The sequence below is a fragment of the Oncorhynchus tshawytscha genome, linkage group LG22 (assembly GCF_018296145.1).
Source record: "Oncorhynchus tshawytscha isolate Ot180627B linkage group LG22, Otsh_v2.0, whole genome shotgun sequence".
In the NCBI taxonomy this organism is placed as follows: Eukaryota; Metazoa; Chordata; class Actinopteri; order Salmoniformes; family Salmonidae; genus Oncorhynchus; species Oncorhynchus tshawytscha.
This window is the reverse complement of record NC_056450.1, coordinates 2,839,804-2,972,507: the sequence shown is the minus strand read 5'-3', so window position 1 is coordinate 2,972,507 and position 132,704 is coordinate 2,839,804. Positions and strand designations below refer to the sequence as shown.

At 42.0% G+C, this 132,704-nt stretch overlaps 3 protein-coding genes across 7 annotated transcripts; all 3 read left to right on the top strand.

The window, feature by feature from the left end:
* Nucleotides 1–24,363: 24,363 nt before the first annotated feature.
* LOC112221576 (serine--tRNA ligase, cytoplasmic) lies at nt 24,364–40,979 on the top strand. The gene is made up of 11 exons (XM_024383713.2): nt 24,364–24,554; nt 31,904–31,974; nt 32,157–32,237; nt 32,358–32,516; nt 32,696–32,839; nt 32,961–33,116; nt 35,430–35,651; nt 35,889–36,018; nt 39,507–39,664; nt 39,800–39,929; nt 40,116–40,979. Exons 1-11 carry the CDS (start codon nt 24,419–24,421, stop codon nt 40,268–40,270), a joined length of 1,542 nt encoding a protein of 513 aa, XP_024239481.1. The 5' UTR covers nt 24,364–24,418; the 3' UTR covers nt 40,271–40,979.
* Nucleotides 40,980–41,096: 117 nt separating this feature from the next.
* Nucleotides 41,097–49,786, top strand: LOC112221577 (PTB domain-containing engulfment adapter protein 1). 2 transcript variants are annotated; one of them, XM_024383714.2, is made up of 9 exons: nt 41,097–41,188; nt 41,325–41,416; nt 41,573–41,644; nt 43,519–43,617; nt 43,835–43,972; nt 44,086–44,193; nt 44,761–44,820; nt 49,404–49,518; nt 49,619–49,786. In XM_024383714.2, the coding sequence occupies exons 2-9, from the start codon at nt 41,369–41,371 to the stop codon at nt 49,687–49,689; spliced, it is 711 nt and encodes a 236-aa protein (XP_024239482.1). In that variant the 5' UTR covers nt 41,097–41,188; nt 41,325–41,368; the 3' UTR covers nt 49,690–49,786. The 2 variants fall into 2 exon arrangements, with proteins under 2 accessions (XP_024239482.1, XP_024239483.1); XM_024383715.2 differs by lacking the exon at nt 49,404–49,518 and having other exon boundaries at nt 41,104–41,188.
* Nucleotides 49,787–72,811: 23,025 nt separating this feature from the next.
* LOC112221578 (DENN domain-containing protein 2D) lies at nt 72,812–130,714 on the top strand. Of its 4 annotated transcripts, none has more exons than XM_024383717.2 (15): nt 99,628–100,087; nt 112,414–112,473; nt 113,126–113,224; nt 117,076–117,245; nt 118,937–119,049; nt 119,153–119,222; nt 119,331–119,408; nt 119,905–120,045; nt 122,974–123,122; nt 123,257–123,428; nt 123,978–124,028; nt 127,812–127,893; nt 128,787–129,032; nt 129,226–129,296; nt 130,302–130,714. In XM_024383717.2, exons 1-14 carry the CDS (start codon nt 99,940–99,942, stop codon nt 129,294–129,296), a joined length of 1,650 nt encoding a protein of 549 aa, XP_024239485.1. In that variant the 5' UTR covers nt 99,628–99,939; the 3' UTR covers nt 130,302–130,714. The 4 variants fall into 4 exon arrangements, with proteins under 4 accessions (XP_024239487.1, XP_024239488.1, XP_024239485.1 ...); XM_024383716.2 differs by having other exon boundaries at nt 99,629–100,087; nt 130,225–130,714; XM_024383719.2 differs by lacking the exon at nt 99,628–100,087 and adding an exon at nt 72,812–73,464 and having other exon boundaries at nt 129,226–130,714.
* Nucleotides 130,715–132,704: the final 1,990 nt, after the last annotated feature.

Genomic DNA, 132,704 nt, shown 5'->3' with positions numbered 1-132,704 from the left:
CTCTCCAGAGGGTAGTGAGGTCTGCACAACGCATCACCGGGGGGCAATCTCAAGGCCTTCAGACTGTTAAACAGCCACCACTAACATTGAGTGGCTGCTGCCAACACACTGACACTGACTCAACTCCAGCCACTTTAATAATGGGAATTGATGGGAAATGATGTAAATATATCACTAGCCACTTTAAACAATGCTACCTAAAATAATGTTACTTACCCTACATTATTCATCTCATATGCATACGTATATACTGTACTCTATATCATCAACTGCATCCTTATGTAATACATGTATCACTAGCCACTTTAACTATGCCACTTTGTTTACATACTCATCTCATATGTATATACTGTACTCAATACCATCTACTGTATCTTGCCTATGCTGGTCTGTACCATCACTCATTCATATATCCTTATGTACATATTCTTTATCCCCTTACACTGTGTATAAGACAGTAGTTTTGGAATTGTTAGTTAGATTACTTGTTGGTTATTACTGCATTGTCGGAACTAGAAGCACAAGCATTTCGCTACACTCGCATTAACATCTGCTAACCATGTGTATGTGACAAATACAATTTGATTTGATTTGATTTGAAAGAGTCTGGGTGGGCATTTACCGCGGTGGGCCCCACTCCACCATAGTCTTGGCCCACTTATGTGGCACCTTAGGAGTGGCAACCCTCGCCACCAACCCCGGATTGGGGACCCTAGCAATGGGTCCCGAATGGATGGGAGATCCGGCAGCACTGGACAGGCGGGAGACTCCGGCAGCTCCGGAGTGAAAGGCAATTCCGGCAGCGCCGGAGTGACGGGAGATTCCGGCAGCTCCGGAGTAACGGGCAACTCCGGCAGCTCAGGACAGACGGGCGACTCCTGCAGGTCAGGACAGACGGGCGACTCTGGCAGAATCGGACCGACGGGAGACTCCGGCAGCTCAGGACAGACGGGAGACTCCGGCAGCTCAGGACAGACGGGAGACTCCGGCAGCTCAGGACAGACGGGAGACTCCGGCAGCTCAGGACAGATGGGAGACTCCAGCAGCGCTGGACAGGAGGGAGACTCCGGCAGCGCTGGACAGGAGGGAGACTCCAGCAGCACTGGACAGGAGGGAGACTCCGGCAGCGCTGGACAGGAGGGAGACTCTGGCAGCGCTGGACAGGCGGGAGCACCTGTAGGGAGGAGTGTGAGAGACAGCCTGGTGCGGGGGGCTGCCACCGGAGGGCTGGTGCGTGGAGGAGGCACCAGATCGACCGGACCGTGGAGGCGCACTGGAGGTCTCGAGCACCGAGCCTGCACAACCCTACCTGGTTGAATGCTCCCCGTAGCCAGGCCAGTGCAGCGGGGTGGAATAGACAGCACTGGGCTGTGCTGGCGAACCGGAGACACCATGCGTAGGGCTCGTGCCATGTACCCCGGCCCGAGGAGACGCACTGGAGACCAGATGCGCTGAGCCGGCTTCATGGCACCTGGCTCGATGCCCACTCTAGCCTGGCCGATACGAGGCGCTGCGCTGTAAGGCACCGGGCTATTACTGCTCACTGGGGAAACCTTGTGCCTCAAGGCATAACACGGTGCCTGCCCGGCTAAGTCTCCTACCTGACTTAGCCACACTACCCGTGTGTCCCCCTTTCCCAAGATTTTTTTGGGGCTGCCTCTCATCCCAGCCTCGCTGCCGTGCAGCCTCGTCATACCACCGCAGCTTTAGCTGCCTCCAGCTCTGCCCAGGGGCGGCGATATTCCCCAGCCTGTGCCCAGGGTCCCTTGCCTTCCAAAATCTCCTCCCATGTCCATGAGTCTTGAGATTTCTGCTGCCCGTTGCCACGCTGCTTGGTCCTTTTTTGGTGGGTGGTTCTGTAACAGATTTCCTCTTCTTCAGAGGAGGAGTAGCAAAGATCAGACCAATGTGCAGCGTGGTAAGTGTCCATAATGATATATTTAATAAATCAACAGAACACTGACATCTAACATCTACATAGTAATAACATTGGAACTTTCCATCCTTTCCATGGTGCACTGCTGTGTCTGCAGATCTCTTGAGGGCCCCTCCAACACCATTTGGTGCCCCTTGTCGTGGCTGGCCTCAAAGAAATTCCAGTTGACCTCTTGAAAGCCTTGTTTGTGTGGTTCTGTGGGAAGTAGGTAGAAGTTCCCTTTTTGCTTGTATTGTGTAGCCGTCAGTAAAGAAATTAAGCTGACTTCAGGGTACTTCTGCTTCAACATAGCAAGAACCGGATCAAGGTGTTCCCAAATGGCAGGTGGATCATGTCTCTGTGATGGTGAAATGGAGCAAAAAGTAATTGGTGGTTAGTCTGCAGCAGTGTAGAGCACTCCCGTGTGTAGAGTGGCTTGCTGGTGAGATCCCCCAAAGTGCACGGACTGGATCTCTTGACTGTATTTGCATGAATAGTTTTTGCTGAAGTCAATGTGCAGCAAGCACTCATTGGTCTTCAGACTCTCCCTAAGCTCCCTATAGGCCCTGTATTGCCACTGGATATTAAAGATGTTGCCTAAACTTAGCGAGCCTATCTTGAAACTGACAGTTCAGTTTCTGTTATAGTGACCTCTCTCTTCACGGTTATCATGGAGCACTTCTCTACATCTTTTTGGATCTTCTTCAAGGTCCATTGTGTCAGAAGAATTTCTACATTCCCAGGAGGTTTCAGAGTTGGATGACTGGTGAGGAAGCAATCCTTACATTCACCATAAGCACATAGCTTCGATTTCGGGTCACACATACTTGATTTGACCATGTCCTCAAGGTTTTCAGTGGACAAAAGCCCAAGGCTGTGAAGAGAATTTACCATGAACTGTAAATTCTCATGGGTTTTGCACTGACAAGTTTCACTATCAGTGTTATTGGGCGTAACAACCCGAAATGGCCTGAGGTGGCAGAAGGAGGTATAGGACAACTGACCTAGTTCCTCAGACAGGAATTTCCTGTGCATATTTTTCATTGTGTCAGTAAGAAGCCTCTTCTGCATTTTGTTCTTTAGTCGTGGGATGGTTTGTTTGCGGCTGGTCGTTATATGACTTACATCATCACGGAGAAAGAAATCCTTCACTTTCCTTTTGATTTCTGTTTCTGTTCTGCTTCCCTTCCTCGTCAAAAAAGAGCAAAGATCCCCTTCAAACTCTCTTCTTTGAAAAGCCCAACACTGTATGAGCATACTTCTGAAGTTTATTCTTCTACAGTATTTTCACAGAGGTCACTTTCGCAATGATTAGCTTGATCTTCTGCTTCCTTGCATTTCTGTATTTTGTTTTGATATCTTTAATGAGAGATGTGTGAAAGAGAAGAGCCCTGTTAATAGGTGATGTCACATTCTGACGTCTCTGCAATGCTTTGACTGTTGAACGAGGCGATACAGATGCCTGTTCTCTACTAATCCTTGCATACCTCTTCCTGTGTTTTTTAGTTTTTTTCCCTCTCCTTTGCCACTTCTGATTTGAAATGCTCTCTCTCTTTTTGGAGTCTTCTATTTGTTGTTTCTTCGAAAGTGTTCCCCTTGCTGGCGTTGCCTAAAACACAAATGCATGGTTAGGATTCTCAGGGTAGAGTCAGAGATAAAGTTAAGGATAAGGGTTAGTAGATAGGGCATAGGGTTATGAGTTATGGTTAGGGAGGGGGGGGACACTAGCCTTGGCCCTGGCTCTGAGTATCCCTTTGTAGTCTCTCCATTTCTTCCTTTCTGCACACTGCACTGTCACTGAATTCAGCTATTGCCTTCTTCCATGTCTCTTAATCTTTCCTCCACTCTTTCTGTAGATACTCTCTCCTTTCTGGGTCAGCATTACTTCGATCTCTGTATTGCCGCTGTTTTTCAGCTTGACTAAGAGGAGGTGCCATTCCTTCAGAAAGACCAGATTCAATTGATATTGAATCAATTGAAGCTTTTCCTTCCAGTTCTCTGCTGCCAATGACTGGAACGAATGACAAAAATGTCTGAAACTGGAAACCCATCTCCCCCACTAGCTTTAAGCACCAGCTGCCAGAGCAGCTCACAGATTACTGCACCTGTACATAGCCCATCTATAATTTAGCCCAAACAACTACCGTTTCCCCTACTGTATTTATTTATTTTGCTCCTTTGCACCCCATTATTTTTATTTCTACTTTGCACATTGTTCCACTGCAAATCTACCATTCCAGTGTTTTACTTACTATATTGTATTTACTTCACCACCATGGCCTTTTTTTTTGCCTTTACCTCCCACACTACCCATGTGTCCCCCCCCTCCCAATAATTTTTTGGGGCTGTCTCTCATCCCAGCCTCGCTGCCGTGCAGCCTCGTCATACCACCGCAGCTTTAGCTGCCTCCAGCTCTGCCCAGGGGCGGCGATATTCCCCAGTCTGTGCCCAGGGTCCCTTGCCTTCCAAAATCTCCTCCCATGTCCATGAGTCTTGAGATTTCTGCTGCCCGTTGCCACGCTGCTTGGTCCTTTTTGGTGGGTGGTTCTGTAACGGATTTCCTCTTCTTCAGAGGAGGAGTAGCAAAGATCAGACCAATGTGCAGCGTGGTAAGTGTCCATAATGATATATTTAATAAATCAACAGAACACTGACCAAAATAACAAAAGTACAAACAAACAACCGAAACAGTCCCGTATGGTGAAAACACTAACACAGGATACAACCACCCACAAAACACAATAGAAAACAGGCTACCTAAATATGGCTCCCCAATCAGAGACAGTGACTGACACCTGCCTCTGATTGAGAACCATACTAGGCCAAACACATAGAAATATAACAACAGAACAAAACATAGAAAAACAACATAGAATGCCCACCCCAACTCACGCCCTGACCAACTAAAATAAAGACATAAAAAAAGGAACTAAGGTCAGAACGTGACAAGGTAATTATAAACACATCTTCTGTGAATCAGCCATATGATATGTCCACCCTGTTACGGACGTGCACTTAACTGTCTTTAATTACTTTCATTGGACTATTTTAGTAACATTCACATTTTCATAAAGCTATTGTGTCCCCTTGTCAACCCTGTCCACTTGGTCTGGTCAAATTATAAAGAAATAACAGATGTTGTATACAATGTGTGGTTTGATACAGAACTTAATCTAATTTGCCAATTATCTTTCTAAATTGAGACAGGTATTAATGATATTTTATCCAGGTTTATAATTGTGTGGTGTTGGCCATGTCTTACTCTTTAAAATACATGACACAAATTCTTGATATTTGACAATGTAACTGAATTCATTTGAAAAGATGCCAAGATAACAGGGTGGACCAATGTATAACGGGACAGAACATAAATTAAACCCTGAACCCTGAACCCTGAATAGACATCTACATAGTAATAACATTGGAACTGCTATTTAGTTACATATACATTGTGGAAAAACAACAACACAAAATACATTGCCGGTACAAAATCATTGGAATTAGCATTAAAACACATTCCTGTCCCTCTCTTCCTCTCCCCTATCTCGCTCCCCCTCTTTCCATCTCTCCCCCCTTTCACCCCAAATGCTCTTCCACATACTTCCAGGTGGATTTTTTTGTTGATTTGTTGATGCCATTCCAGTGCATGCACTTCACCTTAATGTGATGTTCCTCTACATCCATGATGATGCCAGGGTATCCTTCATGGTCATAATTGACAACACACCACTCCCCTACGTGATTAAGTTCAATGGTGCCAGGTCGCCATGTGGTGTCAGCCTTGTTATGAGATGCAGGGAGCTGGTTAGATAATGCAGGGTCACCCAGAGTTGCCTCTTTGAGCTGAAAACAAGGACAGTCCAACATGCCACTATCCTTCTTGCAAAGATAAGTAATGTCCCTGTATTTTTTCTGGCCTGGTGAGACACTGATAACCTGATGAATCTTCATTGTTCCTTTAATGGCATCTAAGGCAGGCATCTGAGGTGAGAAGAGATAGCATATGATAAGATATAAAGAGTAACAAACACATTATACATTTCAATACTCAACCAACTACTGTACAAGAGAAATGTATGTACTGTATGTGTGTATGGGGAGGAAGGAGGGTTGCCTCTGCTCTTGCCTCAACATCACTCTCAGTAACGAAGAACATCTCCACAGAGGAGTTAAGACCATTTAGGACATTTTACAGGGCCTGTGTGTCTGGGATATCCTTTCCATGGTGCACTGCTGTGTCTGCAGATCTCTTGAGGGCCCCTCCAACACCATTTGGTGCCCCTTGATCTTCTTCAAGGTCCATTGTGTCAGAGGAATTTCTACATTCCCAGGAGGTTTCAGAGTTGGATGACTGGTGAGGAAGCAATCCTTACATTCACCATAAGCACATAGCTTCGATTTCGGGTCACACATACTTGATTTGACCATGTCCTCAAGGTTTTCAGTGGACAAAGCCCAAGGCTGTGAAGAGAATTTACCATGAACTGTAAATTCTCATGGGTTTTGCACTGACAAGTTTCACTATCAGTGTTATTGGGCGTAACAACCCGAAATGGCCTGAGGTGGCAGAAGGAGGTATAGGACAACTGACCTAGTTCCTCAGACAGGAATTTCCTGTGCATATTTTTCATTGTGTCAGTAAGAAGCCTCTTCTGCATTTTGTTCTTTAGTCGTGGGATGGTTTGTTTGCGGCTGGTCGTTATATGACTTACATCATCACGGAGAAAGAAATCCTTCACTTTCCTTTTGATTTCTGTTTCTGTTCTGCTTCCCTTCCTCGTCAAAAAGAGCAAAGATCCCCTTCAAACTCTCTTCTTTGAAAAGACCAACACTGTATGAGCATACTTCTGAAGTTTATTCTTCTACAGTATTTTCACAGAGGTCACTTTCGCAATGATTAGCTTGATCTTCTGCTTCCTTGCATTTCTGTATTTTGTTTTGATATCTTTAATGAGAGATGTGTGAAAGAGAAGAGCCCTGTTAATAGGTGATGTCACATTCTGACGTCTCTGCAATGCTTTGACTGTTGAACGAGGCGATACAGATGCCTGTTCTCTACTAATCCTTGCATACCTCTTCCTGTGTTTTTTAGTTTTTTTCCCTCTCCTTTGCCACTTCTGATTTGAAATGCTCTCTCTCTTTTTGGAGTCTTCTATTTGTTGTTTCTTCGAAAGTGTTCCCCTTGCTGGCGTTGCCTAAAACACAAATGCATGGTTAGGATTCTCAGGGTAGAGTCAGAGATAAAGTTAAGGATAAGGGTTAGTAGATAGGGCATAGGGTTATGAGTTATGGTTGGGGAGGACACTAGCCTTGGCCCTGGCTCTGAGTATCCCTTTGTAGTCTCTCCATTTCTTCCTTTCTGCACACTGCACTGTCACTGAATTCAGCTATTGCCTTCTTCCATGTCTCTTAATCTTTCCTCCACTCTTTCTGTAGATACTCTCTCCTTTCTGGGTCAGCATTACTTCGATCTCTGTATTGCCGCTGTTTTTCAGCTTGACTAAGAGGAGTGCCATTCCTTCAGAAAGACCAGATTCAATTGATATTGAATCAATTGAAGCTTTTCCTTCCAGTTCTCTGCTGCCAATGACTGGAACGAATGACAAAAATGTCTGAAACTGGAAACCCATCTCCCCCACTAGCTTTAAGCACCAGCTGCCAGAGCAGCTCACAGATTACTGCACCTGTACATAGCCCATCTATAATTTAGCCCAAACAGCTACCGTTTCCCCTACTGTATTTATTTAGCTCCTTTGCACCCCATTATATTTATATCTACTTTGCACATTGTTCCACTGCAAATCTACCATTCCAGTGTTTCACTTACTATATTGTATTTACTTCACCACCATGGCCTTTTTTTGCCTTTACCTCCCCTAATCTCACCTCATTTGCTCACATTGTATATAGACTTATTTTCTACTGTATTATTGACTGTATGTTTGTTTTACTCCATGTGTGGGTGTGTCGAACTGCTTTGCTTTATCTTGGCCAGTTGTAAGTGAGAACTTGTTCTCAACTTGCCTACCTTGTAAATAAAGGTGAAATAAAATAAAAAAATGTATTTATTCTTAAAATACTATACATGCTATATACACTAATTATGTAATACAATTTATGAACAAGCACATTTTGCAACACATTACTGCAAGATATCCATTCGTCCATTCGGTGGAAAATAACAGGGTGGACATTGAGCCAAAATTAGCAACTATGCTCCAAGTGATTGTGATGAAGGTAGGACAACGGCTGCAAAAAAAAAAAAGAAGGAATTTGCATTGTTTGACAAATATATTATGAAATTTGATTTAAGTCTTCTGTATTTTTCCTAAACAGGGTGGACATGTTATGCTTTCCCACATCACCAACATGTAATGATGAAAATGTAATAGTATGAAATCTAGATACTCACCAGGTTCACCACAGTTGTTTACCTGCCAAGAAAGTGACAATTTCCTGTTTGTGATGTCATTGTATAATATATATATATATATATATATACACATTATTTTATTTAATTAAAGTGCCAGTAACCACAATGTAATAGGGTGGACATGTAATGGTTCTCCTCGTCATCGCAGGAAGAGTAGTCAAGATCGGACCAAAATGCAGCGTCGTATATGTCCATGTTAATATTTAATAAATCAACTGAACACTGAATAACAAAACAACAAAGAGAGTGAACGAAACAGTCATGTAAGGTGCAACAACACAAAACAGAAAACTACCCACAAATCAAGTGGGAAAAACAGGCTACCTAAGTATGATTCTCAATCAGAGACAACGATTGACAGCTGATTGAGAACCATACTAGGCCAAACACATAGAAAACCAAAACTAGAACAACACAGAATGCTCACCCCAACTCACGCCCTGACCAAACTAAACAAGAAACATAACAGACGAACTAAGGTCAGGATGTGACAGTATCCCCCCCAAAGGTGCGGACTCCGGCCGCAAAATCTAAACCCATAGGGGAGGGTCTGGGTGGGCATCTGTCCGCGGTGGCGGCTCTGGCGCGGGACGTGGACTCCACTCAGCCATAGTCTTGGCCCCATTACGTGACGCCTTAGGAGTGGCGACCCTCGCCGCCGACCTCGGACTGGAGACCCTTGCAGCGCCAGACAGGTGGGAGGCTCTGGCAGCGCCGGACAGGCGGGAGGCTCTGGCAGCGCCGGACAGGCGGGAGGCTCTGGCAGCGCCGGACAGGCGGGAGGAGACGGAGGGAGGAGACGGAGAGACAGCCTGGTGCGTGGGGCTGCCACAGGAGGCCTGGTGCATGGAGGAGGCACAGGATACACAAGGCCGTGGAGGCGCATTGGAGGTCTCGAACTAATGGCCTGCACAACCCGTCCTGGCTGGATGGTGACTCTAGCCCGGCACGTGCGGGCGCAGGCACAGGACGCACTGGGCTGTGCAGACACACGGGAGACACAGTGCGCAGTGCCGATGCAGGATATCCTGGCCTGAGGAGATCCACTGGCTATCTGGAGAGCAGGGCTGGCACCATCCGCCCTGGCTGGATCCTCACCCTAGCCCGGCAGATGCGGGGAGCTGGGATGTAGCGCACCGGGCTAAGCACGCGTACTGGGAACACCGTGCGCTCCACCGCATAACACGGTGCCGGACCAGTACGACGCCCGCCACGGTAAGCACAGGGGAGTTGGCGCAGGTCTCCTACCTGACTTCGCCACACTCGCCGTGTGCGCCCCCAATACATTTTGGGGCTGCCTCTCGGGCTTCCAGCCGCTCTGCCGTGCTGCCTCCTCATACCACCGCCTCTCAGCTTTTGCTGCCTCCAGCTCTGCCTTGGGGCGGCGATACTCTCCAGCCTGTGCCCAGGGTCCTTTGCCGTCCAGGATCTCCTCCCATGTCCAGGAGTCCTGAGATCGCTGCTGCTGCTGCCCGTTACCACGCTGCTTGGTCCTTTGGTGGTGGGTAGTTCTGTAACGGTTCTCCTCGTCATCGGAGGAAGAGTAGTCAAGATCGGACCAAAATGCAGAGTGGTATGTGTCCATGTTAATATTTAATAAATCAACTGAACACTGAATAACAAAGAGCGTGAACGAGACAGTCCTGTAAGGTGCAACAACACAAAACAGAAAACAACTACCCACAAATCAAGTGGGAAAAACAGGCTACCTAAGTATGATTCTCAATCAGAGACAACGATTGACAGCTGCCTCTTATTGAGAACCATACCAGGCCAAACACATACTAAACCAAAACTAGAACAACACATAGAATGCCCACCCCAACTCACGCCCTGACCAACCTAAACAAGAAACGTAACAAAGGAACTAAGGTCAGGACATGACAGGACAACGACTTTGAGGACATTCAAAAAATGGTCAATATTCTTATAAGAAGTGCAGCATTTAACATAAAAAAGACTATTCATAAGATAACATTTAATGAAGAAAATTTGAACATTTGGAAATATTTTTTTAAATGTATAATTATATTCCTAGTTATTCTCGTTGAAGTTGATTGAGCAGCACTTGGGACATTGAGAAATTGCCTCCTTCCAAGGATTCACATTGAAAATCAGCACCTGCTGAAACTGAACAGCAAGTTCAGAGAGAAATTCAAGCCTTAGAACAGAACACCTTTGTTTTTGCTCATGGAACACTACATAACCTAATGTGCTCTGTACATGTAGCCTATGAAGACTGTGTACAAAACATTAGGAACACCTGCTCTTTCCATGACATAGACTAAGCAGGTGAATGCAGGTGAAAGATATGATCACTTATTGATGGTAAATACACTTCAATCGGTGTAGATGAAGGGGAGGTAAAGAAATTATTGTTAAGCCTTGAGACAATTGAGACATGGATTATGTACGTGTGCCATTCAGAGGATGAATGGGCAAAATATAGTACCGTCAAAAGTTTGGATACACCTACTCATTCCAGGGTTTTCTTTATTTTTACTGTTTTCTACATTGTAGAATAATAGTAAAGACATGTAAGGGCAATTTCTGTTAAACCTTAATGATACTTGTATACTCATATTTTTTCTTAAACTTAGTTGCTTAGGCATTAAGGTTGAGATTGTTTAAGAAACTAGATCATATAAGATATGTGTGTGTGTGCAGTTCTAACTTGTTTTGTGTGTGTGCAGTATAGGAACCTAAGTAGGAACCTAAGTAGGCCCACATTGTTCGTTCTGGCACACAGCCAAGAGCTGACCGGTGCAACCTATGGTTTCCTGTTAGTCAGAAGAGAAAGAACTGTTTCCTCTTAATCTACTGAAATCAGAGAAATGTGTTATATCTCGTGTACCATCGATAAAGCTGTTGTCCTGGAATTAGCCTGTTGCTGGGAGAAATATTCATACTTGTGTATGTGTAGGTGGGTGTGAAACCTATGCTTGCATAAGACTGACTATATAAGGTTCCTGCGTGTCATGTGTCATTTGAGCTCTCACCTTCCACCTCAGAGTGTAGGGTCGACCAGCTCCATTATTGCAATTCTTATTAATTAAGATGGCTTGTTTGAAGAAATAACAAAGTCTCTCCTGATTGGTTAGAATTTCCAAAACAGACATCAAAACTATGAAATAACACATATGGAATCATGCGGTAACCAAAAAAGTGTGAAACAAATCAATCTATTTTATATTTGAGATTCTTCAAAGTAGCCACCCTTTTTGAACAGGACAATGACCCAAAACGAACCTCCAGGCTGTGTGATGGAGTGCTGCATTAGATGACCTGGCCTCCATAATCACCCGACATCAACCCAATTGAGATGGTTTGGGATGAGTTGGTTTGGGATGGTTTGGGAAGGAAAAGCAGCCAACAAGTGCTCAGCATATGTGGGAACTCCTTCAAGACTGTTGGAAAAGCATTTCTCATGAATCTGGTTGAGACAATGCCAAGAGGGTTCAAAGCTGTCATCAAGGCAAAGGCTGGCTACTTTGAAGAATCTAATATACTAAATATATTTTGATTTAACACATTTTTGGTTACTACATGATTCCATATGTGTTATTTCATAGTTTTAATGTCTTCACTATTATTCTACAATGTAGAAAATAGTAAAAAATAAAGAAAAACCCTGAATTGAGTATGTGTTTCCAAACTTTTGACTGGAACTCTAAGTGCCTTTGAACGGGGCATGGTAGTAGGTGCCAGGCACATCGGTTTGAATTTGTCAAGAACTGCAACACTGCTGGGTTTTTCACGCTCAAGTGTTCCTAATGTTTTGTACACTCAGTGTATAGTTAATCAATCTAATGCAACATCTACAGCCCCTTTTCTATTTCATTGGGGTTTGCTCATCAATTTTGTATTTCCATGATGTTCTGTTACCTCTAGAGCTAATTTGACATCAAATTCTTTAGGGAAATGATTTTGTGAGTGATAGAAAGAGGGAGTGAGTGAATGAGTGAGGAAAAGTGTGAATGCGTGATTTTTTTGTATGCACTTTTTGTGTTGTATTTTGTATTGCTTATAATTCATCAATACATTTTACTTGCTTTGAATGTTTAATTTATTTTCAAAAAGTAATAGTATATGTTTTACAAATCCTTTACGTATTGTTTGTATGGAAAAGATCATGTGTGACACTGTTCAGGTAACCGTAGCGAAATTAGCTACAAGGTCAATGTTTTTATTTAAAAACGGAGTACTTTAAAATAAGCTACTACTTACTTTAGCTTGTAGTTTTTTACACCAGTAATTTTACTTCTACTTGAATTTCATTAAAGCTCACTAAGTCCCAAATAAAATATCACATTTTCTTTTATTGTTTAATATATCTTGAAATGGATAAAGGAAAGCTTAATTTGCCATTTGTGTCCATTCAAAGTGATAAAAATACATGTTATAAATACAGCAGCTTTGTTTACAAATTTGCAGGTCAGATTTCTCCAGGTAATTATGATGCATAGGCCAATTGATCATTTTTATTACGAATGTTGTATCTGTTGCGCTGATGCATCCATGACTGCAGCAACACCAACAATACAAATAGGCCTATCTATATCCCTATCGTCATAAACACGACTCATTATAAATGAGAGTTGAGTGATACAGAGTAAAAGTGTAATTTAGCTGACAAATGGGTGTGGTAACAGTTCAAATTGGCTCCTAGATGTCAGTTCGTATGTCTACACTTTTTGGGGATGTAGTCCACTATAAATCCAACAGAAGAATGATAATAATGAAAGCCTGTGCTAGCTGTCTTCTGGTAAGTGAAACCCAGTGTAAACTGTAGGGAGGAGCTATAGGAGGATGGGCTCAATGTAATGGCTGGAACGGAGTCAAACGTGGTTTCCATATGTTTGATGTGTTTGATACTGTTCCATTTATTCCATCCAGCCAATACAATGAGCCCTTCCTCATATAGCTCCTCCCACCAACTAGTTAGTTAGCTAGCTAATTTCGCTGGCTATCAAACAGCTGTCAACAGATTATCACATGCAAAATGTATCAGACTGTAACGAGTGCTTTAATAAATAAACGCAACATAATACAAAATAAGAAACACGAACAATGCACAGACATGACACAGAAACAGAAACAATAACGCCTGGGGAAGGAACCAAAGGGAGTGACATATATAGGGAAGGTAATCAGGGAAGTGATGGAGTCCAGGTGAGTCTGATGACACGCAGCTGCACATAACGATGGTGACAGGTGTGCGCCATAACGAGCAGCCTGGTGACCTAGAGGCCGGAGAGGGAGCACAGGTGACACAGACCCAGATGCAGACAGTTCGAATCACGGATGTTTATTACAAAATGGAGCTGGCAAATGACAGGTCAACGGCAGGCAAAGGTCAGTAATCCAGGGCAGTGTCAGTAAAAGTACAGAATGGCAGACAGGCTCAGGGTCAGGGCAGGCAGAATGGTCAGAAATCCAGAAAACAGGAGACAAAGGGCTGTGAGACAGGTTTAATTCTAGATACATGGAAAGTGGGATATATACGGAGAGTGCGGGCAACAGAAGGTGTACAGCAGAGGAGCTAAGGACCTTAGAGATGGGGAAAGGGCTGATAAAACAGGGTGGAGAGTTTGCAGGACTTCCCCCGGAGGAGATCCCGAGTGGACAGCCATACCCTCTGCCCGAGACGATAGAGGCGAGCAGGGGTCCGGTGGCAGTCCCCCTGTCGCCGATACCTGGAGGTGTTCTTGAGGGTGGACCGGGCTCTCTTCCAGGTACGGCGACAGTGACAGACGAACATCTGGGTAGAGGCTATGCGGACCTCTTGCTCAGGGAAGGGCGGAGGCTGATAACCCATGGAACACTCGAACAGTGAGAGACCAGTGGCCGAGCAGGGAAGGGTGTTGTGCGTGTATTCCACCCACAGAAGTTGCTGGCTCCAGATGGTGGGCTTGGCGAGGATGAGGCAACAAAAACTCGTCTCCAGGTCCTGATTGGCTCGCTCTGACTGGCCGTTAGATTGGGGGTGAAAACCGGAGGACAGGCTGGCCGATGCCCCAATGAGAGTGCAAAACGCCTCCCAGAACCAGGATGAGAACTGAGGACCGCGGTTGGAGACCATGTCGACCGGAAGTCCATGGATCCGGAAGACTTGCTGCGCCATGAGCTGGGATGTCTCCTTGGCTGAGGGTAACTTGGGAAGGGGAATGAAATGGGCGGCTTTGGAAAACCTATCCACCACTGTAAGGAGAGTGATATTGCCATCTGATGGAGGGAGACCAGTGATGAAGTCCAGGGATATATGGGACCAGGGGCGGTGAGGAAGGAGGCTGAAGGAGGCCAGCTTGAGCTTGCCGCAGAGTATTTTTCTGGGAACACAGTGCAGGCAATGACAAATCCAGAGACGTTGGGAACCAAGGTGGGCCAGCAAAAACGTTGTAGAACAAGGCCCAGGATCCGGCGGGATCCAGGATGGCAGGCCAGTCGGGAGGAATGAGCCCATTCCAGCACTGGGGAATGGGCTGAGTCCAGGAAAAACATCCGGTTAGCCCCCCCAATCGAGTGAATAGCAAGGCCCATCGAGCTTGCCTAGAGTTGAGGCGCTTGGCGGTGCAGAGATATTCCAGGTTTGTGTGATCTGTCCATACTATGAATGGGTGTTCTGCCCCCTCTAATCAGTGCCTCCACTCCTCCAAATCTTCACCATGAGTAGTTCTCGGTTACCCGCGTCGTAATTCCTTTCCATGATGTTGCGAGAGGACGGCGCAGGGATGCAGCTTTTGGGCAATTGGAGGTGTCCAGACTTGTGACAGCGAGGCAGTCTTGTGTGCCTCTTGCATATGCAATGTCCACAGGAAATGTAACATTGCCCATGCAATGCAAGTATGGGAGGTATGAATACCATGGACTACATCACCTATTAGCTCACCAGACAACAACCTCTGTCATACAACCTCTGATTATTGTTCAGCCATATGGTCAAGTGCTACAAAGGAAGTTAAGCTGCAGCTGGCCCAGAACAGAGCTACACTTCATTGTAATCAGAGGGCTAATATTAATACTATGCATGCGTGTCTCTCTTGGCTAAGAGTTGAGGAATGACTTGACTGCTCACTTCTTGTTTTTATAAGAAACAATGTATTGGAAATTCCAAATAGTTTGCATAGTCATCTTACACACAGCACTGACACACACACCTACTCCACCAGACATGCCACAAGGGGTATTTTCACAGTCCCTGGTCCAGAACAAATTCAAGGAAACATGCAGTATCCATCTCATATTGCTCAAATGAACAGCAAACATGTTTTTAAAAAACAAATAAAGCAACACCTCCTGACACAACGCCTCTCCCCCATGTGACCTACTTGTTGTGTGTATGTACTGACATGTGACCTACTTGTTGTGTGTATGTACTGACATGTGACCTACTTGTTGTGTGTATGTACTGACATGTGACCTACTGGTTGTGTGTATGTACTGACATGTGACCTACTTGTTGTGTGTATGTACTGACATGTGACCTACTGGTTGTGTGTATGTACTGACATGTGACCTACTGGTTGTGTGTATGTACTGACATGTGACCTACTTGTTGTGTGTATGTACTGACATGTGACCTACTGGTTGTGTGTATGTACTGACATGAGACCTACTTGTTGTGTGTATGTACTGACATGTGACCTACTTGTTGTGTGTATGTACTGACATGTGACCTACTTGTTGTGTGTATGTACTGACATGTGACCTACTGGTTGTGTGTATGTACTGACATGTGACCTACTTGTTGTGTGTATGTACTGACATGTGACCTACTTGTTGTGTGTATGTACTGACATGTGACCTACTTGTTGTGTGTATGTACTGACATGTGACCTACTTGTTGTGTGTATGTACTGACATGTGACCTACTTGTTGTGTGTATGTACTGACATGTGACCTACTTGTTGTGTGTATGTACTGACATGTGACCTACTTGTTGTGTGTATGTACTGACATGTGACCTGTTGTGTGTATGTACTGACATGTGACCTACTTGTTGTGTGTCTGTACTGACATGTGACCTACTTGTTGTGTGTATGTACTGACATGTGACCTACTTGTTGTGTGTATGTACTGACATGTGACCTACTTGTTGTGTGTATGTACTGACATGTGACCTACTTGTTGTGTGTATGTACTGACATGTGACCTACTTGTTGTGTGTATGTACTGACATGTGACCTACTTGTTGTGTGTATGTACTGACATGTGACCTACTTGTTGTGTGTATGTACTGACATGTGACCTACTTGTTGTGTGTATGTACTGACATGTGACCTACTTGTTGTGTGTATGTACTGACATGTGACCTACTTGTTGTGTGTATGTTGACATGTGACCTACTTGTTGTGTGTATGTACTGACATGTGACCTACTTGTTGTGTGTATGTACTGACATGTGACCTACTTGTTGTGTGTATGTACTGACATGTGACCTACTTGTTGTGTGTATGTGACATGTGACCTACTTGTTGTGTGTATGTACTGACATGTGACCTACTTGTTGTGTGTATGTACTGACATGTGACCTACTTGTTGTGTGTATGTACTGACATGTGACCTACTTGTTGTGTGTATGTACTGACATGTGACCTACTTGTTGTGTGTATGTACTGACATGTGACCTACTTGTTGTGTGTATGTACTGACATGTGACCTACTTGTTGTGTGTATGTACTGACATGTGACCTACTGTGTGTATGTACTGACATGTGACCTACTTGTTGTGTGTATGTACTGACATGTGACCTACTTGTTGTGTGTATGTACTGACATGTGACCTACTTGTTGTGTGTATGTACTGACATGTGACCTACTTGTTGTGTGTATGTACTGACATGTGACCTACTTGTTGTGTGTATGTACTGACATGTGACCTACTTGTTGTGTGTATGTACTGACATGTGACCTACTTGTTGTGTGTATGTACTGACATGTGACCTACTTGTTGTGTGTATGTACTGACATGTGACCTACTTGTTGTGTGTATGTACTGACATGTGACCTACTTGTTGTGTGTATGTACTGACATGTGACCTACTTGTTGTGTGTATGTACTGACATGTGACCTACTTGTTGTGTGTATGTACTGACATGTGACCTACTTGTTGTGTGTATGTACTGACATGTGACCTACTTGTTGTGTGTATGTACTGACATGTGACCTACTTGTTGTGTGTATGTACTGACATGTGACCTACTTGTTGTGTGTATGTACTGACATGTGACCTACTTGTTGTGTGTATGTACTGACATGTGACCTACTTGTTGTGTGTATGTACTGACATGTGACCTACTTGTTGTGTGTATGTACTGACATGTGACCTACTTGTTGTGTGTATGTACTGACATGTGACCTGACTGACATGTGACCTACTTGTTGTGTGTATGTACTGACATGTGACCTACTTGTTGTGTGTATGTACTGACATGTGACCTACTTGTTGTGTGTATGTACTGACATGTGACCTACTTGTTGTGTGTATGTACTGACATGTGACCTACTTGTTGTGTGTATGTACTGACATGTGACCTACTTGTTGTGTGTATGTACTGACATGTGACCTACTTGTTGTGTGTATGTACTGACATGTGACCTACTTGTTGTGTGTATGTACTGACATGTGACCTACTTGTTGTGTGTATGTACTGACATGTGACCTACTTGTTGTGTGTATGTACTGACATGTGACCTACTTGTTGTGTGTATGTACTGACATGTGACCTACTTGTTGTGTGTATGTACTGACATGTGACCTACTTGTTGTGTGTATGTACTGACATGTGACCTACTTGTTGTGTGTATGTACTGACATGTGACCTACTTGTTGTGTGTATGTACTGACATGTGACCTACTTGTTGTGTGTATGTACTGACATGTGACCTACTTTGTGTGTATGTACTGACATGTGACCTACTTGTTGTGTGTATGTACTGACATGTGACCTACTTGTTGTGTGTATGTACTGACATGTGACCTACTTGTTGTGTGTATGTACTGACATGTGACCTACTGTTGTGTGTATGTACTGACATGTGACCTACTTGTTGTGTGTATGTACTGACATGTGACCTACTTGTTGTGTGTATGTACTGACATGTGACCTACTTGTTGTGTGTATGTACTGACATGTGACCTACTTGTTGTGTGTATGTACTGACATGTGACCTACTTGTTGTGTGTATGTACTGACATGTGACCTACTTGTTGTGTGTATGTACTGACATGTGACCTACTTGTTGTGTGTATGTACTGACATGTGACCTACTTGTTGTGTGTATGTACTGACATGTGACCTGTTGTGTGTATGTACTGACATGTGACCTACTTGTTGTGTGTATGTACTGTACATGACATGTGACCTACTTGTTGTGTGTATGTACTGACATGTGACCTACTTGTTGTGTGTATGTACTGACATGTGACCTACTTGTTGTGTGTATGTACTGACATGTGACCTACTTGTTGTGTGTATGTACTGACATGTGACCTACTTGTTGTGTGTATGTACTGACATGTGACCTACTTGTTGTGTGTATGTACTGACATGTGACCTACTTGTTGTGTGTATGTACTGACATGTGACCTACTTGTTGTGTGTATGTACTGACATGTGACCTACTTGTTGTGTGTATGTACTGACATGTGACCTACTTGTTGTGTGTACTGTGTGACCTGATGTACATGTGACCTACTTGTTGTGTGTATGTACTGACATGACACTGTACTTGTTGTGTGTATGTACTGACATGTGACCTACTTGTTGTGTGTATGTACTGACATGTGACCTACTTGTTGTGTGTATGTACTGACATGTGACCTACTTGTTGTGTGTATGTACTGACATGTGACCTACTTGTTGTGTGTATGTACTGACATGTGACCTACTTGTTGTGTGTATGTACTGACATGTGACCTACTTGTTGTGTGTATGTACTGACATGTGACCTACTTGTTGTGTGTATGTACTGACATGTGACCTACTTGTTGTGTGTATGTACTGACATGTGACCTACTTGTTGTGTGTATGTACTGACATGTGACCTACTTGTTGTGTGTGTATGTACTGACATGTGACCTACTTGTTGTGTGTATGTACTGACATGTGACCTACTTGTTGTGTGTATGTACTGACATGTGACCTACTTGTTGTGTGTATGTACTGACATGTGACCTACTTGTTGTGTGTATGTACTGACATGTGACCTACTTGTTGTGTGTATGTACTGACATGTGACCTACTTGTTGTGTGTATGTACTGACATGTGACCTACTTGTTGTGTGTATGTACTGACATGTGACCTACTTGTTGTGTGTATGTACTGACATGTGACCTACTTGTTGTGTGTATGTACTGACATGTGACCTACTTGTTGTGTGTATGTACTGACATGTGACCTACTTGTTGTGTGTATGTACTGACATGTGACCTACTTGTTGTGTGTATGTACTGACATGTGACCTACTTGTTGTGTGTATGTACTGACATGTGACCTACTTGTTGTGTGTATGTACTGACATGTGACCTACTTGTTGTGTGTATGTACTGACATGTGACCTACTTGTTGTGTGTATGTACTGACATGTGACCTACTTGTTGTGTGTATGTACTGACATGTGACCTACTGGTTGTGTGTATGTACTGACATGTGACCTACTTGTTGTGTGTATGTACTGACATGTGACCTACTTGTTGTGTGTATGTACTGACATGTGACCTACTTGTTGTGTGTATGTACTGACATGTGACCTACTTGTTGTGTGTATGTACTGACATGTGACCTACTTGTTGTGTGTATGTACTGACATGTGACCTACTTGTTGTGTGTATGTACTGACATGTGACCTACTTGTTGTGTGTATGTACTGACATGTGACCTACTTGTTGTGTGTATGTACTGACATGTGACCTACTTGTTGTGTGTATGTACTGACATGTGTTGTGTGTATGTACTGACATGTGACCTACTTGTTGTGTGTATGTACTGACATGTGACCTACTTGTTGTGTGTATGTACTGACATGTGACCTACTGTTGTGTGTATGTACTGACATGTGACCTACTGGTTGTGTGTATGTACTGACATGTGACCTACTTGTTGTGTGTATGTACTGACATGTGACCTACTTGTTGTGTGTATGTACTGACATGTGACCTACTTGTTGTGTGTATGTACTGACATGTGACCTACTTGTTGTGTGTATGTACTGACATGTGACCTACTTGTTGTGTGTATGTACTGACATGTGACCTACTTGTTGTGTGTATGTACTGACATGTGACCTACTGGTTGTGTATATGTACTGACATGTGACCTACTTGTTGTGTGTATGTACTGACATGTGACCTACTGGTTGTGTGTATGTACTGACATGTGACCTTCGTGTTGTGTGTATGTACTGACATGTGACCTACGTGTTGTGTGTATGTACTGACATGTGACCTACGTGTTGTGTGTATGTACTGACATGTGACCTACTGGTTGTGTGTATGTACTGACATGTGACCTTCGTGTTGTGTGTATGTACTGACATGTGACCTACTTGTTGTGTGTATGTACTGACATGTGACCTACTTGTTGTGTATGTACTGACATGTGACCTACTGTACTGACATGTGACCTACTTGTTGTGTGTATGTACTGACATGTGACCTACTGGTTGTGTGTATGTACTGACATGTGACCTACTTGTTGTGTGTATGTACTGACATGTGACCTACTTGTTGTGTGTATGTACTGACATGTGACCTACTTGTTGTGTGTATGTACTGACATGTGACCTACTTGTTGTGTGTATGTACTGACATGTGACCTACTTGTTGTGTGTATGTACTGACATGTGACCTACTTGTTGTGTGTATGTACTGACATGTGACCTACTTGTTGTGTGTATGTACTGACATGTGACCTACTGGTTGTGTGTATGTACTGACATGTGACCTACTTGTTGTGTGTATGTACTGACATGTGACCTACTTGTTGTGTGTATGTACTGACATGTGACCTACTGGTTGTGTGTATGTACTGACATGTGACCTACTTGTTGTGTGTATGTACTGACATGTGACCTACTTGTTGTGTGTATGTACTGACATGTGACCTACTGGTTGTGTGTATGTACTGACATGTATGTGTAACTGATAGATGCACACACACACTACATGTTCATGTTTAAAAAGTATTTTTTTGGTCTGTAATGTATTTTTTGTTTTCTGTCAGATCCAATAAGACTAATAAGACAATAAGACTATTGCCATTGGCAAATGGGGATCATAATAAATTAAATACAGTTGTTCTTAACATGTTATTTATTTTTTCCCCATCTAGGCTGATGGATTTATGCAGAAACTGCCGAATGGGTTCAGGTGGGTGTTGACAGTTATCCTGACCTTGCCTTTCTGCCAAATAAACCTGTCTGTTCCCCCAGCCTCCTCTACCATAGCAAAGAGAAGACAACATGTTAAGCTTGAATTAATTAGGATGTCACAATGTGAAAGGTCATATACTTGACCAGAAAAAAAGTTGGGAGTTTCATCTCCCAGTTGAATGTGGGTCTTTCCACAGTACTTACCATTAGTAAAAATTTTAAAAATCTCCCCATCACAACAAACAGATATCATGGTACATATCATGGTACATTTTATAGATGTGTTTCATTTTCTCTAAAGGTGCATGAACAGATTATACAAAACACACATTTGTACTTTTCACAATTTTTTTCTTCTGGCAATGTAATGTAATATAATTTTGACATTGACTATGTCAAACTATGATGGTTTGTCATGGTCATAAATATATATAAAATTATATTTAATTATTGTTGTTCAAATAAACACTACATCAGGGCCTCCTGATTTAAGCATACTGTATTTCTTGTTGAAGAGGTCCTGGAACAGCTTTATCGGGTATTTTATATCCTGGTGGAGCTTTTCTTTGTCTTGAGCTGATAAACCACAATCTGTTTTAAACAACAACGTTAATTCAGGTAAATAATAAATGAAATGATAATAAAATGTAATAAAATGTTCATTACCATTGAAACTTTCAACAAATTCTCTCATTAAATCTTCATGTCCCCTCTATGTAATTATTGCCTTCTGTAATGAACACTGCAATACGTCTGTCATTTGTGTTATGGACTATAATAATGACCTCCACTCCCACCTTTTCCAGCTTGCGCTCCTAGATTAATTACAGAACACTATTGTGTTGTATGAATCTAAGATGCTAAAATCCCTGCTAAAATGCCTATAAGAACAAGATAAATGTAAGTGTGTATTCCCTGACTATTCACTTTCATAATGCTTACTTCCATGGTTGGTGATTGAATACATGTATTATTATGTCCATGGCTGGATTCCCAATATAATAAGATATAATTAATCCAAATGAAACATGAAACGCACCCAATTTAAGGCCAGCATCCCGGAGTCACCTCTTTACAGTAGTCGTTGAGACTGTTTTTTTGCGGGTACTATTAAATGAAGCTGCCAGTTGAGGACTTGTAAGGCGTCTGTTTCTCAAACTAGACACTCTAATGTACTTGTCCTGTTGCTCAGTTGTGCACCAGGGCCTCCCACTCCTCTTTCTATTCTGGTTAGGGCCTGTTTGCACTATTCTATTCTGGTCAGAGCCAGTTTGCTCTATTCTGGTTAGAGCCAGATTGAGTAGTACACAGTGTTATACGAGATCTTCAGTTTCTTGGCAATAGCCTTCCTTTCTCGGAACATGAATAGACTGACGAGTTTCAGAAGAAAGTTCTTTGTTTCTGGCCATTTTGAGCCTGTAATCAAACCCACAAATGCTGATGCTCCAGATACTCAACTAGTCTAAAGAAGGCCAGTTGTATTGCTTCTTTAATCAGAACAACAGTTTTCAGCTGTGCAAACATAATTGCAAAAATGGTTTTCTAATGATCAGTTAGCCTTTTAAAATTATAAACTTGGATTAGCTAACACAATGTGCCATTGGAACACAGGAGTGATGGTTGCTGATAATGGGCCTCTGTACGACTATGTAGATATTCCATTTTTAAAAATCTGCCGTTTCCAGCTACAGTAGTCATTTACAACATTAACAATGTCTACACTGTATTTCTGATCAATTTTATGTTATTTTAATGGACAAAGAAAATTGCTTTTCTTTCAAACACACTGACATTTCTAAGTGACCCCAAACTTTTAAATGGTAGTGTATATACACACAATACTTCATAATGAAAAGCAAAACAGGTTTTTAGAAATGTTTGCAAATGTATTAAAATTAACAGGACAATAACCCTAAGGAGACAGCCAAGACAACGCAAGAGTGGCATTGGGACAAGTCTCTGAATGCCCTTGAGTGGCCCAACCAGAGCCCGGTCTAAACTTATCACAAACATCTCTGGAAAGACCTGAAAATAGGCTGTAATCACTGCCAAAGGTGCTTCAACAAAGTACTGAGTTAAAGGGTCTAAATTCTTAAGTAAATGTGATATTTCATTTTTGTTATTTTTTATAAATTAGCAAAACATTCAAAAATACAGTTTTTGCTTTGTCATTATGGGGTATTGTGTGTAATTGATGAGGGAACATTTTAGAATGAGGCTATAACTTAACAACATGTCAAAAAAGTCAAGGGTTCTGAATACCTTCCGAATGCACTGGATATTATTCAGCTTGTACAATCTGTGTGTCTCTTCATTGGCCTGGGCTAATCTTTATTTGAATTCAAGACCAGACTGATCTCAATTTGTCAGTGTCAGAGAAGCCACTCATTTTGGTAATTTGTGTCATATTAAAAAAGATTCAGCTAATGTCTTCTCTCGTGTAATAGTATTTTTTCATTATTTTTTATTTGTTTTCATCAATAATTTATTGCCTTTTCTTGTTGGTACAATACAATTGCCCATTGATAAAAATTCTGTAGCTTTTGAATGAGTTATCCACATTGCAATGTTTCGTACTGCAGGCTTTTATTTTGAAGGTTTTGTCATTAACATATGATGTGACGTCATCATTCGGGCTTCTTGCAGAATACAACTAGTCCGGTTAAATCATTGCAGTTGAGGAAGCTTAGTGTCAGCATGGTGCTCGATTTGGACCAATTTAGAGCCGATAAAGGCGGTGATCCTGAAGTAATCAGAGAGACGCAAAGGAAAAGGTTTAAAGACGTGTCACTTGTGGATAAACTGGTACACGCAGACACAGAATGGAGAAAATGTAAGTTCCGCCTTTTAGCTAGCTATGTGCATTCATTTAATGGGATGCCTGTTGGTGTCCAAATTGCTTGCTAGCATCGTGCATTAATAAACTGTACTCAAAAGTCGTCCTTGTAGTCACCCAAACAGAAATGGACAAATTCAAGCATGATACGCCAGTTCACGTTTTTAGATCTAGCTAGTTCACTATTAAATTCTCATCTAAAGCCTAACTAGTTGGTAACCTGCGCTACCTAGGTAGATAACTAGTTAGCCACCGGGAGTTAGTAAATGGCTACGTAGCTAGCCAGTTTAGGTAGCTGTGCTAGCCACCTGGGATACAACCAACAATCTCCTGTCCCATGGCTTTAACTAGACATATCTGACATGTAGTTGATTCGTGTTTATAGCTAACTAACAATGTATGGTTTAGTAGTTGAACTAGCGAGAAACTCAATCGATACATCCTCCTATTCACACTGACCGTACAATCTGACGCAATCCCCACCCAGTATGTGTAAAACCGATAGGCATCTAAATCTCCCACAGATGTTATTGGGACGAGATGTAAAATTACGTTGATGCAGATTTGACTGAGTTTTAATGGTATGGTGGTCGCTTTAAGGCCAGGCACCACAGGCTAATAGGGATCTGTTTTTCTTTACTCTCATCAGACTCTAACTTTACCAATTGAAAGTATACAATAATATCTTGTATTTATGTATTACAAGTTATAGTTTAAAATTAAAATATGCAAATGAGGCAACCCCCTCCTTCAAATATGCGCTCATTTGCATATTACGAGAGTTTGTTTTAACACATTGCTAAGGCAGAATGTTTTTGTTTGTGATAAAACACTCAGTTGTCAGACTTTTACAGATCAGTTTATAAAAATATTGTAATTTTATGGAATGATTTTTTTTTAAACTGACGGATGCATATTTTGCAAATATTTACACAAAATTACACTTAAAATCAAAACGACAAGGTGTGTGTATTAGAGGTCGACCGATTATGATTTTAACGCCGATACCGATTATTGGAGGACCAAAAAAGCCCCTACCGATTTAATCGGACGATTTTTAAAAAATATATTTTTTGTATTATTATTATTATTTTTTGTGATAATAACAATTACAACAATACTGAATTAACTTATTTTAACTTAATATAATACATCAATAAAATCAATTTAGCCTCAAATAATGAATTCAATGTTCAATTTGTTCAATTTGATTTAAATATTGCACTTTTACTTCTCCAACACTTTGTTTTTGCACTATGTGCCATGTAAAAAAGCTAACGTTTGAGTTCCTTGCTCAGAACATGAGAACATATGAAAGTTGGTGGTTCCTTTTAACATGAAACTTCTATATTCCAAGGTAAGAGGTTTCAGGTTGTAGTTAATATAGTATTTATAGGACTATTTCTCTCTATACCATTTGTATTTCATATACCTTTGACTATCAGATGTTGTTATAGGCACTATAATATTGCCAGTGTAACAGTATAGCTTCCGCCCCTCTCCTCGCCCCTACCTGGGCTCGAACCAGGAACACATCGACAACAGCCACACTTGAAGCAGCGTTACCCATCGCTCCACAAATGCCGCGGCCCTTGCAGAGCAAGGGGAATAACTACTAAGTCACAGAGCGAGTGACGTTTGAAACGCTATTAGAGCACACCCAGCTAACTAGCTAGCCATTTCACATCGGTTACACCAGCCATTAGGCTGATAGGCTTGAAGTCATAAACGGCGCTGTGCTTGCGAAGAGCTGCTGGCAAAACACACAAAAGTGCTGTTTGAATGAATGCTTACGAGCCTGCTGCTGCCTACCATCGTTCAGTGAGAATGCTCTATCAAATCAGACTTAATTATAACACACAGAAATACGAGCCTTTGGTCATTAATATGGTCGAATCCGGAAACTATCATTTTGAAAACAAAACGTTTATTATTTTAGTGAAATACGTAACCGTTCGGTATTTTATCTAACAGGTGGCATCCCTAAGTCTAAATATTCTTGTTACATTGCACAACCTTCAATGTTATGTCATAATTATGTAAAATTCTGGCAAATTAGTTCGCAATGAGCCAGTCGGCCCAAACTGTTGCATATACCCCGACTCTGCGTGCAATGAACGCAAGAGAAATGACAATTTCACCTGGTAAATATTGCCTGCTAACCTGGATTTCTTTTAGCTAAATATGCAGGTTTAAAAATATATACTTCTGTGTTTATGGTTAGGTACAGTCGTCCAACGATTGTGCTTTTTTCGCAAATGTGCTGTTGTTAAATCATCCCCCAGCGTTGCATCGATTATATGCAACGCAGGACACGCTAGATAAACTAGTAATATCATCAACCATGTGTAGTTATAACTAGTGATTATGATTGATTGATTGTTTTTTATGAGATAAGTCTAATGGTAGCTAGTAACTTACCTTTGCTTCTACTGCATTTGCGTAACAGGCAGGCTCCTCGTGGAGTGCAATGAGAGGCAGGTGGTTAGAGCATTGGACTAGTTAACTGTAAGGTTGCAAGATTGGATCCCCCGAGCTGACAAGGTGAAAATCTGTCGTTCTGCCCCCGAACAAGGCAGTTAACCCACCGTTCCTAGGCCGTCATTGAAAATAGAAATGTGTTCTTAACTGACTTGCCTAGTTAAATATAAAGGTATATAAAAAAAATCGGAGCCCAAAAAACTCTGATTGTTATGAAAACTTGAAATAGGCCCAAATGAATCGGCCATTCCATTAATCGGTCGACCTCTAGTCATAACAGCAGGACTAAATATCAACATGTTAGCCTATGTAAATATTAGCATATATTTACTTTATGTAAAGCTAATTTCTCACTAATCACATTAGTCTACAGACCTATGACACTGTAGGCCTATGTGACAGTCTCGTTGTATATTTATGGTTTCCTGTCACTCAGTTTTATACACTTTGAATACATTTTGCTGGAGCAAGGAAATGCATATTATTTATAGGGTAGCCTAGTGGTTAGAACGTTGGACTAGTAACCGGAAGGTTGCAAGTTCAAACCCCCGAGCTGACACGGTACAAATCTGCCGTTCTGCCCCTGAACAGGCAGTTAACCCACTGTTCCTAAGCCGTCATTGAAAATAAGAATTTGTTCTTAACTGACATATCTAGTTAAATAAAGGTAAAATAAAAACAAATATTAAAAAATACACAGCAAGTCACCTGACAATGGCTACTCTGCCTTTTTATTTACCTGTCATTCTCCTGTCATGTCTCTGATATGAGCTGAGACGCAAGGAAGGAATCCCTAGGACTTTGCTTATTTTCTAAAGAGCGGCATGTCCAAGTTCGTGGGCTAGATGAACCATCCTCGCATATTTATCAAATGCCACGTCTCCCCTGGAGCACTCTTGCAGCCTGGACAGAATTACAGAATCCCTGGTTGGTGGGGTCTATGGTGATTTCCAGTCCAGTATTTAGACACTTAGGGCAGATCAAATCATGTACAAATTGGTTTGTTTGTGACGTGGAATAAAAGCCACTGTTGGCTGGCTGCTGTCTGGTTGTCATCTTCATCTCAACTAATTTGCGCCTGGACGTGCTGTTGGACGTGCTGTTGGACGCGCTGTTGCCGGTTACCTCCTTTTCCTCTACATGTATTACCACTGCCTCTATGAGGCACATATATATTTTTTAATTCACAGCTTTTCTCGCATTGGCTAACGGATCGCCTATTTTTATTCGCATACTGTAGGTATATTCTTCAAGATTGTATCTTTTTTTCTCTCTTTACGTGGATTCTTCGGGAGATATTTTCAAACAAGGAAGTGCTGCGCGGCACGTGGCATTTTAACCAATCAGGTTGTCGTAAAGGGCCTTAACGCCAGTCACTGATCGGATGTCAGGATATTACTCCTCTTTCAGTACAAAGCACTGCGACTACAAAGGATATTGCCATGTATGGACTAGCTAACGATATGTCCCGGAAAACAAGCGTTTAAATGATATACACTGCTCAAAAAAATAAAGGGAACACTAAAATAACACATCCTAGATCTGAATGAATGAAATATTCTTATGAAATAGTTTTTTCTTTACATAGTTGAATGTGCTGACAACAAAATCACACAAATTATCAATGGAAATCAAATTTATCAACCCATGGAGGTCTGGATTTGGAGTCACACTCAAAATTAAAGTGGAAAACCACACTACAGGCTGATCCAACTTTGATGTAATGTCCTTAATACAAGTCAAAATGAGGCTCAGTAGTGTGTGTGGCCTCCACGTGCCTGTATGACCTCCCTACAACGCCTGGGCATGCTCCTGATGAGGTGGCGGATGGTCTCCTGAGGGATCTCCTCCCAGACCTGGACTAAAGCATCCGTCAACTCCTGGACAGTCTGTGGTGCACGTGGCGTTGGGGGATGGAGCGAGACATGATGTCCCAGATGTGATCAATTGGATTCAGGTCTGGGGAACGGGCGGGCCAGTCCATAGCATCAATGCCTTCCTCTTGCAGGAACTGCTGACACACTCCAGCCACATGAGGTCTAGCATTGTCTTGCATTAGGAGGAACCCAGGGCCAACCGCACCAGCATATGGTCTCACAAAGGGTCTGAGGATCTCATCTCGGTACCTAATGGCAGTCAGGCTACCTCTGGCGAGCACATGGAGGTGTGCGGCCCCCCAAAGAAATGCCACCCCACACCATGACTGACCCACCGCCAAACCGGTCCTGCTGGAGGATGTTGCAGGCAGCAGAAAGGTCCCGTCGGCGTCTCCAGACTCTCACGTCTGCCACATGTGCTCAGTGTGAACCTGCTTTCATCTGTGAAGAGCACAGGGTGCCAGTGGCGAATTTGCCAATCTTGGTGTTCTGGCAAATGCCAAACGTCCTGCACGGTGTTGGGCTGTAAGCACAACCCCCACCTGTGGACGTCTGGCCCTGATACCACTCCTCCTTGCACAAAGGCGGAGGTAGCGGTCCTGCTGCTGGGTTGTTGCCCTCCTACGGCCTCCTCCACGTCTCCTGATGTACTGGCCTGTCTCCTTGTAGCGTCTCCATGCTCTGGACACTACGCTGACAGACACAGCAAACCTTCTTGCCACAGCTCGCATTGATGTGCCATCCTGGATGAGCTGCACTACCTGAGCCACTTGTGTGGGTTGTAGACTCCGTCTCATGCTACCGCTAGAGTGAAAGCACCGCCAGCATTCAAAAGTGACCAAAACATCAGCCAGGAAGAATAGGAACTGAGAAGTGGTCTGTGGTCATCACCTGCAGAACCACTCTTTTATTGGGGGTGTCTTGCTAATTGCCTATAATTTCCACCTGTTGTCTATTCCATTTGCACAACAGCATGTGAAATTTATTGTCAATCAGTGTTGCTTCCTAAGTGGCAGTTTGATTTCACAGAAGTGTGATTGACTTGGAGTTACATTGTTGTTTAAGTGTTCCCTTTATTTTTTTGAGCAGTGTATATACAGTGGGACAAAAAAGTATTTAGTCAGCCACCAATTGTGGAAGTTCTCCCACTTAAAAATATGAGAGGCCTGTCATTTTCATCATAGGTACACTTCAACTATGACAGACAAAATGAGGGGGAAAAATCCAGAAAATCACATTGTAGGATTTTTTAATGATTTATTTGCAAATTATGGTGGAAAATAAGTATTTGGTCACCTACAAACAAGCAAGATTTCTGTCTCTCACAGACCTGTAACTTATTCTTTAAGAGGCTCCTCTGTCCTCCACTCATTACCTGTATTAATGGCACCCGTTTGAACTTGTTATCAGTATAAAAGACACCTGTCCACAACCTCAAACAATCACACTCCAAACTTCACTATGGCCAAGACCAAGGAGCTGTCAAAGGACACCAGAAACAAAATTGTAGACCTGCACCAGGCTGGGAAGACTGAATCTGCAATAGGTAAGCAGCTTGGTTTGAAGAAATCAACTGTGGGCGCAATTATTAGGAAATGGAAGACATACAAGACCACTGATAATCTCCCTCGATCTGGGGCTCCACGCAAGATCTCACCCCGTGGGGTCAAAATGATCATAACCACATGGGGGGACCTAGTGAATGACCTGCAGAGAGCTGGGACCAAAGTAGCAAAGCCTACCATCAGTAACACACTACGCCACCAGGGACTCAAATCCTGCAGTGCCAGACGTGTCCCCCTGCTTAAGCCAGTACATGTCCAGGCCCGTCTGAAGTTTGCTAGAGAGCATTTGGATGATCCAGAAGAAGATTGGGAGAATGTCATATGGTCAGATGAAACCAAAATATAACTTTTTGGTAAACTCAACTCGTCGTGTTTGGAGGTCAAAGGATGCTGAGTTGCATCCAACGAACACCATACCTACTGTGAAGCATGGGGGTGGAAACATCATGCTTTGGGGCTGTTTTTCTGCAAAGGGACCAGGACGACTGATCCGTGTAAAGGAAAGAATGAATGGGGCCATGTATCTAGAGATTTTGAGTGAAAACCACCTTCCATCAGCAAGGGCATTGAAGATGAAACGTGGCTGGGTCTTTCAGCATGACAATGATCCCAAACACACCGTCCGGGCAACGAAGGAGTGGCTTCGTAAGAAGCATTTCAAGGTCCTGGAGTGGCCTAGCCAGTCTCCAGATCTCAGCCCCATTAGAAAATCTTTGGAGGGAGTTGAAAGTCCGTGTTGCCCAGCAGCAGCCCCAAAACATCACTGCTCTAGAGGAGATCAGCATGGAGGAATGGGCCAAAATACCAGCAACAGTGTGTGAAAACCTTGTGAAGACTTACAGAAAACGTCTGACCTCTGTCATTGGCAACAAAGGGTATATAACAAAGTATTGAAACTTTTATTGACCAAATATTTACTAAATACTTATTTTCCACCATAATTTGCAAATAAATTCATTAAATCTTTTTTTTTTTTAATAGTTTGTCTGTCATAGTTGAAGTGTACCTATGATAAAAAGATGAGAGGCTTGTAATTTTCAAGTGGGAGAACTTGCACAATTGGTGGCTGACTAAATACTTTTTTGCCCCACTGTATGTATATAATTCAACATGGAGAGTTTTAAAAATAGCGTTTGAAGTTCTACTTCGTGTTGTTGACGAAGTTGGGATAAAATGATACAAATAAAGTGTTTATATACATTATTGATGATTTTATTTGTACATTTTATTACAGTATGGTAGTTAGTTACAAAATATCCCAAAATGTTCAAATGGAAGCAAAATCCCTTTTTTTTTTGCCTGTAGTGTCTGGCCTTAATGTCTCCTGTCAGTGTCACTAACATCATAATGTTAGCTACCTGCCATGACACACACCATTATTGATGCATGTAATGTTGACCCTTGTCTTTTCCATGCTCACCAGGTCGTTTTACTGCCGACAACCTCAACAAGGCGAAGAATTTATGCAGCAGAACCGTTGGCGAGAAAATGAAGGTATAGGGGACATCTTGTGATGCTGGTGAACAATCCAGCCACCCCTCAGTCTTTACATAACCTAATGTTACATGGCTACCTGTTTCCCCCCTTCATTCTGACAGCATGTCATGTTCTATTCTATGTGCAGATAGAAAGAAACACTAACTGTTCACCCTGTTCTGGGGCTTTTCTGTTTACAGAAGAAAGAGCCAATTGGGGAGGATGATTCTCTCCCAGACGACACCCAGAACTTGGAGGCCCTAACAGCAGACACACTAGCGGTAGGTCAACTCGCTAGCTAGCACTTCATCTATATGCTGATTGACGTCTTTATGGAAGATTCTATTGGACTTGTGGGTCCCATACCATGAGTATTTTTCATTTCTCTTTCCTCCCTCTAGCCCCTCACGGTCACCCAGATCAAGAAGGTCCGTCTGCTTGTGGATGAGGCAGTGCAGAAATCTGACAGTGAGAGGGTAAAGCTGGAGGAGGAGCGCTTTCAATACCTGAGAGAGATCGGAAACCTCTTGCATCCATCTGTGCCCATAAGTAATGATGAGGTGGGTGTCAAGGAATTGTAATTCCCATCACCAGCAATAAGGAGGTGGATGGAAGTAAACATTGCTTCTGGAAGAAAACACAAAATCCGGTGTCTTGTCTCTGTCTCATGCATTTTGTTTTGCCTCTTTTTTTGTTTACTTTTCTACTCTCTAATTTCCCTCCGCTATCTCCCTGGCAGGATGCTGATAACAAAGTGGAGCGCACTTGGGGAGACTGTACTGTGCAGAAGAAGTATTCCCACGTGGACCTGGTAGTCATGATCGATGGCTACGACGGAGAGAAAGGAGCTATAGTGGCAGGGAGCCGTGGCTACTTCCTCAAGGCAAGTTCTTAGTCACACACTGTCACATGTAGCCAATACTCACAGGCCGATTCAAACCAGGTGTAATTCCATTCAACTATGATCGTTATCCTTACTGACTCTTCCCCTTTTCTGTTTTTAGGGGCCACTAGTTTTCCTAGAGCAGGCATTGATCAACTATGCTCTGCGGATGCTCCACAGCAAGAACTACCAAATGCTGTACACCCCCTTCTTCATGAGGAAAGAGGTCATGCAGGAGGTGGCCCAGCTCAGCCAGTTTGATGATGAACTTTACAAGGTGTGATGGATTTCAAATGAACCTTCCATTTCTATTGCAGGACAGGGCTGATGTACAACTCTTTCATGGCACTTAGCTTTAATGTTTACACAAAGATGTAGATTTGATGTTCATTTTGTCAGAGAGCTTCTAGTCATCGCAGCAGTGGGTGGCGCTTTTCTCTCTCACCTCATCTCCTCATTTGAGTTCCATACTTGTCCACTCAAGCTTAACATTGTTGCCGTTTATTGCCCACCAGGTGCCCTTGGGGAGTTCCTCAATGGGCTACTTTCCTGACGATGGCTCACCACTTGTCGTACTTGGCAACTTCAACCTCCCGAAGTCTGCCTTAGATTCACTTCTTTCCAACTGTATTTCCCCTCTGCCTCTTTTGACCTCACCCTTTCCCAAAAAGGAGGAATATTGAACTTCCCGGAGGACCGATCATCCTTCCATTCTCTACCTTCTCCTGTATGTGCTGCTAAAGCCACTTTCTATCACTCTAAATTTCAAGCATCTGCCTCTAACCCTAAAACTCTTTTCCACTTTCTCCTCCCTCCATAATCCTTCACCCCCTCCCTCTCTGCGGACGACTTTGTCAACCACTTTGAAAAGAAGGTTGGTGACATCAGCTCCTCATTCACTCAGCCTATTAAGTCCATTAGTCCCACAGAATTACGCTATGCCTTGACTTCTTTCTTCCCTCTCTCTCCATATGAAACCCTGCGACTTGAGGTCTGGTCGCGTGACCCCATCCCCTCCTCCCTTCGCCAGACGGTCTCTTGAGACCTTCTCACTTCACTCATCAACTCATCTTTGACCACTGACTGTGTCCCCTCTGACTTCAAAATGGTCCGAGTTGCTCCCCTCCTCAAGAAACCAACACTCAACTCTTCTGACGTCAACTATAGAACTTTTTTATTTTCTTTCCAAAACACTTGAGCGTGCGGCCTCTGACCAGCTCTGTCGCTGTCTTTCTCAGAATGATCTTCTTGACCCTAACCAGTCAGGCTTAAAGACGGGTCCCTCAAGCAAGACTGCTCTTCTTTGTGTCACGGAGGCTCTCCACACTGCCAAAGCTGACTCTTTCCTCTGTTCTCATCTCCTAGATCTATACACTGCCTTCGATGCCGTGAACCATCAGATCCTCCTCTCCACCCTCTCAGGGCTGAGCGTCTCAGGCTCTGCACACTCTTGGATTGCATTCTACCTGACAGCCCGCTCTTACCAGGTGACGTGGAGAAGATTCGTATCTACACCACACTCTCACGACGGGTGTCTCCCTGGGCTCCGTTCTAGGCCCTCTATACACCAAGTCAGTCACTCGGCTCAATCATATCATCACATGGTCTCCTATCATTACTATGTGGATGACACTCGGCTACTTTTCTCCTTCTGTCCTCCTGACACCCAGCTGGCAACATGCATCTCTGTGTGCCTGGCAGATATCTCAGCTTGAATGTCGGCGCAAAACCTCAAGCTCAACATCGAGAAGATGGCACTGCTCATCTTCTCGGAAGGCCTGCCCGCTCAAAGACCTTTCCATCACGGTTGACAACTCCACACCCCCCCTCCCAGAATGCAAAGAACCTTGACGTGACCCTGGACGACACCCTGTCATTCTCTGCAAACGTCAAATGTGACTCGCTCCTGCAGATTCATGCTCTGAAACATCCGAGGAGTACGACCCTACCTAGCATCTGGACTACTACAACTCACTGTTGGCTGGGCGCCCTGCTTGTACCATGAAACCCTTGCAAATCCAGAACGCTGCAGCCCACCTGGTTCAACCCTTCCAAGTTTTCCCATGTTACCCCACTCCTCCACTGGCTTCCAGTCGAAGCTCTCATCCACTACAAGACCATGGTACTTGCCTACAGAGCTGCAAGAGGAACTGCCCCTCCTTACCTTCAGGCTATGCTCAAACCCTACACTCCAACCCGAGGACTCCAGCTCTCACCCCTACAGGAGGGCAGTACCAGCTCAGCCCAGTCAAAGCTTTTCTCTGTCCTGGCATTTTAATGGTGGAACCAGATTCCCCTCGAAGCTAAGAAAGTCTCTGACCATCTTCTGAAAACATCTGGAACCCTACCTCTTCAAAGAGTATCTTAAATATACTTAAATCCCACAGCCTCATCCCCACCCCCTTTTATTTAGGATGATTTTATTTACTGTGATATGTGGTTGGCCCACTTAGCGCAGTAATCTTAAGATGGCTAACTGTAAGTCGCTCTGAATAAGTCTGTTAAATGACAAAAATGTAAAATTTGCTGATGTGGGTTTTTTCCCCCTGAAATTATTCACTCTGTGCCCTCCCTGCTTGTTGTCTCTCAGGTGATTGGGAAGAGCAGTGAGAAGTCTGAGGACACGGCCATTGATGAGAAGTATCTGATTGCTACCTCGGAGCAGCCTATTGCAGCCTTCCTGAGAGACGAGTGGCTGAAGCCAGAGGAGCTGCCCATTCGCTACGCCGGCCTCTCCACCTGCTTCAGACAGGAAGTGGGCTCCCACGGCCGTGACACCCGAGGCATCTTCAGGGTGCACCAGTTTGAGAAGGTCAGTGGACATATTCTCGAAGTAGATATGGGTGAGTCATGGTCAATGTAGAAAAGGCCACAGCTTTGTTGGAATACATTGTATTTTATAGGCCTAATTGAAGAAGGATGAAGTCCTGTTATTGATCATTTACAGATCATGTCAAGCGATGCACATTTTTCAGAGGAGAACATTGTTTTTTTTAATAGGGCCTCAGCTGATGATTGCCAAATACTAATCAACACTCTCTCCATTCAGATTGAGCAGTTTGTATTTGCTTCTCCTCATGACAACAAGTCCTGGGAGATGATGGATGAGATGATTGGAACTGCTGAGGAGTTCTACCAGACACTAGGGATCCCCTACCGCATCGTCAACATAGTCTCAGGTAGGTGCTGCAGATAGTTCTACTCAACACACCTGTTCCTCTCTGGGACGGAGACGTAATGATCACTGGCCAATTCCATACGAGATTGGCCAAAAGATATGTTTTAAATCATTCTGAGATTACATCCATAGATGTCCTTTGGGGGAAGGATGCCTAGCAGATCTTTTGAAAGTCTGTATCCAAAATGATTATTGAGAAATCATTTATTAAAGTTTGGAAATGTGACGTTTTGACCATTCCCAGGGCTTCTGTGAGACACTACAACAATGCTTCAAATGACTGGCTTTGTATCCTTACCGTCTCCACTGAAATATACAATGAGTCTGTAGATGCTACAAAGCCAGTCATTTGAAACCTTAGCGTCTCCACTGAAATATACAATGAGTCTGTAGATGCTACAAAGCCAGTCATTTGAAACCTTAGCGTCTCCACTGAAATATACAGTGCCTTTTGGAAAGAATTCAGACCCCTTAACTTTTTCCACACGGTCATAAAATTGATTCAATATTTTTTCCCCCTCATCAATCTACACACAATACCCCATAATGACAAAGTGAAGACAGGTTTTTAGAAAATGTATTTTTTTAAACATACCTTATTCAGAGCGTTTTGACCCTTTGGTCTTCATCAGGCATCCATATCCCAGATGGGGGTGTGGAAGGTCCTATACAGTGCCTTACAAAAGTATTCATCCCCCTTGGCGTTTTTCCTATTTTGTTTCATTACAACCTGTAATTTCAATAGATTTTTATTTGGATTTCATGTGATGGACATACACAAAATAGTCCAAATTAGTGAAGTGAAATGAAAGAGAAAATAAATTTGTTTTAAAAAATGTAACTGAAAAATGGTGTTATACATATATATATCACCCTCTTTGCTATGAATCCCCTAAATAAGATCTGGTGCAACCAATTACCTTCAGAAGTCACATAATTAGTTAAATAGTCCACCTGTGTGCAATCTAAGTGTCACACTCTCGTTGTCTCTGTGTTCTGAAAAGCCTCCGAGTCTGCACCACCACCAAGCAAGTGGCACCATGAAGACCAAGTAGCTCTCCAAACAGGTCAGGGACAAAGTTGTGGAGAAGTACAGATCATCAGGGTTAGGTTATAAAAAAATATCAGAAACTTTGAACATCCCACGGAGCACCATTTAAATCCATTATTAAAAATGGAAAGAATATCGCACCACAACAAACCTGCCAAGAGACAGCTGCCCACCAAAACTCACGGACCAGGCAAGGAGGGCATTAATCAGAGAGGCAACAAAGAGACCGAAGATAACCCTGAAGGGGCTGCATAGCTCCACAGCGGAGATTGGAGTATCTGTCCAAAGGACCACTTTAAGCCGTACACTCCAGAGCTGGGCTTTACGGAAGAGTGGCCAGGAAAAAGCCATTGCTTAAATAAAAAAATAAGCAAACACGTTTGGCGTTTGCCAAAAGGCATGTGGGGAACTCCCCAAACATATGGAAGGTATTCTGGTCAGATGAGACAAACATTGAGCTTTTTGGCCATCAAGGAAAATGCTACGTCTGGCGCAAACCCAACACCTCCTCACCCTGAGAATACCTTCCCCACAGTGAAGCATCGTGGTGGCAGCATCCTGCTGTGGGGATGTTTTTCATCGGCAGGGACTGGAAAACTAGTCAGAATTGAAGGAATGATGGATGGCGCTAAATACAGGGAAATTCTTGAGGGAAACCTGTTTCATACTTCCAGAGATTTGAGACTGGGACAGAGGTTCACCTTCCAGCTGGACAATGACCCTAAGCATACTGCTAAAGCAACAATCGAGTGGTTTAAGGGGAAACATTTAAATGTCTTGGAATGGCCTAGTCAAAGCCCAGACGTCAATCCAATTGAGAATCTGCGGTATGACTTAAAGATTTCTGTACACCAGCGGAACCCATCGAACTTGTAGGCGCTGGAGCAGTTTTGCCTTGAACAATGGGCAAAAATCCCAGTGCCTAGATTTATCAAGTTCATAGAAACACACCCCAATTGACTTACATCTGTTATTGCTGCAAAAGGTTGCTCTACAAAGTATTGCCTTTGGGGTGGTGAAGTTATACACGCTCAAGTTTTTTGTCTTATTTCCTGTTTCACAATAAATGTTGTGCATCTTCAAAGTGTGTAAATGTTGTGTAAATCATATGATATAACCCCCCCCAAAAAAAAAAAAAACTATTTTAATTCCAGGTTGTAAGGCAACAAAATAGGAAAAATGCCAAGGGGGGTGAATACTTTCGCAAGCCACTGTATATGGGGGCAGTACTCAGTGACATCACCTTCCTGAAACAGGAGGTAAAAAAATGTAGAACATAGTTTCTTGGTCAGGGAGGTGACCAAGAACCCAATGGTCACTCTGACAGATCTCCAGAGTTCCTCTGTGGAGATGGTTGTCCTTCTTGAAGGTTATCCCATCTCTGCAGCATTCCACCAATCAGGCCTTTATGGTAGAGGGGTCAGATGGATGCCACTCCTCAGTGAAAGGCACATGGCGGCCCGCTTGAATTTTGCCAAAAGGCACCTAAAGGACTATCAGACAATGAGAAACAAGTTTTTCTGGTTTGATGAAACCAAGATTGAACTCTTTGGCCTGAATGCCAAGTGTCACGTCTGGAGGAAACCTGGCACCATCCCTACGGTGAAGCATGGTGGTGGCAGCTTCATGCTGTGGGGATGTTTTTCAGCGGCAGGGATTCTAGTCAGGATTGAGGGAAAGATTAACTGCACAAAGTATACAGATCCTTCATATAAAACCTGCTCAGGACCTTGGACTGGGGCAAAGGTTCACCTTCCAACAGGACAACTCGAAGCACACAGCCAAGACAACGCAGGAGTAGCTTCGGGGGAAGTCTCTGAATGTCCTTGAGTGGCCCAGCCAGAGCCCGGTTTTAACCTGATCGAACATCTCTGGAGAGACCTGAAAATATCTGTGCAGTGTCGCTCCCCATCCAGCCTGACAGAGCTTGAGAGGATCTGCAGATAAGAATGGGAGAAACTCCTGAAAATACAGGTGTGCCAAGCCTGTAGCTTCATATCCAAGAAGACTCAGGGCTGTAATCAATGCCAAAGGTATTTCAACTAAGTAAAGGGTCTGAATAGTTATGTATATTTGATATTTAAGTTTTTTTGCTTTGTCATTATGGGGTATTTGTGTGTAGACTAGGGGGGGAGGACTGTTTAATCCATTTTAGATAAGGCTAAACTAACAGAGTGGAAAAGGTCAAGGGGTCTGAATTATTTCCGAACGCGCTGTAAGTAATGTTTGATCAATTTTACAATTTCTTTACACACTCAGGACAAGAACCATAACTTGTATGAGTTAACTTGATGTTTAATAACAACCTTCACATTTATCCTGCGTGATTTACATTTGACACAACAGACATTTCCCATGGGAGCAGTTTTGGAGTGTCTTACTAGCCACGTTTTCTAGCTGGTCTGTCTGAGCCTCAGTGTATGTCTGCTCCCACCCAGGTGCTCTGAACCATGCAGCCAGTAAGAAGCTGGACTTGGAGGCCTGGTTCCCAGGGTCCGCAGCCTTCAGAGAGCTTGTCTCCTGCTCCAACTGTTTAGACTACCAGGCTCGTCGGCTGCGTATCCGCTACGGACAGACCAAAAAGATGATGGACAAGGTGAGAGTACCCAGTCTTTCCATAGAAAACCCTCCCATTATAAAATTGATAGTTCTGGATTTGCTTCCATAATCAAAAAGTTAAATTGAGTGGAATATTTGAACCAGTTCACATGACTCTTCCTGTGTTCTTTAGGCCGACTATGTGCATATGCTCAACGCGACCATGTGTGCCACCACACGTGTAATGTGTGCTATCCTGGAGACGTACCAGACAGAAGAAGGTATCATTATTCCAGAGGTACTCCGGAACTTCATGCCTCCAGGTGAGCCACAGTGTTTGTTTGTTTACAGGTTTTGTGAAGGTTCGTGCAACCTTTCATGATCGCAGAGTACTTAAAAATATATAGATTTGCTTCAATGCGTATTTTAATGACTACTATTGCCATGAAAGCAGTTTGTGTTTGTACTGAATGTGTACACTTTCATTCCTATTCTATACATTTTCTTAGGTATGACAGAGATGCTGAAGTTTGTAAAGCCTGCCCCTATTGATGTGGAGATGTCCAAGAAGCAGAAGAAACAGCAGGATGGAGGGAAGAAGAAGCAGGGAAGTGGAGACCAGCTCCAGAACCAAGTGGAGAACATGTCTGTCCACGATTCCTAGACTCCATCATCATCCCCATTCTTACACTCCTTTCACTCTCACCACATCTGAAAATGGACTGCTCCATCCTATCACCAATGCATCTCATTGTGCTCTGGGTCTAGTGACCAGTCTGTCGCTCTCCTCTCCCAGAGATCAGGTTCAACCCCTTTTCTACTGTATGAACAGAATACATACTGAAAGGTTAATTATGAAAGGGAAAAGCCGAAGGTGTTGCTAGTTAGTGGGAAAGGGGCTGTTAACAGCTTTGGGGCAATAGTAATGTTAGGTCTGCTGCATGCCATTATCTTAACTGTAACATCCAAACAATATCAAGTCTGAACTCTGGAATTCTGTGAAATTTCGTTTGACGCTTATTATTGCAAAATGTTTTCAAAGGTGACGTGAACATTCAATCAACACAGCCGTGTGTGTGGGTTGCTTTTAGTAATACAGTTGCTTTGAAGTTCTTAACTACATTTTAATTGTCTGAATGAATATCACCATAAATCACACAACTATCCTGTGTAAATTCAGAAGGGCTGGGGTCATGAGACATCTGGACTGTCTTGTTTGGGCTTTTTGTGACACACAGCTCTCTCCAAACTCAGGAGTTTTCCTACATTGTTGCTTGAGGTCATTTGCTTCTAGTGCTTGTCAGGATAATACGATGTCTGTATGTACTTGCGTAAAGAGGCACCACTGTAACAATAAATAATATGAAAAGTGACTTTCCTTGTGTATTTTTCCCAATGATATGAGATTGATACAGCTAGCATCTATCTGATAGCAATGACTGAACTGAAGGATATCAGCTGAAGAGCAATAAGGAAGAATTTAATTTCGGTTAGTCATTAACCCCACTAGACTTTACACCCAAAGCAAGCTCACCACCTGAAGTCCTATAACTACAATCGTGTGGATTGTTACTGAAAGAAGGTAAGACCACAAATTTACCACAGTTTTTAAATTAAGGGGCCTTACATGGGTACTTTACACCCAGGCATCATGAGAACCAGTTGATTTAGTGGTGTAATATCCTGAAATGCTATACTTGAATCATTTGTTTTTCCAGGAGCACATCCCTGTCGTAGCCGGATTCATTTTTTGAGTGTAAAGATGAGTGATATCTCTGACGATGATAATGAGATCTGTTTCGCAGTTAAAGTAAGTGGAGACATCAAGACGGCATGAATAGTGTCATGTTAATCAATATATTTCCTAATATAATACATTAGGGACCATATTGTTATGGCTTGGGGTGACAATTTGATTTTGTGAATGTTATTGCCCTCTGTGACGGTCTCTCTTGGTCTTCATAAGTTTCTGGGGCGTGTTGAGGTGGTCCGTTCTGAGGGCATGCAGGTCCTGAATGAGGCCATTCAGAGCCTGAAGGTAAATATCCATAACAGCTCTGTCCCAACCATTTCCCTGCCGAATATTAGACGGTTGACAAGGGGTGTGTTCAGCAGGACTCAATGTTTTGGCATGTTCAGATAGAAATATGCTACGTAGAACAATCATGCCTTTCTGACATGTAGAATAAGGAATCACTTTGGCTCTATTTGTAGCATTTCTATATAAACTCAACAAAAAAATAAACATCCCTTTTTCAGGAACCTGTCAGATAATTTGTAAAAATCCAAATAACTCATAGCTCTTCATTGTAAAGGTTTTAAACACTGTTTCCCATTCTTGTTCAATGAACCATGAACAAATAATTAACATGCCCCTGTGGAATGGTCGTTAAGATAATTGCCTACCGTCTGTAAACTAAGGTCACAATTATGAAAACTTAGGACACTAAAGAGGCCTTTCTACTGACTAAAAAAACACCAAACGAAAGATGCCCAGGGTCCCTGCTCATCTGTGTGAACATGCCTTAGGCATGCTGCAAGGAGGCATTAGGACTGTAGATGTGGCCAGTGCAATAAAATTGCAATGTCCATACTGTGAGACGCCTAAGACAGCGCAACAGGGAGACAGGACGGACAGTTGATCGTCCTCGCAGTGGCAGACCACATGTAACAACACCTGCACAGGATCGGTACATCCGAACATCACACCTGCGGGGCAGGTACAGTATGGCAACAACAACTGCCCGAGTTACACCAGGAATGCACAATCCCTCCATCAGTGCTCAGATTGTCCGCAATAGGCTGAGAGAGGCTGGACTGAGGGCTTGTAGGCCTGTTGTAAGGCAGGTCCTCACCAGACATCACCGGCAACAACGTCACCTATGGGCACAAACCCACTGTCGCTGGAGCAGACAGGACTGGCAAAAAGTGCTCTTCATTGACGAGTCGCGGTTTTGTCTCACCAAGGGTGATGGTCGGAGTCACGTTTATTGTCGAAGGAATGAGCGTGACATCGAGGCCTGTACTCTGGAGCGGGATCGATTTGGAGGTGGAGGGTCCGTCATGGTCTGGGGCGGTGTGTCACAGCATCATCGGACTGAGCTGGTTGTCATGGCAAACTCAACGCTGTGCGTTATAGGGAAGACGGGCTCATCCTGACATGACCCTCCACAGCATGACAATGCCACCAGTCATACTACTCGTTCTGTGGTGTGATTTCCTGCAAGACAGGAAAGTAAGTGTTCTGCCATGGCCAGTGAAGAGCCCGGATCTCAACCCCATTGAGCACGTCTGGGATCTGTTGGATCGGAGGGTGAGGGCTAGGGCCATTCCCCCCCAGAAATGTCTTGCAGGTGCCTTGGTGGAAGAGTGGGGTAGCATCTCACAGCAAGAACTGGCAAATCTGGTGCAGTCCATGAGGAGGAGATGCACTGCAGTACTTAATGCAGCTGGTGGCCATACCAGATACTGACTGTTACTTTTGATTTTGACCACCTCTTTGTTCAGGGACACATTATTCCATTTCTGTTAGTCACATGTCTGTGGAACTTGTTCAGTTTATGTCTCAGTTGTTGAATCTTATGTTCATACAAATATTTACACATGTTACGTTTGCTGAAAATAAATGCAGTTGACAGTGAGAGGACGTTTCTTTTTTTGCTGAGTTTACAAGTTTCAACAATGTTTGACTACTGAACGTAGACGAGGTGTGCCCTTGAAGTATGACTACAAAGTGTGATTGATTGGTTTTGTAGGTAGATGCAACATTTTCAAGGCACATAACACATTTCAATCATATCAGCATTTGTAACCAACATGGGTTCAATGAACAGTTTTTGTTTTAAAGATCATATTGATTGAAATATTCAAAATCAATGGTTGCTCACGTCCCTGTCCTTTGCCCTCCATTAGATGCCTGACAAAGAGTCATCAGCAAAGGTGCAGAAGAAGAACAAGGTGTCTTTGTTTTTGTCCATGAGCGGGATTGACATTTTGGAGCACAAAACCAAGGTGAGAGCCTAAGGTCCAACTCCAACGGAAGATGTGGGAGGGAACTGCTTCAGTATGACAAAGTCTAAAAAGGTTAACAGAAATAAATGGGCCCCTTACATGTTTATGGGTTTCTATACTGTTGTGTAATGCACCTGCACACTCCTCTCCTTCCTCGTCCAATAATCGTTCTTTCTCTTATTATCATGTATTCTCACTTCCCTCTTGTCTTTTCCAGTTCATGCTGTACACATGCCCCCTCTCCTCCGTGTCCTTCTGTGCAGTCATCCCGAGCACACCCAAAGTCTTTGGCTTTGTGGCCAAACACCCAGCTGCAGACATGTACCACTGTTATCTCTTCCAGAGCAAGAAATTTGTGAGTACAGTGCAATCATACAATCTTGATTTTAGGGTACATCACTAAAAACACATCTCAGGGTTTTAAGTTGCCAATCTCTACCTTCTCTATTTTCTTGCTCCTCTCCTCAGTCTCATCTGCTGGTGTCCATTATCGGAGATGCATTTCGGGCCACAAAGAGAGAGGAAAGCCTCAGAGGAGGCGGACGGGATCTGATTGTGGAGGCACTGAGGCACAAGGTTGGATTAAAGGGATTTACAGTGTGTTTGGAAAGTATTCAGACCCCTTCACTTTTTGCTTGGTTTTTGCTCTGACATGCACTGTCAACTGTGGGACCTTATCGACAGGTGTGTGTCTTTCCAAATCATGTCCAATCAATTGAATTTACTACAGGTGGACTTCAGTAATGTTGTAGAAACATCTCAAGGATGATCAATGGAAACAGGATGCATCTGAGCTCAATTTCTAGTCTCATAGCAGAGGGTCTGAATACTTATGTAAATAAGGTATTTTTATTTTTTAGACATTTGCAAAATTTCTAAAATCCTGTTTTGGCTTTGTCATTCTGGGGTATTGTGTGTACATTGATGAGTCACAAAAAAAAGTGAAAATCTATTTTAGAATAAGGCTGTAACTTAACGAAATGTGGAAAAAGTCAAGGGGTCTGAATACTTTCCAAATGCACTGTAGTTGGTTAAAAACTTTTTGTGGTTGTGTCGACTGTTTATGGGTTCTTGTGTTTTGCATTGTACGGTGTAATTCACAATTGAATATTTCTAACTAACTTTCTGCCCTTTTTCTTTTAGAATAAAGTCCTGCAGAGGGAGAATGCCGAGCTGAGGATGAGACTTAGTGCATCAGGAGATGTGAGTGAGGAAGCAGTAGCCCCCATACACACACACCTTCCATTGTTTATTGTAAATGAGGTCTGTGTAACCAGAGTTCGCTAGGTTCCAAATGTAATCCTTTACTAGTTACCTGACCAAAATTGTAATCAATAACGTCATTTATGGATTACCCAAACTCAGTAAAGTAATCTGATTACTTTCCCCTTAAGAGGCAATATAAGAACACAACAATTATGTTGCATTTTACTTTATAGGTTATGTAGGCTTCTAGCCCATAGATTTCAATTTCAATACAAATAATAATACGATTAGTTTATATATTTGCATGAGAAACCAACGTCTGTCAGATTTCCACTCATTTCAATTAATTAAATACCCCCTGATCTTCAAGAATAGGACTTTGAAATATCGATGAATCAAATTGTTTTACCTGAGCATAACCCAAAAACGAAGGACTTCTTAGCCTACTCTATTGTTTATGTATGTTTTTGTCATGGAGGACTGATTGGGCTCATTGTTTTGATTTGAAAAATAAATGCTGCTCTCATTGAATGGTATGCTTAGAGCACTATCGAAAGTGCTATTTGCGTGTGAAAAAAATGAATGCCATATGTCACATTTGCTAAAGGCCTATTGTTTACATTTTTGTTGGTGACACTGATATCTTGAAAATTTGCAGCTGTTTACATGGCCACAGGAAGATGTTTTGGGTTGGGTTTTTCTCTGCTTTCTCCCAAAAAATAAATATATAATATACAGTGCATTTGGAAAGTATTCAGACCACTTGACATTTCCATATTTTGTTACGTTACAGCCTTATTCTAAAATGTATGAAAATATTTTTTTACTCATCAATATACACATTATGTCATTATGACAAAGCAAAAACAGGTTTTTAAATAGTTTCGCCAAAAAAAAAGAAATACCTTATGTACATAAGTATTCAGACCCTTTGCTATGAGACTTGAAATTGAGCTCAGGTGCATCCTGTTTCCATTGATCACCCTTGAGATGTTTCTACAACTTGATTGGAGTCCACCTGTGGTAAATTCAATTGATTGGACAGGATTTGGAAAGACACACACCTGTCTAAGGCACTCAGAGCACTCAGGACCAAGAAGGTTCACCATCCAGCAGGACAATGACCATAAGCACAAAGCCAAGAAAATGCAGGAGTTGCTTCGGGACAAGTCTCTGAATGTCCTTGAGTGGCCCAGCCAGAGCCCTGACTTGAACTTGATCGAACATCTCTGGAGAGACCTGAAAATAGCTGTGCAGCGACACTCCCCATCCAACCTGACAGAGCATGAGAGGATCTGCAGAGAAGAATGGGACAAACTCCCCAAACACATGCCAAGCTTGTAGTGTAATACCCAAGAAGACTCAAGTCTGTAATCACTGCCAAAGGTACTTCAACAAAGTACTGAGTAAAGGGTCTGAATAATTATGTAAATGGGATATTTCAGTTTTTAATTCTTAAGTTGTTTTTTTATACTTTTCAAAATGTTCTAAACTGTTTTTACTTTGTCATTATGGGGTATTGTGTGTAGATTGATGAGGGGGGAAACTATTTCATCAATTTTCGAATAAGGCTATAACGTAATTGATTTATCAGGAGATGCTACAGCACCCTCAGCATCCCTACTTTCACAGCAATAGCTGTTTAGCTCTATCAAAAATGCCAGAGTTTGAGCATATGTCTAATCATACAGTTGAAGTCGTAAGTTTACATACACCTTAGCCAAATACATTTAAACTCAATTTTTCACAATTCCTGACATTTAATCCTAGTAAAAATTCCCTGTTGTATGTCAGTTAGGATCCCCACTTTATTTTAAGAATGTGTAATGTCAGAATAATAATAGAGAGGATTTATTTAAGCTTTTATTCCTTTCATCACATTCCAGTGGGTCAGAAGTTTGCATTCAGTCAATTAGTATTTGGTAGCATTGCCTTTGTTTAACTTGGGTCAAATGTTTCAGGTAGCCTTCCACAAGCTTCCCACAATAAGTTGGGTGAATTTTGGCCCATTCCTCCTGACAGAGCAGGTGTAACTGAGTCGGGTTTGTAGGCCTCCTTGCTCGCACACGCTTTTTCAGTTCTGCCCACAAATTCTCTATGGGATTGAGGTCAGGTCTTTGTGATGGCCACTCCAATACCTTGACTTTGTTGTCCTTAAACCATTTTGCCACAACTTTGGAAGTATGCTTGGGGTCATTGTCCATTTGGAAGATCCATTTGATACCAAGCTTTTTGAGACCAAGCTTTAACTTCCTGACTGATGTCTTGAGATGTTGCTTCAATATATCCACATAATTTTTCTACCTCTTGAAGCCATCTATTTTGTCAAGTGCACCAGTCCTCCTGCACCAAAGCATCCCCACAACAAGATGCTGCCACCTCCATGCTTCACGGTTGGGATGGTGGTATTCCGCTTGCAAGCTCCCCCTTTTTTCTCCAAACATAACGATGGTCATTATGGCCAAACAGTTCTATTTCTGTTTCATCACACCAGGGGACATTTCTCCAAAAAGTACGATCTTTGTCCCCATGTGCAGTTGCAAACCGTAGTCTGGCTTTTTTATGGCGGTTTTGGAGCGGAGGCTTCTTCCTTCCTGAGCGGCCTTTCAGGTTATGTCGATGGAGGACTCGTTTTACTGTGGATATAGATACTTTTGGTTCTGTTTCTTCCAGCATCTTCACAAAAGGTCCTTTGCTGTTGTTCTGGGATTGATTTGCACTTTTCGCACCACAGTACGTTCATCTCTAGGAGACAGAACGCGTCTCCTTCCTTAGCGGTATGGCGACTGCATGGCCCCATGGTGTTTATACTTGTGTACTATTGTTTGTACAGATGAACGTGGTACCTTCAGGCATTTGGAAATTGCTCTCAAGGATGACCAGACTTGTGTAGGTCTACAATTGTTTTTCTGAGGTCTTGGCTGATTTTATTTTGATTTTCCCATGATGTCAAGCAAAGAGGCTCTAAGTTTGAAGGTAGGCCTTGAAATACATCCACAGGTACATCTCCAATTGACTCAAATGATGTCAATTAGCCTATCAGAAGCTTCTAAAGCCATGACATCATTTTCTGAAATTTTCCAAGTTGTTTAAAGGCACAGTCAACTTAGTGTATGTAAACTTCTGACCCACTGGAATTGTGATACAGTGAAATAATGTCTGTAAACAATTGTTGGAAAAGGGACTTGTGTCATGCACAAAGTAGATGTCCTAACAGACTTGCCAAAACTGTAGTTTGTTAACAAGACATTTTTGGAGTGGTTGAAAAACGAGTTTTAATGACTCCAACCTACGTGTATGTAAACTTCTGACTTCAACTGTATGTCCTTTAGGCCTATGGACTTTTTTGTGAATCAGCACAAATTAGATTGAGCAATAAAATCCCCACTCGTGATCTTCTTAATTTAAACTAGTTTTTGACATGTTTAGAGGGGAGGAACTCCCTCAAACATTTATTCCAAAGGCTGGGTTCCGCACTATGCAGCTGTTGCAAAGAGCATGATTTTCACTGGCTATCCACTGGTTGCAAAAACAATGATTGATCGGCAGCTTAAACCATTATTTGGTTCAAATACACCTGGACATTTGTGAACAGCCATCTACAATAACCACATCCATTAGGCGCAAATAAATGAGAGAGCAGCACGATTCACATTCCGCTATATGAGTATACCAAATATTAGGAACACCTTTGTAATTTTGAGTTGCCCTAGCCTCAGTTCGTCAGGACATGGACTCTACAAGGTGTTGAAAGCATTCCACAGGGATGCTGGCCCCATGTTGACTCCAATGCTTCCCACAGTTGTGTCAAGTTGGCTGGATGTCCTTTGGGTTCTGGACCATTCTTGATACACAGGAAACTGTTCAGTGTGAAAAACCCAGCAGTGTTGCAGTTGTTGACACAAACCGGTGCACCTGACACCTACCACACCCCATTCAAAGGCACTTAAATATTTTGTCTTGCCCATTCATCCTCTGAATGGTACACATACACAAAAACTGTTTCCTCCCCTTCATCTACACTGATTGAAGTGGATTTAACAAGTGACATCAATAAGGGATCATAGCTTTCACCTGAATTCACCTGGTCAGTCTGTCATGGAAAGAGCAGGTGTTATTGTTTTGTACACTTGTGTGTAAATATCAAGTGATATCCTTGTCGCCTGCAGAGTACACCACTGCTGTCATCCTTACTTCCAAGCAGTTTTTCAGGTTGGATGTATAGGCTAATCTTTGGATGCCAACAGCATTCGCACCACATTGGAGTAGCTTGAACTGTAGCCTACAAAAGCCTATTCCTGCTCTTTTCCCGTGATCCATCAAACGCTCACTCAGGCGGAACAAACTTAAACTTGTTTATTTTTTTATGCTGATTTCAATGTCATAAAGATTTTTTTCACAAACATCCCTTCTGAATTTAAAAGTAATCGGATTACAAGATTTTTGCTGGTAATGTATTAGTTATTATTTTTGTAATCAGTTACATGTAACTAACTCCCCAACCCTTTGTGTAACATGGCATGATGGAGAAGAAGTCTCCTATGCCATGCCAACTCTGCTCTCTGTGCTTTTTATCACAGGGGACAGACAGGGCTGCTAGAACCACAAACAGACATCAAATTGACCTCAGAAGGTCCCAAAAAAAGCAAACAGAAGCACAGAAACTCTCACACTTAGACATGTATCCTCACAAAAGTGAGTACTTTTACTTATAACAGCAATGCTGTCATCACACCCAAACTGAATTCTGTTTCAAATCTAATAATAACAATGATGTATTTTTCATCATTTCCAGTAACGTTTCACTGCAGTGATGATACAGCGCCTCTACTGAGAACACAAGAACTGAACATGACAGATGTTTGAAGAGGAGTGGCCATGTCAAATATACTGTAATGCATGTTGATGATACATGACTCTAACTTAACTATAATGTCTGAATAAAACAATGAATGAACAACTAGATATGTTTGAGTCTTTCTTTAGTATACTTTTATATTCCAAGGATCATGTAGTTTCTCTGTACATTTAGTCAATGGGTATATATTACATTATTTTTGTTATGCAGGCATGTGCAAAACTGAAACGTCTCAAACTTCTAACAATATAAAGAAAAAATACTTGCAAGCTGGCACATTTTCCTCAGGAAATGTACCTTTAAGAACTGTTTCAAGCGCCCATTGGAATGAATCCAGAGCGCAACACAATTGTTTGTGGTAAGGTGAAAGCAACCGACTATAGACAAAAGTCAAGGAGTGAAGTTGGGGAGGTGCATCTGCGACAAGCGAAAGTCGTACACTAATGTGTTTTCAACAGCAAGACTCAGTGCAACATTGCAGTGTTGTCATTGTTTATTAAATGTTCTTTATAAATGTCGAAATGAACGTCTCAAACCCCCCACATCACACATTCACAAACTGAAAATATATGTGTGTACACTGTACAATCAATCGGTGAGAGAGCGCCTCACATCACGTGATTTTGAACATATCCACCTTATACATGTATTGTGCAAAGTTGATTCCTCTTTCAGTCACGTCTTTGGTCACGTTCGGGTAGGTAAAAAAAAACACCCTAATGATTGTGTGACAATAGAGCCACCCACAATGCAGGATGAAGTTGCTGAAGAGAGACTGCAGAAACTTGCAGTTGACTGCAGTGAAAACTCCATGATCTTTGAGCAGTTGATTTTTGTCAAATTCATGTAGGCACAAGTCAGACAATGTTTTTACCCATAATCAGAGTTTTGTTCTGTGGGTGTCACTAGTCTGATACCACATTGCATAGCTCAAAATCCATAGGTTATGCTGTACAGTTCAAATAAGTATGCCTCCCAATGCAATTCTGAAGTCTGAACAGTGCGGTTTCAACTGAGTTTCACTTATTTTTAAAAATCAAATTAACTGATGTCTTTTGTTGAATTTACATAACATTCCAAAGTTGTTTAGTATGATCTAACCCAATTATAAAATTATAACACTATTTGTATCCGTTTTGGGTCAGTTTCACAGTTTCAATGTGGTACTTTTATTTTGAAGGCGAACCGATTCAGCTATTGTTGAATACTCTGTTAACTACACACTGGTTAGAGAACGGCAACGTGTTAATGTCACAAACTTCAACACTATCAATAACTTGATAATCTGGCTTTAATGTTCTCAGAAATATCGTCAACCAAATAACTTGTTAACTCACTTTTGAGAAAATGGCCTTTGAATATTTTGGTACCTACTGGAGAGCTCTCCTTTGTCAACACCCATTCAGCATTGTTCACCCTCTTAAGCCAGCCCCACCAATCTCTTTAAGGATTCACATGTGAGTTCATGTGCTAAACAGTGAGTAGTGTAGTAAAGATGAAGACTAAAAGTGGTAAAAGAAGTAGCCTACAATAAGGAAAAATTCAGGGTAAACAAAGTGTCCAGACTTACGCTTACCCAGACACACTTGTCTAAATTGATGGGTCATGTGAAAGAAATTCTATAACCAATCCCCAGCCACATCTTGCGAAGTGGATGGGTCTCTACAGAAGGTGTAAATGGTACAGCCAAATGGTTACTTGCATAGTAGCAATATCAGAAATAGATAGTGTCAATATAAATAAAATAATATACAGTAAGTACAAGAACAATATCGATATCAGTGATAGATGAGGTAGTCTTATATGCATACAGTCAGGGGTTAAGTGGCTGAGCAGCAGGATAAAAAAAAGAAATAGTAGCAGCAACGTATTAGGAGAGAGTTATTTGAATAGGAGAGAGTTATTTGAATAGAGGCACTGCAGATAGTGCTGATGACTGGTCCATCCGAACAACGCATGAACAAGGGAATCTATATTTGGAAATACTGTTTCTGTCCTGCCTTTGACTTTGGGGCAGGTCATGTGACATCCATAGCCTCTTCATTGCAAAACTCCCTGATCTTCTCAAAAACATAAGTTTGTCTAGCTGTTTCCAGTCCAGGTGGTGCTTGTACAGGCAGACCATCTATGGAGGAAGGATGTCATCATTGGGCAGCATCTGAAACCTAGTCCCGACTGAGTATGAACACTTCTTGGTGACAACAACACCAGGCTCCAAAGCACCGAAGCTGTAAAACAGGAAATAATAAAAGAATATAGAAGACATTACAACCTTGCACAACATCAATTCACCTCCCAAGTTTAGATAAGAATAATAACCTCATACAATGCAATGAAAATTATATTCACCTGAAGTGCTGGTACTGCTTGAACTGTGTCAGCGGCCTGAAGTACGGAGTCAGGTGTTGTTGCCAGCCATAGCTTTCCACCAGCACCGTACCATCCTCCAGTCCAACCAGCTGTGGGATGTTGACCCCTGTCACAGTGCTGTCCTTCACAACACCAGCAATCTCAGACAAAGTGTTCACTCTGGTATTTCTGAAGCTCTGCTTGATGAGACTGAAGCACCAGTCAGGGGCAAACTTGGTGTGGCCTGTGATCAGGAAGTGATGGTCCAGACTGTGGTGGAGCTTGTGCATGGTCTGCACATGCTTGTTGTTGTTTTGACCTCTGCAGTTGCGAGGAGTTCAAAAGTAGATGGGACCTGGCTGCATAGGGTCAGAAGGATAGTGCACCTACAAACAACAAAATACCATTAAGATAAGTTAATGAAAAGAAAATGTAATGTAAAACACTTTTTTTATGCATCATTGTCAGGTAAGTTTCACTTACCTACAAATGTCCAGAACAGCAGCATTTTTAAGATAAAAAAAATAAAAAAATCTCCATAATTTAGGGTGGAAATGTATGAGTGGGATATACAGACCAAAAACACGAAGAAAGATTTTTTAAATTGTATTATTTTGTGGCTTATAGTTCTTGTGGAAGTAGATAAATAACACCTGCGGGCAAAAACTTCTACATCCACTGACAAAACTGCCACCGCATTGTACGACTGACCCAGCTACCACCATAGCAGAGAGAACATTTGCTAAGTATGTCTTTGATGCCGGTGTCGATACTGATAGGATCGAAAGAAAAGCAACACTTGTTCTCGGATCATGACTTCTCCATTCAAATCTTACTTTAACATTATTATTAAAGTAACGACAGATCAGCCAATGGCTGCAAATATTGAGGCGGCTTATTCTGATACTTGCCCTATAATATATATATTTCACCACGGTTTAGATGGTACAATGATTCTCTACACTATACTTGCTTCTTTTGTCACATAAACTGAAATTAGGCAAACTGTTAGAATTTTAGCAACCAGGAAATGGTGGAGCGATTTCTGCATAGTGCATCTAATGGAGTCTTCTCGGTTTTCATTTAAAGCATCTTTCTATCCTTTGATTGTTTCCAACAATTGCAAAGACATTGTAGTATTTGTAGTCAACTTCGTGGTGAAGTTATCAGCGGTCACAGAGAGACAGATAAACATATTGATTCTACAGTTGCAGTCGGAAGTTTAAATACAATTAGGTTTGAGTCATTAAAACTTATTTTTCAACCACTCCACAAATTTCATGGTAACAAACTTTAGTTTTGGCAAGTCGGTTAGGACATCTACTTTTGCATGTCAAGTCATTTTTTCAACAATTTTTTACAGACAGATTATTTCACTTATAATTCACTGTATCACAATTCCAGTGGGTCAGAAGTTTACATACACTAAGTTGACTGTGCCTTTAAACAGCTTGGAAAATTCCAGAAAATTATGTAATGTCTTTAGAAGCTAGGCTAATTGACATAATTTGAGTCAATTGGGGTGCACCTGTGGATGTATTTCAAGGCCTACCTTCAAACTCAGTGCCTCTTTGCTTGATATCATGTGAAAATCAAAAGAAATCAGCCAAGACCTCAGAAAAGAATTGTAGACCTCCACAAGTCTGGTTCATCCTTGGGAGCAATTTCCAAATGCCTGAAGGTACCACATCTGTACAGACAATAGTAAGCAAGAATAAAGACCATGGGACCACGCAGCCATTATACCGCTCAGGAAGGAGACACGTTCTGTCTCCTAGAGATGAATGTACTTTGGTGCGAAAAGTGCAAATCAATCCCAGAACAACAGCAAAGGACCCTGTGAAGATGCTGGAAGAAACAGGTACAAAGGTATCTATATCCACAGTAAAACGAGTCCTATATTGACATAACCTGAAAGGCCGCTCAGCAAGGAGAAGCCACTGCTCCAAAACCGCCAAAAAATATACAGACTATGGTTTGCAACTGCACATGGGGACAAAGATCGTACTTTTTGGAGAAATGTCCTCTGGTCTGATGAAACAAAAATAGAACTGTTTGGCCATAATTAACATTGTTATGTTTGGAGGAAAAAGGGGGAGGCTTGCAAGCCGAAGAACACCATCCCAACCGTGAAGCATGGGGGTGGCAGCATCATGTGGGGGTGCTTTGCTGCAAGAGGGACTGGTGCACTTCAAAAAATAGATGGCATCATGAGCTAGGAAAATTATGTGGATATATTGAAGCAACATCTCAAGACATCAGTCAGGAAGTTAAAGCTTGGTCACAAATGGGTCTTCCAAATAGACAATGACCACAAGCATACTTCCAAAGTTGTGGCAAAATGGCTTAAGGACAACAAAGTCAAGGTATTGGATTGGCCATCACAAAGCCCTGACCTCAATCCCATAGAAAATTTGTGGGCAGAACTGAAAAAGCGTGTGCGAGCAAGGAGGCCTACAAATCTGACTCAGTTACACCAGCTCTGTCAGGAGGAATGGGCCAAAATTCACCCAAATTATTGTGGGAAGCTTGTGGAAGGCTAATTGAGTATATGTAAACTTCTGACCCACTGGGAATGTGATGAAGGAAATAAAAGCTGAAATATATCATTCTCTCTGCTATTATTCTGACAATTCACATTCTTAAAATAAAGTGGTGATCTTAACTGACCTAAAACAGGGAATTTTTACTTGGATTAAATGTCAGGAATTGGGAAAAACTGAGTTTAAATGTATTTGGCTAAGGTGTATTTAAACTTCCAACATCAACTGTACTTGTTGCAGTGTATACAAGAACCGGAGCACATGACTTGACAAGTCGTTTACCGTTTTTGACAAATCACATTACATACAAGCCTACTGCCTAGCCTAACCGTAGCGCTAAGCTAAACATGGATGAAACCATTTTAGGGGGGGTTGGTGGGGGGATCATTTCATTTGTTGGGATGTGGTGGAAATTAGAAGGTTATGTCATAAGGCTGTTTTAAGCAACAGAATACAGGGTTGTTAGAATACTAATCTGTGTGTGTTCTACTGAAGATGGGCCTCTAGAAGATGTACGATGTATTTGGGAATACCACATTCCAGAGCATGAGTTAATGTTTCTGTTCTATACGGTACCAGGGAGACATGGCTCCAGTTAGGAGTTGGGGGGCCTGACACTGGTCATTACACAATGAGTTCTCATGTTTTTACAGCAGATACTTATAATTCACAGCAGACAGTATCTTTCATACAAATCTTAACATTGTGACCCATTCCATACATATGTTGTGTGTCATGTGGACTGAAGGAGGATGGAATTTGCTATAAAATGCTGTGGCTCAAATCAGCTGGTTGAGTTATCAGTGATCACCTCCACGGGTGATTACCAACCAGCTCGATTACTGCACTAATTAAATAATAAAGTTTGATGGTTTTGGAGAAATCTAAATGTCTCTCCTTTTGATTACAATAATTCCCCCACAGGGGGTTTTCAAGTCCGTGGGGGTAGAAATGGGGGAAGGTATTGTGGGGGACATGATGCGGGAATTACTACTATGATGGGGGATTTATCAATAAATGGGGGGCAAACACAATAGAAGATTATATGCTAAATAAAAATAAACCTCCTGGAAAGGGTGGTATAAGCTGGCTACCCTAAGGTACAAAAGTTACAATCTGATGCTACATTGAAAGTCAATATCAAGACAAGCGGGAAAATACTCGGAAAAATTCTTTACATCTGAAAAACATTACTTTAAAATTGATATTGCGCTTTTGGGCAGTAGTGTTGCGGTCATCCAGTCATTTACAAGAGAAAACAAAGTTCCAACTCGGGAACTCGGGCCTCATTCTAGAGCTCTGACTTTGAAGATAATTGACGTCATGATTTTACCTTGTATTTTTCCAAGTTCACAGTTGTCTTGAATGCACCATAAGTCAGTCGAATGAACTATCCCTTGTTATAACATCTTTGGTCTGACAGACGCTAACGTGACAAACAGAATGCATTGTATGATGTCACCAAACATGGTGCCACACATAGCCAGCGAATAGCCTAGCATTCCTGCATCAGAAAACGTTTGACCTCTGTCATTGCCAACAAAGGGTATATAACAAAGTATTGAGATAAACTTTTGTTATTGACCAAATACTTATTTTCCACCATAATTTGCAAATAAATTCATTAAAAATTCTACAATGTGATTTTCTGGATTTTTTTCTTCTAGTTTTGTCTGTCATAGTTGAAGTGTACCTATGATGAAAATTACAGGCCTCTCTCATCTTTTTAAGTGGGAGAACTTGCACAATTGGTGGCTGACTAAATACTTTTTTGCCCCACTGTATATATAACTGTAACCTGCTGCAGCTGACTATCAGGTAGTGAGCAGGTTGTGAGTGAGTGAGTGAGTGAGTGAGTGAGTGAGTGAGTGAGTGAGTGAGTGAGTGAGTGGGTGGGTGGGTGGGTGGGTGGGTGGGTGGAAGTTATGGAACTCCCTCGAGTGCTTTTGGTTATGGGAAAAAGTCCACAATGAAAATTACATTAAATGTGGAGAATTATACATTTGCATCTGTTGGCCATCAAGTGGGCTATTCATTTCTATGCCATTGTAGGCTACTGTAGCCTACCATTTGATACAGTACAATAAATATGTTAAAATGAGATATCACTGGATATCATTGCAAATACATTTGTGCCACTTGTGTAGTCTACCTGAAGCTGGCAAACAGATTAAATAAATAGCCTATAACTCAGTTTGTTGTTCTAGCCTTGTGTTATTATGAAATTGTTAATGGCCATGTGTAATTAATTCAATTGGAAGTTATCAATTGTGATCATGGTCACAGCTTTATCGCGAATGTATCATTCTCCACATTTAATGTCAGTTTCATTTTGGACTTTTCCCTGAAATGAGATGTTGGTCTTTCAGGGGCTATAGGTATTGTGCATGTTGCAGTACATAAATGGCAATTATTTATTTCAGGAGCCAGCAAAACTAGTGCACTCTGTATGTGCTCTGGGTCATTAGACACCATTAGACATGCACCTGTCTGGGAGGTGAACACGACTGGTTATTCCTGTAATTGTGTTATGGCCAACTATATACTGTTGCTATGGTTACATCTCTTGGATCTTTTCCAGAGCACGGGTGTCCCTTTCAGAGGAGTTAGCAGGATGACATGTATGGTTATTTCCATTGAGAACCAAGGTCTGTTACTATGGTCCTACATGCATGAACCATTTATGTGGCTCTAAGGGTTCCATGCCCTAATATGAAACCAAACTAAACTTAATGCAGGGCAATAAGATAACGGTGGCTAAATGCCAGAGGGATATGAGCCATTAAGAGGAGTTACTGTGAGTATGACGTTAATAGGACAAATGTATAAGAAGTCTGTGCCAAGATTAGAAAGGGGAGTTGCTCCATGAATCAGCTCAGCTTTTGTTATTGTAATAAAAGTCTTTTTGAACGCACAAGCTCTGGTATTTGAGAATTATTATTGACTGAATAATTCCACGACATAGGCTACCTGCATCTAGCTCAGCAAACCATGGAAAAGTTGAATTGCAAATGTAAACCCAAATTTTAGTCAGTAGCCTATTGAAATAACATGTACATTTCGCAAATAGGCTATTTGTAACGGTTTTTAGTCTTAACATCTGGTACATTAGGAAGGCACAATTACCAGAAAATAGCATAACATTTGTTTTTTGAAGATTGTCCAAGTGTTTCTTGCACAGAGATTGAGATCCTCTCTCGAACTTTCAAAACTCTTCTGTTGGATTTATCTACAGTTATGCACAGGATGTATTTACAATTATAAACTGAGTTGTTTGAGCCCTGAATGCTGATTGGTTGAAAGCCATGGTATACCATAGGAATACCATAGGAATGACAAAAAAAGTTAACTTTTTACTATTCTAATTACATTGTTAACCAGTTTATAATAGCAATAAGGCTCCTCGGGGCTTTATGGTATATGGCCAATATACCACGGTTAAGGGCTATGTCCAAAGAACAGCCCTTAGCAGTAGTATATTGGCCATATACCACACATCCTAGGGCCTTATTGCTTGATAGCAGTCAAAACAAGGTAAATCGACATCCATTGATGGAAAATGATCTGGAGAGTTTAATAAGGGTGATTTATCTATTCTCTTGGACATATTCTTAAACTTGCAAGAATTATTATTTTGATGGAAAATCGAATTTTGTGGCAACTCCTTAAATGTGGCAACTCCTCTCTTTCTGCAAAACCTTTAAAAAAAAATAGTTTTTAGGCCTTGTGGGTGGGTTTTCAGAGGTCATTGGGCTAGAAATGTTAGCTGGATCTGGCAACACTGGTGGGCAGTGTTGTCACTTGGGCCCTTGATCTGATCTATAGGCTATATAGGCCAATCATCAAAGTAGCCTATTTTGCATTGATAACCAAATATAATCTCAGCGACTGTTCAAACAGCAAACCAAACAACCAGAATCCACCCAAAAAGCTATTTTGTTTAGAAGTAATAACTAATGATTACAGGCTGTTGTGAAATGGATTAACCTGCTATAGACAACTAGCTAGCCAAGTGCTTTTTTACTCTGTTACCAAAACATGATGACGTTTGTTAAGGGTTGCGTCAATCGAATCTGGTATCAGGATACATATGACAATGAGTCACCGATTGTATACTATGTACTTTTTATTAGCTAAGCAATAAGTGGTAAATGCAATTTTCGTATATACGGGTTCGCTGTAACACCACGCAGGGTAGAACAGAGAACTCACTTGTTCCTGACAAAATTATTATAATATAGTTCCTGCTTCCGAGCCGGCCTGTCAGAGTAGAGACTGGGCGTGGTTTAAACTCACCCAGCCTATCGTTGAATGTTGGCGCACAGGCTGGTCCCAGCTCCCTAGGCGCTTCAGCGGTCAGTCGTTGTAGTTGTGTAGAATATCTATGCGCCCATGCTCGATACAGATATCACACACCTGGCTCCTGTTATCTAACAAAAGACTGTTTGTTCTCGCAACACTACGTTCTGAATGTGCCCCCACAACTCATTGCACAGTTCTTGTCTTCATGTTATTCTGTATTTTTCCATCATGAGAAAGGCCCATGGCCCTGAAACTGTTAACAATGTCTCAAGTCAGCTATGTTGCATGACACATATACCCACACAAGCCAAAAGCAAATTATATTCCATCACATATGATATGGTAACGGGCTAGTGTATAACACAGAACCTCACACGTTCGATTTTTTGCTGATATGGGAACGAATACACAAGCAGCATATCAAACTGGGATGATGTTTATGTTACATGTAAGTATAAGAATATTTGACAGGGCATTTCTTGTATTAAATCTGATTATTTCACATGGAGATGTGGGAAGCTAAAACGGCTAGCTAGTTGTTTTTATCCATGCTTAAGCCAGCTAGCCAGGCTGCCAGCTAGCTACTACCAGAGATAGAACAATGAGCCAGATGTTTCACAAGATGTATAAATCTGTAGCATCCGGTTGGGATTTCCACTCACCACCACTTCATGCTAGAACGAGCCAAAAAGACCTCGATTGCTCGTGCTTGGCTCTGCCAACCTCCTTGCCTGTTCTGCCCACCACGATGCATTTGCTCCCATTGGAAAGGACAGGCTGTAGACTATCTTGGGTTAGCTATAAAAATCTTTGCTACTACTAGCAGGTTTCTCTTCCTTGTTTTCACAAAATGAGAAGTAAAAAAAACATTGCTATCTCCCCCTTGTGAATGGGACCGGCGAAGATATCATGTTACCAAAAGTTGTGCGCTACTCCAAAAATCCCCCTCCACCCACGTGCACGCATGCACGTAGATCAACGGACCGGAATGAAGCTTGTAGTAGCCTTTAGCTGTTTTATGAGTGGTCTGAGGCAGTAGGTAAATAACAAGTGTTTTGAAATGCAACTTTAGTAACAATGGTTTTGGGAAACAGTTTGGAGATTTAACAATGCTCCTATGAAGTTCTAACCATGAACTTAGCTTTAGGATGCTTTTAGGAATTAATAATAATATATGAAATATAGCAGACACTATATGGGAACTGAAAAAACTAAGGTCGAATCATGATGTCAGTTATCTTCAGGTCAGAGCTCTAGAAAGAGGCCAGAGTTGGAATTTCGAGTTGGATGATTGTGCGCTCATTTTTTCCCAGAGTTCTCAGTTGTCTTGAACACACTGAAGTCTGAGAATACCCAGTTCCGAGTTTCCAGTTGTTTTGAACGTGGCATAAATCATGCTGGATTGACAGAATGGCCAATGTATTCAACCTTTTCTGGCCCATGGTGTTGAATGTTTATCATTTTAAGCTTGGAAAAGACACCCTTAAACCCAGACTTGGACCACAAACCCTCTCCACATAATAGCAGGCTAGTGATTGCTTTGCAACACTTGCAGTTAGCCACTGATTCCTTCCAAACCACTCATTGTTGAATTTGTGATTTCCATTACTTGTGTAATGTTTATGTCCAGTGGCCAATGAGCACTGATACGTTTTATCTGTAATTTGCCTTCATATGACACGACTAGAAAAGGATTTGCCAGTAGATTGTTGATGTGATTCATGATGATGACTTTTTGTCTAGCTTGATAGCTAAGATTTTGAAAGTATTATCAGTCCAATCAAAGATACGGTAGATATAACGTGATTTGACATAATTTAATCTGTGGCCAATGACCTGAGACTCAATGTGTTGGAGGAAACACCATCAACTGACGACCAAAGTCAGCTTGCAGGCGCGCGGCCCACCAAAAGGAGTCGCTAGAGCATGATGGGACAAGGAAATCCCTGCCGGCCAAACCCTCCCCTAACCCGGACGATGCAGGGCCAATTGTGCGCCGCTCCATGGGTCTCCCGGTCACGGCCGGCTGTAACACAGCCTGGGATCGAACGCGTGGCTGGAGTGGCACCTCAGCACTGCAGACAATATTTTTTATTACATTTTATTTTTTACTTTGTTTGTAAACTGATATGACAAGTATTAATACCAAAATAACATGCAAAACAGGCAGCAAAAGGTTTTGGGGTTGTACTCATCCTTCTTCCTCCTCCAAACACGGCGAGTGGAGTTTAGACCAAAAAGCTCTATTTTTGTCTCATCAGACCACATGACCTTCTTCCATTCCTCCTCTGGATCATCCAGATGGTCATTGGCTAACATTAGACGGGCCTGGACATGCGCTGGCTTGAGCAGGGGGAGCTTGTATGCGCTGCAGGATTTTAATCCATGACGGCGTAGTGTGTTACTAATGGTTTTCTTTGAGACTGTGGTCCCAGCTCTCTTCAGGTCATTGACCAGGTCCTGCCGTGTAGTTCTGGGCTGATCCCTCACCTTCCTCATGATCATTGATGCCCCACGAGGTGAGATCTTGCATGGAGCCCCAGACCGAGGGTGATTGACCGTCATCTTGAACTTCTTCCATTTTCTAATAATTGCGCCAACAGTTGTTGCCTTCTAACCAAGCTGCTTGCCTATTGTCCTGTAGCCCATCCCAACCTTGTGCAGGTCTACAATTGTATCCCTGATGTCCTTACACAGCTCTCTGGTCTTGGCCATTGTGGAGAGGTTGGAGTCTGTTTGATTGAGTGTGTAGACAGGTGTCTTTTATACGGGCAACGAGTTCAAACAGGTGCAGTTAATACAGGTAATGAGTGGAGAACAGGAGGACTTCTTAAAGAAAAACGAACAGGTTTGTGAGAGCCAGAATTCTTACTGGTTGGTAGGTGATCAAATACTTATGTCATGCAATAAAATGCAAATTAATTACTTACAAATCATACAATGTGATTTACTGGATTTTTGTTTTAGATTCCGTCTCTCACAGTTGAAGTGTACCTGTGATAAAAAAAAATACAGACCTCTACATGCTTTGTAAGTAGGAAAACCTGCAAAATCGGCAGTGTATCAAATACTTGTTCTCCCCACTGTACGTACATACATATCCCAACCAGAAGCCATGGATTACATGCAGCATCCGCACGAGCTAAAGGCTAGGCTACCGCTTTCAAGGAGAGCGACACTAATCCAGCCGCTTATAAGATATCCAGCTATGCCCTCAGACGAACCATCAAACAGGCAAAGCGTCAATACAGGACTAAGATTGAATCCTACTACACCGGCTCTGATGTTCATCGGGTGTGGCAGGGCTTGAAAACTATTATGGACTACAAAGGGAAACCCAGCAGCGAGCTGCTCAGTGACGCAAGCCTACCAGACAAGGTAAAAGCCTTCTATGTTCGCTTCGAGGTAAGCAGCATTGAAGCAAGCATGAGAGCACCAGCTGTTCCGGACGACTGTGTGATCATGCTCTCTGTAGCCGATGTGAGCAAGATCTTTAAGGAGAAGTCTATATTTAATTCTGTGAATAACACTTGTATCTTTTATCAATGTTTATTATGATTATTTTGGTAAATTGATGTGGCTCTCTGCAAAACATATGTATTGTGTAACATGATGTCCTATGAGTGTCATCTGATGAAGATCATCAAAGGTTAGTGATGAATTTGATCAATATTTCTGCTTTTTGTGACTCCTCTCTTTGGCTGGAAAAATGGCTGTGTGTGTTTTTGTGTCTTGGCTCTGACCTAACATAACCATAGTTTGTGCTTTCGCTGTACAGCCTTTTTGAAATCAGACACAATGGGTAGATTAACAAGAAGTTTCTTTCATTTGGTGTATTGCACTTGTTAATGTGTGAAAGTTACATGTTTCGGAAAAATATTTTTGAATTTCGCGCACTGCCTTTTCAGCGGAATGTTGTCGAGGGGTGCCGCTAGCGGAACCCCTAGCCATAATTATAACACAAAGAAAATATGGCTGCTTTGGTGTTAACTCTACTTGCAATATTATCTCAGCTCCTGAGTAATGCAGGTTACTGGTAATCTGACTGTCGATTTAGGTTTGCAAGCATATCTAAACAAACCTGACACATTTTGGTCTTCCGTATGCTGCAGCTCGTTTTTGTGTAATGTTACGAAACAAACAGTAAGAAAACAGTAACATCAGAATAACTCACATTTAACACCAGGTTAAGTCATATTTCTTAATTTTATATATCTGTATTCTTTAATTATTTATTTTTAGTAGTTAATTACAGACATTTATTTTCTACAAATGTGCGGCAAGCCAACTCAGTTGAACTAACAATTCACCTTTGGAAGGCATTGAAACACTAGCACTGCCTTGTCTCAGAACCACCTGAAGCACAAATGCTATTGTCTGTTTGAATAAAACCTAGTGATAATGTACTATTGTAATGCCAAAATGTACTCAAATAAGATGAGTAAATTGGATGTTTTCATATTTTTATAATAAGAGGAAGTCTCCAAGTGCTGTTACCACTAGCCACAGGAAGGAAAAGTGAAATTGTGTTAGTTTGATAGCACCTGCACCGTGTCAAGTAGATCAAACATTTCCCCTCCCTTCCTGTCATATGATGTTTATTAACAGGAAATTGTGAGATGCAAAAGTATTTGAAATACGCCTCTTACACAAATTGAGATGATGCTGAAGAAATCTGCTATTGCAAAAATTATCCAAGGGCTGCATAAAAAACCTGAATACACAATTGACTCGCTCTAATCCTCCAGACTGTGCAATACACATGTAGTGATTTGTCAGTTTTTTTGTTCTCTCTCTATTCTCGTTTTTACACCTATCCGGTATATACCTTACACTTTAAATGTATGAAACCAATATCCATTTTTCTGTGCTTTGCATAGTGAATAAAGATATCTCCAAACATAGGCCTAAGCTAAGTACCACAGGTAATGCTGCGTAGTGCAAAATTGAACTCGACACTGTCATGTCGTTGGCCTGGGGGGTAGGTTTATGACAGTCATAAATACCTCTTCCCCCCTTTTTCCTCTCTCTACCCTACTGAGGTTACATTTGCAAAACCCTTGGTTAACATAGAGATTCGGGGAACATCAGAAGGTGGGGGGAAATTAACTATAGTCTGGTAAATCCGAACAATTGAACATATGCGGTGGTACTTAATGAATATGTCAGTTCGGTTGTCATCTGAGACATTCTCATCAATGATAAGATGCCAAACTCTACAGTGGAAAGTCTACACATCAGAGTTATCGGATTCACATGGAATTGTTGTTCAATTTAAATGTTTGAATATTGAATTATTCGTTATGGGATGAAATGTGATTTTAGCCTCTAAAATGTGAGATTTGGATCTTCATAAAATATGGTTCTGCTCAATCATTGGCCCTCCCCTGTGAAGGGACATGGGCTACAAAACTTTTCAAACACGCCCTCCTCTCCCTTCCTATATAAGCCCTTGACGACAATATAACTTCCTGTTCCGAAGATGTGAGGACGACGGTCCTATGTCAGAATGGTTCAGATAATAACTACAGAACGAAGCCAACATCAGCGTGAGCTTTGGTTGCAAATGGTATGAGCTTTGAACTCTTTTCACTACAGAAGTGATACCTCCTAGCCGTTGAGTTAGCAACAGCAGATGCAAACGAGGGTTAGGAAGGAACAGAAGGAGTATCCCGTCTATCACACAACGACGTACTACAACGCATCTGTCAAGTAGAGTAGGCCAGAAGGCTATACTGGAAACCTAACCTCTATCAAAATAAAAAGATGGTGGAGCCGCAAATGTTCTTCTGTGGAAGGGTGTTTATTTACAAAGTGATTCCGGAATAAAAACAACAGTACTGCCATCAAACATATACCTTAAGGGACAGCTAAAAACAATGCTGCCCCATTCACAGCAAAATGACCTCTCTATGAACTGAAAGAGAGGCTCCTTTTGTAGGGCTAGCCCATCCCCTCAGAACAATTAACCCTAATTAATTAAGCAATTACCTCGTCAAACCTACATTTTCCATTAACTAAACATACTAAAGGATATACATTGCAACACGTTTTTCAACAATATCACCACATAACATTTACAACATTACATCACTACTGACAGTGTCTTTCAATATCCCATTTACATGAACGAACCATTCGGGACAGGCACTACAAAGTCATCCCATTCCCTTAGCTCGGGTCCTTATCCAGCATACCCGGAAGCTACAGAGAGAGAGAGAGGAACAGAACAAACAAACAAACAATGTGCTCATCCACAACATAGATAAGTATAATACATATTACTTATATTAAATATGAACATTGACATAAGTGTGCAATGTATGTACTAAGACAGAGAAGTTAACTTCTGTGTCGACCCACATTGTTACCTTATCTGATAATGGAGCAGGGAGGAGTGATGAATGTATGCGTGCGTTAAAGTACCAAATGCTGCCCGCGGCCAGTGACGGACTTCTACGTTACAGTATCCAATTGACCACCAGAGACATTCTTCAAAGGACTCGGTTGGGCAACACGGCCTTCCATCTATCACCAACCTACCGCAGCTCAGAGTAAATATTTATTGCATTTTCCTTTTCCAAATGGGCGGTAATTTAGAATGCATAAGATACTGTATTTACGATAGCACAGCTTCGGCCTTTGTTCCTCAGTCTTCCCGCTCCTTCACTCAAACCCAGACCCTTTTCTTTTGTGTAACAAGCTATCATATTTGTTTCGCCGGCTAGGGCCGTTTTCCTTTATGATGTCATTTGTAATCAAGTTATGATTAAATTATGTGTATGTGTAATTCTGTGTGATTAGTTAGGTATTTAGTAAATAAATAATTAAACCCAATTTTGTATTGCTGATTCAAATTGTTAGCTGGAAGGGGTGTGTCACCTGAGTGGGTTGATTCACTGATGTGGTCATCCTGTCTGGGTTGCCCCTCCCCTCCCCCCTCCCCTCCCCCCTCCCCTCCCCCCCTTGGGTTGTGCCATGGCGGAGATCTTTGTGGGCTATACTCAGCCTTGTCTCAGGATGGTAAGTTGGTGGTTGAAGATATCCCTCTAGTGGTGTGGGGGCTGTGCTTTGGCAAAGTGGGTGGGGTTATATCCTTCCTGTTTGGCCCTGTCCGGGGTGTCCTCGGACGGGGCCACAGTGTCTCCTGACCCCCCCTGTCTCAGCCTCCAGTATTTATGCTGCAGTAGTTTGTGTCGGGGGGCTAGGGTCAGTTTGTTATATCTGGAGTACTTCTCCTGTCCTATTCGGTGTCCTGTGTGAATTTAAGTGTGCTTTCTCTAATTCTCTCTTTCTTTCTCTCTCTCGGAGGACCTGAGCCCTAGGACCATGCCCCAGAACTACCTGACATGATGACTCCTTGCTATCCCCAGTCCACCTGGCCGTGCTGCTGCTCCAGTTTCAATTGTTCAGCCTTATTATTATTCGACCATGCTGGTCATTAATGAACATTTGAACATCTTGGCCATGTTCTGTTATAATCTCCACCCGGCACAGCCAGAAGAGGACTGGCCACCCCACATAGCCTGGTTCCTCTCTAGGTTTCTTCCTAGGTTTTGGCCTTTCTAGGGAGTTTTTCCTAGCCACCGTGCTTCTCCACCTGCATTGCTTGCTGTTTGGGGTTTTAGGCTGGGTTTCTGTACAGCACTTTGAGATATCAGCTGATGTACGGAGGCCAAAATAAATTTGATTTGATAACCAAGAATGTACAACTTTCAGATGAGACTGAATTAAATGACGATTGATATTGACTGCTATTGATGTAAAATATTACTAGGTCTGTAAGAGTTTATTCGGAAGATAACAGCTCTATAAATATTATTTTTTGGTGCCTGACTCTCTAGTTAATTACATTTACATGATTAGCTCATTCAGGTGATATTAATCAATTATTTTATAGAATAGCATGTCATATCACTTAATCCGTCATAGCCAAAGACACGACATAATTGGAGCCCCCTGATAGGAATCTAAAATAGAATGACACTTTCATTTGGATTCAGCCTGTATAAAGTCGAAAAGCAGATTACATAAATTTATTACACATTTTTGGAGTAGTAGACAAGCATTATTGGGTGTGTGTGTGCTGAAGATTCCCCCGCCTCCGTGTTCTCTGACGTAGTCAGTGGGTAACGTAAGCGAACACATTTCTGTGTGAGGGTTCAGAAAGCTAATTATAGAAATCTGAGAAATAGAGCGTTTGGCCAAACGCAGGGCTATTTCTGCCTGGCGCGTTTCAGACGGGGGTAGGCTCGGTCATTATTAATTTCTCGAGCGAGGACAAAGAGCCAGCCGATTGAAATTCAGGAGATATAAGCTTGACCAGCGATGTATATCTCTGTCTCTCTCGTGAGTAGACCAAGGCGCATTTCGTTGTTGCCGCGTGTTCCGGTTAAAACATTGTCAAAAAACGCTGAAAGGGGTTTGAACATAATACGTTATAAGTAAAACCTTTTCCTTGCCAAGGGAATCCTATGTGCTGCATTTTCAGACACAAAGGAGGGTTTAGCTTGCATGCTAAAGCTAACAAGGGAAAATAGGCCATTTGTTTTCTTGTGCTCCGTTGAAACTCCTCTGCCTTGCAGAACGAAAGTTCCGCCCCGGGTAGTTCCGTTTGATTTCAGCGTGTGAAATCATTGACCGCTGACGTGTGCCCTAATATATTCGTTCATGAAGAATTATTCAGGTCACACTCAAGTCATTACTTATGATATCCAGACGGATATCAACGTCTTATCCAATTGAACTAATAAGTGTAAATCTGGCAATTTACATTCTGAAATAGATATTTTAAATAATATCCAAATTGATGAGTTTTCTAAATAAGACATTATAAACTTTTAACAAACTGACCTAGATGAAGCAACTTCTCAGGTTAATTAGTGTAATTCCCAAATAGCCTATATAGGTCTGATTTATCATTAAATTGATAAATCAGTCAAATTAGTTTTTTGCAAAACCATTCAGTAATCCAGTACTGACAGAAGCCCCGCCCCAGCGGGAATCCCATGTGGTTTCGGTCTTCAGGGAGAAGTGCACCACAGTGTTGAATGTTCCCAACATTAGATCTACTGTTTATACTTATGATATCCAATCAATGGAGATTGCATGGATTATCGTCTCATTCAATTTAATAAGTTACATTGTTGAACTTAACTTAATTGTTCTTCCAATCAAATGAGAAACTTTTAAACTTCTCATATTAACCTAGATGAAGAAACTTCTCAGGTTAATGAAAGTTTATTACCCAGATAGCCTACCCAGGTAGGATTAATCATTGGCATTGTTTAATTCATTCAATTTTGCAAATTCATTCACGTCCAACTTCCACATTACTGGTACAGTACTGATAGTTTGTCAACATCTATAAATAGATTAAACTTGTCTTTGCAGCTTCCAATGAATTCCAAACCCAAACTTAAAAAAAAAAAATAGGAACATTTTTCCTCTAAATCTTTCTAATATGCAAGCTATCAAAGGTGGTCACCACTCCTCCGCTAATTAGTGAACCTCCGCCCATAAAAGGATTGATCTCTGATCTCAGCAGCGATACCAACCCTAATTATGCCATTAGCAAAGAAACTGCCGAAATTGCGAACGCTCTCAAATCAACCATCAGACACAGGCTTTGTGACGGTTCTCCCCACTTTTGCACTGATGTATCACCATAGAAATGTGGCATCGGTCCAATACCACAGTGCACAGCTGAAGCACATGCCAGACATGGCTAACATGAGGGGACAGGTGGAGAGAACTGAGCAATTATTTACAAAAGCAGGAAATGAAAACATTCTGTTAGTCGAGGAACTGCGTTTGCAATCTGAACAATTAAAAGTAATTGCAAATACTTATGACGATGAACGAGCACAAACTCTTCAACAAAATCGTTGTCTCCAGGAACAACTCGATTTAGCCAAAACTAAATACGTTGTAGTCCACTCCAAACTAGATAAATCTGTTGTTATCTACAAACAGGACCGCGCAATTTGATAACATGCAGGCAGTTTAGTTGAACGTTACTCAGAGTAACATGGTTCTACTCTAAATTCTGCAGTACAAAGACAATCAATTGATGAACACAATGACCAAGTTGGCTGACAAATCAGCAGAACTCATTGAAGTCACTGACCAAATGAATCATGAGAGAACTCGGGTGATGAAGATGGAAATCCTGATTTCTAAGCAAGCGGAAGAAATCTCATCACTGAATCTCTCGCTCCGTACTCAAGACCTCGATCTGCAAACAATGACAGATAAGTTTGAGACCGAAAGGAGCAAGTGCGACACTCACGTGTCCAAAATCAGTACTCTAAGTGTTCAAGTGGACTCTGCAATGAAGCAGAATACCACCCTTAGGTACCATCTGGAGGAAGTACAGAAGGGTCATGCTCTACAGAGTGACTATCCATCCAAGCAACCGGAGCCCGGTACTCAAAGGAGTGAAGACGATAGGTTTCAGACATTGCCTCCATTTAGTGTCCCTTTGTCTTCTCCTCTTGGCCATTCGGCACTGAGTAATATGGTGAGTCTTGGCCAACAAAGCCAAAGCTGGGCTTCTCCTCTAGGCCTTTCGGCCCCACTTTCCCCACAGGATGAAGCCGACCCTCTCCGCCCGCTTGACGCAGAATACCTTGACAAACTTGTCAAGAATTTCCCCACCTTTGACCCCGTTCCAGGTCAGCCAAACGATACTGAAACGTTATTAGCTGACATAGAGGACACGTTGGATGGCTACCCGAACGCTACGGGTTCTGACAGGGTTTACCTGTTGAAGCGAACATCGAATAGACACGTGACCAGGTTCATTCGCCTACAACAGCAACACGTGCTAAATGACTACGCTAAACTTGCAACAGCTTTGAAATTAGTAGTCAGCGGTTCTGCGACTCACAAACACAATAGCTCACTGGCTTACACGGTCAAACAAGCTCGGAATGAACACCCACAAGCTTACTATCATAGGCTTCGTTCAGCTTACTTTGGCCTACTCACTGAAACAGGCATGGAAGACCTGTTACCATTTAAACAAATGTTCCTGTTGAACATGTATCCTATCTTCATTACCTACTTGGGCCCTGCAGCCCACATCGGCTTGCCTATCTAAAACTCAGAGAGCTTGCAAGCACAGCTTTTGAGGCATCAAAAGTTCGCAACGCTAAGAGCCCTGACCACTCGGTTTTGAAGTTTGACCAGGGGCACTCACTCCAGTTAGAGGGTGCATTATCAGGTATTGGAGTGTTAAGAGATGACGCACAACAACAGTTTCTACCACGAAACCATGATTCCAATAACCTCCGCGGTCTAAATAACTGTAAAGTACGTTGCCATCAAAACGACTACAGCTACAATCGACCTGTTCACTACGTCCCTGCACCCAATCCACACAGTGTCAGAGCACAAGGGTAACAAAGGGTTGAAGGGAGATCAAAACGTAAACCAATGTTCTCCAGAATATCCACTACTTGAAGAACTAAAGCGAGAAACATTTGAGAAAAGAGTAAAAGATAAGTCACAAGGACTAGACGGGGAATTACCGGACACCTGGTCCGCAGGAATTAACACCCATAGCAAGGACGTTAAAATTCGAATCTCTCCGGCTCTCTCTCTCTCTCTCTCGAGACCCTATCCAGGGCCAGCTTGATCAAGAAACAAGCCCACGGGCTTTGTCTATAGACTCTGATACAAAAGTTGTGAAGAAAAAGGTCAAACGCTTCGTTAAAGCCAAGCCCACTCAAAATCTGAAAAGTCGATCTGCTTCCACCTTGAACAGAATTGACACATCACGTCGTTGCGAACGACCACTCCACTTTGTGGTGAATATGTCCACTAAACACGAATCGAAACGCCCATACCTGGAAACAGTCCTGGAGGACTGCTTAACTTGTCATGCGCTAATTGATTCGGGTGCGACAATATCACTCATCTCTCAAACATTGTTTGATGATCTAAAAAGGGCTTTGAAGCCAACTAAACGTTGGTTAAAAATGGACCGATGCCACACTACACTTCGAGGGGTCACTCAGACTACCTCGCCTCTCACATTAAGAGTCATGCTGAAACTATACTTCCAGGACGTATCGCTCGTTCACCCTGTGTATGTTACCAGCCTCAACTGTACCCCTGCTACTTGAGGCAGACTTGATGGATTGGAAAACCAACCAGGTATGGTCACAGGCTACAGTGCCTTCTCCACCGACCACACTGTCTTCTTCTTACGCTAGCTGCAAACGCAGTCATTCACGAGGGGTATCTGTCAAATGCACCCCTTGGGAAAAAGACGTTTAGAAACCTCTTGTTGCAGAATCCGATCCAAGGAGATATTACGATATCTCGACACATTCGATCAGCCAATCTGATTGACAATTCTTGTCATGATTTCGAGCCAGCTGTCTCTGTGAAAGAGCAACTTCCCTCCTTGCAGTCGTGCAATACGGTAGTTGAGATGAACTTCTCTTGCCCTTCAGACACTTCCACAAGCACTGCGGCTGTCTCAGCAAGAAACATCGATGCGCAGAGTATACTCTGCTTCCGATGATACACCTTCTGCTTTGTGGGGGACTGTCAACCCTTACAATGACACTGCTGGCGTCAGTCCAGCAACTGACCCGATGACTCCCACTGGTGAAACACTTTGCGATATCACAGACCGATATCCTCGTCTCAGTTTGCAGGTACTGAAGAGGGTGCCACACGCGGACGTGGTGCTGACTGACAGACCTCGACAGCCACTGAGGGTGTTGAAGCACAAACACCAGGAGATTTGGTTGAAAGGTTACAGCCACTCTCATAATAACGCGGCCACTGACAACTCGTACATAGGGTCCAAACTTTTTGTTTGCTTCTCGGATACCAACACCACCCGCTGGTGGGGGGGTCCCGAGACACAAAGGGGGGGAATAGTAGCCCAGACCCATGATCGAGGCCGGTGGGGGGTCGATACTAAGGACAACACCGTACGAGGCCGCCAGAGCATAAATCAAATCTAGTTGTAAACTCCCCTTTGAGAACAGTGAGGAGCAGACAGGCCCCTAGACAGGGATTATCTTAGAACACATCTAATATAGTACTGAGGTGTACCACACTGGTCGTAAAGGAAGTCCAGTGGACTTGTCCACCTCCAAAACAAATGGCAACAATAATCATTCCTTGCCATGTGTAGTAGTCACTACAAGACAACTAGTAAAATGCTCTAATCATGTATTACTGTAGGATAACATTTCAGAATAAATCGGTAGGACAACTGGACCCCTTGAGTACCAGTAGTAATACCACAGTCAGTCCAGCAACACTCGGTAAGAGGATTAGTAACCTCACAAGTTAAATTGCTATTGATAATATCAACATAGGAGTCACTCAGAGTGCAGCACGGGGAAGGGAATCTCCATTGCATTCTTCCAATGGTTAACACACATGCCACTAATAAATAGAACCCTCCATTCAGGAGAAAAGTTATTAGAAGTCATGAACCACGATCACACCACGTACGACATCTCTAATACTTAGAGTACTTCCGACATGAAGTTAGCTCCTCCGTGGATAACATAGCTATGAATTCTACTTCTTCATACCAACCTCCACTACAATAGCGGAAGACAGAGACTGGTAGTAAAACTACTATAGACTCCCTCGACACCAATTCTGACTGACCTCCAGGCAACGACTTGAAAATGACCTGACTACGTCAGACTCATTCTGAACAAGTTGTAATCTGCCAGGATACTTGGTTTCCTTCCCTTGACATGTGCGCTTGCGTAAGCATAAACGCACCTGCACAACGGAACATCCAATTAGGATTTATGCTAGGATCACTTAAGGGTCCGAGCAAAATACCAGCCTTAGTAAAGTTGAACATTTATTTTGAGGCCTTTGACTCTACAGCTACAGTACTCACCAGTTTTCTTCCCAGAAGTCCATAGGTCATCCCTGTAGACTGCCCACAACTAGTGCCTTACAGCTGTAGACTTATCTTGTAGTTATCAACTTAGGATAGTACCCTAAGCAACACCCCGCAAATTAGGAAAGCCCTAGATATGACATTAGGCAATGCCAGGATCGGGTCATTTTGCCAAGACCATGGACGTAGATAGAATACAGTCCAATTAGATGATTAAGGGGGCATAACTATAGTTAGTTTTGTTTATGCTTTCATTCATTTTGTTTCATTTTCTTTGGCACATAGAAAGTGATAGAGCCATAAACAACTTCCACATACAACCATCAGTTAGTGCCACAACGCCGCTCATTTGGGAGGAAATGTAATGATATATTTCATGAGTGTATGTGCGTTGTTAACATCTGCCTAAGTTACTGCCCAGATCTTCCAGTCTGGACGACCAGACGACGGGTCCGGAACGGCGATCCCAATCCAGACATTCGCTGCCCAGCCTTGGAGTGGACTTCTTCATTTGCAGACACCCTACCCGGGTCGACCACCAGAGGGGGGACTGCAACGGCGATCCCAATCTGGACATCCGCTGCCGAGCCATGGAGCGGACTTCATTCGCAGAAACCCTACCCGGGTCGACCACCAGATGGGGACCACAACCAGGGCAACCCACGGTCATTTTTATGTTGGTTTGCAACATGCAGGTTGGCCTGACAGTCATAAATACCTCTTCCCCCCCTTTACTAATAAACTAAACTAAGCATGAATCTGCAACGGACAGGTGTGTATAATGTATGACCAATCTCCTGATTTCACCACGTGTGTGTGTGTCCTCCCTTCAAACACAGGTTATTATCCACAGCAAAGTAATACTTCTGAAACATGTTATCCCTTTCTCTAATGGAATCATTTCTGACATATTATTTGAAACACGGCACTCTACTTTATGGGAAGTTATGTCAGCTAAATCAGATAGGGTTACTTTATTTTTGTGAAATGGGAGAGCGGTAAATAAGACTACATTTGTCAGGTGAAAACACATCAGACAATCAACCAAATTTGTCCGAATCAGTTAAGGTTGTTTGTGTATTGATGTCCAACCAATACTTCCTATAGTATGTTCCTATATAGGACATTCAGTGGTTTTGCCCTGTCACACATTACAAATATTATGTTGTGGTTACTCATACCTAGTGACTAAAGCCCCATTCCCATTGGCACTTTGAATTAGGGCCAAATTTGAGCTGGGTCGAGGGAAACTGGGGCCAATGCAGACTAATCCTAGACGTGTATAATAACACTCACAGCTTTCAAAGAAAACAAAGATCTAGGCGATGGATCTTACTTGTTACATGACTTTCATTTTTCATTTATTATCTCGTATGTCAAAGAGGTGGGGGAGTGTGACATTTTGTAAACAATCCCCTTTTGCTGTACTGTAAGTGCCGCCATATTTTTTTCTTACACAACCCATACAGATGGTTGTTTGGACATAGGAATTGAAACAACAGGATAGGCCGCCCTGCAAATTAGTGACATCTGCTGGTCAACAATAAATAGCAGGGTGTCATTTTCAGATCCATTTTTTCCTATTCAATAAAGGCCTACAGAAAGCTGCCAGTGGGGCTTTCCCATGGTACCGTTACTTGCCCCCACTCTAGTCTTCTCTATAAGACTAGCTCTAGCCTTCTTCTTAAGACTAGTGGTACCGTTTTATGTTTAGTTTTACAGATTCATTTATATTGACTTACTGAAATTCAGTAAAACCGAAACCACCTGGATTCGGTCTTATGTAGCAACATTGGAATTTCTGTTTTTTACTTTGGATAAAAGTAGAGACTCAGAGCTACAACATGGTATATCATACACTGCATTTGAGGAACAATGGGAAAGTGATTCTGCTTTGAAAGTTGATCCACTTGTAAACTCACTTTTGAGAACTGTCTTTCAATGTTTTGGTACTAGTATCGGAGAGCCCTTTGTCTACACCCATCAGCATTGTTCACACCCTTTTAAGCCTTAGCCCCACCCATCTCTTTAAGGGTTGATCCGAGCGTTCTGTACTAAATTGCCAGCTACTTCCAGACATCCAAGAGAGAACAGCTCACTGAACATTACTCCCCCTAGCAGAGCTGGTTACGCTGTTATGTTATCCAGAGCGTTGGTGACTGCAACTGTGGTGTCAGATGGTCCATTCGTGCACACACTGGACGTTCTGACCGATAAGTAGGGTTGTTCTGAAAGCTCTGACCTCACAACTACAGTCAAGCACCCAAGCTAACTGGCTAACATTGGCTAGCTACTTCCAGACACATAATGAGAGAACACCCCACTCTGACCATTTTACTCCCCCTAGCAGAGCTGGTTAGGCAGTTTTCATGTTATCTAGAGCGTTGGTGACTGTAACTGTGCTGCTGGCAACAACTGAATTACGCTTTGTTGCTGACGTTTACTGACACCGGACATATTCAACAGGTGTTGAGCATTCAAAAATGTATCAGTTATTCTGCACTCTGGTACACGAAGGCAAGAGTCTTTTGTTAAGACTTCTTATGGCTGGGGGGCAGTGTTGAGTAGCTTGGATGAATACGGTGCCCAGAGTAAACTTCCTGCTACTCAGGCCCAGAGGCTAAGATATGCATATTATTAGTATATATGGATAGAAAACACTCTGAAGTTTCTAAAACTGTTTGAATAATGTCTGTGAGTTTAACAGAACTCATATGGCAGGAAAAAAACAGAGAAGAAAATCCTGAGGTTTGTAGTTTTTCAACTCTTTGCCTATCCAAGATAGTGTAAATTTGGTCTGATTGCACTTCCCAAGGCTTCCACTAGATGCCAACAGTCTTTAGAACCTTGTTTGAGGCTTCTACTGTGAAGGAGGAGAGAACCAGAGGTCTGACTGAAGGCCATGAGCTGATCACCCGTGAGAGGTAGCTGCGTTCCATTGCATTTCTAAAGACAAAGGAATTCTCCGGTTGGAACATTATTGAAGATTTATGTTAAAAACATTCTAAAGATTGATTCTATACATCGTTTGACATATTTCTACAAACTGTAATGGAACTTTTTGTCTGGACCTAGTGCTCGCTCCTCATGAATTTGGATTTGTAAACTAAACGCACAAACTAAAAAGAGGTTTTTGGACATAAATTATGGACTTTATCGAACAAAACAAACATTTATTGTGGAACTGTGATTCCTGGGAGTGCATTCTGACGAAGATCATCAAAGGTAAGTGAATATGTATAATGCTCTTTCTGACTTCTGTTGACTCCACAATATGGCGGGTATCTGTATGGCTTGTTTTTATGTCTGAGCGCTGTACTCAGATTATTGCATGGTGTGCTTATTCCAAAAGATTTTTTGAAATCTGACACAGCGGTTGCATTAAGGAGAAGTATATCTATATTTCCATGCATAACACTTGTATCTTTTATCAATGTTTTATTATGAGTATTTCTGTAAATTGATGTGGCAATGCAAAACTACTGAACATAACGTGCCAATGTAAACAGATTTTTTTATATAAATATGAACTTTATCGAACAAAACATACATGTATTGTGTAACATGAAGTCCTATGAGTGTCATCTGATGAAGGTTAGTGATACATTTGATCTCTTTCTGCTTTTTGTGACTCCTCTCTTTGACTGGAAAAATAGCTGTTTTTCTGTGACTAGGCGATGACCTAACATAATCGTTTGGTGTGCTTTCACTGTAAAGCCTTTTTGAAATCGGACACTGTGGTGGGATTAACAACAAGTTTATCTTTAAAATGGTGTAAAATCCTTGTATGTTTGAGGAATTTTAATTATGAGATTTCTGTTTGAATTTGGCGCCCTGCATCGAGCACTTTCACTGGCTGTTGTCATATTGGTCCGGTTAGTGGGATTTCAGCTGTAAGAAGTTTTAAGACATAGCTAGCTAAACAATGGACTATAGCTAGCTAAACAATGGACCATAGTCACAACTCATGACGTTACCAGCCTGCATGAATCTGCAGGTAGCTAACCAACTAGCTTCTATGGCTATAACTAGTCAAGCAAATGTGTGAGATACGAAGAATAAGATCATACACAACGTTAGCTAGCCACCCAGCCAGCTAACATTAGCTAGCTAACAGTACACTTGAAATGAAACCACTTTCAGTCAAAATTAGAAATGTGTAATATCTGAAAATGTAGCTAGCTAGACTATCTTACCAGTATACATCATGGCTGGATGCGTCTCCTGTCTGATGCCATGCAGGGTTGCCCTTAGTTTGACGATGTAACCCAGAATGGTGTTTTCTCCATCTCCTTAGCTATCATACTTGAATTCCACTGATTTCAAAACTCGGTCCTCCAGAAAGTGGAGAGCATAAGCATAACGTTAGCTAGTGAGCCAGCCAGCTAACTTTAGCTAGCTAACACTACACTTTAACTTGACATTAGGTTTATGCAGTTTTACTACGTGATATATATATATATATATATATATATATATATATTTTTTTTTTAAACAGTGTTTGACATGATTACCTAGACATACTAACCAGATGCGTGCTATATGGCAGACCAATCCAAACTCATCTCTCCGCATGTCCAGCCCACTCATTATCTCAGCCAATAATGGGTAGCGGGAAGGTTGCTGACTTGTGGCTAAACCAACTAGGCTCATAATTTAACCATTTTATTCATATGTACAGATGGCATTCAAGTTTGATATTAAGGCACATGAAAGTTCACAAGTTCGAGAAGGCATTTCTGCCAAAAAACACATTTTGATAAATAAATAATTTTTACGTTCAAACAGCTCTCCTGTGAAGTCTTGACTTGCGACATACGCCTAGTGTCCTGAATCGGGTCACAAATATACTGTATTTCAAAAGTGTCATTACAGTCAAAAGACCTGTAGACTGTTGAATGCCATTTTCCCCTCTTCAGTAATTTTTGCATTTGGATAGAGTTAGCCTTTTCTCCCCCCTCCTTGTCCTCCGACTTGATGAATGATGTCCCTGCCTTGTCCATCTGTGTTGTCTCCAGCTGCGTTGTCTCCCTCTAAGCACTACAGATAGCCAGAACAGAAGGAGGATTATAGATAGCCGTAATGTTAACATAAAGCTGAATATTGAAACAGGAGAAGACCGCCAAACAAAAACTCTTGTTGGCTTGCACCTCAGTCATCAACCTGTACTCTGGTATAGTTCCCACATATTGAGCCTACCCTGTAGTCTTGTGGTAAGAGTTTCTGTTTTGAAGACACAAGGTTGGGTGTTCCATGATGGCTGAGCCATACCAAGTTTTTAGAAAATGTGACCGTTTGAGTCTGTGTGGTACTCAGCATTAAATATATTGCACAGTGATATTTTAAACACCATCCCCAGAAATCTGGCCTGTGTAGGATCTTCTAGGATGGCGTAGTGATCATTGCAGTTACCTTTTGCCACAAAGGTTGAGAGTTCAAGTCCCATCTGTGACCAATTCCCTACTGTTTAATGGTGTCAGTATACCTTCTAAATTCATGCAATTTCAATTGTCATGTTGTTTTACCTGAATGGACGGATGCTGGCGGTCTTGGGTACCGCAGTGATCACCCTGGGAAGAGTTGTCCTCTGGGGAAGAGCCATGCATGTCAAGTGACTGTTGCAACTGTCAGTAACGTTTAAGAAAGGAGTGAGTGTGTTGCTCTGCTATGTTTTACCTGAGTGGAATACTTACGTGTAGCCATGGCTTATAAACCATTTTCTACATCCAATCTAAGGAGGGTAGATGTTAATTGGATTATTAAATATATAGTACAGACAAAATACAACCAACCGTCATTATCAGTACATAGTTCTGGTACGAAAATCATGCAGTAGCTACCTTTGTTGTTGATCCCTGGCCATGTCCTTTTTGTTCATTTTGGGACTGGCGCAGGTTCTTGGAGGTAGGCCTTCAATTCCATGACTAGACCTATAGGCTAGATTAAATGAATGGGACAGAATGGGTATGAAAAGGAGATGAAAATAGCTAACCAAGATACCCAGAACAGTGGTTCCCCTAGGATGGTAGTATGGGTGACAAATGGCATGGTTTTAGAGGCCCTCTTGGCCACAGACAATATTTAGCTGTGTTAAAGCAAATTTCCTGCAATTCTACACACTTTGCCATGCAGTGGAGAGTACGTTTTACAGTTTTAAAGCTAATTTCATTCAATTCTAACACATTTTCCCATGGCTTATGTCGTGTTCTTATGTAATTTACATTTTTTTGGTCATTTTTCAGACACTTATACAGAGCGACTTATACAGTGCGCACATCTGACTGACTCAAACATTATAACAAAATCAATGGGCGCCCCATGCCATTTTTTTACATTTTTGATTCCCCCTTATTGTCTAGTTTTTATTTTGGGTATTGTTAGTTCTCAAATATGTTATTTAAAAATATATTGCTCTATTTCCAAGACATTGTGTATCTGTATTTAGTTGTTTAGGTTTATACTGAAAACCTTTTACATCCCTTTTTTTTTAAATCAATAAATATACACTACCATTTAAAGGTTTGGGTCACTTAGAAATGTCCTTGTTTTTGAAAGTAAAGCGCAAAATGTTGATCCATTAAAATAACATAAAATTGATCAGAAATACAGTGTAGACATTGTTAATGTTGTTAAGGGGTTAGGGTTTCCTTCTGGACAGGCCCTAATAAGCACATGCCCCAAGGCAGAGGTGTCAAACATATGGCAGGGGGAAATTTTTTGTTAGATCATTTAGGGGTGTTGTAACTGTTGCCAAATAGTTATATTAACATATATTGCTAAGAATGTGAGTAGTGTGACTCCCCTAGCAGGTCTCAAACCCAGGCCACCAGCACCAATGACAAATGTCCTGAACACTGTCCTAATAAGGGATATCCCTAGGGCATGTGCTTATTGGGCCAGTATAGTTAGGCCCTGTCCAGATATAAATCCTAACGCCTTTTCCCTAGGCCCTTGTGTAGATCTGAAACAACTGGATAGATGTAAATAATAGGGTGAATGCACTTTGAAGTAAATCTTAGCTCTGTTAAAAGTACACTCAAGAAAATAGTGATTCAGGAGTAACATTAAAACAGGGCGGTATGCCCCACCAACATTAGACAACTATACAAAAAATTGCTGAAATAAATAAAATCAATGATGAGAAAAATAGTCTGATTCTCTCATCATTGGTGGTGTAGCGGGACGATCGGAATGAGGTTGTGAGTTCAAATCCCTGCGGAGCACATGTTGAATAATAATTACTGTACAAATGAACATGCACAATTTAATAATGTACTACATGTAAGTTGAAAACACTATGTTAAAAGCATTGTTTGTGTGAGTGTACCTAACCTTGCCAACAGAGAGCTGTTAATGGATTAGTGGTTCATCAATCAGATCCTTGATGGGCTGGGCCACAGTAAACAGGGTTGGTGAAACAATATTATTTTTGGAGGGGCCATCAGGCAACGTCCTGATGACTTATACACAGGAATGTTCCCATGAAACTTGTCTAGAACATGAATATCTTATATTCTGAGAACATGGCAACCATGTGCTGTGTATGTTTGGTGGGACGTAGATGGAATATTCTCCTAACCCACAGAAAACTGGGCAACGTTCCCACGAAACATGTCTAGAACATTATCTTATATTATGGAAAAACCAAAAACCAGTAGACACTTGGCCCTCTATGAAATGAGTTTGACACCCCTGGCCTAGTGTCTGCTAGTTTTTGTTTTTTCCTTTCATTAAGACCTAGACAGCCAGGTGAGGGGAGTTCCTTACTAATCAGTGACCTTAATTCATCAGTCAAGGAGAAGGGAGGAGCGAAAACATGCAGACAGCATTCAAGGCACTACATCTTATTTTACTCTTTGACCAGAGCCTACACATCTGGGTCGTGTCCAGTGGGAGAAAACACTTTGAAACAAGGAGGTTCTACCTGAACGTTTCCATTGAGAAACACTCATTCTCATTTTCCATTGCCAAACAGAACATTTTGCCATAGTGTGTCTCTCTGAACATGACTCTGGTATTCCAGGTCTTGCTGATATAAAGCCCAATAGAAGCGGCTGGCCTTAAGGGCCACATTTGGGGTTACAAGAGAAATGCATGGACTTACAAGTTCCATTACATTGTAATTTCATACATGTTCACCATGGCTATCATTGGGTGTGTGCCAGGTCATCTTTTTAGCTGTCACACTGTGCATCTCAGAGGATTGTTCCACATCAATGTGGTTACTGAGAAGTTTAACACTTCTCCAGGCAGCTTCCCAAAAATAAATGATAACCTGGGACATCACCATTGACTGCTGTCACAGACGTATTAGACTTTCGACCCCATGGCCCTTATGGGCAACCGACCAAATAAGAAACTGACAACACTTTAGTGTACCTTCATCATTACAGTACACTGTCTGCGAGGAAGAGTGAGCAGATAGCCAGCGTCGTTTGAGAGATATGTCACTGGTGAGGAAATGCACATAACAAAAACAAAACGATGCCTTCATACAAACATTGGTTGCTTTATTGCACAAGGTCGATGGTTCTGAGAATACACAAAACAAAGTGATTTGACAGCATTCAACCTTCCCATTGACTAGTAACAGACTGACATTGACACCTGTGTGTTGTGCCTCCTGATGGATTCCTCACTTATAAATAATATAACTTAAGAGGAACTCATTTTCAGTACCTAGAAATAACTTGTGCAGAATCATGCAACAAACATCTTTGTTGAAAATAAATCATCTTCAACCCTTCAAAATAAATTAAAAAACTCAAAATAATTGAACTACTTTGTTTCTCCAAAATAATTACTTCAACTCTAATTTACAAACAATATCTTAAAATTCAATAGTGAGGCAAGTTTGATCAAACAAACACTGCTTTGGCATCAGTTATAATCACATGAAAAGTCCTTCTGGACGTTCTAATAAAATAATCACAATCTATAAGTTATTTCTAACATATATGAAATATTTTCACCAATCACAAGATCATGCATCACAGGTCTTTGGAGATAAAGTGCGGACAGGTGTATGGGGTTTCTACCTTTAAAATAGACCTTTACCAGTTACAGTATGGATGTTCTAGCAGCGCTTAGGAATGAAAGCGTGTGGAGTAATCGTCCATGACATTCAACACATCTGTGAGGGCCCTTAGAAATAATTTTACCCCACTTTGGAGACGTTTAGCTTGGGGAGTGCAGGTTGTTGAGGGCAGCCTCCTTCTCTCTGTTGTGCTCTGAAATGGTTGATCCTCTCCTCGCCGACTGCTCAAAGTCAAAGTCTTTGATATAGATTATTGGGTCTCGTCAGTCAAAGGCTTATCTACCTCTTGGGCCAGCAACTCATTATCATCAGCATACATTCATCTCCACCTAGCCTTTATTTACATCACACAATGAAAAAATAGGTTGTCTATTTAAAATATAATTTCTTTGCCAAGTTTATATGATAATGTATTTTCTGATCAATTAACAATGCAGTGCCAAGGAGATTCATAGCAAACTCATACAAATCTGTTATTGGCATGTTATGGCACAGCTGAGATGATAGTACCCACCTGTTCTGTGTTATGAGCTTCTTCCACTGAGTGACCCTGTTCGTCAGCTCAAGGTCCCCCGAGGAGGTCAGGCTTAACTTCCGCAGCAATTCCCCCTCTCCAGCAATGTTGGAGGCTCATTGGAAGAAGGCTTGGGAGATGCAGGGAAGGACTGAGGAGGTCAGGAACAAGGGGGTGAGGAAGAAGTCAAAAGACAGAAATTCAACTTATATAGAACCAGGTGTACAGAAAATATTCTCTACACCTGGTTCTCACACAGATTGGTCTTTGAATGATGCTTCAGACTAGTTTCAAGCAACTTGATCATGTTGCTATCACAAACGGTTTCAAGTCTCATATTTATAAACAGGCACTTCTTAACCAAGGGTTTTGCAAATGTAACCTCAGTAGGGTAGAGAGAGGAAAAAGGGAGGAAGAGGTATTTATGACTGTCATAAACCTACCCCCCAGGCCAACGTCATGACAGTGTCGAGTTCAATTTTGCACTACGCAGCATTACCTGTGGTACTTAGCTTAGGCCTATGTTTGGAGATATCTTTATTCACTATGCAAAGCACAGAAAAATGGATATTGGTTTCATACATTTAAAGTGTAAGGTATATACCGGATAGGTGTAAAAACGAGAATAGAGAGAGAACAAAAAAACGGACAAATCACTACATGTGTATTGCACAGTCTGGAGGATTAGAGCGAGTCAATTGTGTATTCAGGTTTTTTATGCAGCCCTTGGATCATTTTTGCAATAGCAGATTTCTTCAGCATCATCTCAATTTGTGTAAGAGGTGTATTTCAAATACTTTTGCATCTCACAATTTCCTGTTAATAAACATCATATGACAGGAAGGGAGGGGAAATGTTTGATCTACTTGACACGGTGCAGGTGCTATCAAACTAACACAATTTCACTTTCACTTCCTGTGGCTAGTGGTAACAGCACAACCACTGCATTTGGAGACTTCCTCTTATTATAAAGATATGAAAACATCCAACTTACTCATCTTATTTGAGTACATTTTGGCATTACAATAGTATATTATCACTAGGTTTTATTCAAGCAGATAATAGCATTTGTGCTTCAGGTGGTTCTGAGAGGCAGTGCTAGTGTTTCAGTGCACTCCACAGGTAAATTGTTAGTTCAACTGAGTAGGCTTGCCGCACATTTGTAGAAAATAAATGTCTAATTAACTACTAAAAATAAATAATTAAAGAATACAGATATATAAAATTAAGAAACATGATTTAACCTGGTGTTAAATGTGAGTTATTCTGATGTTTCTTCTTTCTTAGTGTTTTTCGTAACATTACACAAAAACGAGCTGCAGCATACGGGAAGACCAAAATGTGTCAGGTTTGTTTAGATATGCTTGCAAACCTAAATCGACAGTCAGATTACCAGTAACCTGCATTACTCAGGAGCTTCCGCTAGCGGCACCCCTCGACAACATTCCTCTGAAAATGCAGTGCGCGAAATTCAAAAATATTTTTCCGAAATATGTAACTTTCACACATTAACAAGTGCAATACACCAAATGAAAGAAACTTCTTGTTAATCTACCCATCGTGTCTGATTTCAAAATGGCTTTACAGCGAAAGCACAACCTATGGTTATGTTAGGTCAGAGCCAAGTCACAAAAACACACACAGCCATTTTTCCAGCCAAAGAGAGGAGTCACAAAAAGCAGAAATATAGATCAAATTCATCACTAACCTTTGATGATCTTCATCAGATGACACTCATAGGCCATCATGTTACACAATACATATGTTTTGCAGAGAGCCACATCAATTTACCGAAATACTCATAATAAGCATTGATAAAAGATACTAGTGTTATTCACAGAATTAAAGATAGACTTCTCCTTAATGCAACCGCTTTGTGAGATTTCAAAAAAGCTTTACAGAAAAAGCATACCATGCAATAATCTGAGTATGGCGCTCAGAGACCAAACCAGCCAAAGAAATATCCGCCAAGTAGTGGAGTCAACATTAGTTAGAAATAGCATTATATATATTCACTTACCTTTGATGATCTTCATCTTGATCTTCAATGCTCTCCCAGGAATCCCAGTTCCACAATAAATGTTTGATTTGTTCGATAAAGTTCATCATTTATGTTGAAATTCCTCCTTGTTGTTAGCGCGTTCAGCCCAGTGATCCATCTTCATGAGGCGTGAGCATTAGGTCCAGACAAAAAGTCCAAAAGTTCCGTTACAGTCTGTAGAAACGTGTCAAACGATGTTTAGAATCAATCTTTAGGATGTTTTTAACATAAATCTTCAATAATGTTCCAACCGGAGAATTCCTTTGTCTTTAGAAAAGCAATGGAACGCGAGCTACCTCTCACGTGAACGAGCGTCACGAGTTTGTGGCTCTCTGCCAGGCCACTGACTCAAAGAGCCCTTATGAGCCCCCCCTTTACAGTAGAAGCCTCAAACAAGTTTCTAAAGACTGTTGACATCTAGTGGAAGCTTTAGGAAGTGCAATTTGACCCCATAGACACTTCGATAGGACAAGCTTTGAAAAACTACAAAACTCAGATTTCCCACTTCCTGTTTGGATTTCTCTCAGGTTTTCGCCTGCCATATGAGTTGTTATATTCACAGACATAATTCAAACAGTTTTAGAAACTTCAGTGTTTTCTATCCAAATCTACTAATAATATGCATATATTAGTAACTGGGACTGAGTAGCAGGCAGTTTACTCTGGGCACGCTTTTCATCCAAACGTGACAATGCTGCCCCCTATCCTAAACAGGTTAAAACTTTTTAGGGCTAGGCGTCCCTCTAGCGGGACAACTTCTGGTGAAACTGGAGGGAACGCAATTCGAATAAATAATCATAAAAATTATAGATATTAAACATTTATAGGTACATGGCAAGTGTCTTATATCGGTTGAAAGCTTAAATTCTTGTTAATCTAACTGTCCGATTTACAGTAGGTATTACAGCAAAAACATGCCATGCGATTGTTTGAGGATGACGCCCCACAACAAAATATTTTTCCACCGGCACAGGTTTCATAAATTCTCAAATAGCGATTAATTTTCACCTACTTTTTGAAAATCTTCCTCTGATTTGTCATCCAAAGGGTACCAGCTATAACATGTAGTGTCGTTTTGTTAGATAAAATCCTTCTTTATATCCCAAAAAGTCAGTTTAGTTGATGTCATCGATTTGACTGTTATTTATTAGTTTTTGAAGTTAGAAGCCTGAAACCTTGAGCATAGACTGCTGACACCCTGTGGAAGCCATAGGAATTGCATTCAGGGAGCTAATTTTCAGTATGACCTTATACCTGCCATTGTAAGAGGATTGTCTCTCTTGTTTTTCATTGGATTTTCTCCTACCATATTTATTGTGTTATATTATCCTACATTATTTTAACATTGCTACAAACTGCAACGTGTTTTTTTTCCAATGGTACCAATTATATGCATATCCTGGCTTCTGGGCCTGAGCAACAGGCAGTTTACTTTGGGCACGTCATTCAGGCGGCAATTGAGAAAAAAGGAGCCTAGCCAAAAAGGACCGGATCCTTTTTTCAATTTCCGCCTGAAATGACATACCCAAAACGAACTGCCTGTAGCTCAAGACCAGAAGCAAGGATATGCATATTTTTGATACTATTTGAAAGGAAACACTTTGAAGTTTGTGGAAATGTTATATTAATGTTGGAGAATAAAACACATTCGATCTGGTGAAAGATAAAACAAACATGCGTTTAAAAAAAAATGTTGCATCGTCTTTGAAGAGAAAGGACAGACAGTGATGTAGGATTCTAGATGTCATTTAGATGTTGTCCACAAGACAGCAGTGTGTATACGCAAAGTTTCAGAATTACATCACTGCATAATATTTTGTATCAAGTCTGTCAGGTCTAGACCCAAGCCACCCCCTGTACCCGGACTTTGAACTAATCCCCTCTGAGTGCAGGTATAGGGCACCCCTCAGCAGGAAAAACAGAACTAGACAATAATTTGTGCCAGGTGTGTTATCCCTCCTAAATAGCTTGGGCTAATGTTCCTATCGATTCAGTAAGGCCAGCCTTTAAAAAAAAATGTATTGGCTTGTAACTGTAATGAAAAGTTGTGTTGTCAATTTTGTTTTGTATTTAAACACCACTTTAAATGTGTACATGACACCGCAACAAAATTTCCCCATGGGGACAATAAAGTCAGTAAGTAAGTTGTCCTTCACGAGTTTGCCCAAATGTGCCGAATTGGTCAATTGATACATTTTCAAGTACATAACTATAAAGATACAAAAATGCTATGGTAATAAAAAATGTAAGTTTCCACACTCCCAGGAATGTCATACATAATGGATCATTAGCTTCCCTACAGAAAATACACTAACCTTCACACATCTAGATGGCCGGGCGGGGTGGGTGTGGACCAGAGACAGCAGTGGGGTCAAACTGTAGAACCCAGTTCCTACATTTGAATATAAAAATGTATTTTATCAAACAAAACTATGCTACATTTTTATCTCTGGTACCCTCAGGATGATTGCATGTAAGGACATTATTCACCTTCAGAGGTGAATCTATCAAACCAGTTACCGTGATAGTGCACAACAGAACACATGGAATTTTTCCGCTGTAATAGCTACTGTAAATTGGACACTGCAGTTAGATTAACAATCATTTAAGCTTTCTGCCCATATAAGACATGTCTATGTCCCGGGAAGTTGGCTGTTGTTAACAATGTCATTCTAGTCACATTATTGCATATTGAGCAATAACTAACCCGATTTCGGGACACCAATCCAGTAGAAGTTAACACCAACATTGGGAGTTATTTTACACCACTGAGTGTTCATTTCACTCTGACTCCTGAAATCAATCAACACTGGTCAATTTGCTGTGTACAAGCTTAATGTTGATTGGTTTGACTGAGGTACATTCCTTTGAATTGTTCAGTAGAAAATGGTATTACAACTGGAAAAACCCTCATTAACTTAATATGTTTCAATTCGAATACTGAAATCCATTCCAAAAACAAATTGCATTGGAATTGACCTAATCTCCCGTGGACAGATTCTCATGGACAGGTGAAACGAGAATCTGTCAAGACTCACATAAAATGATGTGATTATGAGCAGCAGTAGTTCCTGGTTTGGGGTTTGTCGTTGATTATTTGGACAAATCAGGATTTGGTGAGGTGATTTTCAAGCCTGTGTGAGGATGATAAACGGTTTCCACTAGATTCCACAGCCACAATGTAAAATTGATATCAAATAGTAGTGACACAGGGAGGGCCTTCACAAGACTGAATTTGGTGCTTGAGGTCGAAAGGTGAAGCTGTTAGGACATTTAGGGCCGATTTCCGGGACTAAGATTAAGTTTAGTCCTGGCACTTTCAAGTTAACTTTAAAACTCTGCTTGGTATCATATCCTGTAAACAACACAGATGTCTGCTTTGGATTTCTGTTTCTTATGACGCTTGACTCCAAGCACATCATATTGTTAGGCAAACCAAAAGGGTGTGCCCACAGTTTAAATATAGAGTTTCAAAGTCTACATTAGAGCAAACAATAACTGATAGCTTGAAGGAGAGACAATACATTGTGAGGGAGTCTGAAATATGAGCCTCACTACTGGGTTATGAGATTCAAACCACACTACTGAACAAGATGGACACTACGCTCACAGGTAATGAAAATATCTTAACAGAAGTGATCACTGTAAATAATCTTCAAAAGTAGTTGAAGGTCAGATGTTGACATGTCACTGCTTCCAATTAATTGTATTTCTTTAAAAAAATAAATTCTCAACTACTTATCCACATCTCTTCCAGACAAATAGAGCTAGGATGGCGGGAGAAGCAGAGAAACTGGAGCTTTTCCTCTTGTCGATCCCAGTGTGAGCATTCCCGTCATCCCTTATTATTTGGGATTAACAAATGAATGAGGTCATTTATTTGGAATTGACTCAGAAGAAATACATCGGTCTTGACCTAGTGCCATAGACACCAAAATTGTTATTCTCCTAGCCAAATTGATACATATCGTCATTATTGCTGCCCATTTTTCTAAAATGTTGATTAAACCTTCCTTCAGTTCACATACAGAAGTAAGGTGTAATCTTGATGCTTAATCTCAAGCGAAGGTAAACAGATGGCGAAGGAGGCTGGATTTAGGTTTGGGGGGGGGTGCAGTCCTACTCGTCGGTGCGTGAGGCCTCAAGCGTGAGTGGCTCTCATCTAAACATCTACAATCTCCCTCTCCCCTTCTGTCTGAACCTGAATAGTTGTATACCGACCATGCAAGTAAAGCATGAATTGAAAAAATCTTCAAAGCATTCCAGAGGAGAGGGAGGAGGTTGATGCTCTTGTGACAGGCGCCTCAGGAGGACCCACCGCTCTGGTCCAGCTGAGGCTGGTGGCAGACTGGTTAAAGGGTAAACAAACCAAACTATTCATCGCTCAACCTCATGAATGCCACGATGCATCACTTTACAGTGCAGTCAGAAAGTATTCAGAACCCTTGACTTTCCACATTGTTACAGCCTTATTCTAAAATTGATAAAATATTTGTTTTGTTTCTCATCTACACACACACACACACACAATACCCCATAATGACAAAGAGAAAAACGGTTTATAAAATGTGCAAAAAAAAAATGGGGTACGACAGTAGTCAATAGTATTCAGACCCTTTGCTTTGAGACTCGAAATTGAGCTCAGGTGTGTCCTGTTTCCATTTATCATCCTTGAGATGTTCCTATTACTTGATTGGAGTCCACCTGTGGTAAATTCAATTGATTGAACATTATTTGGAAAGGCACACACCTGTCTATATAAGGTCCCATAGTTGACAGTGCATGTCAGAGCAAAAACCAAGCCATTAGGTCTAAAGAATTTTCCATAAAGCTCCAAGACATGATTGTGTCGAAGCACAAATCTGGGGAAGGGTACCAAAAAAATGTCTGCAGCATTGAAGGTCCCCAAGAACACAGTTGCCTCTAGTGAATCAACAATGACATTTTTTGGCCGATACCTTATATTTTCCATGCCAAATAAAACGATCCCGATACCCGGTATTTAAAATTTTGGCGGACTTAAGCATTTTAGTACAGTTAAATAGTTAACACACACACACACAGCAGATTAAGGCACTGCATCTCAGTGCAAGAAGCGTCACTACAGTCCCTGGTTCGAATCCATGCTGCCATGCATGCATCCATGCACATCCGGCCATAAACGGGAGTCCATAGGGCGGCACACAATTGGCCCTGAGTCGTCCGAATTTTTGACAGGGAAGGCCGTCATTGTAAATAAGAATTTGTTCTTAATCTGACTTGCCTGGTTAAATAAAGTTCACACCAACCAAAATTATATTTGTTGGCATTTACGCATGTCCCCATTACCAGCAAAACATAATCAAAACCTATTTCTTTCACTTACTTTGTGCTGTTTTGTTGTTCAGTCGTTTTATTCTCAACCAGGATTTCTATGGAACGCGGTTTGGGTCTTTTCGTGTCAAAAAATACACACGTGTATTTTTTGACACGCAAAGACCCAAATAAGCTTGACCAATCAGGACCTAAATATGACTGCACAATAATTTAACGAATTCAAACATCTTTTACATAGTTCTTACACATTGATTACACTATCACTCATATGTCACAATGATTCATCGATACGTCTGCTATGATGCTGGTAAAGTTGTCTCGCGCACCTACAGTGCTGGTTATCTCATGGATGTAAACAGTGTTCTTCCCCAAAAACATAGCAAAATGACAATCTGTTTCAGTAGCTATAGTTAGCTAGCTATATAACTAGGTATCATAAAATAACCCTAATTTATAAGACATTTCTTATTTGATTAATGGTGGTCGGACCCATCTATGTTTTAGCTAGCCACAATAGTGAATAGTATGTAATTGACAGTGATGCAAATAGTAAACTTGTCATCATTTAATAGATCATGCTAAACGAGTTTGGAATGTTGTGACATAAAATTAACAAAAGACAATGATTTGTTAATTTGACAAAAATCTGTTGAAATCACACTGGATGTATTCGACTTTAGAATTGCATTGGGGACATCCTTATTTCACTGCACAGCCTTACCTATGGATTGTGGATCAATGACATGGGGTATCAGTCTACTCAGTGACACCTAGAGAACATTAGCATCGTAGCTCTTAATGAGGGACTCTGAAACTGAATTGAACACTATTCCTGAGGAAAAACAATACTGCGTGGACGTTTGAGGCTGATAACGTTGGGAAAATTGTTTTCAGGCTGGTTGTATTGGTGCTTTAGCTGAGTACCTAGCTAGCTAGCTTGCTACCCCAGAAGTTGCAGTCAAACAAATAATGCTTTATTACCAACACAGTATTGTAAACACATTGTTCGTGGCCAGTGTTTGCAGACTTTTTTTGTACAGCTTTGACAGTGCTACTGATAGTAGTGGTGGCGCTTGGCTTACACATGCATATTCAGAACACATATTCTGTAATAGAACTGTTATTTGACGTGTCAAATAGTGTTATTGTCATTTGATGGTTCTTTTTAGACACGCAAAGACCGAAACGGCATTCCAAAGTATGTTGTGAAACTAATAGCAGTGACGCTATTACTGTGTAACTCCGGTAGGGCAACATCAGAAAAATAGCGCACTTGGTAGTGTGTACCAGTGCACGACCAGTCGCGAAAGCCGACATCACCCACGACAGAGAACGGTTGATTGTCAAGGGCAATGAATTCCATTATCTTGGTGTTAATGGATTTTGCCTTGGAGCTGTCTCGCTGAAATTCTTACTTTCAAATGACTGCTCGACTTGTTGACTGCTCGATCCACACAGCAGACATTGTGGGCTAGGTTAGGAATGCTGTGTTGCACGTGTAGAGCAACATTACGTCATGTACGTCAGCTTTGACATCGGTGATAAACTAGACATCGGGCCAATACCGATGTTGGCATTTTTAGCTAATATCGGCCGATTACGATATGTTCACCGACATATCAGGCATCCCTAGTTGCCGCAATCATTCTTAAATGGAAGAAGTTTGGAACCACCACCACTCTTCATAGAGCTATCAGCCCGGTCAAATTTAGCAAACGAGGGAGAAGGGCCTTGGTCAGGAAGGTAACCAAGAACCCGATGGTCACTCTGACAGAGCTCATCTGTGGAGATGGGAGAACCTTCCAGAAGGACAACTATCTCTGCAGCACTCAACCAATCAGCCCCTTATGGTAGAATGGCCAGACAGAAGCCACTCCTCAGTAAAAGGAACATGACAGCCCACTTGGACTTTGCCAAAAGGCACCTAAAGGACTCTCAGACCATGAGAAACAAGATCTTCTGGTCTGATGAAACTTTGATTGAACTCTTTGGCCTGAATGCCAATCGTCATGTCTGGAGGAAACCTGGAACCATCCCTACGGTGAAGCATGGCGGTGGCAGCATCATCCTGTGGGGATCTTTTTCAGCGGCAGGGACTGGGAGACTAGCCAGGATCGAGGAAAAGATGAACAGAGCAAAGTACAGAAAGATCTTGATGAAAACCAGCTCCAGAGTGCTCAGGACCTCATACTGGGATGAAGGTTCATCTTCCAACAGGACAACGACCCTAAGCACACAGCCAAGAAAAGGCAGGAGTGGCTTCCGGACTAGTCTCTGAATGTCCTTGAGTGGTCCAGCCAGAACCGACTTGAACCCGAACTAACATCTCTGGAGAGACCTGAAAAACGCTCCCCATCCAACCTAACAGAATTTCTGGGGATCTGCAGTGAAGAATGGGAGAAACTCCCCAAATACAGGTGTACCAAGCTTGTAGCATCATATCCAAGAAGACTCGATGCTGTAATCGCTGCCAAAGGTGCTTCAAAGTACTGAGTAAAAGGGTCTGAATACCTTTGTAAACGCAATATTTAAAGAAAATATTTGATATTTGCAACAACAATTTTTTTTAAATCCATCTTAGAATAAGGCTGTAATGTAACAAGCTGTGGAAAAGGTCAAGGGGTCTGAACTTTACGAATGCACTGTATGATGATTAATGTCAAATCACTGATCTGTGCCAAATGTGTGTATAGAATAAGTCTATAGGACATAAGCATATAGGATAGCATTTAATGGTGAAAACAATCATTATGGAACTGTTAGTGGCAATTGATAATGCTAGTTGGTAACATGAGCTTAGTGAACTCGTACATTTACTGAACAAAAACAACTCAACAATTTCAAAGATTATATGAACTGTAACGCAGCACAAAGAAATCTGTCAATTGAAATTAATTCATTAGGCCCTAATCTATGGATTTCAAATGACCGGAAATACAGATATGCATCTGTTGGTCACAGATACCTTAAAAATAGGGGCGTAGATTAGAAAACAAGTCAGTATGTGGTGTGACCACTATTTGCCTCATGCAGTGCGAGATTTCCTTTGCATAGAGTTGGATTTTGATTGTTATTGTAAGGGGTGCGTAACTGGTGGCAGGGAAGTCAGACGCAGGAGAGCAGAACTAGGTAATAGCCGGAGCAGTTTAATTGCAAAACCAACAGCATAAAGAATATACCAGCATGGGTACAAAACCCGATGAGCACCAGTAAACATGTGCACAAGCACTTAAAACAAACAGTACCACACAAAGACTTGGGGGGAACAGAGGGTTAAATACACAACACGTAATGAGGGAATGAAAACCAGGTGTGTAGGAAAACAAGACAAAACAAATGGAAAATGAAGTGGATCGACGATGGCTAGAAGACCGGTGACGCCGACCGCCGAACGCCGCCCAAACAAGGAGAGGAACCGACTTCAGTGGAATGGTGAAATGGTGGCCCACCCCTCTCCAATGGCTGTGCAAAGTTGTTGGATATTGCTGGGAACTGGAACACGCTGTCGTACCCCTCAATCTAGACCATCCCAAACATGCTCAATGGGTGACATGTCAGTATGCAGGCCATGGAACAACTGGGACATTGTCAGCTTCCAGGAATTGTGTACAGGTCCTTGCAACATGGGACAGTGCATCATCTTGCTAAAACATGAGGCAATGGCGGGGGATGAATGGCAGAGCAATGGGCCTCAAGATCTCGTCACATAATCTGTGAATTCAAAATTGCCATTGATAGAATGTAATTGTGTTCATTGTCCGTGGTTTATGGCTGCCCATACTAAACTCAGCAAAAAAAGAAACATCCTCACTGTCAACTGCGTTAATTTTCAGCAAACTTAACATGTGTAAATATATGTATGAACATAAAAAGATTAAACTAAAACAAACTCAACAAGTTCCACAGACATGTGACTAACAAAAATTGAATAATGTGTCCCTGAACAAAGGGGGGTCAAAATCAAAAGTAAGTTGAGATCCGGGCTCTTCACTGGCCATGGCAGAACACTGACAATCCTGTTTGCAGGAAATCACGCCACAGATCAGTATCAGTAAGCAGTATGGCTGGTGGTATTGTCATGCTAAAGTCATGTCAGGATGAGACTGCAGGATGGGTATTACATGAGGGAGAAGGATGTCTTCCCTGTAAAGCACAGCGTTAAAATTGCCTGCAATGGCAACAAGCTCAGTCGGATGATGCTGTGACACACCGCCCCAGACCATGACGGACCCTCCACCTCCAAGTTGATCCCGCTCCAGAGTACAGGCCTCGGTGTAACGCTCAGTCCTTCGACTATAAACACGATTCCGACCATCACCACTGGTGATACGAAACCGTGACTCGTCAGTGAAGAGCACTTTTTTACCAATCCTGTCTGGTCCAGCGACGGTGGATTTGTGCCCATAGGCGACGTTGTTGCCGGTGATGTCTGGTGAGGACCTGCCTTACAACAGGCCTACAAGCCCTCAGTCCAGCCTCTCTCAGCCTATTGCGGACAGTCTGAGCACTGATGGAGGGATTGTGCATTCCTGGTGTAACTCGAGCAGTTGTTGCCATCCTGTACATGTCCCGCAGGTGTGATGTTTGTTTGTACAGATTCTGTGCAGGTGTTACACGTGGTCTTCCATTGCGAGGACGGTCAGCTGTCTGTCCTGTCTCCCTGAAGCGCTGTCTTAAGCGTCTCACAGTACGGACATTGCAATTTATTGCCCTGGTCACATCTGCAGTCCTAATGCCTCCTTGCAGCATGCCTAAGGCACGTTCCCGCAGATGAGCAGGGATCCTGGGCAACTTTCTTTTTGTGTTTTTTAGAGTCAGTAGAAAGGCCTCTTTAGTGTCCTAAGTTTTAATAACTGTGACCTTAATTTCCTACTGTCTGTAAGCAGTTAGTCTTTTAAAATATATATATATTTTAAATGTCACCTTTATTTAACCAGGCCAGTTGAGAACAAGTTCTCATTTACAACTGCGAGCTGGCCAAGATAAAGGAAAGCAGTGCGACAAAAACAGTTACACATGGGATAAACAAACACAGTCAATAACACAATAGAAAAATGTATACACAGTGTGCAAATGTAGAAGAGTAGGGAGGAAAGGCAATAAATAGGCCATAGTGGCAAAATAATTACAATTTAGCATTTACACTGGAGTGATAGATGTGCAGATGAGGATGTGCAAGTAGATACTGGGGTGCAGAAGAGCAAAAATAAATAATTGGTGGAATGAGGAAGTTGAGTGGGCTATTTACAGATGGGCTGTGTACAGGTGCAGTGATCAGTAAGCTGCTCTGACAGCTGATGCTTAAAGTTAGTGAGGGAGATATGGGTCTCCAGCTTCAGTGATTTTTGTAATTCGTTCCAGTCATTGGCAGCAGAGAACTGGAAGGAAAGGCGGCCAAATGAGATGTTGGCTTTGGGGATTACCAGTGAAATATACCTGCTGGAGTGCGTGCTACGGGTGGGTGTTGCTATGGTGACCAGTGAGCTGAGATAAGGCGGGGCTTTACCTAGCAAAGACTTATAGATGACCTGGAGCCAGTGAGTTTGGCGACAAATGTGAAGCGAGGGTCAGCCAATGAGAGCCCACAAGTCACAGTGGTGGGTAGTATATGGGGCTTTGGTGACAAAACGGATGGCACTGTGAGACTACATCCAATTTGCTGAGTAAGGTGTTGGAGGATATTTTGTAAATGACATCGCCAAAGTCAAAGATCGGTAGGATAGTCAGTTTTACGAGGCTTTGTTGTGAAATAAGAAGCCGATTCTAGATGTAATTTTGGATTGGAGATGCTTAATGTGACTCTGGAAGGAGAGTTTACAGTCTAACCAGACACCTAGGTATTTATAGTTGTCCACATATTCTAAGTCAGAACCATCCAGAGTGGTGATGCTAGTCCGGCGGGTGCGGGCAGCGATCGGTTGAAAAGCATGCATTTAGATTTACTAGCATTTAAGAGCAGTTGGAGGACACCAGAGTGTTGTATGGCATTGAAGCTCATCCGGAGGTTTGTTAACACAGTGTCCAAAGAAGGGTCAGAAGTATACAGAATGGTGTCGTCTGCGTAGAGGGGGATCAGAGAATCACCAGCAGCAAGAGCGACATCAATGATATATACAGAGAAAAGAGTCAGCCTGAGAATTGAACCCTGTGGCACCCCAGAGGTCCGGACGCCCCAGAGGTCCAGACAACAGGCCCTCTGAGTTGACACACTGAACTCTGAGAAGTAGTTGGTGAACCAGGCGAGGCAGCCATTTGAGAAACCAAGACTGGCTGTTGAGTCTGCCGATAAGAATGTGGTGATTGACAGAGTCAAAAGCCTTGGCCAGGTCAATGAGTACGGCTGCACAGTACTGTCTTTTATCGATGACGGTTATGAAACCGTTTAGTACCTTGAGCGTGGCTGAGGTCCATCCATGACCAGCTCTGAAACCAGATTGTATAGCGGAAAAGGTACGATGGGATTCCAAATGGTCAGTGATCTGTTTATTAACTTGGCTTTCAAAGACTTTAGAAAGGCAGGGCAGGATGGATATAGGTCTGTAACAGTTTGGGTATAGAGTGTCTCCCCCTTTGAAGAGGGGGATGACCACGGCAGCTTTCCAATCTTCGGGGATCTCAGACGATACGAAAGAGGTTGCACAGGCTAGTAATAGGGGTTGCAACAATTGGAGGATAATTTTAGAAAGAGAAGGTCCAGATTGTCTAGACCAGCTGATTTGTAGGGGTCCAGATTTTGCAGCTCTTTTCAGAACATCAGCTATCTGGATTTGGGTGAATGAGAAGCTGTGGGGCTTGGGAAAGTTGCTGCGGGTGGTGCAGAGCTGTTGGCCGGGGTAGGGGTAGCTAGGTGGAAAGCAAGTTCAGCCGTAGAAAAATGCTTATTGAAATTCTCGACTATCATGGATTTATCAGTGGTGACAGTGTTTCCTAGCTTCAGTGCAGTGGGCAGCTGGGAGGAGGTGCTCTTACTCTCCATGGACTTTAGTGTCCCAGAACTTTTGGGAGTTAGTGCTACAGGATGCAAATTTCTGTTTGAAGAAGCTAGCCTTTGCTTTTCTAACTGCCTGTGTATATTGGTTCCTAACCTCCCTGAAAAGTTGCATATTGTGGGGGCTATTCGATGCTAATGCAAAACACCACAGGATGTTTTGTGCTGATCAAGGGCAGTCAAGTCTGGAGTGAAGCAAGGGCTATATCTGTTCTTAGTTCTACATTTTTTGAATGGGGCATGCTTATTTAAGAGGTTGAGGAAAACACTTTTAAAGAATAACCAGGCAATCCTCTACTGACAAGATGAGGTCAATATCCTTCCAGGATACCCGGGCCTGGTCGATTAGAAAGGCCTGCTTGCTGAAGTGTTTTACAGAGCGTTTGACAGTGATGAGGGGTGGTTGTTTCACAGTGGACCTATTACGGACGCAGGCAATGAGGCAGTGATCACTGAGATCCTGGTTGAAGACAGCAAAGGTGTATTTAGAGGGCAGGTTGGTCAGGATAAAATCTATGAGGGTGCCCGTGTTTATGGATTTGGGGTTGTACCTGGCAGGTTCCTTGATAATTTGTGTGAGATTGAGGGCATCTAGCTTAGATTGTAGGACAGCTGGGGTGTTAAGCACATCCCAGTTTAGGTCACCTAACAATACGAACTCTGAAGATAATGGGGGGCATCAATTTGCATATGGAGTCCAGGGCACAACTGGGGGCTGAGGGGGGTCTATAGCAAGCGGTAACACTGAGACTTATTTCCGGAAAGGTGGATTTTTAGAAGTAGAAGCTCGAACTGTTTGGGCACAGACCTTGATACAGAACTCTGCAGGCTCTCTCTACAGTAGATATAACTGCCAAAGAGGGCGGGGTTGTCATCTTGGCGGAAAATATTTAGTTGGGGATGGAAATTTCAGAATTTTGTGGCCTTCCTAAGCCAAGATTCAGACACGGCTAGGACATCAGGGTTGGTGGAGTGAGCTAAAGCAGTGAATAAAACATTCTTAGGGAGGAGGATTCTGATGTTAACATGCATGAAACCAATGCTTTTACGGTTACAGAAGTCAACAAATGATAGCGCCTGGGAAATAGGTGTGGCACTGGGGTCTACAGGACCTGGATTAACCTCTACATCACCAGAGGAACAGAGGAGTAGGATAAGGGTATGGCTAAAGGCTATAAGAACTGGTCGTCTAGTGCGTTGGGAACAGAATAAAAGGAACAGATTTCTGGGCGTGGTAGAACAGAGTCAGGGTATAATGTACAGACAAGGGTATGGTGGGTTGTGAGTACAGTGGAGGTAAACCTAGGCATTGAGTGACAATGTTTTGTCTCTGGTGGGACCAGTTAAGCAAGGTGAGGTCTCTGCATGTGTGGGAGGTGGGACAAAAGAGCTAAGGCAAGGTGGGCAAGGTGGGTGGGACTGAGGGTTCTACAGTGAAATAAAACAATATGGACTAGCTGAAATAGCAGTAGACACAGCGTATTAACATTAGAGTGAGGCATAAAGCAGTCACAGGTGTTGATCAGGAGAGCTAAGACAACGGGTAAATGGCGATGAAGGGGCAGAGCGGGTCAGTTAGGTACATAGAGGACCTGAGTTCGAGGCTGGGGCTGACAGATAAACAAAATGAGGTACCGTGTTATTGAAACAGTCCAGGGGCCATCAGCTGTGTAGCCCGGTGATCATAGGGTCCAAAGAACAGCAATAGGTGAGTCAGGGAGCCGTTCAGTAGTCAGTACTACGCTAGGTGAGTGGGAGACACAGCACTTAGAAAGCTAGCAGGCCAGGGCAAGAAGATGGGTCTTCAGCGGCATCGCAACAGAAAAGCCCGCTGTGACCACATTGGGCGACCACGTCGGCAGACCAGTCGTGATGGATCGGCGGGGCTCCGTATGGACAATAAAGAGTCCAGGCCAATTGGCAAAAGAGGTATTGTAGCCCTAGAATTAGCTGGAATATGGGCCTAGCTCATGGCTAGCTCAAGGTGGTCTTAACGACCATTCCACCGGTGCATGTTCATTCATTTTTTATGTTTCATTGAACAAGCATGGGAAACAGTGTTTAAACCCTTTACAATTAAGATCTGTGAAGTTATTTGGATTTTTACAAATTCTCTTTTTAAAGACAGGGTCCTGAAAAAGGGGCGTTTCTTATTTTGCTGAGTTTATAACCCCACTGTTACCATGGGCCACTCTGTTCACAACATTGACATCAGCAAACCGCTCTCCCATACAACACTTACACATGGTCTGAGGTTGTGAGGCTGGTTGGATGTACTGCCAAATCCTCTAAAACGACATTGGTCTCCAAGGGCATAGAAAGGAACAAATTCTCTGCCAACAGCTCTGGTGGACATTCCTACATTCCTGCCAATTGCATGCTCATCAACTTGAAACATGGCATTGTATTGTGTGACAAAACTGCACATTTTTGAGTGGCCTTGTGTTATGCTCACGCTGTTTAAATCAGCTTCTTGACATGCCACATCTGTCAGGTGGATGGATAATCTTGGCAAAGTGGAAATGCTCACCAACATGGATGTAAGCACATTTGTGCACGAAATCTGAAAGAAATATGCTTTTTGTGCATGTGGAACATTCTTTCAGACTTTTCTTAGATATCCTTTTTTGTTTTCAGTGCAGTTATGTAGGACAGCTCATAACTATTAATTAGCCTTTACAATACTGACCAAATAAACGCAACATGTAAAGTGACAGCTCCCAGAAATGTTCCATATGCACAAAAAGCATATTTCTTTCAGATTTCGTCCACAAATGTGCTTACATCCATGTTGGTGAAAGAAATATGCTTTTTGTGCATATGGAACATTTCTGGGATCTGTCACTTTACATGTTGCGTTTATTTGGTCAGTAGTGTAAAGGCTAATTAATAGTTATGAGCTGTCCTACATAACTGCACTGAAAACAAAAAAGGATATCTAAGAAAAGTTTTAAACGATTTATTAGGGATGAAATATGTTTGTCTGATATGTTTGTCGCCTATCCTATGGCAATTTTATTTGATTGTCATCTTAACTCACCAGATGAAATTAGCTGTAATTCTAGTTATCAAAGGAATAGTTATGCATTGGTAGCGTAATTGTATCGGATGAAGCACATCCACGTAAGAAACTGACAATTGATCGAACCATAGGCTCCGCGCACTGTACAGTTTGGTGCGTTCATCTCTCCAATTCCCAGAGAAGCCTACCCGTGAACATTGAGCAACAGCATGCGTTACTTGTGCGACTATTCTCCTTGTGCTGCCATGATGAATGTGGTTGATACATATTAATTTGAGAAACGACAAGCAGTCCAGGGAGATAAGACGCTCAACGCTGATACCTGTGAGAGCTATGAGTGGAGAGGTAACGAGAAGGATTCAAAAAAGACATGGATTAAAAAACTTCAAGCAGAGATGGAGTGAGTAGATGACATGAATTTATAGGCTAAGAAGTTTTAAACATGTTCGCATTGAGAATGAATGAATGACTGATTGTATGACAAGGTTTGTAAAAATGTAAGTGTACATTTACTGAAAAAGTGGCTTCAATCAAGTCACTACTCGCGTTCCGGCGGTGCCAACAGCAGGCAGGTTTCCATTGACCAGTTTATTCGACAAAAGCAACGTCGCAACAAACAAATATTTGCGCCGTGTGTAATGGAAACCGCAGATGAGACATTTTCTTAAGATCGACAACAATTCTATATCCGTTAGACGGGTCGATTTATCTTGTTTAACTTGTCTTTGCGACAAAAATGGAAACGTAGTTTTTTTATTGAACCTTTTATTTAACTAATAATTTACGGTACACGGGGATGGTGATGTCAACGTAACTATGAAGCGCCACTCCACCCACATGTAGAACTAATTCGAAATGTCTGCCTGCTAAATGTATTTTAACTATAAAAAGTATTATTTGCAGGATACTTGTCCTGATATTTAACAATGGCGGAATTGCTTTGCTTGTGTGATTGGTTGGAAGCAAGTTTCACCATCTAATTATTTCAGGTCTACAGGAGTGGAAGTTTCATAATGGCACTGCCCGTGGCGATATGTTGGCACATGGGAATTAGAATGTCAAATGTTAGTCAATTCTAACATTTTATCCGTGAAGGCTTTTGAGGGCTACCTGATATATAGGTGGGAGGGCATGCAGGCCTGTCTTCCGTGTATTAATGCGCAATTGACCTAAATGGGTCATGGAAACGCTTCAACCACATTTACATTTCGACACTAGGTTTTCTGAAAGTGTTTATTTCCTACGACCACGTTCCATTCACCGTTTTTACATGAGTTAAGTCATACCAGGAAACGGGACGTTTCGCTACAATTTGACAAATGCAGACAATTTCTTCAACATGGTGTGATCTTTGTTGGTTAAATTGCTAGAAATGGCAGTGAAAACGCCTTTATGCGCAAATATTGATATAATAACTATCATATTGAAGTAAACGTGGAGTCACGCTGTTGATTCTTTTGATGGTAGGAAGTGGGGATGAAATACGACCAAAGGTATGGAGACACCTTCTTGTCGAACATTATTCACTGATGTTGGGCGATTAGGCCTGTCACAGTGGGTGTTCCAATTCATCCCAAAGGTGTTCGATGGGGTTGAAGTCAGGGCTCTGTGCAGGACAGTCAAGTTCTTTCACACCGTTCGACAAACCATTTCAGTATGGACCTCGCTTTGTGCATGGGGGCATTGTCATTCTGAAACAGGAAAGGGCCTTCTCCAAACCGTTGCCACAAAGTTGGAAGCACAGAATATTCTAGAATGTCATTGTATGATGTAGCACTGGAACTAAGGGCCTAGCCTGAACCATGAAAACAGCTCCAGATCATTATTCATACTCAAAACTTTAGTTGGCACCATGCAGTCGGGCAGGTAGCTTTCTCCTAGCATCCACCAAACCCATATTTGTCCATCGGACTGACAGATTGTGAAGCATGATTCATCACATCGGGGGTTCCTGAGTTGCGCAGCGGTCTAAGGCACTGCATCTTAGTGCAAGAGGCATCACTACAGTCCCTGGTTCGAATCCAGGCTGTTTCACATCCGACCATGATTGGAAGTCCCATAGGGCGGCCAGTGTCATCCGGGTTTGGCTGCGGTAGGCCGTCATTGTAAAAAGGAATTTGTTCTTAACCTTTTATTTAACGAGGCAAGTCAGTTAAATAAAATCATTCCAGAGAATGCGTTTCCACTGCTCCAGAGTTTTAAGCAAGCAAGCTTTACGCCACCCCAGCTGACACTTGGCATTGCGCATGGTGATCTTAAGCTTGTGTGTGGCTGCTCGGCCATGGAAACCCATTTCATGAAGCTCCCAACGAACAGTTCTTATGCTGACGTTGCTTGAGTGTTGCAACTGAGGACAGACTATTTTTACTTGCTTCAGCACTTGGCTGTTCTGCTCAAATCAAATTTCATTTGTCACATACACATGGTTAGCAGATGTTAATGTGAGTGTAGCGAAATGCTTGTGCTTCTAGTTCCGACAATGCAGTAATAACCAATGAGTAATCTAACCTATTCCACAACTACTACCTTATACACACGTGTATCCGAAATAGCCGAATCCACTCATTTGAATCTGTCCATTTCCTTCCGTTCACCAGTCCATTTTGAACGTGTTAAAACTGTCGTCATTTGACAAGGAATTTAGCTCGTGTATCCCACCAGGTAGATGCAGAAGTAAATGCCTATAAAAGCGTATGTGCACTCAGCATGCGTGTGTGGAGGGAGTGGTCTGAACGCAATTAAGTAAGACATGAAGGGGAAAGGAAATGTAGGGAGCAGAACTGTGATGCTTGGTTTCTTTTTTGTTGTGTCCCAAATGGAACAGTGGAGCACGTCAACGTTTTTTTCAAGACATCAATCACGAACAAATGGTTTTACAGTATTTGAACAAAATGTGATCTCTGGTTAAAGATAGAATTTTGACGTCCTTCTCGATTATTCATGCCCATCCCTAGTGGGGGAGCACTCTTGACAAACACGGGATACTTGAGCGTGAATCCCAGCAGCGTTGCGTTTCACACACTTAAACCAGTGCACCAGGCACCTACTACTTTTCAAAGTCACTTCATATTTTGCCTTGCAACCCAGAATGGCACATACAATGTCTCAATTGTCTCGAGGCTTAAAAAAGTCTTTAACCTGTCTTTTCCACTGAAAGTGATTTTACAGGTTACATCAATAATGGATCATAGCATTCACCTGCTCAGTCTCATGGAAAGAGCAGGTGTTCCTGTTTTGTACACTCGGTGTACGTATTTACATGTATGCTATGTGAATTTAGGCTTGTAAATAATGATTAGGATTTTGCATACTAGTGCATCAAACAAACAAACAACCGTCAAACAAATGAGCCCTTTAATTTGAGCTTTTTGTGGCCAACTTATGTTCAAAGTTTTAGGCTTGATGTATTTGATCTACAAAGGCTGTAACAAGTTCCTGTTATAGGTCCTAGGCCCATAACTGCTATGATTTTATAGTAACGGACTAACATACAGTGCCTTCAGAAAGTATTCAAACCCCTTGACTTTTCACATTTAGTTGTTTTACAGCCTTAATAAAAAAGCATATTTACATTGCCTGCCACCACACACACACACACACACAATACCCCATAATGTCAAAGCGGAATTGTTTTTTTGAAAATTTTACTTATTCTTTATAAATCTGAAATGCTTTTTAATCAATAAGTATTCAACCCCTTTTATGCCAAGCCTAAATAATTCAGGAGTCAAGATTTGCTTATCACGTGGACTCACTGTGTGCAATAGTGTTTAACATGATTTTTGAACGACTACCTCCTCTCCGTACCCCACACATACAATTATCTGTAAGGTCCCTGAGTCGAGCAGTGAATTATCAACACAGATTTAACCACAAAAGACCAGGGAGGCTTGGAAAGAAGGCCACCTATTGGTAGAAGGGTAATAAAAAAAAAAGCAGACCTTGTATATCCCTTTGAGAATGGTGAAGTTATTAATTGCACACTGAATGGTGTATCAATACAACCAGTGATTACAAAGAAACCGGTGTCCTTCCTAACTCAGTTGTCAGAGAGGAAGGAAACCACTGAGGATGGACCAACTTCGTAGTTACTCAACAATACTCGCCTAATTGGCAGAGTGAAATGAAGGAAGCCAGTGCGGAATATAAAATTCCAAAACATGCTTCCTGTTTACAACGAGGCTGTGTGGCTTGAGCAGTCATTTTGAAACAGTAAGACATTTTCAGCGAGACAACTTAGACAAAATCCATTAACTTCTTGGATATAGGGGGCGCTCTTTTAATTTATGGATAAAAAAAGTTCCCATTTTAAACAAGATATTTTGTCATGAAAAGATGCTCGACTACGCATATAATTGACAGCTTTGGAAAGAAAACACTCTGACGTTTCCAAAACTGCAAAGATATTGTCTGTGAGTGCCACAGAACTAATGCTACAGGCGAAACCAAGATGAAATTTCATACAGGAAGTGCCCCAGATTTTGAATGCGCTGTGTTCCAATGTCTCCTTATATGGCTGTGTATGGGTCACGAATGAGCTTAGACTTTCTGTCGTTTCCCCAAGGTGTCGACAGCATTGTGACGTATTTGTAGGCAAATCATTGGAAGATTGACCTTAAGAGACTACATCTACCAGGTGGACGCTTGGTGTCCTCCGTTGCAATTATTGCGTAATCTCCAGCTGCGTGTATTTTTCGTTTGCTTCGAGGAGAAACACAGCTGCCACGAATGATTTATCATCGAATAGATATGTGAAAAACACCTTGAGGATTGATTCTAAACAACGTTTGCCATGTTTCTGTCGATATTATGGAGTTAATTTGGTAAATAGTTCAGCGTTGTAGAGACTGCATTTTCAGATTTTTTTCTTAGCCAAACGTGATGAACGAAACGGAGCGATTTCTCCTACACAAATAATATTTTGGGAAAAAATTAACATTTGCTATCTAACTGAGTCTCCTCATTGAAAACATCCGAAGTTCTTCAAAGGTAAATTATTTTATTTGAATGCTTTTCTTGTTTTTGTGAAAATGTTGCCTGCTGAATGCTAGGCTTAATGCTATGCTAGCTATCAATACTCTTACACAAATGCTTGTGTAGCTATGGTTGAAAAGCATATTTTGAAAATCTGAGATGACAGTGTTGTTAACAAAAGGCTAAGCTTGTGAGTGAATATATTTCTTTCATTTCATTTGCGATTTTCATGAATAGTTAACGTTGCGTTATGGTAATGAGCTTGAGGCTATAATTACGCTCCCGGATACGGGATTGCTCGACGCTAGAGGTTAAAGCCAAGTTAATGGAATCGATTGCCCTTGACAATCAACCGTTCTGCCGTGGGTGATGTTGGCTTTTGCCAACTGGGCGAGCACCGGTACACACTACCAAGTGCGCTATTTTTCAGATGTTGTCCTACTGGAGTTGCACAGTAATCGCGTCACTGCGATTAGCTTCACGACATGCATACTATGGAATGCCGTTTGGGTCTTCGAGTGTGAAAAAATAACCAGTGGCACTGTCATATCTGTACAAAAAAAGTCTGCAAAGACCAGCCACGAACGATGTGTTTACAATACCACGTTGGTAATAAAGCATTATTTGTTTGACCGCAACTTTTGGGCTAGCTAACTTTAGCTTGGTACCTAGCTAGCACCAATACAACCAGCCTGAAAACAATGATCATTAGAACCTGCAGTCATTTTCATTATCCTTAACAATTATTTAGGGATCCTTGTAAGTATTGTTGTTCGCCTATTGAAATTGAACTTCAGTTCTTGAAAATAAATAGCTAGCCAGCTACTTAACCCTGTTGCCAAAAGCTAACGTTATAAGCAGCCAGCTAGCGTCATCTGGCTAGTGAGGCTCGACTGGACCGGGTTATTTGTTGTGAAGCTAGCCACAATAAGGATTAGTCACAATTGTGGAATTTGCGGTTTGCCTTCGAAATAAGTGTCATTGATGCAAATGATAAAAGAATATGCCATACTTTTATTCTGAAGGCTAACCGGAAAGTCCACTTGTGGCTAATCCTTATTGTTGCTAATTTCACCGATGGATTCGACCACAATTAATCAAACAAGAACTGTCTTAATTTATAAGGTTATTTTAGATGACACCTAGCTATATAGTTAACTATAGCTACTGAAACAGTGTCGTGTTACACGTCAAATAGTGTTATTTGACGTGCATCTTTTTTGACACGCAAAGACCCAAACGGCGTTCCATAGAAATCCTGGTTGAGAATGAAACAAAACAGCACAGAAGGTAAGTTGAATAAATCATTTTTGATTTTGTTTTACTGGTAATGGGGACATGCGTAAATGCCAACAAAATAACCTTTTGGGTAGTGTGGTGTGTGACCTTTTTATATTAACTAGGCAAGTCCGTTAAGAACAAATTCTTATTTACAATGACGTCCCGGACGACGCTGAGTCAACTGTGCGCAGCCCTATGGGACTCCCAATCACGGCCGGATGTGATACAGCCTGGATTCAAACCAGGGACTGTAGTGACGCCTCTTGCACTGAGATGCAGTGCCTTAGACCGCTGCGTGTGTAACTACATAACTGTACTAGAATGCTTCAAAGGCCGCAAAAATATAAAATATCGGTCTAGTTTTTTTTGGCAAGGAAAATATTGGATATCGGTATCGGCCAAAAATGTCATCGGTTCATCACAGTGCATTTCTGAAACCGCAGAACCTAAACCATGAAGCACTGACTTTAGCAGTCTATCATGGTCATATTTCAAGTGCAATAATACTTTAGTACATACAGATAAAGGTTTAGGGAGTAAGAGAGAGTGAGCAAGAGCATTGCCAGAATGAGAAGCTACCAATCCCTAATTGGATTGAGTTGAGGCTTGCTGGCTGTCAAGAGAAGATGTTGTAACATGTTATGTAACCTGAAGGGCAGGCAGCACACCCTGTGATGGAGAATGAATTCTTTACACCTACGACGCAGTATGTAAGCCTGGCTGTTCTCATGTTCTTCTAGCGGCCCTGCTACGCTACAGCCATCGGGCATTGCAATCAGCTATCAGCCAGTAAATGAATGCTTCCTTTGAAATTAAAGCTGCTATGCTGCCCACGTCCAATGGCAGCATCCAAGCTAAAGAATTGCTGAAGCTCAATTCTTGATGGCTGACGAGTGCATTAATTTCGTATTGTGAATTCAAATAATGATCAATTTAAGTTTATTTGTTGCATATACACCACTCGTTATTTTACAAAAATGTATGAAGTCAAATAGCTACTAGCGAGCAGAAACTCTTGCTAGCTACATTTGACTATTTTCACAATGTAAACAAAAGCAACTTGTGTATTAGAGGATAATTTAGGTCAACCACTAGCTGGAAAAAAAAGCTATTGTACTTAATCAATGAAAATGGTATAGTTGAGGAAAATAAAGATGCTCTTCCCCTCTGCACCTCTCCCCTCAAAGCAAAGCGACACGTATAGTGGCGCTGAAGTGTAATGCAGAGTTTCCCAACCTTCCACTTTATTATATAGGAAATTCCAGAACTAGCACACCTGATTCAAATAATGAAGAGCTTGGTGATTACTTGACTTATTGAGTCAGGTGTGAGATTTAGTCTGTAAACTAAAGGCAGTATTGAGCAAAACACATCCTTGGTAGTCCAAGTGTAATGCTTGTGAATTAGTGGTAAATAAATATGTAGAAAAAGGAAGCACATCCAGTTGCTGGACAGAAAAAAATATGATAATAAGTAATGTCCCAACTGTTGTTTCTCAGTGGTTTTATATAGACCTACAGATATCCAACAATGTGTCTTTGTCAGGCCCAAATTATGTGTCCAGTGCAGCTAGCAAGGGAGTCTATTTGGACAATTGTGAGAAGAGGTGTAAATTGGCGAGAAACGGTCAGTGTTCTGGTGAGAATAAGTTGAGTAGGTATGTGGTAATGATTAGGTGACATTTAATCTCTTTACCTGTGTTCAAACATTTTTGTGAACTCCATTTTACACACAGACAACACAATATAAACCAGGGATTGGAAACTTTGATGGGGGCCCACAAAAAAAACAGAAATCATCATGAGTGGCCGCAGTGGCTCGCGGGTCTTCATACCCACATCCATACCCCCCATTTTAGCGGCCCCCCTCTTGACAGGGGAGAGAAGAAAAATAAGTTATAATTTACTGCAGTTCTACATTCTAAACAGGGCGTGGAGAAAATATTGCAGGTTTTCTTCAATTCTACACATTTTGCCATGGGGCGGGGAGAGAAATTAGTAGTTTTATAGCTAATTTCCAGCAATTCTACACATTTTGCTGGAAATTAGCAGTTTTATAGCTAATTTCCAGAAATTCTACACATTTTGCTATAGGGAGGGGATAATTGTTTGCAGTTCGATACCAGAGTGAGAGTAACTAACAAAATCAATGGGGCCCCCCTAGTTGGTAATTCAACCATGATTACTACAACTTTAGGTAGCTGAAACCGAATAAAGAGTCCAGGTATTCATTTGGTGGTTCTGTTGGAAAAGTAGCCTGAGTCACTGACCAGAGCAAATGCATAACTGGAGCTCTTTAGGTAGTTACAGTGGGGCAAAAAAGTATTTAGTCAGCCACCAATTGTGCAAGTTCTCCCACTTAAATTACAGAGGTCTGTAATTTTCATCATAGCTACACTTCAACTATGACAGACAAAATGAGAAAAAAAATCCAGAAAATCACATTGTAGGATTTTTAATGAATTTATTTGCAAATTATGGTGGAAAATAAGTATTTGGTCACCTTCAAACAAGCAAGATTTCTGGCTCTCACAGACCTGTAACTTCTTCTTTAAGATGCTCCTCTGTCCTCCACTTGTTACCTGTATTAATGGCACCTGTTTTGAACTTGTTATCAGTATAAAAGACACCTGTCCACAACCTCAAACAATCACACTCCAAACTTCACTATGGCCAAGACCAAAGAGCTGTCAAAGGACACCAGAAACAAAATTGTAGACCTGCACCAGGCTGGGAAGAATGAATCTGCAATAGGTAAGCAGCTTGGTTTGAAGAAATCAACTGTGGGAGCAATTATTAGGAAATGGAAGACATACAAGAACACTGATAATCTTCCTCGATCTTTGGCTCAACGCAAGATCTCACCCCGTGGGGTCAAAATGATCACAAGAACGGTGAGCAAAACCACACGGGGGGACCTAGTGAATGACCTGCAGAGAGCTGGGACCAAAGTAACAAAGCCTACCATCAGTAACACACTACGCCGCCAAGGGCTCAAATCCTGCAGTGCCAGATGTGTCGCCCTGCTTAAGCCAGTATATGTCCAGGCCCGTCTGAAGTTTGCTAGAGAGCATTTGGATGATCCAGAAGAAGATTGGGAGAATGTCATATGGTCAGATGAAACCAAAAAATAACTTTTTGGTAAAAACTCAAATCGTTGTGTTTGGAGGACAAAGAATGCTGAGTTGCATCCAAAGAACACCATACCTACTGTGAAGCATGGGGGTGGAAACATCAGCATTTGGGGCTGTTTTTCTGCAAAGGGACCAGGACGACTGATCCGTGTAAAGGAAAGAATGAATGTGGCCATGTATCGTGAGATTTTGAGTGAAAACCTCCTTCCATCAGCAAGGGTATTGAAGATGAAACGTGGCTGCGTCTTTCAGTATGACAATGATCCCAAACACACCGCCCAGGCAACGAAGGAGTGGCTTCGTAAGAAGCATTTCAAGGTCCTGGAGTGGCCTAGCCAGTCTTCAGATCTCAACCCCATTGAAAATCTTTGGAGGGAGTTGAAAGTCCGTGTTGCCCAGCAACAGCCCCAAAACATCACTGCTCTAGAGGAGATCTGCATGGAGGAATGGGACAAAATACCAGCAACAGTGTGTGGAAACCTTGTGAAGACTTACAGAAAACGTTTGACCTCTGTCATTGCCAACAAAGGGTATATAACAAAGTATTGAGAAACTTTTGTTATTGACCAAATACTTATTTTCCACCATAGTTTTCAAATAAATTCATTAAAAATCCTACAATGTGACTTTCTGGATTTTTTTTCTTCTCATTTTGTCTGACATAGTTGAAGTGTAGCTATGATGAAAATTACAGGCCTCATCTTTTTAAGTGGGAGAACTTGCACAATTGGTGGCTGACTAAATACTTTTTTGCCCCACTGAATATAGCTGAAATGAGGTATGGCATGACTCAGATCTTGACTATTTTCACAACTTTTGGCCGATTTGAAAAGTATATGGACACCCTTTCAAATGAGTGGATTCGGCTATTTCAGCCACAGCCATTGCTGACAGATGTATGAAGTTGAACACACAGCCATGCCATCGCCATAGACAAACTTTGGTAGTATAATGGCCTTACTGAAGAGCTCAGTGACTTTCAAAGTGGCACCGTCATAGGATGCCACCTTTCCAACAAGTCAGTTCATCAAATTTCTGTCTTGCTTAGAGGTGCCCTAGTCAACAGTAAGTGCTGTTATTGTGAAGTGGAAACGTTTAGTAGCAACAACGGCTCAGCTGCGAAGTTGTAAGCCACACAAGCTCACAGAACGGGACTGCGAAGTGCTGAAGTGCATAGCGCCTAAATCGTCTGTCCTCAGTTGCAACACCCATTACTGAGTTCCAAACTGCCTCTGGAAGCAACGTCAGCACAAGAACTGTTCGTCGGGACCTTCATGAAATGGGTTGCTATGGCCGAGCAGCCGCACTCAGGCCTAAGACCACCATGCGCAATGCCAAGCGACAGCTGGAGAGGTGTAAAGCTCGCCACCTTTGGACTCTGGAGGGATAGCAGGGATTATAGAAAATTAACACAGGTCTCATAAACAATCTCTCAAGCACAAGCCCACGTGCTAGTGAGTATCCAGCTAATATTTTTATTTCAAGCTTAGCCAACTTGGATCTTATTTGCTAGCTACAGAGCACAACAGTTGAATTGTTATGAACACCATTCTGTCCGTCTCCAACTGTTTGAACAGCATGCTAGCCTGTCCACTTTGTTCAGATGTTGAAATCAAGGGCCCTACATTAGTTGAGAATTCTTTAACTGTTTTATGCTTTTGAATGTTTTATACTAGCTGTTTAGTATTTTATAATCTTTATTTGACAAAAATGCTGCTAGCGCTATGTGGTACCGCAATGTGCGAGCGACAAACTGGACAGTACTTTTCCTGAATGAATGTTAATTGATACATCAGTTTTTTTAGTGGTGTTTGCTCTGCTAGAAATTGAACATGATTTTACTGTAATAATGTGTTTCGGTGTCCATATGACCTATTTATTTATTCTGTTGGACCAAACCTCAAATGTAAATTGCGAGTTGAAACAGCTTGTCAGAGACTATGAAGTGATCTCATCTTTTTTTGTTGTGATAGGGAGGGGCTTGGTGTGTATGTAACCATTGAGAAAGAGGTTTCACTCTCGCCAAAGTAAACCCAATACGTTTCTATGCGCTTATTTTGAACCTAAGCTTGCCGCCTGCCTTCCCGCCTTTGGGACAATGACTCCTATTGTTACACCATGCCCAAACCGGATGTGCACACCATCGTGTGCAAATAGATTTTTGTCCCCCTACACCAAACGCGATCATGACACTCAGGTTGAAATATCAAAAACAAACTCTGAACCAATTATATTAATTTGGGGACAGGTCGAAAAGCATTAAAGATTTATGGCAATTTAGCTAGCTAGCTTGCAGTTGCTAGCTAATTAGTTCTATTTAGCTAGCTTGCTGTTGCTTGCTAATTTGTCCTGGCATATAAACGTTGAGTTATTTTACCTGAAATGCACCTCTAAGTCCTCTACGCTGTCAATTAATCCACACAAAAATGGTCAACCGAATTGTTCCTAGTTATCTCCTCCTTCCAGTCTTATTTATTTTAAATTTGGACTTGATATGGCGATTGGCATCTAACTTTCATAAGGTGTATTACCACAAACTGAGGTCGGTCGGTCATCTTTCAATCACCCACGTGGGTATAACCAATGAGGAGATGGCACGTGGGTATCTGCTTCTGAGGAGATGGGAGAGGCAGGCCTTGCACCGCGTTTACCGTCACAAATAGAACTGACTTATATTTTAGCGCTTGGCAACGCAGACGCTTGTTGGAGCACGTGAGCCGTGTGGGTGCAATGATTGAATACCATTGCATGTGTAAATGTAATATGTGGACGCAAGCATTGCATGAGCATCTTGTCATTTATATACTGATCTCTGGTGTAACTGGGAAGGTGCACAGCACAGGAAGAGCAAACGAGATGAAAAAGAAATGAGAACAATCGGACAAACGCTCATCAAAATGAAAAATCCCAAAAACCTTGATTCTGCGTTACAGACATTTGGAATATAGTGCAAAAACATACATTTGAAATGAATCAAAATCCATATATTTCCCAGCCCTAGCTGAACTGTGCATGTTTTGTCCTTTTTGCTTCCACAGTGCTGGTCTGTAAACCGTAATGGTGAGCATGGAAATAAAATTGGACACATGTTCAGTCATTTTGGTTGACTACAACACTGTAGTGTCTGTTAATGGTTGAACTGTTACACAAACACTATGTAATGTCATTGGTGGACAATTTATCAACTGGCAAACCATGTGGTCATTTTGTCCATAAGCCAACCTATGTATTGCTCTGGACAGTTTTGCTGGTTCAGTATGTTTCAATAAGGTGGAACCTCTGGCATTGTGGGAACTTTATGACAAACCAGTTTCACAGAATGACTTTCCCCTGAACAGGTGAGCAACCTCAAGGGGCTGCCAATGGGAAAGAGAAAGACGCCCCATCATGTGACCTCAGTGAGTAGGCCTTATTGGGCACAGTACACATTTTTCACTTTGACTCTACCTTTAGCTCTAGGAGTGTGTTCCATGGCTTTGTTTGGTCCAGGCGGCTTGTAACCATAAAAGCATACTGTTAACCGAATAAAGGTATCAAAAGTTTAAAGGGAAAATACACACATTAGAGATGTAATGATAACGCTCCACAGGTGCCTCCAGTGTTTTCTTGTTTGAGCGTAGATTAGTTTGCTGATGACTAACCTATGAGCAAGGTCAGAGCACAGAATTGCAATATTCTACTTGGGCTGTTTCCATTGTTGTACATTTTATGATTTCACATTGTTTGAAGTGGTGCTAAAATATGGACATCAGTCACAGGGTCCTTGTTTTACTCTGGTCAATCTGAAGGTAGATGAATGTGAGGTTTAGGTGCCAAAGCTCCTGTAACAGGGTACCGCATTGGTCATGTTCAATAGGGCAAATAAATATAAATAAATAAATATATATATAAATATATTTTTTTTTACACGTTTTGCAACAGAAAAATAAGTGTTTCTTATTAGACAAGTCCACCTAGTCCCTCCCGGTTTCAGTTAATTTTGTTCCGTTTGGTAACATGACCCTTGTGTAGGAGTTACTAATCATCTGTTGGTCCGGTGGTCCCTTCTAGGCACTGTCCAGCCTAGTGAGGATGAGGAGGTTGAGAGAGGTGCCCTCAAGAGGCTCAGCACAATGTGGTCTTCATTCCGGGCCAAGCTCAACAGAGATCGTGAGTATAACGCTCCATATAACGCGCCTTAAAACGCTCCATGGAAACGTCTCGTTACATTTAAAAAACGTATTGTTTTCTATGAAGTACTTCCTATTTCTCACACACACAATAGTTTTTTTCTGCGCAGCCAGGACCATGATTTGGTCAGTATCCTAATGATTCCTGTGATGCAAGTGTCTGCCCAGGCCCTAGGCCTATTGCGGTGGGGCCTGCAGCTGTGATGAGTGAACCACTCTCTATCCCTCTCCCCTGATGTGCGCTCCAAAAAAAAAAGGCTTCTGATAGTATAATGTTTCAAAATCCAATTGCGGCTAAAACACAGCTTTGGAAGCAACTGTCGTTGAAACGACTTTCTGTGGGTATCATTTGTTTTCCTCAACTCTTAATATTAAGTTCAATAGCAATTATCTTACAACATAAATATTTGATATGGCTTTGAGATACGGAGCGTGCGACATGGGCATCAGCCACTGTGAGTGGATAGGGTAGTAGGCTACAACAACAAAAAATTCAGGACATTCAATTTACTGTTAGATTAATACATAACTTTTTCAGTTGATGGAACCAGCACATGATTTTCCGCTGTACAGCAATAATGACCTGACCTGTGTCCCATAATGTACCTGTATTCCAAACAGAACCAGGCTAATAATGACTAGCCATCTTTTAAATTAGCATGCGCTTGCAGGGCTTGACATTCAGGTAAATTTGCCAGTGGCACACCAGGCCAGTGCCAACAGAAAGCGACTGGCCCAGGAAAACAGGCAAATGATGTCTTTAATTTGTGAGCTGAGCAAGTAGACTATAATATATAACCTGGAATATAATATAGCTTATAGCCTACCATACACAAGTAATTACATTTTAAGTTGACAATATCGTATTTACATTGATTGAACGAATCTGCAAAATCTCAAAGGTGTTATTGTTCGTGATTGTAAACATGTTGTTTTCAGATTTTCACTCTCAAAATAACACTTAAAAAAAAAAAACCCTCATGCTAAAACCACATTAAAGGAGATCCAGTTTGAGGTCTGGGAACAACAACAAGAAACAAGAAAGTCGCCCTTTTAATTGCACTCTTAGCAAGAGATTGTTGTTTGGCTAGCAGTGTTTTTGTGCTGTGCAATGTACAGTAGGCTACATGTGATGGCAGAGTTTGCTAAATAAATGCCTTTGCGATTGATGCAAATCATGATATCATTACTACTTGGCAGTCAATATATAATTGGGAAGATTTTTTGGGGAAAGCCTTCAGAAATGTTCATTCAAACAATGCATGATGACTGAATTGCGCATTGCAATGATTCAACGAAGACTTCGGACTAAACTTTTTGAATAAATAGTTTGCATACCCATTGTTGCATACCCATGGATGTTTGAATAAATCTTGATTTATTTTTTTTAAATGGCAGAAACGAATATGAACAGCTACATTTTTTTTCACTGGCACCCTAGCGACCAATTAAAATGGGTGTTGCACTGCCAAGTCAAAGGGTCATGCATACCATCCGGATGTGTGATCATGTTCTCCGTAGACGACGTGAGGAAGACCTTTAAACAGGTCAACGTTCAAGGCCAGATGGATTACCAGGATGTGTGCTCCGGGCATGTGCTGACCAACTGGCAGGTGTCTTCACTGACATTTTCAACATATCCCTGACTTGAGTCTGTAATACCAACATGGTTCAAGCAGACCACCATAGTCCCTGTGCCCAAGAACCATAAGGTAACCTGCCTAAATGACTACCGACCTGTAGCACTCACATCTGTAGCCTTGAAGTGCTTTGAAAAGCTGGTCATGAGTCACATCACCATTATCCCAGAAACACTAGACCCACTCCAATTTACATACAGCCCCAACAGATCCACAGATGATGCAATCTCTATTGCACTCCACACTGCCCTTTTCCACCTGGAATAAAGGAACACCTACTTGAGAATGCTATACATTGACTGCAGCTCAGCGTTCAACACCATAGTGCCCTCAACGCTCATCAATAAGCCAAGGATCCTGGGACTAAGCACCCTCCCTCTGCAACTGGATCCTGGACATCCTGACGTCCCCCGCCAGGTGGTGAGTGTAGGTAGCAACACATCTGCCACGCTGATCCTCAAAACGGGGTCCCCTCGGGTGCGTGCGCTGTCCCCTCCTGTACTCCCTGTTCACCCATGAATGCATGGCCAGGCACGACTCCAACACCATCATTAAGTTTGCTGACGACACAACAGTGGTGTGCCTGATCACTAACAACGACGAGACCGCCTATAGGGAGGAGGTCAGAGAATTGGCCGTGCGGTACCAGGACAACAACCTCTCCCTCAACGTGATCAAGACAAAGGAGTTGATTGTGGACTACAGAAAAAAGAGGACAGAGCATGCCCCCATTCTCATCGACGGAGCAAGTTGAGAGCTTCAAGTTCCTTGGTGTCCACATCACCAACAAACATGGTTCAAGCACACCAAGACAGTCGTGAAGAGGGCACGACATACCTATTCCCCCTCAGGAGACTGAAAAGATTTGGAATGGGTCGTCAGCTCCTCAAAAGGTTCTCCAGCTGCACCGTCGAGAGCATCATGACTGGTTGCATCACTGCCTGGTATGGCAACTGCTCGGCCTCCGACCGCAAGGCACTACAGAGGGTAGTGCGAATGGCCCCAGTACATCACTGGGGCCAAGCTTCCTGCCATCGAGCACCTCTACACCAGGCGGTGTCAGAGGAAGGCCCTAAAAATGATCTGACTCCAGCCACCCTAGTCATAGACTGTTCTCTCTGCTAATGCACAGCAAGCGGTACAGGAGTGCCAAGTCTAGGTTCAAGAGGCTTCTAAACCGTTTCTACCCCCAAGCAATAAGACTCCTGAACACCTAATCAAATGGCTACCCAGACTATTTGCATTGCACCACCCTTTTTACACAGCTGCTACTCTGTTATCTATGCATAGTCACTTTAATAACTCTACCTACATGTACATATTACCTCAACTAACCGGTGCCCCCGCACATTGACTCTGTACCGGTACCCCCCTGTAAATAGTCTCGCTATTGTTTTTTACAGCTGCTCTTTAATTACTTGTTACTTTTATTTCTTATTCTTAATTAATACATTTTTAACTGCATTGTTGGTTAGGGGCTCGTAAGTAAGCATTTCACTCTAAGGTGTACACCTGTTGTAGACCTTACAGCGCATGTGACTAATAAAATTGTATTTTTATAATGCTTCATTTAATTTATTTAGTTTCATGTGTACTATGGCAGCTAATTGCTGAATTACAGTAACGTGTACAAGAAGCATATTTCAATAAAATAGAGGCTACAAAATCAAAAGAAAAGGGAGTGAGGCAAGGATGGCGGTAGAACAGAGGTTGGAGAGCGCATCTTGGTCACAGCACGGGAGGTAGGTGGTCAGAGACAGGTCTGCAACCATCGGCACACCTCGCTGTCCCTGCCATCTTCAGCCTCTCCAAAGAACACAGATTTAGATTTTTTTGTGGTCTCTCCTTATGGATGCGGTAGGTACTGTAGCAAGTCCTTTGCACTACTGTGTAGCACCCACTTGGGAGATGCCACGGCAGCCGCTGGCGCCAGAATGCCTACCACACATCGGTAATCATCAAAGTAGTCCTGATCTCTACGCGACTCTGCATTCTAACCAAAACAGCTCCCAGTTCCAGCAAGCTAGCATACACTTTTCAACATCGCAGTGTTATAAAACCTGGACAAATCAGATTATTAATCAATTCTTATTTAACTATCAAAAACAAAGTGGATAAAAAGACACACAACTAATTGTTATGTTACTATATAGTAAGCTTCTGCTTACACAACACAATGTTGTCGCTGCAGAGGTGAAGGAGCCATGTCAGGAGTCTCTGGATTCAGCCCCAGTGGACACCACAGCCAGGGAGCAGCGCTATATGAGCGGGCACTACTTCTTTGAGTACCTGGTGGTGGTCAGCCTCAAGAAGTCCAAAGAGGGGGCCTACGAGCCGCAGATCACCTACCAGTTCCCCAAGGTGAGTCTGCTAGTTGGACACACTGCATGTCTCCCGAAAGGGATATGAAGGAAAAATGTGAAGAAATTAAAAGTGCATTGGAAGTCCTTGAAGATTAAAAGGGAGGTAGGATAAAATAGTTCAGGTAGGCCTTCAGCAAGGAAAGTAGGAGGGTTGCTAAACATCAGACAGGCATCTGGTAGTGGACTAAGTTGTGATAAAACGGCAGAGCACTCACAATAACACAGGCAGAGATCTAGTTGATCTTAGAACGCTCATTAGAGTGCATTCAGAAAGTATTCAGACCCCTTGACTATTTCTACATTTTGTTACGTCACAGCCTTATTCTAAAATGGATTAAATCGTTCCCCCCCTTATCAATCTACACACAATACCCCATAATGACAAAGCAAAAACAGGTTTTGAGATGTATTAAATAGGTAAATGTATCACATTTACCTAAGTATTCAGACCCTTTACTCAGTCCTTTGTTGAAACACCTTTGGCAGCAATTACAGTATCAAGTCTTCTTGGGTATGACGCTACAAGCTTGGCATATGTATTTGGGGAGTTTCTCCCGTTCTTCACTGCAGAACCTCTCAAGCTTTGTCTGGTTTGATGGGGATTGTCACTGCACAGCTATTTTCAGATATCTCCACAGGTGTTAGATCGGGTTCAAGTCCGGGCTCTGGCTGGGCCACTCAAGGACATTCGGAGACTTGTCCAGAAGCCACTCCTGTGTTGTCTTGGCTGTGTGCATAGGGTCGTTGTCCTGTTGGAAGGTGAAACTTTGCCCCAGTCTGAGGTCCTGAGCAGTCTGGAACAGGTTTTCATCAAGGGTCTCTCTGTACTTTGCTCAGTCCATCTTTCCCTCTCCTGATGTGTCTCCCTGTCCCTGCCGCTGAAAACTATCCCCACAGGATAATGCTGCCACCACCATTCTTCACCATAGGGATGGTGCCAGATTTCCTCCAGACGTGACGCTTGGCATTCAGGCCATAGAGTTCACTCTTGGTTTCATCAGGCCAGAGAATATTTTTTTCCTTTAGGTGCCTTTCCATCTGGCCACTTGAACATAAAGGCTTGATTTGGTGGAGTGCTGCAGAGATTGTTGTCCTTCTGGCAGGTTCTCCCAGCTCCACAGAGGAATTGTGGAGCTGTCAGAGTGACTATCGGGTTCTTGGGCACCTCTCTGACAAAGGCCCTTCTCCCCCAATTTCTTAATTTGGCCAGCTCTTTCTTGGTGGTTCCAAACTTCTTCCATTTAAGAATGATGGTCACTGTGTTCTTGGAGACCTTCAATGCTGCAGACATTTTTTGGTAACCTTCCCCAGTTCTGTGGGAACCTATATAGACCGGTGTGTGCCTTTCCAAAAAAAAGTCCAATGAATTGAATTTACCACAGGTGGACTCTAATCAAGTTGTAGAAACATCTCAAGGATGATCAATGGCAACAGGATGCACCTGAGCTCACCTGAGCTCAATTTCTAGTCATAATAAATGGTCTGAATACTTATGTAAATGAGGTAGTTAAAATGTAAAAAATAAATAAATTTTAAAAAAGATTTGTGAAATATTCTTTGTTTTCGCTTTATCATTATGGAATGTTGTGTGTAGATTGAGGAAAAGGCTGTAACGTAACAAAGTGGAAAAAGGGAAGGGGTCTGAATACTTTCCAACTCTCGGTCGTTCTGTCTCTCACTCTCACTCAGAGGGATGGGATGGTGAGATTCCAAAAAGAGGAGGAAGAAAAGACCCTGAAGGCCATCACGCTCTTCTGTTTCCCTGAGGGGATCAGCTGGGCCCCCCTAACAGAGTACCACAGGTAACGCTGCACCTGATATGAATGTCCTTTATTTTTTCATAGTGGGAAAGCTGGGTGTGTTGTTGATGATCAAATATAAATGCTCTTTCACACATTTCTCTAGTGAGACATTCTCCTTTGTCTTGACTGAGATCGATGGCAGTAGAAGGAATGGATACTGCAGAAGGCTACTGGTAAGTTTCACTTTGGTATTTCACTTCAGATGCTCTACCTTAAGATTTATTATAGTGTGACAAATGTCTCCTTATTCCTCTGTCTGTTTCTCCATTGTTCTTGCCTAGCCCCACGGCAACGGAGCGCGCCCCCCTGAGGCCTTCTGCATCATTAGCAGGCTGGCTTGTTTCGGACTCTTCTCCAAGGTAACCCGCTCGAAGGTTATTGGATTTCGGCTGTCAACAATCAGTGTTTTGCACAGAGAGCATGGATGAGTTGAACTGGGCAGAACCCTGGGTGTAACGATGCTCACTCAGATTTCACCATTAAAGGGATATAGGCCACTTTTTTGTGTTTTTGAACTGATACAATCAATTCCCATACACATAATTCACTCTTTTTCAGTGGTGCCCCAAATCTTTTGACATGAATATTGACACACACCACCACTACACTATCACTTAGGCTAGTGGGAATACTAAGCCCCACCGTTTACTTCCTCGTATACTTATTTCTGCTGCACCATTCATTGTGGTTTCTGTTGGTTTTGTGAAGGGCTTGAAAGTTCACCCACTGAAATGTGCACTGAGGGTGTGTGTGTGTGTGTGGGGGTGGGTGTGTGTGTGTGGTAATTGTTATTATTCCAGTGGTGCACAATGACGATGTCTGAGTTGGAATATTCCTGTCGGTCTTCTGGTGCAGATCTTTGACGAGGTGGAGAAGCGACACCAGATCTCCATGGCGATGATTTACCCATTCATGCAGAGCCTTAGGGAGGCAGCGTTCCCCGCCCCAGGCAACACTGTCAAGATCAAGAGCTTCGTTCCTGACAAGGGCACCGAGGTTAGCACCCTGACTTAGCCACATTACTAAGTTAGTATAGCATAAGACGATTTCGACACCGACCATCTCAGATTGTGTTGAAATAATTTATTTTGTTAGAAACCGACGATTAGCATTCCTGAAACATTACTTTGTTGAAATATAATTTGATCTCTAGCATCCAATTCGGACCATAATTATTTCTAACAATGAGTATGAGGAATCTAATGATATGCTCAAAAGCCACCGACGGAGCACCTACACGCCAATCCCACCCTAACAACAGTATCATTTCTCTGTCTGACCATGGAGCTGAGGCTTGAACTATTGCTTCTTTATACTATGTAATGTTATTCCCTGTGAAAGTGAGGATTTATTTTCACCTGATTGAAGTCGCTTTCATTAGTTACCATAAATTAGTGTGAAAGTACCAGATTTTACCCGCTACATGTCGCTCTTCCTGCTACTGTCAAGGCCATTTATCAATTATTCTGGTCTCTTTATTCATTTTAATCACAACATTTTCTTTGCAACCTTGGGTAGAAAACCAATAGCTTTTGCTGATTATGAAAATAAATTGTGTGGTCATTATCACAATTCAAGCCAGTCCTCCATGAAAGCAATTCAGTTTGTCCTTCTCTTAGGTTTAATCTGTGTCCAGGAAACGGACACTCTGTGTGGTTTATTCTCTTCAAAAAAGGTCTGGATTAGTTAGACCATTCCTGGTTTAAAGCAAACCATTAGGCCACAGCAGTTCTAATGGCTTCAATGTTATGGTCTTCAATGGTAAATGTCCTGAACACACTGTCTGGTGTTGGGTTTAATGGTAAATATCACTAATCATACTACATATAAAGATGTTTTCTAGTAATTGTATTGAAAAACATATGACTGCCATGCAATGGTTTAGAATTGTATTTTATTGTCACAACATTTTAGTCATAGCCCATTTCTCCATCAATGTTTTGGGCATGTAGGAAAAGTCTTCATATGAGAATTGCACCATAGGGATAGCCCTCAGAGAGCTGCCATTTGTTGGACAATTCAAGTAGAGTTGGGTTGAAGCATTACGTTTCTAAGAGAAGGACTTGCTTTCAGGAGAATGTATAAAAGGGTGTGGCAGGAGCAGGAACAGCAGCATCTAGTGGGCAAAACCTGGGGGCGTATTCATTATGCCGATTCTGTTGCAAAATGTTTCTTAAACGGAACAGGGAGGGGCCTACCTGAATTTGTCCAATATAAACTCTTGTTTTGCTCTGTTTACTTCCGTTTGGTTCTTAAATGGTGAACGTGTCCATAATGGATACACCACTGGTACTTTCACACTATTTTATGATAAATAATGCAAATGACATCAATGGCTAATTTCTCTGAACAGGGGAAAAAACCCATCAGAATCACAGGGAATACATTGAATGGGTGAGTAAGCAAAACTCCAAGCCGCAGCTCCATACTACGTCTCAGATATAGAGAACGGATGCTGGTTGTTGGGGTGGGGTTTAGGAGGTCCATGTGTGACTGACTATTTTGTTGGATTCATCATGTCTACCCAATGGTAGGATGATGTTAGGGCCAAATTGTATGTTGAGTACTATATTTGTTGAATATTGTGAGAGTCCTATAAAAGGGCCAAATTGGGTGCAATCAATTTAGTTTCAAATGTTCATTTCAACAAAATGTTTTATGGCTTGCTGACATGACATGGAACGACTCTATGGTCTTCCTTGAGACTTGGGTGGTATTCATTAGGGCACATCATAACAAAACATTAGGATGATGGGAATAATTGGTTGTAATGAAAACCAGAATACACAGTTCCAAAAGTTGAGAAATGTCCACATTAATTGGTGATGAGCAATATGGTGGAAACCTACTCAGGCCCCGTCACCAATCTGATCATCCAGGCCAGGAGAAAAGAGATTCTGGATGAGGGGTACTCCTCTTCCAAGCTACAGGAAGTCAAAATAAAGCACACAGCTAGAGATCTAGGAGACACAACGCTAACAAGATGCACAAAGCCAGTTGGACGGACACACACACAGCTAGTGAAAAAGGAGACCATGCCAGCAGCTGGAGATGCATTGACTGAAAAGAAAAGGAAATCCATTTAGCCTGGGATAATGCTGATAAGAAAAGAGATGCACTAGGGCAGAGGTGACACACACAGCCAACGTGACAATAGGAAGTCAACAATGCCTGCAAGAATAGTGGACATTTGTGTACACACATTCCACAGTGTGTATGTTTAGTCATTTGCATTCATTTTGGATAACCCCAAGTTACTGCTCTGGCACCATTGGGCAAAGTGTGGTGTATATGACTGGTTAAACAAAACATCTGTGTGTCTACACACACACAGCACTGATATGTGTGTGTGTGGTGCTGTGTCTGAACCTGCCCTCTTACTCAATGTTCCCCCAGGGCTAAAATGGCAGTAACACCAATCTCATCCTGCAACATTCCATCTTTCAGGTCCTTTTTTCCACAATTAACCCCCACACACACTCTAGTTGTTGCTGTATTGTATCTGTACGTTTAGGTGTGATTACTTTTAGTAAACTGCTATATATTTCAGCAAGTACACTCATTATGAAAAATTGAGGCTGAACTATGCCTCAGAAAAATCAACTGTGCCGCAGTTGTGGCTGGGACATGCTTTCAATGGGACACTTGTAGTTAATTAGGAGGGTACCCCGACTAGGATTCAAACCCTGTCCCCATTGACTGCCATTCCAAAATCTTTGCGCCATTATACCAAGAGTTAAGCCATGCTTATCAACAGGCTGAACTATCTTGAGGTAAAGTTGTTCCCCGCTTGCTCGCATGACAAAAAAATAATAAGAATCCATTAAACAATAAATCAACTTTATTACCTTACTGTATGTAACATGTTGGTGACGGTGGGGACATTTACTGTATATAACAATAAGAATTGACTGTCTCCTCCAGATCATCAGTCTGACGCGTCCATTGGACTCGTGGCTGGAGCACGTGGACTTCCGCACGCTCTTCCGTTGCTTGACCAATGAGGAGGTGGTGCTGGTGTTCGCTGCTGCCGTTATGGAGCGACGCATTGTCTTCATAGCCGTGGAGCTCAGGTACTGCGCACACACCATTATTTTAGTCGTCTCAGACACGCATGCGTCAACTTCATCAATTGAGAGCTTAACTACTTCACACAGTGACACACACACACACACACACACACTGAATAAGTCTGACCCCTCCACAGCACCCTGTCCCAGGTGATCCACGCTGTGGCCGCCCTCCTCTATCCATTCACCTGGCAACACACTTTCATCTCCATAGTCCCTGAGATCCTCATCGACGTTGTTATGGCCCCCACCCCCTACCTGCTGGGAGTGCAGAAGCGGCTAATGGATCAGGTCACGGACCAGACCGACGTGAGTCCCCCTCCCCATTAGCCTTGGACACCCTGATCATGTACATTACGAAAGCCATGGGAACCGGTCGGCAGGAAGACTCTAAACAGGGGTAAAGTACGGTAGAGACTTTGAATAATAGAAGGATGGCCCCCTGAGACTACAGCAGTGTTAGCACCAGAGAAACGTTAAGGATTAGAGCTGCTAATGTGGGCCTTTCAGAAGCAACCCATTACCCCTTGGATAGGTATAAGCAATATGGCAAAGTCTGCTAGCCTCTCTGTTAAAGTGCAGGAACTTCCAAGGAGGTAGGGGCTAAGGGGTTGTTCCTGGATCAGAGCCACGGTCTATCTCAATTCATCTTTCCTTGCCACCTCAACATATTGGAAGAGGTCAAAGGTTCCCTCCCCTCAGACCTTCTCCAATGCATTCTGATGAGTTGAAGATGCGAAGAATCAAGGATAGATGATTTGAGAGATCCCCTGAATAACTGGATGGAAAGTTTGGTAGTCTAGTTGTAATGGTAATGGATTGGTGTTGAAATAGTAATTCTAGGCTCTGTTCACACAGCTCCTTGTGGTGGACTTGTCAGAGGATCGGAAGGACACTTTCCTAGTTCAAGTAAGTGTCTGAAATATCTGTCCTGTGTTGTCTGAAGAGTGGAACGAATGGCCTACGTTTACAGACACAATTAAGTATCACATTTACTTGAACGCATGCTTTTGAATTGCACTTACATATGCACTATGCAAAAATCGCTCCACCATTTCCTGGTTGCTAAAATTCTAATAGTTTTCCTAATTTCAGTTTGACAAGACAAGCAAGTATAGTGTAGAGCAGGAATGGGCAACTGGCGGGGCCCCTCTTTTGAAGGCCCTCATATACAGTACCAGTCAAAAGTTTGACACCTACTCATTCCAGAGTTTCTTTATTTTTTACTTTTTTCTACATTGTAGAATAATAGTGAAGACATCAAAACTATGAAATAACAAATGGAATCATGTAGTAACCAAAAATGTGTTAAACAAATCCCAATATATTTTATATTTGAGATTCTTCAAAGTAGCCACCCTTTGCCTTGATGACAGCTTTGCACACTCTTGGCATTCTCTCAACCAGCTTCATGAGATAGTCACCTAGAATTTGTGTAATTTCTTCTTAGGGCTGCAATCCCGTTAACGGGATCGATATGACAACAGCCAGTGAAAGTACAGGGCGCCAAATTCAAAACAACAAATCTCATAATTAAAATTCCTCAAACATACATATATTTTATATCGTTTTAAAGGTAATATTGTTGTTAATCCCACCACAGTGTCCGATTTCAAATAGGCTTTACAGCGAAAGCACCACAAACGATTGTTAGGTGACCACCAACTCACAGAAAACCCAGCCATTTTTCCAGCCAAAGAGAGGAGTCAAAAAAAGCACAAATAGAGATACAATTAATCACTAACCTTTGATGATCTTCATCAGATGACACTCATAGGACTTAATGTTACACAATACATGTATGGTTTGTTCAATAAAGTGCAAATTTATATCAAAAAATCTCAGTATACATTGGCGCTTTATGTTCACTAGTTCCAAAAACATCCGGTGATATTGCAGAGAGCCACATCATTTCACAGAAATACTCATTATAAATGTCGATGAAAATACAATTCTTAGACATGGAAATATAGATATACATCTCCTTAATACAACCGCTGTGTCAGATTTCAAAATGACTTTACGGAAAAAGCAAACCATGCAATAATCTGAGACGGTGCTCAGAAACATAAAAAAAATATCCGCCGTGTTGATCAGAAATCATATTATAAATATTCCCTTACCTTTGATGATCTTCATCAGAATGCACTCCCAGGAATCGCGGTTCCACAATAAATGCTTTATTTGTTCGATAATGTCCATTATTTATGTCCAAGTAGCTACTTTTGTTTAGTACACAAATCCAAACGCTTGTGCAGGTCCATCCGAACATCGGACGAAAACTTCAAAAAGTTATATTACAGGTCGAAGAAACTTGTCAAACTAAGTATAGAATCAATCTTTAGGATGTTATCATAAATCTTCAATAAAGTTCCAACTGGAGAATCCCTGTGTCTGTCTGTAGGAAAGCCATGGAACGCATGTCCCTATCATGTGAAATGCGCGTGACCAGGACCTGGCTCTCTGCCAGACTACTGACTCAAAGAGCTCCCATCCGGCTCCACAACACAGTAGAAGCCTCATTCAAGTTTCTAAAGACGGTTGACATCTAGTGGAAGCCCTAGGAAGTGCAACTTTATCCATATCCCACTGTATTTAATAAGGGCTGGGTTGAAAATCGACCAACCTCCGATTTCTCACTTCCTGTTTGGATTTCTTCTCAGGTTTTTGCCTGCCATATGAGTTATGTTATACTCACAGACATCCTTTAAACAGTTTTAGAAACTTCTAAACTTCTAGTGTTTACTCTGGGCACCTTTCATCCAAGCTACTCAATACTGCCCCTGCAGCCATAAGAAGTTAATGCGTTTGAGCCAGTCAGTTGTTGTGTTGTGACAAGGTAGGGGTGTTAGCCCCATTTGGTAAAAGATCAAGTTCATATTATGGCAAGAATAATCAGAGAAATGACAGTCTGTTACCTTTTACATGAAGGTCAGTCAATCTGGAAAATTAAGAACTTTGAAAGTTTCAAGTGCAGTCGCAAAAAACATTAAGTGCTATGATGAAACTGGCTCTCATGAGGACTGCCACGGGAAAGGAAGACACAGAGGATAAGTTCATTAGTTACCATCCTCAGAATGGATGGTAAGTTCAAGTAACAGACATCTCAACATCAACTGTTCTGAGAAGACTGCATGAATCAGGCCTTCATGGTCGAATTGCAGCAAAGAAATCACTAAAGGACACCAATAAGAAGAAGATATTTGCTTGGGCCAAGAAACTCGAGCAATGGACCTTAGACCGGTGGAAATCTGTCCTTTGGTCGGAGTCTCATTTTGAGATTTTTGGTTCCAACCGCCGTGTCTTTTTGAGATGTAGAGTAGATAAGCGGATCTCTGCATGTGTGGTTCCCACCGTAAAGCATGGAGGGGGAGGTGTGATGGGGTGCTTTGATGGTGACACTGTCGGTGATTTATTTACAATTCAAGGCACACTTAACCAGCATTGCTACCACAGCATTTTACAGCGATACGCCATCCCATCTGGTTTTCAATTAGTCCCACTATCATTTCATTTTCAACAGGACAATGACACAAAACACACCTCCAGGCTGTGTAAGGGCTATTTGACCAAGTAGAAGAGTGATGGAATGCTGCATCAGATGACCTGGCCTCCACAATCACCCAACTTCAACCCAAATGAGATGGTTTGGGATGAGTTGGACCTCAGAGAAGGAAAAGCAGCCTACAAGTGCTCAGCATATGTGGGAACTCCAAGACTGTTGAAAAATAATTCCAGGTGAAGCTGGTTAAGAGAATGCCAAGAGTGTGCAAAGGGTTGCTACTTTGAAGAATCTCAAATTTAAAATGTATTTTGATATAACACATTTTTGGTTAATACATGATTCCATGTGTTATTTCATAGTTTTGATGTCTTCACTATTCTTTTACAATGTAGAAATAGTGAAAGAAGAACCTACTCAATCAAGGGTTTGAGTCAACGTTTTACTGGTACTGTATATATATATATATTTTTTTTTAACTTGGTGGGGTCTTCACTGACTGACTGCAAGTTAGAATAGAATGCACAGGGTGCAATTTTGAAACTTGGTTGTGCATCAGCAGTTTTTCACTTATGTCAGTCAGTCACTGAAAGTCACTCAATTAGCCCATGTCAGCTAACATTGTTTTAATTGGCCTCTAGACTAACTTAACAATTATCTAAACTTAGCAATTGTAGTTGAATTACCGGCCGGGAGGCCCCCATTTTGTTTTTGTTAGACAGTCTTACTCAGATTTCATATTCAAAACTGCAAACATTTCTCTCTACCCTTGGCAAAATGTGTTCAATGGTAGGAAATTGGCTGTAAAACAGCTAATTTTCTTCTCTGCCCCATGGCAAAATGTATAGAATTGCATGATATTAACTCTAAAACAAAAATAAATTATCCGCTTTCGAATATATTTTCAATTACCAAAAATATTGTATGTTCAGCTGTTTGAAGCTGGTGTACAAAACCGACAAGTAAAAGACACAAACAAAACTTAAGAACGGGAAGCATAGTAATAACACACACAGAACCGATTTACAGCTTCCTAGACTTGCGTTCAATGAGCGACAGATCTATAACTCACATTTCTATGTGAATTTGGTCAGGTCGCCCAAAAAGTTACATACTGCAGCTTTAAAACTATGGGGGGGATGTATTTTTTGCTTTGACATACCATTGAATACGGTTCCTCTGTTTCATAGATCGGGGATGAGAAGTCTATTCTGCCCCCTAAGCTTCAAGATGAAATACTGCAGGCACTAAGAAACAGGAAAGAAAAATCCAGTGAGTATTTTCATATATAAAAAAGCTGATTATCCAAAATGCAAATGATGTGTTGCATGGGGTATTCTTTCACGAAGTGTCCAGAGATTATTGCACTTTTGCAGCTGCAGTACCACATCAGGTGTTCAGATAGACATACGTTGACACAATTCAAATGTGATATGAATACCTGCCTTTTATTAACTGTAACCTCTGAAAATACTGGTGCCTGACAAAATAAATGAAGAACTTGAGTAAAAGGGGATACAAAGTATATTGAAAGTAGGTGCTTCCACACAGGTGTGGTTCCTGAGTTAATTAAGCAACTAAAACATTCAACGCCTAGGGGTCATGTATAAAAATGTCCAGTTGCCCATTATCTTGGCTACCATGGCTAGAAGAGATCTGACTTTTTGAGAGGTCTCAAAGGAGCATAGGGGGTTTAAAGTTGGTTTCAGTCACTAGATCTCAACCCAATTGAACACTTATGGGAGATTCTAGAGTGGCGCTTGAGATGGCGTTTTCCACCACCATCAACAAAACATTAAATTCTGGAATTTCTCATGGACGAATGGAGTTCCAGACACGTGCAGAATCTATGCCAAGGTGCATTGAAGCTTTTCTGGTGGCTCGTGGTGCCCCAACGCCCTATTAAGACACTTTGTCTTTACGTTGGTATATCCTTTATTTTGGCAGTTGCCTGTAGATTGCTTTATGCTTTCTTTGATCTTTTCGAAGTTATGAGAGGTTAAGGAAAATTAGCATGTGTCATCATAGTAACACAAACTGGTGGAAGGTCAATGTGATGCCTTAATGTGGTACTGGAGAGCCAGAGTGTTATGGCTCATGAGCACTCTCAAATGACACCCCTCTGAGGAGCCACCTGGACCGTGTGTGTACCATTTCCCCCTCAGCCGTGGAGGAGCTGAACAGCGTGGTCTCGGAAGCCTTCCTGCCCTTCTTCGTGAAGACTGTTGGCCATTTTGATTTGTACGTGACGCGGAACAGCAAGGGCCAGCCAGGGGTGTTCCAGAGCAGAGCCTTCTACAAGACCATCAAGTCCAAGACCACGCGGCACTTTGTCAAGAAGTTCCTCCAGACCCAGATGTTTGACCTGTTTATCCAGGAGGTGGAGCAGCAGCCAGCGAGCCCCCAGCAAGGTGCTTGTGCGAGGGAGAGTTTATTTAAATTATACATACTTACATAACCGAACAGTATTTGAAAGACGCTACTTTATGTGTTAGAAACCATTTCTGAAGTTGTTAACCATGGTAATGAAGCCAGCTTGTAATGAAGCCAGTTTGCTTATCATAAAGGAGTAAATTAATCATCTACTCTTTTTTTTTTTCTCAGGAATTTTCCACAAAAAGATTGTTGAATACCAGGAACAGAAGAAAAAAGAGAAGGCAAAGAAGAGACACTAAGTATGAATACACTGTAAACGAGGCCATGATATTACATTTACATTCGTCATTTAGCAGACGCTATTATCCAGAGCGTCTTAGTTTGTGCATTCATCTTAAGATATATGTGGTTGTCCCACCTAGCCATCTCTGTCATAGTAAGTGCATTATAGTAGCCATCAGCCAAGTCAGTGGTAGTATGGGTGTGGGGGATCTTTGACTGGGCTTAAAGGGAGGTGGTAGATAGGGGTACTCGGGTTGGGGTGTAGGGTAGAGCATAGCCTAGTGGTAGGGAGGGGCAGTTCCTCTTGCTTCTCCATAGGCAAGTACCATGGTCTTGTAGTGGAAGGCAAACTTCAACTGGAAGCCAGTGGCGTGTGCAGGGTGACATGGGTGAACTTGGGAAGGTTGTACATCATGCAGCGTTCGGGACAGGTTGCAGGTGTTTGATGCGGGGAACACAGCCCACAGTGCATTGCAGTAGTCCAGACAGGAGATGACAAGTGCCTGGATTAGCACCTGCCCCCATTCCTGCGTGAGGTAGGGTCGTACTCTACGGATGTTGAGTACGACCGAGACACTGCTTGGATGTTTGCAGAGAATGACAGGGTGTTGTCCAGGGTCACGCCAAGATTCTTTGCACTCCGGGCGGGGGACACCGTGGAGTTGTCAACCATGAAAGGAGAGGTCTTGGAGCGGGAAGGCCTTCCCTGTTAGGAAGAGCAGCTCCGTCTTGTCGAGGTTGAGCTCGAGGTGATTGTGTGTGTGTGTATATAAGGGATTTACTGTAGATGTGTGATAATATCTAGATTTTTAGATGTAGATGTAAATATTGGAAGTGAATAGTGTAGTTTAATGTATATAAAAAATACATGTTTTACTATTGTATTTTGTTTTTCCTATTTTTCTCACAAATTTCAATCTTCTCTCATTGATGAAACTCCAACTGGCTTGAGAGAGGCAAAGGTGGAGTCATGCGTCCTCTGAAACATGACCTGCCTAACCGCGCTCCTTAAAACCCGCCAGCTTAACCCGGAAGCCAGCCACGACAGGAGGAAACACCGCCCATCTGGCGACCAGGATCAGTCTGCTGGCACCCGGCCCGCCACAAGAAGTCACTAGAGCGCGATGAGCCAAGTAAAGCCCCCCCCTGCCAAACCCTCCCCTAAACCTGACGACGCTGGGCCAATTGTGAGCCGTCCTATGGGACTCCCAGCCACGGCCGGTTGTGGCACAGCCCCTCGGGAGGCCCAGTTTGATTTATTTATCTGTATGTGAGCAAGAGTATGTGTGAGAGGGGTTGGGGTAACAGTGGGTATTTTTAATGTGCTGCTACTGTATAAAATGATACACTGAACAAAAATATAAACGTAACATGTAAAGTGTTGGTCCCATGTTTCATGAGCTGAAATAAATAAACCCTAGGAATGTTCCATACACACAAAGCGTATTTCTGTCAAGTTTTGTGCACAAATATGTTTTACATCCCTGTTAGTGAGCATTTCTCCTTTGTCAATATAATCCAACTACCTGACAGGTGTGGCGTTTAAATAACAAGACTAGATTCAGAATTAGTGTTGGCTTCAGTCTGTTACCATCTGAACCTGCTACGATCAATTAGATGAAGCAAAAACAAATCTAGTTTTTTTGTGAACAACAAAATCCCTATGATTTATTTGTGGAAAAGTACAATAGCAGGAATTTGGTAGCATCAAAACTGTACATTTACAGATATAAAAAAGGCAAACTGGACTTTAATTTATAAAAAACATGTTTACCACCAAATGGAAGAATACTGAGTGAAGCAGGGACAGACTACCTGGACCGGTCCAATAAGGAAAAACAAATGTTCCATTGCAGAGGGACATCTGGGAATGCTGTCTTTATGTTTACAGAAACGTGGCTGAAGGACAATACACTCAACTGTGCATATCAACCATTCGATCCATTTTCCATTATGAATCGAACGACGGCTTATGGTGAGAGTAAGCTAGAAGTGTATGCTTCCAGATCAACATTTCCTGGTGTACCGAAGTTGAAAACATCTCTAGCTCCTGTTCACATGACCTGGAGTTTCTGATGCTAAAATGTCTCCCTCTCAGATGAGCTTAACACATTCTATGCTTGCTTCGAGGCAGACAATGCCAAGCCATTCAGGAAGGCTCTCGCTGCTACGGACGACCAGTGCTTTCGCTATCCGAGGCTGATGTGAGGAAAACTCTCCGGCCCAGATGGCACCCCTGGCCATGTCCTCTGAGTGTGTGCCGACCAGCTGGCGGATGTCTTCACGGACAGCTGGTCGTCCCCACTTGCTTCAAGGAGACCACCATCATCCCAGTGCCCAAGAAAACCAAGGTGAGATGCCCAAATGACTATCCTGTCGTCGCACTCACCCCGGTCATCATGAAGTGCTTTGAGAGACTGGTCATGGCCCACAAGGCCAGCATGCCAGGCACGCTGGAACCACTCGAATTTGCCTACCACTCCAAAAGATCCATGGAAGATGCCATTTCCATCGCTATTCACACGGCCCTAACTAGGGCTATTGCAGTGACCGCATTACCGCCACACCGGCAGTCATGAGTCATGACCCGTTGAGCCACGGTAATCTCCTTTTATGCACGCTGGACATGTAGTACCCAACTCACTAACGATCATCAGGTCGCTAATGGCCCATTACTCGGGGCTCTATTGTCCCTCTAACCACTCTGACATAAATGCAATTGAAAATCACATCAAAAACTTGTCATCAAAACATTGTGCTTTTAAAACTCACCTCACTGTGATTGATCAATTTGAAAAAGTTCAACAACTGGTTGAAACTGAGTGGTTAACATTGTGGATGTTGTTTGAAAGCTTAACACAAAGAAATGGACAGTGCCTTCTAAAGTGATGATTCATTCAAAACCCTCATGCATATTAGAGCTGATGGATACACATAGGCCTATATTTTACCCCCCCCCTCAAAAATAAACCAAATTAAAATAATGATCGTGCTTTTATACAATACATTGCCTACCGGCATATTACAGAAGGCAGAAAAATGTAAACAATAAAAAGGATTTAATTGAGTTAGCCTACAGAACATTATAGTGAATTTGTATTTTGAAAAGCCTAGTAATAGGGAATTTTTTTATATTTTCATAATTAGACTGACACATTAACTTCAGCTACAGAATATCTCACCACCGTATCTATCTCCTCCCCTCTTGCCTTCATTGCTTTCTACAGCGTGTTGAGAGGGGCTGTCAACAGTTTAATGAAAGATGTTTCGTTGATGTTCCCGAACAGATTTCACTTTGTTTCCCAAATTAAGCACTGGGTAACTGCAGGAACAGGGCTGGAGAGCCCATGGCATACAGAGTTTGGGGGGAATGTCACTTGTGCATGGCGAAATAACTTGAGTAGCCTACCCCACATGGGATATAC

Excerpts from the sequence above, each read along its gene's own strand:
- LOC112221576 (XM_024383713.2), top strand. The coding sequence starts at position 24,419 with ATGGTGCTCGATTTGGACCAATTTAGAGCCGATAAAGGCGGTGATCCT. Across the intron at positions 32,517-32,695 it reads TGCCCATAAGTAATGATGAG|GATGCTGATAACAAAGTGGA; the intron begins GTGGGTGTCAAG and ends TCTCCCTGGCAG. Across the intron at positions 39,930-40,115 it reads CCGGAACTTCATGCCTCCAG|GTATGACAGAGATGCTGAAG; the intron begins GTGAGCCACAGT and ends ACATTTTCTTAG.
- LOC112221578 (XM_024383717.2), top strand. The coding sequence starts at position 99,940 with ATGTGGTTGATACATATTAATTTGAGAAACGACAAGCAGTCCAGGGAG. Across the intron at positions 113,225-117,075 it reads GGCCAAGCTCAACAGAGATC|AGGTGAAGGAGCCATGTCAG; the intron begins GTGAGTATAACG and ends TTGTCGCTGCAG. Across the intron at positions 127,894-128,786 it reads AAACAGGAAAGAAAAATCCA|CCGTGGAGGAGCTGAACAGC; the intron begins GTGAGTATTTTC and ends TTTCCCCCTCAG.
- LOC112221577 (XM_024383714.2), top strand. The coding sequence starts at position 41,369 with ATGAGTGATATCTCTGACGATGATAATGAGATCTGTTTCGCAGTTAAA. Across the intron at positions 41,417-41,572 it reads AGATCTGTTTCGCAGTTAAA|TTTCTGGGGCGTGTTGAGGT; the intron begins GTAAGTGGAGAC and ends GGTCTTCATAAG. Across the intron at positions 43,973-44,085 it reads TCTTCCAGAGCAAGAAATTT|TCTCATCTGCTGGTGTCCAT; the intron begins GTGAGTACAGTG and ends TCCTCTCCTCAG.